Source organism: Gopherus flavomarginatus, chromosome 4 (assembly GCF_025201925.1).
Source record: "Gopherus flavomarginatus isolate rGopFla2 chromosome 4, rGopFla2.mat.asm, whole genome shotgun sequence".
In the NCBI taxonomy this organism is placed as follows: Eukaryota; Metazoa; Chordata; order Testudines; family Testudinidae; genus Gopherus; species Gopherus flavomarginatus.
The window spans coordinates 115,400,289-115,544,467 of NC_066620.1; the positions used below are offsets into that span (position 1 = coordinate 115,400,289).

The following is a 144,179-nucleotide window of genomic DNA, read 5'->3' on the forward strand; positions in this document are numbered from 1 at the left end:
TGCCTGTTGTAGGTGTTCAGCACATCTTAGAAACAGGATCTAAACATTAATCATTTCACTTTTCTCTTTACATGACTTGCATGACTTACACTGAAGTCAATGGGAGTTTTAGTATTGATGTCAATGGGAGCAGGAACAGACCACAAGGGCTCTCTTCTTTATTTCTGTTTTAAATTATTTTGGTTTGATGGATATTTAGGTAATTTGCTTTCAATTATTTTTTTCACCCAATACCTTTTATTTTATTATTACTGCTTTATTTTTATCTTCCTCTTTTCTAGAATTGTTCTGCTGGTTTGTATTCCACATATCAGCAATTCACAATATATGGAGTTATTCTGGAAGCTCTATGTTGATGCTAGTGGTATGTTTTTGCTAAACATAAGGGCCGGTCATGGTTGGATTAATGGACAGTTCATCTGAGTCTAAAGACTAGGCATTGCTAATTTGCTAAATGTACATGGTTGATTGGTTTTCATAAAATTAATATACCATTTCATCTGACTAGCAGACAGTTATCTAAACTCAGGTACAAATTAATTCAAACAAACAAAATAGAATAATTCAATTTTTAAATTTATTTTTTATCAACAGAAAATTAAAGGCCAGATGAGACTATTTGGGTGACTAAGACCTGGTCTACACTAAAAAGTTAAGTCTACCACTTATGTTACTCGAGTGTGAAAAATCCACACCTCTGAGCTACATAGGTAAATTTACCTAATCCCTAGTGTAGATAGCACTACCGCCTATTAGGGAGGTGGATTACTTATGCTGAGGGAAGAACCCCTTCGGCATATCTGACTTTTTGGTTTTTTTCTTTTCTGTTTAATTCTGCCTTTATGTGAGTGTAATACTTCTCCAAGAGAAATGTAGACTTTGCAGTCTCTGAGATATTCCTAACTATAGAGGGATGGAAGTTGGTCTACCAGTACTGTATGAAAAGTAACTGTATTCTGATTGCAATTTGTGGAGTAATTAAAGCATCCAGGTTCACTTGACAGGGTTGGGACTGGGATTTTATTAGGGAGGAAGGATGGCTTTGTGGATAAAGTCCTGGTCTGGGACTCAAAATATTGGGGTTCAGTTTCTGGTTCTGCCACAGGCTTTCAGTTTTACCTTGGGCAAGTCACACAATCTCTGTGCCTCATGAGTTTCTGATCTGTTACATGGGGATAATGATGCATCCAGGTGTGCTGTATGGATAAATCCAGTAATATATGTGTACAGGGCCGGCGCTTCCATTTAGGTGACCTAGACGGTCGCCTAGGGTGCCAGGATTTGGGGGGGGTGGCATTTTGCTACCCTTGGCAGCAATTCTGCAGCTGGGGGTCCTTCTGCGCTCCGGGTCTTTGGCGGCAATTCTGCAGCGGGTCCTTCACTTGCTCTGGGACCCGCCGCCCAAGTGTCCCAAAGACCGGGAGTGCAGAAGGACCCCCTGCCGCAGAATTGCCGCCAATGACCGGGAGCGTGGAAGGACCCCCGCCTAGGGCGCCAAAAACCCTGGCACTGCTCCTGTATGTGTAAGCTTCACAGATACTAGCTAATGGAGAGTAGTGTGGGCATGAAAGTAGAATATAGTTATCTTAAGTTTATTTTATTTTTTTTAACTACTGCCCATCATCCTGGTATCTGAGCTCTTAGAATCTTTAAGTAGTGAAGGCCCTAGTGAACCTCATGGAGTCTCAGGCTCTTCTCCCTTTTTGGAGTAATCTGGGGTAAGGTTTATTTTTTATTTTATTTGTGTTGATTTTTTTTGCTATTGTCTGGTTGGTATGAGTTCTCTGGTGCTTATATAACATCCATGACTTGACTATCCAGGGTATATCTTCCCAACACCTCTCAAGTGAATGGATCTGGAATGTTGCTGAGGAAAGACAGAAGAAAAAGATAAAACACTGAGAATCAATAAGTATATTACCTTCCTGTACTAGCATGCCAGCCCAGTTCTGATGCGATCTTTCCCCTACAGCCTGAAATTACCAGTCTCCTCTTTTAAGAGGTCTTTTCACCCCATCTCTGGGTACCTTTCTGCATAGTCATTATAATTGACTTCCAAACGAATTAACACACATGGCCAGTGAAGGATATGTAGTTTTAAAAGTGAGAGCAAGCCTGGTAGCTTGGAGGCAATGCTCTTCGCAGCCTCCTGGGACTCCCATTTGAGAACATCTGCCCTGTATGGTGAACCTACCAGAAGCCATGAGAAAAGGGAGCCTGCACTATTTGCTTTCAGCTGAAGATGAGCTGCCCTGGAACAGGAACGTATCCTATATGGGGATATGTATTTGGGCAGCTTTTTAAAAAGAAGAGCTAAAAATCTTAGTGCGAAAACGTGACTTCAGGCATTCCTATTGCTCATGCCTCATTTTAGCAATATACGAGGAAGGAGCATAATAAGGTGTGTGTGGGGGGAGGGGGTGAGGTTAGATCTCAGGCACTTTCCCTGTAAGAGTACCCACCCATTTCTTCCCCGGTGAAAAAGAACATTTCTCTGCTTCTGCCACTTCGTCAAGCCATGATATGATTCAACCTGCGCACCTTTCCAAGGGCATGTCAAGTTGTCTTTTAAGGTTTTCTTGACGAATTAGGCGTCAAATGGTACAGGGCGGTAGGGGCATGTGTTTGCCATTCAAACACAGAAGCCTTCGCCTTGTGCATAAGAGTCGTGTTCTCCACCTTGCATCTTCTACTTTCTATATACAAGCTTCTCATGGGGGGGGGGGCACTATGGTGATATTTAGATGCAAATTTTAAGCTGGCGTTGTTGCGTGGAGGCGAGCGCACCCGCTGAGCACCAGCCACGGCGTAGCTCCGCGGAGCGCCTTTCGAGTCCACCTTCCTCCCAGCTGCTCTGTCCCTTGCCACAGCCCAAGAAGCGAGGAGTAAGCCCCCGATCTCTAACAGGTTACAGGGGAAATGGCGTGGTCCCATCTACACGAGGCGGTGCCTTACCGGAGTCCCGGCACTGCCTGCCTGGAGGTTCACCGCGGTTGCCCTCTGTCGGGGTCAGATGAGGTTACACACAAGCCACTAGCAGGAGCAGGGGAAGTGTATGGCCGGCCCAGGGGCTGCTCCTGTGTACAGCAGGAGGGTTCGAGCTCAGCGCAACCACTCCCAGCGTCACCCATCCAGCCGGGCGGGCCTGGGCAGGCGCCAGGGCTGCGGGAGGCTGGGATCTGCCCTGTCAGGCCGGAGCGGGTGGCTCACGCCGCTGTGGTGCCTGCGGGCTGCCCCGACACTGGCGGGAGCGCCCTGGCCGCCGGGCGCCTCCCAAAGGAGAAGCCGCAGCCGGCCGGTGACCAAGGGGCTCACGCGGGGATGGAGCGAGGGTTGGGGCTCCTGGCTCACCGAACCAAAGGGGGGGACAAACCCCCACGTGGCCCCCCCGCCGCTTCTCCCCTGAACCCCTCTCGCCCCCATTCCTGTTCTCCAGGACCCTTCCCTCCCTCCGAGTGTCGCCCCCCCCCGGCCCTGCCTCTTACCCCTGCGTCCCGCCCCTACCAGCCTCACCTTCCTCCCCTCAGTGACCCGCCTCCGCCAGGCCCCTGCTCCCCCTGCTCCCAGCCGGGGCTGGCCGCGCTGGTGCCGCCCGCAGCGAGGGCGGGCTGAGCAGGACCCCCCCGCCCCCCAGTGCAGCGCGCGGCGCCGGCTGCAGCAGCAGCAGAGCCCAGCGCCGGCTGAGAGGTGCTGGCTGGAGCCCGGCGACGTCTCCGCACCCAGCCTCTCCGTGCCCGAGCGAGCGGCGCCCGGGAAGGATGCGCCTCTGGCCGCTCCTCCTGTGGGGGCTGCTGCTCCCCGCCGCCACCGCGGCCGCCGGGCGCTACCCGCACAGCGCCGTCCTGGACGGGGCGGCCGGATACCGGCTCCTGTGGGGCCACCAGGGCAGCAGCATCTCCTTCCGCCTGGAGGTGCGCACCCAGGGCTACGTGGGCTTCGGGCTCTCCCCCACCGGGGCCATGGCGGCCGCGGACATCGTGGTGGGAGGCGTGGCCAGGGGCAAGCCCTACCTGCAGGTAAGGACCGCGCCGCCCCCGCCCCAGCACCTGGTCGAAGATCCCCGCTCCAGCCAGGCTACGCGCAGCGGGAGGAGACGGAGCGCTGGGGGCCCAGTCACGCTCTGCCCTTGCCTGTGCCCGCTCTAGTTCTGTCGCCTCGGCGTCTCTCCGCTTCCCTCCGCACACCCCGCTTGCTGTGCCCTGCCTGCGCTGCGAGCCTCCCCTCCCCTCCCCTCCCCTTCGCTGAGCTCCTCTACCGCTCGCTCGTTCCCTGCCCGTTCCAGCCTCCTCTCGCTTTAGGCTTTCCAGCCTTTCCTTTCGCTAGAACTAACTTTCCTTCCTTTGTGACCCTTCTTCTGTCCCTCTGCCCGCTTTTCCTCTATTAAAGCTCTCAGGGTGAATCCCCCACCCACCCCGGATCGAGACTCGATAACAACCCTATCCTCTCCCCCTTCCCCGCTTTCTCCGCCTTGCGTTTCGGGGCTGAGCTCTGTGCCTGGAGAAGTGAAGTGCAAAGGCGGAGCCTCTTCCAGCGGGATGCGCCTTCCTGGGCACACTGCTGCCCGCGAACAGTTAACCGAGCTACTGCCAACTATGCTTCTCGCGGCTGGCGCGGGCTTCCTGTATTATAATCTTCCTGCTCTTGGAGTTTCTCCTTTCTAGCCCATCTAGGAGACCCTACCGACATTATGACCTCCTTGTAATTGGGATGTAACTTCCCCAACTTTTAGCCCCAGATCCAGCCTCATCAACGGGAGCATAAGCTATCTCTGCCCATCTCTGTTCATGCCATTATGTGCTGGGAGCAGACAGTAATAGTTTGACCTTGTTCTCACAAGGGGGGGTTCAACAGCAGCAGCTTTATGTTATGTGAGTACAGTATTTGTACTTGCAAAATGTACCTCCTGGTAAGACAAGCTCCCAAGATGGTTTCAGTGAAACTCTCCAGGCCACTTGTTTTAATATAAGCCCGGTGGAAACATTTGCTAGGTAATGCTAAGAGGCCTGACTTTGAAACAGGAGTCCAGGATCACATCCCCCTAACTTAATTGGTGTTATAGAAATGTATAAAAATTATTAGAAATTGATCAGATGCCAGTTTTGCCATGGGAAAAGCAATCTATTCACAACAGTGTAAATCTGAAGGAATTATTTTGTTTGAACCCAATAAAGTTAGATGATGTAAAATTGATGTGAGAGGAGAATCAAGCCTGGTATCAACAAATGATGAACCAGATTCTGCCACTCTTACTTGCCTTGAAGAGTAATTTATTCTCCAGTAACTCCATTGATTTTAAAGGGACTACTCATGGAGTAAAGAAGTAGCCAAAGCAAATAAGGGTGGAAGAATCAAGCATTATAATATATTCCTGATGGCATCCTGTGCCAAAAAAAAAAAAATACTGAGTGCAATATTTTAAAATTCTGCACATTTTGTTTGTCAAATAACTGTGGAGGCTCCAGCATGACATTGCGGAAATACAGGCCACTGGCTGCACAGAGGTGGGAGAATACTGTGCAGTTCCCCTCCTCCCCCCGGGCATGGACTCAGCAGGCTGTGAGGCTGCATCCAACCACGGCCGGCTTTAGGAAGTGTGGGGCCCAATTAAAACAGTTTTGGCAGGGCCCCGGCAGAGATGACTTAAAAAAACAAACAAACAAAAAAAAACCACCTGGGGCTTGTACTTATCTGGTGGTGCTCCAAGTTTTCAGTGGCACTTCCACGGCGGGTCCTTCACTCGCTCCAGGTCTTCGGCGGCACTGAAGGACCCACCACTGAAGTGCCGCCGAAGACCCAGAGCAAGCGAAGGACCTGCCGCCAAAGTGCCGATGAAGACCCGGAGCACCGCCAGGTGAGTAAAAATTAAAAAGGCGCCTCTAGCCAGGGAAGAGATTCTCACTGGGTGCGGGGCCCTCTTAGGCGTGGGGCCCGATTTGGGGGAATTGGTGGAATAGGCCTAAAGTCAGCCGTGCACCCAACCCTGACACTGCAAGGACTGGGCCTGCCCCAGAAACATCCTAGGACCCTGCCTCTCTATGCCATGTGCACCTGATGTGGGCAGGCAGGCTCAGCAAGGCAGGATCCAAGTGTGGAGGAGCTTAGTGTAGGGGGATCCAGGTGTCAAGTATCAGAGGGGTAGCCGTGTTAGTCTGGATCTGTAAAAGCAGCAAAGAATCCTGTGGCACCTTATAGACTAACAGACGTTTTGGAGCATGAGCTTTCATGGGTGAATACCCACTTCCTCAGATGCATGTAGTGGAAATTTCCAAAGGCAGGTATATATATGCTAGCAAGCAAGCTAGAGATAACGAGGTCAGTTCAATCAGGGAGGATGAGGCCCTGTTCTAGCAGTTGAGATGTGAAAACCAAGAGAGGAGAAACTGGTTCTGTAGTTGGCAAGCCGTTCACAGTCTTTGTTCAGTCCTGAGCTGATGGTGTCAAATTTGCAGATGAACTGAAGCTCAGCAGGTTCTCTTTGAAGTCTGGTCCTGAAGTTTTTTTGCTACAGGATGGCCACCTTAAGGTCTGCTATAGTGTGGCCAGGGAGGTTGAAGTGCTCTCCTACAGGTTTTTGTATATTGCCATTTCTAATGTCTGATTTGTGTCCAAATTTATCCTTTTCCGTAGAGACTGTCCAGTTTGGCCGATGTACATAGCAGAGGGGCATTGCTGGCATATGATGGCGTATATTACATTGGTGGATGTGCAGGTGAATGAACCAGTGATGGTGTGGCTGATCTGGTTAGGTCCTGTGATGGTGTCGCTGGTGTAGATATGTGGGCAGAGTTGGCATCGAGGTTTGTTGCATGGATTGGTTCCTGAGCTAGAGTTATTATGGTGCGGTGTGCAGTTACTGGTGAGAATATGTTTCAGGTTGGCAGGTTGTCTGTGGGTAAGGACTGGCCTGCCACTCAAGGCCTGTGAAAGTGTGGGATCATTGTCCAGGATGGGTTGTAGATCCTTGATGATGCGTTGGAGGGGTTTTAGCTGGGGGCTGTATGTGATGGCCAGTGGAGTCCTGTTGGTTTCTTTCTTGGGTTTGTCTTGCAGTAGGAGGCTTCTGGGTACACGTCTGGCTCTGTTGATCTGTTTCCTCATTTCCTCGTGCGGGTATTGTAGTTTTGAGAATGCTTGGTGGAGATTTTGTAGGTGCTGGTCTCTGTCTGAGGGGTTAGAGCAGATGCGGTTGTACCTCAGTGCTTGGCTGTAGACAATGGATCGTGTGCTGTGTCTGGGATGGAAGCTGGAGGCATGAAGATAGGCATAGCGGTCGGTAGGTTTTCGATATAGGGTGGTGTTAATGTGACCATCACTTATTTGCACCGTGGTGTCAAGAAAGTGGACTTCCCGTGTAGATTGGTCCAGGCTGAGGTTGATGGTGGGGTGGAAGCTGTTGAAATCGTGGTGGAATTTTTCCAGAGTCTCCTTCCCATGGGTCCAGATGATGAAGATGTCATCAATGTAGCGTAGGTAGAGAAGGGGTGTGAGTGGACGAGAGCTGAGGAAGCGTTGTTCCAGGTCGGCCATGAAGATATTGGCATATTGTGGGGCCATGCGGGTGCCCATAGCAGTGCCATTGATCTGGAGATATATATTGTCATCACATTTGAAATAGTTGTGTGTAAGTATAAAGGCACAGAGCTCAGCAGCCAGTTGTGCTGTGGCACCATCAGGGATAGTGTTCCTGACAGCTTGTATTCCATCTGTGTGTGGGATGTTTGTGTAGAGAGCCTCTACATCCATGGTGGCTATGATGGTGTTTTCTGGGAGGTGACCAATACATTGTAGTTTCCTCAGGAAATCAGTGGTGTCGCGGAGATAGCTGGGAGTGCTGGTGGCATAGGGTCTGAGTAGAGAGTCCATATATCCAGACAGTCCTTCAGTGAGAGTGTCAATGCCCGAGATGATGGGGCGTCCAGGATTTCCGGGTTTGTGGATCTTGAGTAATAGATAGAATAACCCTGGTCGAGGCTCTAGGGGTATGTTGATTTCTTCTGGTGTTAGTGTAGGGAGTGTCCTGAGTAGATGCTGTAGTTTCTTAGTGTATTCCTCAGTGGGATCTGAGGGAAGTGGCCTGTAGAATTTGGTATTGGAGAGTTGTCTGGCGGCCTCCTTTTGGTAGTCAGACCTGTTCATGATGACAACGGCACCTCCTTTATCAGCCTCTTTGATGATAATGTCAGGGTGGTTTCTGAGGCTGTGGATGGCATTGCGTTCTGCACGACTTAGGTTGTGAGGCAAGCGTTGTTGTTCCACGATTTCTGCCTGTGCACGCCGGCGGAAGCATTCAATGTATAGGTCCAGACTGTCATTTCGACCCTCAGGAGGAGTCCATGTGGAGTTCTTCTTGTGCTGTTGGTGGGAGGGCACCTGTGTATCAGTGCACTGTTCAGTGTTGTCCTGGAAGTATTCTTTGAGTCGGAGACGGCGAAAGTAGGCTTCCAGATCTCCACAGAACTGTATCATGTTGGTGGGGGTGGCAGGGCAGAAAGAGAGTCCCCGAGATAGGACAGACTTTTCTTCTGGGCTGAGTGCATAGTTGGATAGATTGATGATATTGCTGGATGGGTTAGGGGTACCACGGTTGTGGCCCCATGTGGCAGGTAGGAGTTTAGACAGCTTACAGTCCTTTTTCCTTTGTAGAGAGGTGAAGTGAGTAATGTAGATCTCCTGTCTTATTCTAGTGAAGTCCATTTGTATAGAAGTTTGGTTATTCATGAGAGTCTCCAGGTTGGAGAGCTCTTTTTTGATGTTTTCCTGTTTGCTGTATAGGATGCTGATCAGGTGATTCCTCAGTTTTTTTGATAGAGTATCGCATAATCTCTCACTGTGGTCTGTGTAGTATGTAGATAGCAGTGGATTTTTTACTTTTAGTCCATTTGGTATGATGTCCATCCGTTTGCATTTGGAAAGGAAGATGATATCTGTCTGTATTTGTGCAAGTTTCTTCACGAGGTTGATGGATTTCCACTCCATACGGCTAAATGCAGTGCCTTGCATGGTGTCAAGTATCAGAGGGGTAGCCGTGTTAGTCTGACTAACACAGGAGGTGCCGTTGTCATCATGAACAGGTCTGACTACCAAAAGGAGGCTGCCAGACAACTCTCCAATACCAAATTCTACAGGCCACTTCCCTCAGATCCCACTGAGGAATACACTAAGAAACTACAGCATCTACTCAGGACACTCCCTACACTAACACCGAAAGAAATCAACATACCCCTAGAGCCCCGACCAGGGTTATTCTATCTACTACCCAAGATCCACAAACCCGGAAATCCTGGACGCCCCATCATCTCGGGCATTGGCACTCTCACTGAAGGACTGTCTGGATATATGGACTCTCTACTCAGACCCTATGCCACCAGCACTCCCAGCTATCTCCGTGACACCACTGATTTCCTGAGGAAACTACAATGTATTGGTCACGTCCCGGAAAACACCATCCTAGCCACCATGGATGTAGAGGCTCTCTACACAAACATCCCACACACAGATAGAATACAAGCTGTCAGGAACACTATCCCTGATGATGCCACAGCACAACTGGCTGCTGAGCTCTGTGCCTTTATACTTACACACAACTATTTCAAATTTGATGACAATATATATCTCCAGATCAGTGGCACTGCTATGGGTACCCGCATGGCCCCACAATATGCCAATATCTTCATGGCCGACCTGGAACAACGCTTCCTCAGCTCTCGTCCACTCACTCCCCTTCTCTACCTACGCTACATTGATGACATCTTCATCATCTGGACCCATGGGAAGGAGACTCTGGAAAAATTCCACCACGATTTCAACAGCTTCCACCCCACCATCAACCTCAGCCTGGACCAATCTACACGGGAGGTCCACTTTCTTGACACCACGGTGCAAATAAGTGATGGTCACATTAACACCACCCTATATCGAAAACCTACCGACCGCTATGCCTATCTTCATGCCTCCAGCTTCCATCCCGGACACAGCACACGATCCAAGCACTGAGGTACAACCGCATCTGCTCTAACCCCTCAGACAGAGACCAGCACCTACAAAATCTCCACCAAGCATTCTCAAAACTGCAATACCCGCACAAGGAAATAAGGAAACAGATCAACAGAGCCAGACGTGTACCCAGAAGCCTCCTACTGCAAGACAAACCCAAGAAAGAAACCAACAGGATTCCACTGGCCATCATATACAGCCCCCAGCTAAAACCCCTCCAACGCATCATCAAGGATCTACAACCCATCCTGGACAATGATTCCACACTTTCACAGGCCTTGGGTGGCAGGCCTGTCCTTGCCCACAGACAACCTGCCAACCTGAAACATATTCTCACCAGTAACTGCACACCGCACCATAATAACTCTAGCTCAGGAACCAATCCATGCAACAAACCTTGATGCCAACTCTGTCCACATATCTACCCCAGCGACACCATCACAGGACCTAACCAGATCAGCCACACCATCACTGGTTCATTCACCTGCACATCCACCAATGTAATATACGCCATCATATGCCAGCAATGCCCCTCTGCTATGTACATCGGCCAAACTGGACAGTCTCTACGGAAAAGGATAAATTTGGACACAATCAGACATTAGGAATGGCAATATACAAAAACCTGTAGGAGAGCACTTCAACCTCCCTGGCCACACTATAGCAGACCTTAAGGTGGCCATCCTGTAGCAAAAAAACTTCAGGACCAGACTTCAAAGAGAAACTGCTGAGCTTCAGTTCATCTGCAAAGGATTGAACAAAGACTGTGAATGGCTTGCCAACTGCAGAACCAGTTTCTCCTCTCTTGGTTTTCACACCTCAACTGCTAGAACAGGGCCTCATCCTCCCTGATTGAACTGACCTCGTTATCTCTAGCTTGCTTGCTAGCATATATATACCTGCCCCTGGAAATTTCCACTACATGCATCTGAAGAAGTGGGTATTCACCCACGAAAGCTCATGCTCCAAAACGTCTGTTAGTCTATAAGGTGCCACAGGATTCTTTGGGGATCCAGGTGTGGGTTGAGAGGGTTCTGTATAGAGTAATCTGGTTGTGGACAGCTCAGTGGGGGATTTGGGTGCAGAGGGGATGTGGATGAAGAGGGGATTGTTGGTTATTTTTGGATGTAATGGTAATGGGACTCTGCAGGGGGGTCCAGGTGAAGGTGGTTGGGGCTCAACAGGGGGGAGAGGGTCTGAGTGTGGGGGGAACCAGATGCGGGGGGAGAGGGATTCGGTGGGGTGGGGATCCAGGTGCAACTGGTTGGGGCTCGGTGGGGTGAGGATCCAGGTGCGGGTGGCTCATCAGGGTAGTCCAGGTGCAGGGGGAGTAGGGCTTCTCAGGGGAGTTCTGAGTGTGTTGGGGGGGGTGAGGCTCAGTGGTAGGGTCTGAGTATGATGAGGTCTGGATGCATGGGGGTTGGGCGATGGGGGAGCAGCTCTCTTTACAGGGATCCCTCCCCCTGCAGCTGAGGAGCGATGGGTGCAGGAAGCAGTGGCGGAGGGGGAAGTTTGCAGAGCTTCCTGCAGCTGGGGGAGAAATCTGGAGATGGGTCTGATCCAGCTCTGGATATCGTGCAGCGGGAGAGGAAATCCCATCCTCTCTAGCCCAGAGCAGCAGCTGAGCCAGGCACAAGCTAGGAGCCACCAGCCAGGTCTTCTGCAGTCTTGCCTCCTGCCCTACAGTGCTTTGCCTCTCTGCCGGCTGCCCTGAGCACCCGAAACAAGCTGCTGGGGAGGGTCATATGATCACTCTTGTGGCTTCACTTTGCTTCCCTGTCAGAAAGTAATTTTTCTGCAGGGAAGCAAAAAATCTACGAGGGACATTGTCATGGTATAAATCCCCACTCTGAACCTTAGCGTCCAAAAGATGGGGTACCAGCATGAATTCCTCTAAGCTTAATTACCAGCTTAGAGCCTGTAGCGCTGCTACCAACCAGGAATTCCAGTGCCTGGTACACTCTGGTCCCCCCAAAACCTTGCCCGGGGACCCCCAAGACCCAGACCCTCTGGATCTTAACACAAGGAAAGTAAACCCTTTCCCCCACCATTGCCTCTCCCAGGCTTCCCCTCCCCAGGTTACCCTGGAAGATCACTGTGATTCAAAGGCCTTGAATCTTTAAACAGAGAGGAAAATTCACCTTCCCCCCTCCTTCTCTCTACTCCTCCCAGATTCTCCCTGAGAGAGAAAGTAATCCTGACACAGAGAGAAATCAACCTTTCTCTCCCCCTTCCCTCCTTTCTCCCCACCAATTCCCTGGTGAATCCAGACCCCGTCCCCTGGGGTCTCACACCAGAAATAAAAAAAACAATCAGGTTCTTAAACAAGAAAAACTTTTAATTAAAAAAAGAACAAAGGTAAAAATTATCTTTGAAAATTTTAGATGGAATATGTTACAGGGTCTTTCAGCTATAGACACTGGGAATACCCTCCCAGCCTAAGTATACAAGTACAAATTAAAATCCTTTCAACAAAATACAGATTTGAACTCCTTCCAGCCAAATATACATTTGAACTCCTCCCAGCCAAATACACATTTGCAAATAAAGAAAACAAACATAAGCCTAACTCACTTTATCTACCTAGTACTCACTATTCTGAATTTATAAGAGCCTGTATCAGAGAGATTGGAGAGAAACCTGGTTGCACATCTGGTCCCTCTGAGAACTCAGAGAGAACAACAACCAAACACTAACAGCACACACAAAACCTTCCCTCCCTCAAGATTTGAAAGTATCCTGTCCCCTGATTGGTCCTCTGGTCAGGTGACAGCCAGGCTTACTGATCTTGTTAACCCTTTCCAGGCAAAAGAGAGATGAAGTACTTCTATTCTATTAACTCTTATTTATCTGTTTATGACAGACATAAATTCTGCACATGTGCAGTGGTGCAGAATTCCCCCAGGAGTAATAGCTGTAGACTTTCTTTTCTCCTCCAGGATTTACTGGAAGTATTTGATCACTGAAGTGACTTCATACAAATTGGAAGTGCTTTTATTTTAAGCATATGGCATCTCTAAAACTTCAGCAGTAGAAACCAAGTTCTAAAATTTCTCTGTTGCATCAACTCAATAATCAAATAATCAATAATCAGATTTTCTAAAATAAACTAATTTTTGGAATACTAGTAACATGTTTAACATTTGGAATTCTTCGTTATTTTACTGCATGAAGTTCAGGCATATTTTAACTAATAATTTCAGGTAAAAAGGGATTTTCTTTGATCTTTCAAACTGAAGATAGATTTACAGAAAATCCTTCTCTGAATAAAACACAAAACCAAAAGAGACCAGTTTAGTTATCTGGAAATGTATGTCCTAGATTGAGTTTAAGACCAGAAGAGACCACTGGATCATCAAGACCAGGTTTGGCAACCTTTGGCACACGGCTCTCCAGGGTAAGCACCCTGGCAGTCTGGGCCATTTTTTTTACCTGCTGTGTCATCAGGTTTGGACAATCAAAGCTCCCACTGGCCATGGTTCACCGCTCCAGGCCAATGAGGGCTGCAGGAAGTGGCGAGAGATGAGGGATGTGCTGGCCGCCGCTTCCTGCCACCCCTATTGGCCAGGAGCGGCAAACCGCAGCCAGCGGGAGCCGTGATCAGCCAAATCTGACGATGCGGCAGGTAAACAAACCGGCCCGGCCCACCAGGGTGCTTTCCTTGGCGAGCCGCATGCCAGAGGTTGCCGATCCCTGATCTAGACAGACCTGTATAAGTCAGGCCATTAAATTTCATCCAGTTGCCCCTGAATTGAACTTGTGTTTGACTAAAGCATATCTTCCAGAAAGGCATCCAGTCTTGATTTCAAGACCACTTCCCTTCGTAGTCTGTTCCAATGGTAATAATCCTCCCTGTTAAAAATGCATGCTTTATTTTTACTTTGAATTTGTCAGGCTTCAGTTTTCAATCAGTGGTTCTTGTTATATCTTTCTTTAGTGGATTAAAGAGCCTTTTAGTACGAGGTATTTTCTCCCCAGGAAGGTGTTTATAGACTGTTATCAAGTCATTGCTCAATCTTCTTTCTGGTAGGCTAAACAGATGGAGCTCTTCAAGTCTTTAACTGTAAGGCATTTTCTCCAGTTTTGAAATAATTTATGTGGCTCTCTTCTACACCCTTTCTAATTTTTCAACATCCATTTTAAAATGTAAACACCAGAACTCTATGCAGTATTCCAGTAAATCTTAAAAGATTGTGTTCACTGTCATGCACAATAAATTACAACTGAGATGAAAAAGTGATTATTAGCAACTTCCTACTATTTTTTTGGAACTGCACATTTTATTCATAAACATATGCTATGCCAAGTGGAATGACTTATTCTGTTGCAGTATGAAATAGAGTCTTGCTGAAATGCCAGTATCTATTCAGCATCACTTTTTCTCCATCATCCTTTCCCCCGTGCTGCATCCTAAAACTTTTCTGTAAAATGGGGCAGAGTCTTATATAAGAATGGCCATACTGGGTCAGACCAATCGTCCATTTAGCTCAGTATCCTGTCTTCTGACAGTGGCCAATGCTTTTCAAGGAATGAACAGAATAGGGCAATTATTGAGTGATCCATTCCATGTTGCCCAGCACCAGGATCCAACAATTGGAGGTTTGGGGGCATCCAGAGCATGGGATTGCATTCCTGGCTAATAGCCATTAATGAACTTATCTTCCATGAACTTATCTAATTCCTTTTTTCAATCCACTTATGGTTTTGGTCTTCACAACAACCCCTGGCAATGAGTTCTTCAGGTTGACTATCTTTTATGTGAAGAAGCACTTCTTTATGATTGTTTAAAATCTGCTGCCTATTAATTTCATTGAGTGACCCTAGTTCTTGCGTTCTGTGTTGGGGTATAGAGCACTTCCTTATTCACTTTCTCCACACCATTCATGATTTTATAAACCTCTATTAGATACTTCATGAGTCATTTCTTTTTGAAGCTGAACAGACCCAGTCTAAATCTTTCCTCATGGAAGCTAGTCCATCCCCCTATAATTTTTGTTGCCCTTTTCTGTACTTTTTTTTCAATTCTAATATTTTTTTTTTTTTAGGTGAGGCAAGCAGAACCACATGTAGAATTAATGGTGTGGGCGTACCATAAATTTACATATTAGTATTATTATGATATTGTCTGTCTTATTATCGATACGTTTCTGGTTAGATTTTTTTGACTGCTCAGGCACATTGAGTGGATGTTATCAAAGAACTACCCTGATGACTCCAAGATCTCTTTTTTGAGTGATAACATCTAATTTAGTTCCCATCATTTTGTATTGTGATGGGGCAAGGCCAGAGGACTATAGTAAAGTAATGGGAAACAGATATATTAGCCACAGGATAAAAAAATCTCTGTTACCAGGATAAGCAAATGGCAGCTGCTCCAGGTCAATTAAGACACCTGGGGCCAATTAAGATCTTTCCAGAAGGCAGAGAGGACAGCTAGGTTGATTGGGACACCTGAAGCCAGTCAGGAGCCGACTGAAACTATTTAAAAGCCTCCCAGTTAGTCAGGTGGGCACGTGTGTCAGGAGTTGTAGGAGGACGTTGCACTGTTGGCGAGACTGAGCAGTACAAACCATATCAGGCACAAGGAAGGAGGCCCTGAGGTAAGGGTGAAGTAAATCTTGAGGAAGTGGGGGCTGCTGTGGGGAAGTGGCCTAGGGAATTGTATGCGTTCTATTTCTAAAATGTCAGCTACCATAGTAACTGATACTATTAGGGTCCCTGGGCTGGAGCCTGGAGTAGAGGGTGGGCCCGGGCTCCCCCCTTTGCCCCCGATTAATCACTGAGACTGGGAGACAACAGAGACTGTGCAAGGGAGGGTAGCTTCTCCTCGCCTCCCTTGCCGGCTTATGATGAAAATGGCTCAGTAGGCTGTGACCTTTGCCTCTAAAGAGAGAAGGGCTACGTGGAGGGTCACAGTGAGCTTCTGAAGCTAGCGAAATCTGCCAGGAAACGTGGGACCCACGGAGACAAGGACAGAGCTTTGTCACAGTATGTATAGTTAGGATTATGTTTTCCAATGTGCATTACTTAGCACGTATCAACACCAAATTTCGTCTACCATTTTCTTGCCCAGTCACTCTGTTTTGTGTGACTCTTCACAGTCAGCGCTGAACTTAACTGCCTTGAGTAATTTTGCATCATCTTCAGACTTTGTCACTTCACTGTTTACCTCCATTTCCAGATCATTTATGAATATATTGAATATCACCGGTACCAGTTCAGATAATTTTGGGGTGCCTGCTACTCACCTTTCTCCACGGTGAAAACTGGACATTTTTTCCTACCCTTTGTTTCTTATCTTTTAACTAATTATTGATCCATGAGAGGACAGCTTAGGATTATCCCAGGACAGCTTACTTTGCTTAAGAGCCTTTGGTGAGGGACCTTGTCAAAGGCTGTCTTGTCCACATGCTTTTTGACTCCCTCAAAGAATTCTAATAGATTGATGATGCATGATTTCCCTTTACTATAGCCAGGTTGACTCTTCCCCAACATATCAGGGACATCTCTTTGTCTGATAATTCTGTTCTTTACAACAGTCTCAACCAATTTGCCTGACACTGAAGTTAGGCTTACCAGCCTGTAATTGCCAGGATCACCTCTGGAGCTTTTTTAAAAACTGACGTTTCATTAGCTGTCCTCCAGTCTTCTGGGAAAGAGGCTGATTTAAGGCATGGGTTATGTACCACAGTTAGTGCTGCAATTTCATATTTAAGTTCCTTCAGAACTTTTGAGTGAATACCATCTGGTCCTGGTGATTTATTACTGGTTTATTTATCAATTTGCTCCAAAATCTCCTCCACTAACACCTCAATTTAGGACAGTTCCTCAAATTCAAAGTGGGCACCCAGAATCACTGGTCCCTTGTGACAGTTTTGGTGCTTATCTTTTTTTTTCTTAACCCTCTTTGTCTTCCCTTCTATTTTTAAAGAAAGCGTTACAGGAAGAGAGTGGTCATTGTTTGAGAAGAGACATTATAAGCATAGCAAAACTACTTCAGTCAATAATTGTAAAACCAGGTTCTGTTTATTACCCTGTGAAAGATCAGTTCATTGGGGTGGAAGAAGACTGCAGAGGTTTCCAGAGAGCAGAAAAAAAATCTTTTGCCTGGCATACACTCTTCATCCTTACATGTGCACTCCACAATCACCACCCTACCACCAAGAAGCATTTTCCTTTATATATGTATATATATAAAAATAGCATTTCAAATCCTGGCTATTCAACATAAATTTTACTTTGTAGATTTTTAAATGATGCTTGGACTTTGATGTTACAACTTTTGTTTCACCTGAGCCTTAATGCAACAGAAGGGGTTTCTGGTGGGGTAGCGCTAAAAGGACTTGAAAGACAATTCTGTTAACTCTAAGTACTGTAGATCAATCAGGCTGAAGAGTATAATTATATAATAGAAGGAAACATGATTTTAAAAAGTGTGGCTAAGTATTTTGAATGATGGGGCAATAATACATTAGTGGCCAAGCATTTCAGGAGTTCAGCTATTGGAGTGGGAGACTAGTAAACAATTTTGGGAGGGTGCAGAGAACAAGTCTTATGGCATGGTCACTTTAGCATATTTAATAGTATACTTGTATGAGGGGCTGGAAAACAAGAAAGAGGAGAGAGATACAGATAAAGCAGGAGAAGAGGCGAGGAACTGGGGTTATCAATAAGAATGCTACAGCCAAGCATTCTGCCATGTTGCAGAAAGCATTGCAGTGGCATAGCTGCAGATTGCACTGGACTATAATGAACATGCTTGTTTTAAAAAACAGCAAACAGTGAAACAAAGCAATGGTGCCCGATGTAGGAAGGCTGAGAGCTCCTTATGACTCCATTAGAGAAACTGTTGAACAGCTCATGCGTGTAAAAATGTTACCCCTGTAATATTGCCAAGGTCACTTTCAACCTGGATTACAAGCCATGAAAGTGCTTGGGGCAGCCTTAACTTTTGCATCTAGCTATATTTTAAAAAAGCGCCTCTCTCATTTGTGCTCATGAATTGACACAGCATGCATTTTCATGCTAAATCCAAGCCTTCTCCTTCGGTCTCCACCCCTGTCTGGAATTGTGCATCCTGACCCGCAGCACGTAGCGGTTTAGAGACCCATTTTGAGTAATCCTCCTTGATGAATGCCTATTTTATGCAAGTTATACAAGAGGGTGGCATTGTAAGATTCATCTGTTGAACTTACACAAAAATAGTCCTTACTCATGGTGTAAATCATTAGTGAATAGGGGCTGTGTGTCACTAAAAAAGTACTTCATTATTCATTACAGACTTGCTTGTTAACTCTCACCCAAACTAAAGAATATCTGTTATCAAATATATCTCATAGAGTTAGCTTATTTGCTTATAAGAAAATGCTTGGAATGGATTTTAAAAGACAGAAAACAGTGAGCATTCTCTGTGCTTGACGATATGCTGCTTTTAAGTGCACTTATGCCAACAGCAACAAAAAAGTGTTTAGAAAACAAGTTGAAAGGCAGCAAAAGAAGAGATACAAAATGTGTACCACCCTGACATATTTCAGTTGTTGCTTTGTTGGAGACATTTCTTGCAATGTGGAAAAATCTCCAGATGACTATTAAGCCCCTCTTAGCTTGAGTTTGGGACATAAGGAGACACTGCAGCATAATTAGCCAGGCGAAAAATAATTTGAAGAGCAACAAGCAAAAGATACAAAATCCAACAGCTAAATAAATAAATAAATTAAATACATCAGAAACATGAAGCCTACCAAACAGTCAGTGGGGCCACTGGACGAACCGGGGTGCTAAAGGACCACTCAAGAAAGATTAGGCCATGGTGGAAAAGCTACATGAATTCTTTGCATCAGTCTTCACTGCAGAGAATGAGGGAGATTCCCACACCCGAGCCATTCTTTTTAGGTGACAGATCTGAGGAACTGTCCCAGATTGATTTGTAAATAGGGGAAGTTTTGGAACAATCTGATAAATTAAAGAGTAGTAAATCACCAGGACCAGACAGTATTCACCCAGACATTCTGAAGGAACTCAAATATAAAACTGCAGCACTAGTAACTGTGGTATGTAACCAATCATTTAAATCAGCTTCTGTACCAGATGACTAGGGGGCAGCTAATGTGACACCAATTTTTTAACAAAGGGTCCAGAGGCAATCCTGGCCTGTAAGCCTAACTTCAGGGCCAAGCAAATTGGCTGAAACTATAGTAAAGAACAGGATTATCAAACACAGAGATGAACACAATTTGTTGGGAAAGAGTCAACATGGCTTTGTTAAGGGAAATCATTCCTCACCAATCTATTAGAATTCTCTGAGGAGGTCAACAAACATGTAGTCAAGAGTGATCCAGTGGATATAGTGTATTGGACTTTCAGAGAGCCTTTGACAAGGTCCCATACCAAAGGCTTTTAAGTAAAGTAAGCAGTCATGAGTTAAGTGATCAGTAACTGATTAAGACAGGAAACAAATGGTAGGAATAAATGGTCAGTTTTCAGAATGGCAAGAGTTAAATAGAGGTGTTCCTCGGGGATCTGTACTGGGACCAGTGCTGTTCAACATATTCACAAATAATCTGGAAAACGGATAAACAGTGAAGTGGCAACATTTGCAAACAATAGCAAATTACTCAGGATAGTTAAATCCGAAGCAGACTGCAAGGATTTACAAAGGGATCTTATAAAACTGGGTGACTAGGCAAGAAAATGACAACTGAAATTCAAAGCTGATAAATGCAAAGTAATAAACATTGGAAAACATAATCTCAGCTATACCCCCAAAATTATGGGGGATAAATTAGCTGTTACTTCTCAGGAAAGGGATCTTGGAATAATTGTGAATAGTTCTCAGAAAACATCTGCTCAATGTGCAGCAGCAGTTAAAAAAGCTAACAGAATGTTAGGAACAAGATAGATAATAAGACAGTAGATATCATAATGCCACTATATAAATCCATGGCATGGCTACATCTTGAATACTTCATGCGGATCTGGTTGCCCCATTTCAAAGAAGATATATTGGAATTGCAAAAGGTACAGAGCAAGGCAACAAAAACGATTAGAGGTATGGAACAGCTTCCATATGAGGAGAGATTAAAAAGACTTGGACTTTTCATCTTGGAAAAGAGACAACTGGAGGGCGGGGGATATGACAAAGAGTCTATAAAATCATGAATAAGTGGAGAAAGTGAATAATGAAGTGTTTTTTACTCCTTCAAGAACCAGAGGTGACTCAATGAAATTAATAGGCAGCAGCTTTAAAACAAAGAAAAAGAAATACTACCTCACACAACACACAGTCAACCTGTGGAACTCATTGCCAGGGATGTTGTGAAGGCCAAAACTATACGTGGATTAAAAAAAAGAATTAGGTAAATTCATGGCGGATGCATCCATCAGTGGTTATTAAGCAAGATGGTCAGGGATGCAACACCATTCTCTTGGTGTCCTTATTCTCTGCCAGAAGCTGGGAGAGGATGACAGGGAACAGATCACTTGATAACTGCCATGTTCTGTTAATTCACTCTGAAGCACCTGGCATTGGCAACTGTTGGAAGACATGAGACTGAACTAGATAGACCATTGTTCTGACCCAGTATGGTGGTTCTTATGTTCTTATCTCACTGGCAGGATGCTACTAGATTTCATTCCCAGAACTACAGTTGATAGGATTAGGAGGAGAAAAGCCAAGTACAAAAGCAGAGATTAGTTCAGTAGCCCCTCTTCTTTGCAGACCTAGATTATTTTGTTATTTATAATTAAGGATAAGATTCTGTTATGGATATTTTTAGTAAAAGTCAGGGACAGATCACGTGCAATAAACAAAAATTGATGGACGCCTGCTGACTTTTAGTAAAAACACGGGGGCGTGGAAGAGGGAGGGGAAGGGGGAGGAGAGGGCTAACAACCACAGTGCTGCCAGGGGCTGACCTCAGGCAGCTGCTCCATGCCTGCTGTTGCTCCAGCGGTGGGGGCTGACCCAATCTGAGTTGCTGGTTCAGCCCTGAGGCCACTGATAGAGTGGGCCAGGGGCCACTACTCCAGCAGTCAGCCTACTGGCCAGCTGCTCCAGCAGTCCTAAGGACCACTGCTCCGGCAGCCCCAGGGCTGACCCTCAGCGATCTGCTCCAGTGACCCTGGGGCTGATTGCCTGCAGTTGCTCCAGCCCCACCACTGCTCCTGCGGCAGTGGCTAACCTAACCACCACTTCTATAATCCCAGAGGGGGCTGACCTAATCTCAGCCACAGCTTCAACCTTGGGGCTGCTGCTTGAGGCTGATCTGGGGCTGACAGCTGCTTCAGACCTGCTGCAGTGGAAGAAGTCCCGGAGGTCCCAGAATCAGTGACCTCCATTTCTGCCTTGACCAAATCGTATCCTTATTTATAGCACTCTTGTTGTCTTTATGAAACAAGGAGATGAGATTTTTCTTACAGTTCTTCATTAACCCATACAGTTTCATATATAGGACACAATGCGAACAAAAACACTTAAGTGAGAACACAAGAAATATAGATGTGATTGTTATCTAAAATCCTTATTTTTAATGATATATGGGGGAGAATTTTCCAAAGCACCTATGGAATTTTGGAGCACAAGTCTCATTGACAGCTGTGCTCCAAAATTCCTAAGGTGCTTTTGAATGTCTTCCTCATAATAATTTCAATTAATTAAAAACAAAATAACATCTACCTTATAAATCTGGATCCAGAATGAGGATAAGAGTGATAAGAGACAGCTGAGAGGTATGCATAAATCTCCAACCTTAAGTCCACCTGAGAGATAGTCACTTCCGATGCCATTTGACTAGCATTTACTTTATCTGAAGACTAAAGAATCCTAGGTTGTCGGGCACCCCCACACAGTGAAGTTTTTTCCCCTAAAGCATATCGTCACATGCTTTGTGTAGTCTAGTTTTTTTTTAATGACAGTCCTGCATCTAGCTCTATAACTTACCATTGGACAAAATCATATCTTTTAGACAGCTAATCGTGATGTAAAGACTCCAGGTGATGGAGAATTTACCAAATACCTTGGGAACCTGTTCTAGTGGTTAATTATCCTCAATGTTAAAAAATTGTCTGATTTCAACTTCCAAACACTGGATCTTATTATGCCTTTGTATGATAAATCAATGAGCCCTCCAGTATCCAATATCTTCCCTCTGTGTAGGTAATAATAAAATATCTATGTCTACACTACTAAATTAGGTTGATTTTATAGAAGTCGATCTTTAGAAATTGATTTTATACAGTCGATTGTGTGTGTGTCCCCACTAAGCGAATTAAAGAGTGCGTCCTCAGTTCCGTGGCTAGCATCGACGCACAGAGTGGTGCACTGTTGGCAGCTATTCCACAGTTTCTGCAGTCTCCACTGCCTATTCAAATTCTGGGTTAAGCTCCCAATGCCTGATGGGGCAAAAACATTGTCATGGGTGGTTTTGGGTACATGTCATCAGTCTCCCCTCCCTTACTCCCTCTGTCCGTGAAAGCAACTGCAGACAATCATTTTGCGCCTTTTTTCCTGGGTTACCCATGCAGATGCCATAGCATGGCAAGCATGGAGCCCCCTCAGCTCACCACTGCTGTTGTGAGCATTGTAAACACCTTGTGCATTATACTGCAGTATGTGGAGAACCTGGCTAAGACACGACAGCATGAGGATGATTGTGAGGAGGACATGGACACAGACATTCCTGAAGGCACCGGATGTGGCAGTTGGGACATCTTGGTGGCAGTGGGGCTGGTTTATACAGTGGAATGCCGATTCTGGGCCCAGCAAACAAGCATAGACTGCATAGTGTTGCAGGTATGGGATGATTCCCAGTGGCTGCGAAACTTTCACATGCATAAGGCCACTTTCATGGAACTCTGTGAGTTGCTTTCCCCCACCCTGAAGTGCAGGAATACCAAGATGAGAGCTGCCCTGACTGTTAAGAAGCGAGTGGCGATAGCCCTGTGGAAGCTTGCAAAACCTGACTGGTACCAGTCAGTTGGGAATCAATTTGGAGTGGGCAAATCTACTGTGGGGACTGCTGTGATTCAAATAGCCAATGCAGTCACTGACATTCTGCTATCAAGGGTAGTGACTCTGGGAAATGTGCAGGTCATAGTGGATGGTTTTGCTGCATTGGGGTTCCCTAACTGTGGTAGGGCGATAGAATGCATATTCCCATCTTGGCACCGGACCACCTTGCCAACCAGTACGTAAACCACAAGGGGTACTTCTCAATGGTGGCTGCAATCACTGGTGGATCACAAGGGATGATTCACAGACATTAACGTGGGCTGGCCAGGAAAGGTGCATGACGCTCGCATCTTTAGGAACTCTGGGCTGTTTGAACAGCTGCAAGAAGGGACTTACTTCCCAGATCAGAAAGTTACTGTGGGGGATGTTGAAATGCCAATAGTTGTTGTTCTTGGAAACCCAGCCTACCCCTTGCTACCATGGCTCATGAAACCATATACAGGCAGCCTGGACAGTAGTAAGGAGCAGTTCAGCTATAGGCTGAGCAAGTGCAGAATGGTGTAGAATGTGCCTTTGGATGTTTAAAAGCTTGCTGGCGCTGTTTTCTGATTAGGTTAGACCTCAGAACAACCAATATTCCCATTTTTATTGCTGCTTGCTGTGTTCTCCATAATATCTGTAAGAGTAATGGGGAGATGTTTATGATGGGGAGGGAGGTTGAGGCAAATTGCCTGGTGGCCATTTTTGAGCAGCCAGACACCAGGGCAATTAGAAAAGCACAGCTAGGTGCACTGTGCATCAGAGAGGCTTTGTAAAGTTTCATGACTGGCCAGGCTTTGGAGTGAGAGTTGTGTGTGTTTCTCCTTGATGCAAACCTGGCCCTTTTGTTGATTTTAATTCCCTGTAAGCCAACCACCTTCCCTCCCTTCGATCACAGATGGAAAAGGAAATAAAGTCACTATTGTTTTAAAACCATGTATTCTTTCTTTATTACTTAAAAAAAAGTGATATAACTGACAAGGTGGCCCAGGTAGGGTGGGGTGGGGTTGGGGAAGAGGGAAGGACAAGGCCACATGGCTTATTGTAGCCACACTACAAATCAAAACTGTTTGAATTACAGCCTTCTGTTGCTTGGGCCATCCTCTGGGGTGGAGTGGCTGGGTGCCTGGAGCCCACCCCCCTGCATTCTTGGGCGTCTGGGTAAGGAGGATATGGAACTTGGGGAGGAGGGCAGGCGGTTATACAGTGGATGCAGTGATGGTCTGTGCTCTTGTTGGCTTTCCTGCAACTCCACCAGATGCCTGAGCATGTCCGTTTGCTCCCTCGTTAGACTCAGCATCACATCCTGCCTCTTCTCATTGCGCTCACTTAATGCCTTCCTGGACTCTGCCACTGAATTCCTCCATGCATTCAGTGGTGCCCTATCAGTGCTGGAGGACTGCATGAGCTCGGAAAACATGTCATCGCGAGTTCATTTTTTTTCGCCTTCTAATCTGTGATAACCTCAGGGACGGAGATGATATGGGGAGCATAGAAACATTTGCACCTGCAGGAGGATAAAAAGGGAGAGTAAAATTTAAGATGATACATTTCTGAGAACAAAAGAGAGACTCTTTTACAGTGAATCAAACAATTCACAGCTGACAGCACATGTGCTTTAGGTATAAGGTCACATTTTGCCTTTTATATTGAGCGCCGGCTGGAATGGTTACACATCACACACAGCTGGGCAACAGAATTCGGTTTCCAGGTAGCCATGGTAAGCCAAAGGGTACAAGGAGTTGGCTTCTAATGCAGTCATAATATGTGGGAATGGTTTCGAACTGCAGCACCCTCCTTTCCCATAGCAAGCAATGCTAGTTGGGTTTGCCATTTAAAAAGAGGGGCTGCAGTTTTCAAGTGAATGTGCAGCACACCCCACCCCCAACCTCACCACGTGGCTATTCGCAGGAATGATCTCTTTTAGCCAAGTGCAAACAACTCAACATGACCGGGGTCCTTTTACTGTTCCCTTAAAAAAATTCCCCTATTTCAACCAAGTGACCATGAATGATATCACTCTCTTGAGGCTAGCACAGAAAGATATAGACCAAATGTTGCTTGAATGCAACCAAAATCCAGGATCATTCACTGCCATGCTTTGTGCTGCAATGATTCAGACTACTTGCTTACTGGCTTGTTGTGGTAAAGTGTTCTACCATGTAGGACGAAATAAGGCAGCTCTCCTCAGAAACCTTCTGCAAAGGCTTTCAGAGTACCTCCAGGAGAGCTTCCTGGAGATGTCCCTGGAGGATTCCCACTCCATCCCCAGATACGTCAACAGACTTTTCCAGTAGCTGTACTGGCCGCGAATGCATCCAAAGCCTTCAGGGCAAATAAAACATTAAAAACTATTGCTTTTAAACCCTGTAATATAGTTACAAATGTGCACTCACCAGAGGTGCGTTCTCCGCCTTCAGGATCAGGGATCCCGCCTTGGGAGGATATTGGCTCCAGGGTGATGAAAAAGTCCTGGCTGCCAGGGAGAACGGATTCACTGCTTGCCTGCTGTGCATTCTCCTTTTCCTCTTTCTCATCCACAAAATCCTCCTTCCTGTTGCATGAGACTCCCCCCTTTCAGGTGTCCCCGGACAGTGGTGGGTAGTGCTAGGGTCCGCCCCAGAATGCCATGCAGTTGATCATTGAAGCAGCATGTATGGGGCTCTGACACGGAGTGACTGTTTGCCTCCTTTGTCTTTTGGTAGGCTTGCATGAGTTCCTTAACTTTCACGTGGCAGTGCTGTGTGTCCCTGTTGTAGGTTCTGTTCATCATGCCCTGTGTGATTTTGGCATATATATTAGCATTTTTTCTTTTTGATCAGAGTTCTGCCTGCACAGATTCTTCTCCCCATACAGCAATCGGATCTAGTATCTCCATGTTCAGTCCATGCTGGAACTCGTTTGCGATCCCGGTGGGGACTGCATGGTCACCTGTGCTGCTGAGCTTGCCACGCTGACCAAACAGGAAATGAAATTCAGAATTTCCTGGAGCTTTTCCTGTGTACTTGGCTAGTGCATTGGAGGTGAAAGTGCTGTCCAGAGCAGTCACATTGGAGCACTCTGGGATAGCTCCCGAGGCCAATAACATTGAATTGCATCTGCACTACCTCAAATTTGACCCAGCAAGGTCAATTTTAGCGCTACTCCCCTCGCCGGGGAGGAGTAAAAAAGTCAATTTTAAGAGCCCTTTAGGTCGATGGAACTGGGTTGGTTGTGTAGATACATTCATTATAAAATCAACCTAATGAGGCTAAATTCGACCTAACCCCATAATGTAGACCAGGGCTTAGTCTGGTGCAAAATTTCATCAACTGCCACAGGGTTACACAGAAACCAAGGGGGTCTGCAGAATTTAGGCCCGTCTTGCTGCAGAATATACAGATCCCTGACAGAACTTACCTGGATAAAAGAAATTAGACTCAGAATGAAAATTATTGGCACCTTCCAGTTTGTAGGTTTATTTGACATATAAGAATAGTTTGTTTATATTCTGTTTGTGTCTGTGTGTGTGTGTACACACACACATACATATTATAAACAAATCCTTCTAATATGTCAAAGAACCCTAAAAACTGGAAGAAGTGCATGTATCTCTTTCTCTTTCTCTCTTTCTTAAAAAAAAATATTGGGGGGAAAAATCCTTCTCTCCTTACTCAAATGACAGTTCCCCTGAAGTAAGTGAGCCACATTCACCTTGGTGTACTTCCACTAATTTAATCAGAGCTATACCATTAATGACTGTAGCCTGCTGGGATTGCTCATATGAATAAGATTTGGCTTTTGTAGCAGTGAAGCATAGTTTTATTTAATCTAGTGTTTATGTAAACAGCCATAGATAATTAATCCTGAACGAACTGGTTATAGGTGGCAAATGAACTGGCTATTGGACAGTTACTTTGGACACCTCCTGCAGTGGCTTGATTGTTGTCAGTCTAGGCTTTCTATGAAATATTCTTTTTCATTTAGGAACCACTACATCATTGTCAGTCAACCAGAATGATCTTGTAATGTTCTTACTGTGACACAATGATTGGGGCTTGCAGACTTTTCCTTCTTATCAGTTCTCTGTTGGTCACGCTGCTTTATTTTTAATAAAATAAGAACTGCTCTAAATTCAAGCTGGAACTCATTTATGGAAACAAGTTTGTTTTGTTTATTTGTAATATTATGTTCTATATGGTTCCTGTCAGATACCACGTGAAAACAGCTTTTCTTGTAATATTATCCAGTGGCTGCTGGACCCAAGAACTGCAGGATTCCATTTGAATGAAAAATCGATTCATAGATTCATAGATTCTAGGGTCAGAAGGGACCAATGTGATCATCTAGTCCGACCCCCTGCACAAAGCAGGCCACAGAACCCTACCCATCCACTTCTATAACAAACCCCTAACCTATGCCTGAGTTATTGAAGTCTTCAAATTGTGGTTTGAAGACCTCAAGCTGCAGAGAATCCACCAGCAAGTGACCCATGCCCCACGCTGCAGGGGAAGGCGAAAAACCTCCAGGGCCTCTGCCAATCTGCCCTGGAGGAAAATTCCTTCCCGACCTCAAAAATGGCGATCAGCTAAACCATGAGCATGTGGGCAAGACTCACCAGCCAGCACTCAGAAAAGAATTCTCTGCAGTAACTCAGATCCCATCCCAATCAACATCCCATCACCAACCACTGGGCATACTTATCTGGTGATAATCAAAGATCAATTGCCAAAATTAGGCTCTCCCATCATACCATCCCTTCCATAAACTTATCAAGCTTAATCTTAAAGCCAGATATGTCTTTTGCCCCCACTACTTCCCTTGGAAGGCTGTTCCAGAACTTCACTCCTCTAATGGTTAGAAACCTTCGTCTAATTTCAAGTCTGAACTTCCTAGTGTCCAGTTTATACCCATTCGTTCTTGTATCTACATTGGTACTAAGCTTAAATTCTAGTTCCTCTCCCTCCCTAATATTAATCCCTCTGATATATTTATAAAGAGCAAGCATATCCCCCCTCAGCCTTCTTTTGGCTAGACTAAACAAGCCAAGTAATTAATAATAAAAAGGTTAACCACGTGATTTAGAATTCCAAATAAAGTGTTGGTTTGTTGCAGATTTCAGACAGAAGTTTTGGTCAGTTCTTTCTTTTTCTGGAGCAGTTTATCCTTCCTAGATATTCTGAGCCAGATTCTGTGCTGTGCTTACTTCCTGCTAGGTTATAGCTCCTGTTTCTCTGCCCAGCTCATCTCCAACTCTGTCCCAAGCTAAAGCAATCTCAGGAAAGGTCTAACCTCACCTAATGAACAATGTTCTTTGAACTGGGAATAGCTGGAGTGCCTCTAGCTCTGTCCATGCCTCTTCCCTATCATTTGACCCTGACGTCCCCCCTACACTAATCTAATTAGCACTGAAATTTGGTAATCTCTGAGGAAGAACATGGCAACTTTTCTAAATCTTGCAGTCTGCTCACACATTGAACCTGTGGATAGGGCCATAGTCTGTAAATTGCTTTATGATCCTTTGGCTTGAAAGGTGCTCTGTAAAATTTATTACAGACGAGTCTCATCTTACACGCATTTAACATGCGCGAATTCAGCTTTACGCGATCAGCAAAAACAAACAAACAAAAACAAAGAGGAAAAATAACAATTTAAATACTGTACCTGTAGTGCGGGTGATTCCGCCCGCCATTACACTCAATGTAATTTTGACTATACACGATTTTCCCTTTACACTCTGACAGTGGAACATAACCCCAGCGTAAGATGAGACTTGCCTGTATAGGAAATGGATATCATAAACAAAACAGTCTTGGACATCATAAAGATGTTGAGGGTTGCTTTTTTCTCTATAAACACCTGTTCCAGTGTGTGATGACAGCTGGTAATATTTTTTTCTCAAGATTCCTTGTGCAGCTGTGCTTACATTCTTCAAGGATAAAACAGCCTATTTACAGCTTTTATTACATCTATAAGAAATTACTCTCCATGCTGTTTTGTATAGTGCCAATCAGAAACATGTCCATTGCAAAGCTCTTATATGAAAGTGATACAGGTCAATAGAATGTGAGAACCAATTTAACATCATTGCCTTCATCTGTTGTAAGTGATACACAGCAACTTGTATAATCTGTGTGATTGTTAACTTTCCATATGCTGTTTTAATTTCTAAACAGCATATTGTGATAATGCTATCTAAATCTTTGACTGATGTAAAGTCTGTGCTAAGGTTTGCTAAGACTGATTTATGCAATATTACTATAGAAAATGCAGAAAAAATGTGTTATATTTAAGATACTTTAAATTCTTTTCAAAGGATGTAAAATATCCCAAAGAAGAAAAAGTCTGTGCTATCATGCATCAAAACTAATAATATTTACTTCCAAATGATTAATCTATAGTGCTGCAAGTTTTCAATAGAAATTCTATAAACAACGAAAACTTGGTTTACCATTGGGCAAGGGAGCTAGATTTCACAGAAGTGGAGAATCAGGCCCTTTCTCTCTTGCTTCCTCCTTCTGTAATCATTTACACCTTTATAAAGTGAATATAAAACACTACCAGTCTGATCTGATAGTGTTTTTATATGCACTTTGCACTTATTTTGCATGGCAGTATTCCCAGAGGTGCAAAGAAATAGAGACTCGGGCCTTAAGCCCTTATTATAATGGATGAATAGTAAGTGCAGAATCAGCAAACTAGACCATATTTTTTCCATGCTGTTAAGATTGATACAGAAATCTTATACTGAGGGCTTCATTCTGACCACAGATCTGTGCTTCATCTCTGTAAAATTTAGAATAGCATGTACCAATATGGGCTTGTCAACAATAGAAAGTTTAGCTGCTTTAAATATAGCTGTATAGTTTAAGTGGTAAAACCCCCCTACTGTGGACACAATTATACTGGCATAAAATTGCTTCTATTGGTATACTTATTCTAGTTTGGGAAATAGAATAAGCTATACCAGTATAAGACATCCTTATACAACTAAACTGTATCCACACCAGGGGTAGATAAAAATCACGCCTCTAACTGACATAGTTGTACCAGTAAACTTGTAAGTATGGACAAGTTCTGTGCTAAGGAGCAGCCTCCACACTAGTAACCTGAGAAGCTAGTGAGAAGTTTTATTCTATCAGTAATGTGGGAACAGGCCCTATGTTGTTTATTCTTATTCTCTCACCCCAAAGAGGTGTATCTCCAGATACATGTCTTCTATGTTTGTGATGGCAGATCTTCCAAAGGCAAAAGGATTGACTAAAATAGTGGTTTTCAACCAGAGGTACATGAACTTCTGGGCGTACACAGAGATCTCCTGGGAGGTACATCACCTCTTTAATATTTGCCTAGTTTTACAAGAGGCTACATAAAAAGAAGTAGCAAGTCAGTACAGATTAACATTTCGTATAGACCATGACTTGTTTATACTGCTGTATATACTATACACTGAAATGTATGTACAATATTTATATTGCAATTGGTTTATTTTATAATTATATGGTAAAATGAGAAAGTAAGTAATTTTTCATTAATATTGTGCTATGACACTTGTATTTTTATGTCTGATTTTGTAAGCAAGTAGTTTTTAAGTGAAGTGAAACTTGGGGGTACACAAGACAAATGAGACTCCTGAAAGGGGGACAGTAGTCTGGAAAGGTGAGAGCCACGGGACTAAAAGATTTAGCCAAAAATATAAAATGCTCCCAAGCTAATGGCTGGATACATTTGTTTAGTAAATACTGGGCTTTTTACATGCCAGAAGTGGTAAATGGGTGAATGGATTTGTACAGGTAATGACTGAATCCAGCTTTTCTTACCTTTGTTAGATGCTGAAAAACACATCAATATGGTGGTATTTCCCAAACACTATTTCACTATAGAATCAAACTGAGACGTCACTCACTGTAAATTGTGCAGATCTGTGACCATCCCTCTCCATTCATATAGGATGAATGAAATAGTTATGTTGACATTTATATTATCATCATCAATTTTCCTTATTGGCATATTTTATACCTAATTCAGTGATGCAGAGGACAGGATTTTAATATTTGGATGGGACTTAAGCAAAACTTGGAAGTGAGTCCTCCACCCTACTGCAAATCCATCTAATCCCTTGTGACTATCTCAATGGAAAAAGTCTATAGTTTCCACTCAAAAAAAAATATATTAATCACTGAACACAACACTCCAATTCCTCAAGCAAGCCTCCACTCAATGCCCACCTACCCATTTGTTCCCCCAATACAGACCCCAAAGCAGCTCCATTAATTCTACCTGGTAAAACAAATCGAGCAATTCTGTCCCACCACACAACCCAGACCAGACCAGCCCAACCATCTATTCCTTTCCTCTCAGCACATGTACATAGGCTCCAGATCTCTCAACTGCTTTCTCTGCTCCTCTTCTCAGCTCACAATCCTGCTGCTTCTGACTTTTCTCAACCACACACACTCACATACCTGTTTTTGCATGTATACTCATTCACTTGCACCTAGCCATGCATAGGGCTGTCTGGAAAACAATTATTTCATTTTGTGACAACATAAGAGGTTTTTAAATTTATATTTATTGTGGCTTGCACCCTGGCCTCATTCAGTGCACAGGATGGACAGTAGTCAATGAAGGAGCAGCTATTCCATAATTTGTGTTTTTCCTCATTGTTCAATATGTGGCCCCAGGCGTTATTACTGCACACTGTTCAAACCTTGCTCTGCAAACAGAACTGTGAATTTCTTCATGGGCTTATCTGTGGTGCTCATCACTAAAGTATCTGAGTGCTTTCCAAACATTAATTAATTCGTTTATCTTCACAATAACCCTGAGAGGTAAGGGAACATTATTATCTCCATTATCAAACATTTTAATTTGAAAGCACAGCTATGCTGACTTCAGTTGCAATTGCAAGTTGTCAATCTCAGGGACTCAAATTGGGCATCATAAAATAAAAACCAAACAGTGTCCATGTGTGAATAGTTTGGTATAACTGACTTGCCAAGCATCACATGGAAACTCTGTGGCATGTGGAAGGATAGAATCCAGTTCTCCCGGGCAGATTCAACTTCCTTAACCAAGAGACCATCCTTTCTCTTCCTGCTGCCCTCTGCCACATTTGCTATACACCGTCCAAATTCTGTAGCAAATGAAGCAGGGTTCCTACAAGCAACACTATGCAGGCTTGATTCATCCCCATAACATGGTCCATCCTATGCACTGGATGAGGCAGGGTCCTGTGGAAAAAATAATATGCTCCTGTAATTAATATCATTGTGCATATACAGAAGAGGGACCAGTTAAGTTTTCACAGGCAACATTAAATCTGGCATGTCCTAACTTTTGAGTGCCCCCCTTTCAAGATATATAGATGCATACATATTTATGCATATCAATCTATAACATGCATAATGAGCAAATTCCACTCTCAGATACTATGGTGATAATGAGAGAAAAAGGGACATTTCAGAAATGTGAGTTTTTCTGAGGCCAAGATGTCACCTTAGATTTTGATTTAGTTGCTGTTGACCAGGAGCCAGATTTTCAAAGAGATTTCAATTCAGCCTCAAATTTTGCATTGAATATAATTTCTAAACACTTGCATGTGCACTTTTAAAACTCTCTCAACTGCATATTCAGAGGAGAGATTCTCTCTGGAGACTGGAGCATGCAAGTCATAGAAACCACATAAAACACATTTAGCCCCAGAAGCACATCTACTGGTTAAAAAATTCTGCTTCAAACAAAATCCTTTGGTAACAGAGAGAACACTAGCATGTGCTGGGAAAGCAGTGTTCTCTTGATGTTTTCCTTACCACAGACCAGCTGCTCCCCTGCAAGGTTCAGTGCACAGAGTAGCAAAAAACAAAAAATATGCACAGAAAAGGCCTAAAACTCAAAGCAGGGCAGCTAAGACTATGCTGCTCCCCTTGTCCCAGAGCCTATGGATGGCCTTTTTATATGAACACCACATGGTTGGGGCTCTGTCAATGTGAGAGGATGTGTCATCTTGAGGGAATGAGGCACAGCTAGCAAGCAGCTGCATATGGCAGCAAAGAATTCAGGGGTGAAGAGGTTAATGACGTGACATTATTGAAGCAGTTTCTGCAATTATATGATACGTCTGCTACACTGAAGACTGATCTTCTTTCTTTTAAAAAATACACTAAAAACATTTTGAGTGGGCTTTTTAAACTGATAGATGTATAAACAAGACTATACCATCATAAGATGAATTTTGCCGTTTAATGGTAATTTTCCAAAAAAACACAGTAGTTAAAGCTAGAATGGCTGGTTCGTTTAGATTTGTAGATTTCTTTTAGATGTTTTTTCCCCAAAATAGTAAAGACTAAAATGTGGGGAGAGAGGAAAAGGAAGTACTTTTGATATAAACATTAATTGAAATTAATACTTGTTCTGAAATCAGTAGAGTTACAGTAAAGATGAATTTGCTCATTATCTTTTAAGTATCCTATTTGTTTTTTCTAGGTGTCTAGGCTCGAGCAGTAAATTATACTATTGTTAACGAAGAATCTGCTTTAAGTTCCTGAGCCTCAGCTGTTTACTATTAAGGTCACTTGCTGGAAAAAGACTTAGATGACTTTTTACCCATAGAATTATCCAACCGCATCTACAATAAATCCTTTAACAAACAATTGTTGTAGTTTCAATATTTTACATAAAGATATGTTTTGGATTTAATACGAGATCATCAGGGCTGGCACAAAACATTTTGTCACCTGAGGTGGGGAGCTCAAATGACACCTCCATGCCCCCTTGCTAGGGCCAAACCTTTGAAAGGTCTCAATTCTGCCTTCTTCCTGTTCTACTCCACTCATGGTATTGCTCTGCTACCTACCCCAATAAAGGAGAACTAACAACTTCAAATGCATTGTTCAAAAATTTTAAGTAACACTTAAGTTTCAAATGTCTGAACAGCATATGTAACTTTTCTTGTCTGCGTAGTAAACCCTGGCATTTTTATCAGTTTGAATAATCAAAGTGATGCTTTCTGTGCCTTCATGGTTGCAAAGATTTGAACTGCTTCCTGAAGGTCCACAGTCTGGGCCAGCTCATGCTCTATCGAGATGTTGCAAGGCCGACCAGCCTCTCCTATGTCATTGTGGAATGTAGATGTGTTTTTATAAACTTCAGCTTGGAGAAGTTGCGTTCTCCACTGGCAACTGTTACAGGAAATGTAGAAGTATGCACAGAGCAACAAAAGCATTTGGAAAGAGGGTGGTCATCAATTTATGCACATATATTCCAGAACAGCCTTTGGAGTTGATCCTGCTGAAATGTATCTTGAAAGGGCTTTCAGTTTATCACCTAAATCACTCGCATCAATATTGTGCATGTCATCATGTGTGAACACTGTCTCTAGTGCCCTGCATTGCTCGTATAGGTCTTCTTCAGGTATAGTAGGGAGTTTTGGAATATCATACAACATCCCAAATATACTGCTGTATTCCTTAAGCTGTATGAAATGTTCTACTACTGACTGCATTGCACAATCTAGCACCTGGTTAAAGAATTCAACTTTGAATTGTTGTTTGGGGTCTCTTATGGGATTATCCCGTGCCTCGTAATCAAAATCTCATCCTCTTCAGTAACTCTTGTATTCTTGAATGGATGGGAAGTAGTTCAGTGTGAAGTTCCTCTGCCAACTGCTGTGCATTCTTCAGAACATTTTGAAATCCCTCATCTGACCTGTTAAGACTGTAGGTATGACTTTGCTTTGCCCAGTTGTTCCCTTGCTCTAGATATATCAAAATCAACACTCTTGCTTACAAGGTTTATTTCAAACAGTATGTCATGCCACAATACTAAGCCATACAGAAATTTGAAGTTATGTATGTTTCTGGTGATTCCATTTCTCTCTGCCACTGGTCTCCCATGAACAGTTCCTGTCATAGCATTATCCTCCATAATGGCAACTATGGCATCATCTATCTTCCCAGTTTGGTGTTTGATAGGCTTTATCACCTCCACTCGACTTTCCAATTGTATAGCACTCAGTGGTTTCAGTATAAGAGAGGATGTTGCCAGATGTTGCTTCAAAATTTGCCATCAATGAGTGATGCAGAGAAAAATACATAGATGCTTTAAATTTACGTTAAAAAATTCAGCAGCCTAACTAGAAGCTGATGCTGCATCACTGACCACCAAGTTCAATGAATGAGAACTGCCTGGGACAAAAAAAGCTTGAGAGTTTAACTCTCGGATCCATTTCTGCACTTTTCTGTTCTTTCCTCTCATGTTGGCACCATTATCGTAGCCCTGACCTCTCATGTCAGCTATCACAATTCCCATATCTTCCAGCTTTTTAAGAAGCACATTTGTCATACCAGCTTCTGTAGTATCATCAATGTCAATAAATTCTAGAAAATGCTCTCCGACAGTCACCATTGCAGGGACATTTTAACTAGATTCTGTTGTTGTTACAAAACGCACCATTAAAATCATTTGTTCCATATGACTGATGTCAGGTGTGCAGTCCGGAATAACAGATTAATTTCTTGCTGACTTCAGATCTGCCACAATCTTCTGTTTGACTTCTGTTGCCAGTAACTGTATGATCTCATTTTTAATTGTTTTTCCAAGATAGTAGTGTGTGTACATTTGTTGGGCGGTGACTCTTCTTAGGTGCTCCTGGAGTACAGCATCCAACTCAGCCACCAGCTCCACAATTTTAAGGAAGTTTCCATTGTTTGGACCATACAGCTGATCTGAAGTGCTATGCAGTGCTAGGTTTTGGGTAGCAAGCATTCTCACAATGGCAATGAGCCTTTTCAGAACATTTTGCCAGTAAAGAGACTCTGATGCAATCTTCTCTTGATGCTGATCATCTATAGTGGTCTTTAACCTTAGTCTCATCTCAAGCTCTTTCCACCTATGGAATGCTCTCTGGTGATTTGCTGCCTTCTCATGGAATGCCAGATTTCTAGACAGATTTTTCTAGTCTCTCCACTTTGTTACCATTTGGGATGTCCCTCAGGTCACAGCTCAAGTGGGTTCAGTCCTGGATCATCTAGACTTAAGGAACTAAACTCAGCAGTAGCTGTTTCTTGCGCCTCCACCACACTCTTCTCTGATCTACACTTTTCTTCAGGAATGTGCATGGTTACATCCATTTGAGATGGAGATATGGATGCTGCAGTAGCTGCCAGGTCACCTGCACTCTAACTAACTGGAAGCTCAGGCATCTCCTCACCATTAACATCCTCACTGGGGCTGGAAGGCTCACTGTGAACATTTGTGTCTATGTATCTCAGGAGAGCTCCTTCCTGCTTAGATAGAAAAGTTTCCTTTGCTTTCTTTATTTTTCTGAATGCTGCCCCAGAAGGGCATTTTCTTCTTTCATTCATGACTGCTGTTCTGTGCTAGCTGTAATGGCTCTCAATACTCAACTGAAGGGGACAAATAAGCAGGCTGGTAGCAGGGCCTGAGTGAGGGAAGATATCAGCATCTGAAGGGCCTAACTGGCTCCTACTATTTCAGTTAACTGCCTGTTCTCCTCAAGTGGGTTCAGGGAAGCAGCAGGAAACAGGAGGCTCCCTGAGAAGCTGGTATTAATCAGTCCAGGCCCCTGGGGATGTTAGAGAGGTACATAAGAGGCTCCTCCTCCTCTCTCTCCCTGCAGCTCCTGCTGCTTTCTGTTGTTCCCTCTCCCCCTTTTCTCCTGTCTGCCTGTTATGTCTCTTGTGCCCTCCAGCACTCCTCCATCTCTGTGCACCTAGAGCAGAGAGAAAACATATGCACCAGCAGCAGACACGATTTTCTACATTCTGGGTTTCTGGGTCCAAGTGCCCCCTTTACCCCCCACACCAGTCTGGCACCTAAGGCAGTGCCTCAGTTCACCTAATGGTAAGGCCAGCCCTGCAGATCATTCTATAATGAATTACAGCAGGTTGTTTTTATTTTGTATTTTCAACAGGATTATTTTACTGATGCAAACAGAGCACTGAAGAGAGATTCTCAACAGGATTACCATCTTGAGTATGCCATGGAAAATAGTACACATACAATACTGGCTTTTAGCAGAGAGCTGCACACTTGTGACACAAATGATAAGAGTATAACGGTAAGTGTTCTGCTTTTATATAGACAAATACATATAGATCAAGTACATAAAAATGTACCATGACGTTGAAACCAGTTATTAAAAACTCCTCAGATTAAAAAAAGAAAAAACTACAGAAATTCAACTACCAAATGTGTTTATCCAGCTATATGCACAAACTTTCCAAAAATTCTATTTTGGGGCTTAGATTAATCATGTACAATTTCAGTATTTGGATGTATTTTAGTAGGCATGGGCAGTTAAAGTCAAATTCCAACTTCTTTCCCTCCCCTTCTAGCTGTTTCTCAGACCTTTCTCAAATTTCTTTCATACTGAGTCTTACATGCTTGACCTCAGTACAAAAAGATGAGTTTCTGGAAAATTTGTGTATATAGCAGGAAAAACATACTTTATATTTTAATTTCTGTATTTTCTGTTTTTTTTAAGCAGAGCAGTTTTTAAAAATATGTTTACTGTCCATGTTCTTTTATTTACTGCATAGTGGCTGTGATAGACTATTATTTCTTTTTATGCAGTTTTAAAATATATACTCACTGACAATAGCATTAAAGATGACTGAACAAGCAGAAAGACTTGCATCAAGTTATTCACTTTGGTATGTTAATCTTCTAACTCTAGAAAGTTCACTATGGTAGGAAATGTTTTTTTTAATCAGTGTTGTAGAGTTTAAGGCCAGAAGGGACCATGGGATCATCTAGTCTGACCCTATATACCACATACTACTAAATACCATCCCATCATCCCCACACTGAGCCCAAAACCCAGAATTAGAACAAAGTATCGTAGCCTTCAGGACATTAAATTATTGTGTGCCACAGGCAGATATCAGGAGGGACCGAGATGCATTGTCTGGGTATACTGAAAGAAGGACAGGAGACACTTGATATGGATTTTAATCGGGCTTCAACTTTATTATATAGAAGTCTGGGACTACCTGGCAGATAAAGTGTACAGTGCAGGCAAATCCATGTTTATTAAAATTATTACCTGTGGCTTCCACCAGCCCCCATTTATTTTCCATCCAGGTCCCCCCAGCCAACCTATGGCTTGGACCTTACCATCCACCCCTAATAGGAGGGTTAAGATGGCTATGAGAAGGAGGGGAGGGGTTGGCTCCCTGCTGTACCAATCATAGGAGTCCCCCAACCACCCTCCCACATTCTGTTCCTTTATTTAACACCTCCTTTTAAGTCCTTTACCAGGCCATTTATCTGGTCATTGGATGCTTTCCCTATGGAGTACCTGCACTGGACATCTGCCCCACACTTACACAATAAATTGTGACATATAGCCTACCCCCTTTTCTTCTTAGCAGAAAAGGTCATCCCTGACTCCTGCTGTGGGGAAGGCGAAAAAACTTGACTTCACCAAAGCTAATCTGTTGGTGCGGGAAAAATTCCTTCACAATCCCCCTTAAAAAGGAGCAACTAGCACAATGCCCACAGCAGGTCCTAACCCACTTGATATTTGCCTCCACTAGGGGAGGGAGCAGGAGCGGTGCCAGAGTTTCTGACGCCTAGGCGGACGGCCATTTCACCGCCCCCCGCGGCCCCGGTGGACTTACCGCAGTGATGCCAGCAGACGGTCCACTGCTGGAAAGGCTCCGGTGGAGCTGCCGCAGTCATTTTGGCGGACGGTGCCCTGGTCTAAAGGCTCCGGTGGACCTGCCGCAGGCATGCCTGCGGCAGGTCCACCGGAGCCTTTAGACCAGCGGACCGCCCGCCAGTGTCACTGCGGCAGCTCCACTGGAGCCTTTCCAGCAGCGGACCGTCTGCCGGCATCACTGTGGTAAGTCCACCGGACCTGCGTGCCGCCCCCCCCCGGCAAAATAGTGCCCCCCAAAAATTCTGGTGCCCTAGGCCATTGCCTAGGTCACCTAAATGGTAGCGCCAGCCCTGGGAGGGAGGGTGGCTGGGTGCTGCCTGGCCTGCTGCATGGAACAAAGGGGTTTCCCTCGCCCAGGGCTTGCACCTTTATGGCCTTCATACCTTACATTCCTGGAGGGTGAGTCAGCGCTGCAAAGTTGACCAGCATTCACATTTTGCAGCAGTTTCTGACCTCACTCCCCCTCACCACCCCAGCCATAAAGCACGGCTGCCCTTCTTCGGCAACAGAGTGACCAGACAGCAAGTGTGAAAAATCAGGACGGGAGTGGGAGGTAATAGGAGCCTATATAAGAAAAAGACGCAAAAATCAGGACTGTCCCTATAAAATCAGGACATCTGGTCACCCTATTTGGCAAGCCCAACCAACGTTTGCCCCGCTTTAAGTGTGGTGCAGTCATAGAAGAAGCACTGGTAACCCCTCTAAAAAAAGACTTGTCTTATTTGCTTGTTTATTTGCTGTTTAGGAATCTATTCTGCTTCGTATGGCTGTGCATAAAACTGACTAACATTTGTGGGAAAGACACACATACCTTGATGTCACACATTTCTCAGTGGCAGAATAAACCTCCAACCGAGACCAGCTGAGCCCTGCAAATAGATCTCTGTAAAACATGGTTGGAGGATAGTCATTGTAGAAACATGAGGGTAGATTATAAAAACAAGGAAAAGGTGGCTCCAGCAGAGCAATGACAAGTTACTACAGGTTTGGATCTGCCTTGGGAATGTTGTGAACTAAACTGTGAGGAAGGACTTCTTCCTATACCTAATCAGAAAAGATTTTGTTTTCAAGGAGAGCACAGTAAGGGTGATATGGGCCTATCACCACAAAGACATGGGAGAAGCAGGTCAAAATTACCATGGATCAAATCGCGGCTCAAAGAGTCTACGTTTACTGAACCCTGAGAAAAAGAATGTTATATCTGCTTCTTTGGCATACTTTGACTTGACAAACCAAGACGTAAGTTACTTTGGATTTTGTTTTTATTTGGAGATAGGGTAGAGGTGAGGGCGAGAGGTGGGGATTGAAACAACATGAAAAAAGTTTGACTTTTACATTAGTGTATTCTTTCCCTTTTTATTAAGACAGGTACCTGTACCGGACAAAGACACAACATATTGGTGCCAAATGTTTAAGATACCTATATATCATGAAAAACATCATGTGATAAAGGTATGTGACTCAGTCTGAAGAGTCCAGTTTATACCCTCATGTTTAGAGATGTCCAGAGGACAGCAGTTCTGTTTCACGGGAACTTTCAAGGTTTTCAGATTTGTTTTTGTTCTGCACTGGGACAAAAAACAAACAAATGATCTTTCAAATGTTTTTGTGAAAAGAGGAGTGGGCCAGGGGAGAAGAGATAGCTCAGTGGTTTGAGCATTGGGCTGCTAAACCCGGAGGGGTGGGCATTTAGGGAGTTGGGGTAAAAATCTGTCTGGGGATTGGTCCTGCTTTGAGCAGGGGGTTGGACTAGATGACTTCCTGAGATCCCTTTCAACCCTGATAGTCTATGATTTTATGACCCTAAGGGTATAGGGGTGTGTGTGTGAGAGAGAGAAAATGGGTAAACTGATTTGGGTAAAAAAAAAAAAAAAGCCACAGGCTTTTTTACAAAGCTCAGAGCAAATTCAAACTGGTTACAAAACTGCAACCAGTTAGCATTATTCCTTATTATATATATATTTTAGCCTCTGTAACTTCTGGTTCAGGCTGGACCCAGCAACACAAAAACACTGTGAAAAAGATGGTGCTTACACTCTTCCTCACAAAATCAAAAATGCAATGTATCTTAGATTTCACAAAAGCCCTCATTCTCACAAGAATTCTGTCCAGCTTTAGCAGACCAAAGTGAAGTAGATAGTTCAAGTAAATATTCATACATTTGGGTGCTTATCTGAATCAACAAACATTTTTAGATTCAATCCTTATTAATTTAAGGAATGTACTATATAATCAAAAATATTGTACCAGTGTGAATAGATGTTAAAGAACAAAGTAAGAATTATTTGAGATAAATTTTAGTCTTGGGGAAACAAAATTAGATGGTGCTAGTTCAAAGGAGCATGATCCCGCAGTTAGCAGTCCTTGACTTGAGTGGTACTATACAATTATTATGTATGAATAAGGGTTGCAGGATCAGGCTCAAGGTTTTAATTTTTCCTAAAATCCATTGATGTTTCAAGTAAAAACATGAAGATGTTACTACTATTGTTGGGCTTCTCTGTTATGTTTATGCATCTCCAATAACTTCGATGAGATTGTAAGGGTCTAAAAACAAAAGGTCTGTCTACAATGCAAAAAACACCCCCAGCAGAGAATCTCAGAGCCCAGGTCAGTTGGCGCAGGCTCTGGGGCTTGTGCTACTGGGCTAAAAATAACAGTGTGGACATTCCTGGCTCTGAAACCCAGCGACAAGAGTGGATCTGAGCATAGGCTCCATCCCAAGGCAGAATGTCTACACTTCTATTTTTAGCTTGGTAACACAATCCCAAGTAAGTTGACCGGGGTTCAGAGACTTGCTGCTGTGGGTTTTTTTTACAGTGCAGACATACCCTAAGAGAGCTTGACCCATTATCTCTAATGTGTATTTGAAACATGGTTATTCTGTGGTACCATGGGTATAATCAATTTTCGAGTGTTGTATTACCGGATACATTGTTAGGTCCAAATGATGCCCCTGTTACTTGCATGTAAATGCCATTGGAGTCAGTGGTAACCAGTCATACAAGGGTATATGTAAAACAGAATTTGGCCTACAACAGGGGTTGGCAACCTTTCAGAAGTGGTGTGCCGAGTCTTCATTTATTCATTCTGATTTAAGGTTTCGCGTGCCGGTAATACATTTTAACATTTTTAGAAGGTCTCTTTCTCTAAGTCTATAATATATAACTAAACTATTGTTGTGTGTAAAGTAAATAAGATTTTTAAAATGTTTAAGAAGCTTCATTTAAAATTAAATTAAAATGCAGAGCCCCCCCAGACCAGTGGCCAGGACCCAAGCAGTGTGAGTGCCACTGAAAATCAGCTCGCGTGCCACCTTCGGCACTCATGCCATAGGTTACCTACCCCTGGCCTACAATATTAATGTGTGAAAACTCCTTGATATCTGTTTTCAAAAGATGTAGGCTCAGAATATTAGGCACTTATGCTTGTCTGTCAATGGTGATCTTAATAGCAACTGCACACATGTATACTTCCCTGAAAAGACTTGGTATAATTTGCCTTAAGATGCTTTGTATGACAGCTACTATAGGTGCACCATATGAATGTAATATGTGGCCTGATGAAGTTTGAGAACTTAAGCTGAAATTTACTTATTGATTGATTTTTATTTTTTCACAGAAGTGTGGTGTTTCATATTCTTTACTTATGCTGTGATTTATAATGAATATTAGAATCTTATAAACTTTGAAAGTCTCCTGTTTGATATTTTATTATAAGTAGCTGACAATTTTAATATTATTTTCAATGTTTTTCTGACTTGCGGAAGAAAGCAATGTTGTAATTTAAATGGTGTAGTAACTCACTGACAGCTAAACTGATTATCGAGAGAAGAAGAGAAAAGGAATTGTGAAAACCCTGTTTTAGCATTTTTTCTAAAGGGTAGAACTTGAATTTTCAGATATGTCACACAGCTATATAGCTAACTTATGCAGGCTTGTTATGGATTTATACAAATGTATTCTTGCAAACACAGTGTACATTTTCAAATGCATTGATTACACAAAGGAATGGGATTATGGATCTCCAAAAAGGACATGGACTATGCAAACAAAGATAGAAATGGACAAAGGAGAAGCCAAATGCATTATCTGCTGTCAACAAACTGATTGGGCTATTTGGATACATAAGTAGACGTTGATTCATGGTTTCTTCTGTTGTATACATTCAACACAAACAAGGCATCCCACTTTTAGAGAGAGAAAAAGCAGTGATTTAGACAAAATGGCAAAATTTGTCCCTGGTATAATTCTAATGCATCCATAAGGATTCAGCTATACTGAATTTGGCCCATTTCTACTCTTGTGTGGGCCTTGATGCAGCAAAACATTTAAGTCATGTGCATAACTTTAAATACATAAGCAGTCTCATCGACTTCAGTAGGACTAAACAATTAGTTATGCACAAATGCTTAAGTACTGTACCGGTTTAAGCCCTTAAGCTAGTCCAACTCCAAATGAAGTAGAATTTGGTTCATATAGCACACTTTTTCTCCCTCTCTCTTTCATTTTGTTGTGTTAATTATTATTATCCTCTGACTAATTTATTTTCAAATATACTATTTTTCATTGTAAAGTACAATATTTTCTCTAGATGAGACCTTAGGGAAATAGCGATAAAAATAAAGCTAGGCAGTGACGAATTTTAAGGTTCTCTGATTGTAGACTGAAGGAGGTGAAGAAATGGAAGTGATTATTGGAAAAAAACAAACCTGTGAAATCTGGGATGTGGTTCTAGTCACCCACAGTAGGAGACATCAGCGTCCTGTTCCCACACAGAGAGCTGTCCAACTCTGCTGGTGGGGAGCAGGCTCCACCTTTCTAAAAGATGCAGTGTTCATTCTCCCTGCATGTCCAGGAGAGAAGCTATGCTGTTCAGGATTTCCTTCCAGGCAGTGCAGCTCTGCTTCACCCCACTGTGGGCCTGAAAGACACAATCTACCCCAACCACTTTTAGGAAATATGTTCTTGTCTGGGTGAAGAACCTGCCAAATTGAATGATGGTGGTTGTTAGTTCAAAGGCATTTAAGACTGCATTAGGTGCTATTTTGGAGACTTGCGTGTTAAGGAAGTTAGGGCCCAATCCTACAAACCTTTACTCATCCAAGTAATCCATTGAAGCCAGTGGGACTGTTTGCCTGGGTAAAGTTTTGCAGGATTGGGCCATTATTCCTACCACAAGGTAGGGTAATGAAATGACGTATGTCAGTGAACTAACAGTTCTTTCTATTCGTTCAGGATTTCCAACACAATGTATTATAATCAGTGTAAAGTGCCACTGCCACCTGCACTGTTTTCATTATCTGGTACCTTGCAATTTGTAGGAAAAAAAACCCCATAACATTCACTTTGTTTTACATGGGCCAGATCCTCACCTGGTATGAATCAGCATTTCTCCACTGCTTCTATATCCTAGAACAAGATGCACCAAGTGACAGGTAAATGACATGAGAGACAAGGTTGCTGAGGCAATATCTTTTATTGGACCATCTTCTGTTGGTGAGAAAGACAAGCTTTCAAGCTACACAGAACATTTCTTCATGTCTGGGAAAGGTACTCTGAGTGTCACAGCTAAATGCAAGGTGGAACAGATTTAGCATAAGTAGCTAGCACATATCTTAAGGGACCATTCAAGGTAGAGTGACCTGTTAACACCTCTGCAATCATAGGACAAAAAGAAGGAGTTAGTGGGTTACAGATTGTTGTAATAAGCCATAAATCCAGTTTCAGTCCTTGATTTTTAGTGTCTAGCAGACTTATGAATTTAAGCTCCTGGGAATTGACATAGCCACAACTACACTGCATACAACAGGTAAAGTATGCAACAGATAAGACTACTTCTGTATTCAATCCATAGCTACAATGAGGACAGGAGCAAGTAACTATGCCTTATACCACTAACGGAGAACAGAGCATAAGTACAATAATGGGACACTGAATCTGGGTTATGATTTCTCATTTTAATTTTCCTTTATTTTATGTTTCTTAGAACTTTAAGTTCCTTGGGATAGGGACAGTGTCTGCCTATATATTTGTGCAGGCTCTGCTAAACCCTCCTGTTTGAGGGCTGTAGGAGCTACTGCAGTACAAATAATTTATTATTATTTATTATTGTTATAATATTATCACTTTACCTGTCATAAATACAAAGTATACGTTCAACAACGTAGAGAAGAAACTATTTTGAACTAGAGTCAGTACCAGGCACTGAACTGTTTTTGTATACAGCTTCAAACAGTAGAACAGTATCTCCTCCTCTTGTTTCACTAAACTTCTAAGGGTTTGTTCAGCCTTCATCTACACCCTCTCAATCTCATTATGAACTTTCTGTCTGCGTAACCAAATACCAGCGCGAGTGTGCGATAGGCCAATTTTAAAAATAACAATAGGTAGAACTGAAGAAGGGGGCATATTGGGAATGGAGTATGTCAGGCATCATCTAATCCACATTCTGGACCTGCAAGATGGCTGTACAGTAGCTCTGAAACCCCAAGATGAAACTGGCTTTGTATGTCGGAGAAGTGTACATCACCTCCTGCATGCTTAAACCTCCCACAGCTAGATGTGCATTTGCCTGTCTTGCTGCTTGCAGCTCCAGGATGTGGCATATGCTTGGGGCTTGCTACCATGCAGTACATTGTTGTTTTTCCTATACATAGAAGTTAGTCCTGTTTTCTTAAATGTAGGGGCTCAGGCTCTGTGTTGTATTTGTTACTCAAGACTTCCTAAAATATAAGTTTAAGTCTATTGATTATTCAGATTCTTGCACTGCTCTATACAATTATTAACTAGCCATTCTTGAAAATGAAAGTTTGTCTCACTTCTTTTTCTAAATGTGATTTTATTGAAATGAGTATACAAAATGTATCATATAGAATATCAGGATTGGAAGGAACCTCAGGAGGTTATCTAGTCCAACCCCCTGCTCAAAGGAGGAGCAATCCCCAGACAGATTTTTGCCCCATATTCCTAAATGGTCCCCTCAAGAATTGAACTCAAAACCCTGGGTTTAGCAGGCCAATGAGCTCTCCTTCCCCTCATATGCATAAGGCAAAGTCCTCTGCACCATGTAAGGGTCTCGCAGGGAATGAGTGGAGGGTCTGCTGACAGGGTAATCATAGAGGGGTGCCTATGCATTCCTAACCCCCATGAAAAGATCTCTGCGCTGGTCTTGCATAAGCCACATTAAGCATAGATTTTGTGTGCATGGATAATTGGCATAGAGAGGCCACTGATGCTATGCCAACCCTTAAGTTGGGATTGGAGCTATGTCAGTAAGAGAGAGAGAGAAGCTCCACCCCCCACTTGCTCTGTACGCCACCTGCCTGGAGCCTGAATACTCAGGTTTTCTGCAGGTAATGAAAGGATTAGTTTAGGTTATGCTATTTTATCTTGTCAAGGATTACATTTTTAAAAAAATATTTTTATTATTTCTCATTTTATTTAAGAGTTCTCCCCTAGAGGCACATTAAAACTTCTGAAATCCATTTAAGTACCATCATGTACTCTGATTTCCATTGCTTTTCTACATCGTGTGACAACATATCTCTTTTGTCATGTCAGGTCTCAGCATTCTCCCTATGGTGTTGAGGAGGCCTGGGGTAAAACAGACTGACACTGGAGGTTTAATACTTCACATCTTTAAACAAAAACAAAAAAAATTACATTTCCTAACATCAGCTGGAGTACTCCTCTTTTAATGTCACTACCAATTGCCAGCCACCCTTTCTAACCCTCTCTGGGTCCAGCTATGTTGAGAACCAAGGCCCCCCAAACAAAAATAAAATATTTCCACTTATAGGGAAAAACAGCTCTTCACCTGCAAGAAACCTTTCCCCCTCACTGCACACAACCCTTCTGCAGCTTGTTTCTTATCCATCCTCTCTTATCCCTCTCACTGGAAGAGATTTTTCTAGGTTACTGGCTGCCCTTCATTAAACTCAGGTGGTAATAATTAGCTTGAGAGTAACCTCTTTCAGTTCATAGGAAAAAGTGCTTTAATCATTTTAAGAATAATATACCTACCTTCAACCACCCTTCCAGAGCTGCCAGGTCTGACTTTGTCACAATATATAAAATGGCACCAGATCACTTTCACTATTAATGCTTCACATATCTATTAATTTGTTTTGTCTTATTTTTCAATCTATCTGGTTACCTTATTTCTTCATTTTTTCTGAGCTTGCACTATACAGATGTTTGCCATACAGATGTCATAAAAATGACAGTTTCAAATTTGTTAGAAACACTTCACAGAAACTATATTTTTGGAGCTTGTTTTAGTCCTTTTATCTCTTTCTGTTTATGATTCTTCAGTAACATTTGTTTTTACTGTTTTTAGCTTAGGCCTCAGTGCTTTCTTTCTCCCTAAGACTTATTTTAATTGGATTACTTACTAACTTAACTGCATCAGCCAAAATTATATTATTTATTACTTTAGCCCTGTGCTTCTTAGGTATAAAAGTTGACCTCAGATCTCCCAAATGCAGCACTATGTTTTCCACTGCAATTAAAAACTTAAATACAGTATTACCTGCTTTATTCACATGTTCTCCCACCACACCTGGCATACCTCTATTTCCCTTCACATACTTGAGTGGTGTGTACACACTTCTGAGAATTTATAACGTCTATTGATGAAAGAATGTATGTTTTAGAAGCCAGGAACTCCATAATCACTTTGCTTGAAGGTTTTTCAGCACTAAGTGTAACATGACCATACTAGTTTCAACACCCAATCCATTTTTCCTTCTTATTCTCTTAACCTCTTTAAAGTATCTTTTTTAAAAAAAATAAATAAATTGTGGAATGAATCTTGCAATCCCTAGTAATAATCATCTCTACATGAATAGCAGTAATAGGCAGAAAAAAGTTGTTTGAGACTGAATATTGGTATTAAAGATATGTTCCATGGTTTTCAGTGTTGTAGTCATGTTGGTACCTGGATATTAGAGAGACAAGGTAGGTGAAGTAATATCTTTTACTGGACCAACTTCAGTTGGTAAAAGAGACAAGCTTTCAAGCTTACAAAGTTGGTCCAATAAAAGATATTACCTCTCCCACCTTGTCTCTCTAGTATTAAGGATAGTCAAAGCAGGTTGTATAAAATAAGAACAAAAACTTACCCAGAATTTGGTACCTTCACCCAGAACTTTGAACCAGCCTTGTTGAAGATACAAATAAATCAGACATTGTGTTTCTTTGCCGCCCCCCTCCCTCCCGCCCACCATTATATTTAATTTTCATGCTGCTTGGAGGTTCTGGGACCAGAAGCAGAGTAGCCAAAATACTAGAAGAAAGGCTTCACTATTTCTATGACCAAATGGAACCAGAAAGTACTGAAAATCCTATCAAAGAGCCTGTCTTTATGAGTTTTGCAGCACAATTTTGCAGACTCTGCAGAGGTTCAGAGAGTATCTATGATGTTTGGATACGTACTCAAACCATCCCTTTCATGTATCTCCATTCATTGTGCAGTGTCACTTGTGAGAATGAAGCAAATATATTGACCAGTGATGGAATGGAAGAATATACAATATGAGTTTATAGGGATGGACACATAAGACACAGTCAAAAATACATCTGGTTGGTCAAATATCAAGTACCATATATATTGATAAATATATACTTGATGTGTATAATATAAATATCTGAGTGTCTCGTGTACAATAAAACAAATAGCATTTTGACACAAACTTTTTTCATCATTATTAATATGTTGGGTGACAAAGAATAAAGTATTTTTAACTCAAATTTATTAGGGAAGTAAATCACTTTGAGTCCCATTGATTTATGCTACTTCAAAAGAAAAAAGAACAGTTTTTTTTTTTTTAAGTCTGCTTTGAGGAGTTTTGGAATTTTTTGCATAGGCAATTATTTTTGCTTTTAATCGTCAAAAGATGAGTGAGAGAATAATCAAATCAGGCCATATATATCACCAGGAAAAGCCTAGTCATCGAACATTGAAATATGTTGAAATACACTTGTGCATAACGTATTTTTCCACTTGTGCATAACCATTTTTCCAATACTGGTCTTGGAAGAAGGGAGTGCCTTTTAAACTAAGATTTATCTGCATTGGAGCAGACTAGCAGCTGCTGGCTAAACTTCATTTTCAGATTCATAGTAATCTCTTATTAGAAAGCAGAATCCCTCAAAAATCTTGTTGCCAAGGGAGACTCAGCTTTTGGACATGGAAATGCTTTAGTAATACCAAAGACTGAAAAATACAAAGGGACTCCAGTTTAAGAGACTGATTGATTAAAAGTCAGAGAGGCGGCTTGTAGCCTTTGGTACCTAAATGGGGGCACTGATTTTTATGTTCAATGATACCAGACAATAACTTCTTGTTGTTCACAGGCCTGAACTTTTACGTTTTGCTTAATGTCATAACTCTGGCAAATTGCATCAGACAGTCTGAAACAAAAAAAGTTCTGTATTTTACATGTACATTGGATGTGCGGAACAATTTCAACCCTATAAAATTAGATTGTCTGCAATGTGTTCATCCTGTGCCACAAAGCTTGCAAGCTATCTGGCCTTTGATCTGGTGGGCTCTCACTTCACTGCAAGCCTGAACAGGCACATTAGATTATGCAATATCAAAAATCACTCCACTGAACTGGCAGGAGCGTGACAAGTTGGGTCACAGAAACCCCTTTGGGACTGCCACCCACCTGATGTGCTGGAACTACATCTGAGCCCATTTTCCCTGCTAGCTTGGGTCTCCAGTACCTTGCCTTGTTTGAGCCAGACACGCTTGCCTGCTGCAAACACAAATCCGAGTCTGAACCACATCTCCCACAAGCTGCAGGCTTAACTGAAAATAGCTTAAGAAGTGCTCCTGTCCCCAGCACTCAGATACCCAGGTCCCAATGGGGTCCAAACCCCAAATAAATCCATTTTACCCTCATAAATTGTTCACCCTCTCTAACACTGATAGAGAGATGCACAGCTGTTCTCCCCCACCTCCAGGTTTTAATACTTGCTCTAGGTTAATTAATAAGTAAAAAGTGATTTTATTAAATACAAAAAGTAGGATTTAAGTGGTTCCAAGTAATAACAGACAGAAAAAAGTAAATTATCAAGCAAAATAAAACAAAAACATGCAAATCTAAGCCTAAAACATTAGGAAGCTAAATGCAGGTAAATCTCACCCTCAGAGATGTTCCAATAAGCTTCTTTGACAGACTAGCCTCCTTCTTGTCTGGGTCCAGCAATCACTCACACTCTTGTAGTTACTGTCCTTTGTTCCAGTTTCTTTCAGGCATCTCTTTGGGGTGGAGAGGCTATCTCTTGAGCTAGTTGAAGACAAAATGGAGGGGTTTTCCCAGGGTCATGTATAGTCTCTCTCTTGTGGATGGAAACCCCTTCTCTTCCCATGTGTAGAATCCAGCTACAAAATGGAGTTTTGGAGTCACACGGGCAAGTCACATGTCCATGACTCAGTTTTCTACAGGACGTTCCCAGGAAAGCTCAGATGTGGATTGTCATCTATCAAGGTCCATTGTTGGTTTAAGTGTTTCTTGATCGGGCACTTACTGAGAATAGTCATTTCTCAAGAAGCTGACTGAATGCTTCACTGAGGCTACTTAAAATCAAACAAGTACATAGCCAATAGTCATAACTTTGAATACAAAAATGATATATGCATACAAATAGGATGAATATGTTCAGTAGATCATAACCTTTGCAGAGATGTTACATGGCATATCTAGCATAAAACATATTCTAGTTATGTCATATTTACACTCATAATGCTTTATAGAAATATGTTTATGGTGTGTAACATCACAAGGAGATTCAAACTTTTCAGAAAAGAAACCCTTAAATGTACATCTTGCACATTTTAAGCACTGTCCCTTCATGATGTAGTGTGTTTGTGTGCGTCACACTTGTGAGCATCCATAGCTGCATCAGAGTTGGTTGTGTGGCCAAACTCCACACTTCTCAGTGGAGTGTAATCCTCCCCTGCAGTTTTTTCTGTATCCCTTTCTAATAAGAAAGGGTGCAGCTCCTTCTATGTAGCCCCATATTATGCTGATATCCTGTTGGAGATATACCTATCTCCTAGAACTGGAAGGGAGCTTCAAGTCCAGTCCCCTGCCTTCACTAGCAGGACCAAGTACTGATTTTTGCTTTAGATCCCTAAGTGGCCCTAGCAAGGAACTCATAACCCTGGGTTTAGCGGCTAATTCTCAAACCACTGAGCTATCCATTCCATTATGGCTAGCTGCACAACATGAACATCTGTATTCACATGCTCCTATCACCTTGGTCTTCTTTTCTAACTAATGATCACCCAAACTCTATACTGGTGCACTCACAATGTCATCATGCAGTAGGCAGTTACATAGTCTATACAGGCCTTCCGGTTTACATGGATAACAACTTATTAAGAGAATGACCAGTATCGTAACTTAAACTTTTTCTTAAAATCCAGCATAGTGCAGGGACACAAGTGTGGGCCAGATTTTGATAACCTTGCATTGGGTAACTCCTTGCTTCATAAGTAGTCCCTTTGACTTCAGTGGAATAAAGTACTATTCAGCATCAGTGGAAACATAAGGGTCAGCTTCAGATAATACTACTCTTTCAAAGTAATTAGTGCTATTTGAATATTGTTATTATCACTCATATCTTTTCCAGCACCCAAAAAAGTGGTAGGTACCTCGTAAAACAAAGAGAAAGACACAGCCCATGCCTAAATATCTCAAAATCTAAAATTAGTCATAGAATCATATGAATGATAATAAGAATATTCAAATAGCACTAATTACTTTGAAAGAGTAGTATTATCTGAAGCTGACCCTTATGTTTCCACTGATGCTGAATAGTACTTTATTTCACTGAAGTCAATGGGACTACTTATGGAGCAAGGAGCTACCCAATGCAAGGGTATCAGAAACTGGCCCAATATTAGAGAACGTGAATTTCATGGAATTAATTAACATTAATTAACATTAGCATGCTTTACCACACTAGTGAGCCACATACAGTTTGCATTCTTTCTCTTTTCTATATGTTATCTCTTTAAGCCTTTGACTGGCAGAGACCATGCATAAAATTTTCAAAAGTGTTTGAGTGACTGAGGATAGAGTCTAAGGGTATGTCTACACTATCCACCAGATCAGCGGGCAGCGATCGATCCAGAGGAGGTCGATTTATCGCGTCTAATCTAGATGCGATAAATCGATCCCTGAGCACTCTCCTGTCAACTCCTGTACTTCACCGCTGCAAGAGGCGCAGGCGAAGTCAATGGGGGAGCAACAGCAGTCGACTCACCATGGTGAAGACACCATATGTCGATCTAAGTATGTTGACTTCAGCTACTTTATTCACATAGCTGAAGTTGCATAACTTAGATCGATCCCCACAGTGTAGACCAGGCCTAAGTGCTTTTGAAAATTGTATCCCATGTCTTTATTTTTTATTTGCAACAGTATCTAGTAAATGTTTGGTGGTACAGAAAGAGTAGAGATGGGTGAAACTTTTTCAGTGCATAATTTACTTACCAAAAAATGCAGTTTCAGGACAACTTTGATTTTGGAAATAGTTTTGGCTTAGAGAACAGAAAAAATACCATGTGCCTAAATAGATTGATCACAGAGAACTATTAGCAGTCATTCCAGAAAGTTTTTTTTTTAAAAGCTTCCCCCCACAAGAAAGTCAAATATTGTTTAGTAGCAAACAAATAAAAGGAAATTGTAGTTTATTCATGGGTCTTTCATGATCAAAAAAGGGAGTAAATGAATTGATATTGATATGATATACATGCATTTTTTTCATGGCAAATTATTTACTCATTTCCAGCAAAGCGTCCCTTACCAGCTATGAGTACAGTACTGTTTTTTTTGGATCTGAAACATAAGAAGTTAAATATTACTTTATTGCTTCATTATTTTCACAGAATAGTAATGGTGTTCCTGATTACTTCAGATTAATTTTGTGTGGTGTGTCTGAGCTGCACTGAGAGCTGAGATTCTGTGGTCATACTGTGTGTGTATCACAGCTACCATGCCAATATGCCTCATGCTTGAGAGAGAAATGACAGAATTGCAGTGTAAGATAACTGAATAAAACATGTATTTTCTTGACCCAAACATTTTATCAGTTTACTCCTCAGGGTTGCATTTTCTACTTGGTTACAGCAATCTGTTATCTTAACAGGCTGAGGACATACCTGAGGGGGAAACAAGTCTTTGTGAATGCTCATTATGATGTATGTTTCTTTTGGATTGAGATGACTTTTAAGTTCTGGAACTCTTTCTAGATAGTAAATTCAAACTGGTTAGTTGGAAATAAAAGCAGGAATTTAGGGGTGGACTGGTTGACGGCTGTAATTGTTGTCCACTTATGCTCATTTTGAAATTTTTGCTGTTACTATTTTGTTTTTCTTCTTACCCTATTAAAGTCATTTAGTTTATGGTTGCATGGCTGCTTACTGGGTATATGGAGGTGTCATGGTATAATTCCCCAATCTGAACCTTAGAGTCCAAAAGTTGAGGTACCAGCATGAATTTCTCTAAGCTTAATTATCAGCTTAGTACTTGTAGCACTGCCACCAACCAGGAGTTCCAGTGCCTGGTACACCCTGGTCCCCCCAAAACCTTGCCCGGGGACCCCCACGACCCAGACCCTCTGGATCTTAACACAAGGAAAGTAAACCCTTTCCCTCACCGTTGCCTCTCCCAGGCTTCCCCTCCCTGGGTTACCCTAGAAGATTACTGTGATTCAAACTCCTTGAATCACAACACAGAGAAATCAGGTTTGTTTCCCCCTCCCTTCTCTCCCCCCTCCCAGGCGTTCCCTCCCTGGGCTATCCTGGAGAGATAGATTCAAGCTCCGTGAATCTAAAGAAAGTTATTTCCTTCCCCCCTACCTTCTTTCTCCCTGTCTCCCACCACTTTCCTGGTAAGTACAGACTCAATTCCCTTGAGCCTCAACAAGGGGAAAAATCAAACAGGTCTTAAAAAGCAAAACTTTTAATAAAAAGAAAGAAAAAAAGTAAAAGTTGTCTCTGTAATTTAGATGGTAAAAGTTACAGGGTCTTTCAGCTTATAGACACTAGAGAGAAGCCTCCCCCCAGCAAAATATAATTTAAAATACTTCCAGCAAAATACACATTTGCAAATACAGAAAACAATCAAAAGACTATAACTGCCTTTCTACTTAATACTCACTATTCTGAATATATATGAGACTGTAGCAGGGAGATTGGCAAGAAACCTGGTTGCACGTCTAGTCCCTTTCAGGACCCAGAGAGAACAACACAAAACCCAAAAAACACAAACAAATTCTTCCCTCCACTGAGATTTTAAAGTATCTTGTTTCCCGATTGGTCCTCTGGTCAGGTGTTTTTGGTTCCGTTTGTTAACCCTTTACGGGTAAAAGAGACATTAACTCTTAACTGTTTATGACAGGAGGCATAACAGTTATCATTAGGATTTTGTACTTTAATTATGATGATTTGGGGGGGATTGCATGAATTTAGAATCATTACATTTAATTATGATAACCTTTGAGGAAATGGGGAGAAAACAGCATGAATTTAGAAATGCAAGAAACATTTAGATGCAACTGCATATTTATTCCAGTGAAAATCCTACAGTTTCAAGCTACAGTACAGTAATCAAGTCTTAATGAGGTATAATAGTGAAATTTAAATAAGAGTCTCTTATTACATTAAGCAGCGTGGTCAATCAGCAAACAAATGTCCCTTTTTTTAACCATAAACAGGAAATGTCAATGCTCTGAATAACATTTTCCATTCAGATGGTAAGGACATTGTTCCCCACACTGATGACAGAATTTGTGTTCAGTAACCTTGCTAGATGATTTAAATTACCTTCAGAAGCAGTTAAACCCAGACTCCAACAACACAGTTTATAAAATAAATAAACAAAACAACACTGTTATTTCAATTCAAGATTATGTTCTTCATTTGAAACTGTCACAGAATACACTTCGCATTCACTAAGAAGGAATCATCCAAGTTTAAATGTCTGGAGTTGTGTGGAGCTTCCGTGGTTGGTATGGAAAGTTTCCCATCCTTCAAGGGAAATTTACCTAATCTAATAATTTGGCTCTTTCTCCTGCAGCCTGGGCCGTTTCCTATTTAAGCGATCTTTGAATTAATTTATTGTAAGAAGCAATTTGTTTCAGTAACAACAAAACATAATTGATGTTTTCCTCACATCCAGGGTATGGCTAATGTAAGAAAATATTTTAGAGGGAACTTTGTTTTAATCTGAAAAAATATCAAGATACATAGCGGTGCTCAGTGTCATATATAAATAGGTCTGAATGGAACTACAACAGTGACTTTGTTATGCTTAGCACAGTAAACTCCAAAAATCACACACTTTTTAAAGATGCATATATATTTGGTACAGCATAAATTCTGGAACTTTTTCTGGAGGGCAGAGTTCAAAACTGATTAGTGAGAAATAAGGATTGAATTTAATGTGGACTGCATGACAGTGTCACCAAAACATATGCACATGCTTAACTTTACACACAGTGATTAATCCATTGAACTACTCACAGTGTGTAAAATTAAGCATGTGTTGTAAGTTTATGCACAATTCAGACCTATGTAAAAATTCAGTATTTGAAGCATGTTTTTCAGCATACCACATGGGAGATGGACAGATGCCCTGGCTATTCTATGAGTTTAATTTCACAGCTTCTGACAAATGCTCTCCACAGGGTGGCAGTGTTTGCAGGGCTACAAGGGGAACAGGAGTATGGTCCCCAAACTCCTTGGATTCCTATGAAAATAGGTTTCAGGGGTGAAATCCTGGCCCCATTGAAATCAATGGCAAAACTCCCAGTGACTTCAGTAGAGTCAGGATTCCATCCCAGCTCTGTGGGTCCAGCTACATAGGGCTTCTGCTCAGTTGACCTGCCCTGGCTTGCGTGGTGCTTTACATATGTGTATAAGAAGTGGAGCTGAGCACTTGAAAATGAGGACGGGGGTGTTGTGCAGAAAAAATTATACCAAAATGACAAAATAAATTTAATCAAATTTTCAGCAGAAAATGTTGACTTTTTGTCAAAACCCTCCTAAAACATTTCAGTTTACAGACGAATATTTTAAGTTTTTAATTTTCTAAAGAAAAAATCTAGAACTTTTAAGTGAAGCAGATACTTTCCATCAAAATTATTGTTTAGTTAAAGCCCAATTTTTGCTTGAAAAAAGTTTCAACAAAAATATCTTCAGTCAACTCTAATGAGAAAACATGGACCTTACCTTGAGGAGCTTATCATCTAAATTGGACAGGCAGTTCAACAGATAATGAAAAAAAATATTGTTGATATATGGGAAGGTAAATGTAAACAAGAAGGTAATACTACATGTCAAAAGCAAGAGGAGAGCAAAACATCTGTATGTCTGTCGTTGAAACTGTCTGGTGAAAATTAGCCAGAGCTCATTTTCAAAAGGCATTAATAGGTTAGGTGAACCTAATTAGATAAAATAACTATCCTAACCCATCCTGAAAACCAACAGTCAGTACACAAAATCTCATGTCACTTTTTCTAATCAGTTTTTTCAGACCATAGAATAGTATTCTGGACCGCTGAGCTGAGCACTACGGGCAGCTGATGGTACCACATTCAAATGAATGTACCTATCCATTGCATAGCTTTTGAGTAAGGCCATAGCCTTGCTAAGTGGCATTTACCATGGAGAGTACATCCTCCTATAGTGACTTGCTAACAGTGGAGCACTCACAGGAGGTTCTGGGTACTACGTGGTTTAATGAGATGTGGGTGACTTAAATAGCTATGTACTCCATGGAGTAATGGGTCTCTTGTCAGTCTTGATGCTGTGGAGGGACAGTTACTCCAGGGAAGGACCTGGATTCATTTTTCTGCATTGAAGCACTGCTGTACACACTTGCACTATGATGCCTGGTTCATAAGACACAGTACACACCTACTCTGTGCAAGTGTGGCAGATTGCTGGTTGAGAAGCCCTTCATCAACTCCTGCCACTCCAGCCCCAATTAAGGAGAATAGATTGGGGCTGGGTGAATAGCCCTGTGCCTACCAGGTAACTGGCCACACCTGCCAGTTTTATTAGCCAGAGCTATAAAGATTGGGAGGAAGCCAGAGAAAGAGGGAAAGGTAAAGAGAAAGGTTAGGTATAGAAGGAGGTGGGTGTTACCTAGTTTGTTGCTGTCCAAGCCTTTTGTAAACAAAGTAGTTGTGAAGCCTCTATATAGTTGTGAACTGGTGGTGGGAAACTTTTAGAGACTAGAGAGCATGGGTGTTGCACCAGACTGAAGTGTCCCTGACTCACTGAGGGGGGAGGTACAGGGGTTGATTACCCAGGGGTGCAGTGTGCACCTTGTTACAGCAAGAAAAGCCCCTTTTTGCAGCCTGAGTTGTGAAGGTCACTTGCTTCACTGCAGGGAGCGTGGAGGTGCTTTTGTATCTGGCTAATGAATGTGGTATCCCATGCAAGCCTGGTGCTTTAGCAACCCTGCTACTACATTTTAGGAATTTCTCATCTGTAAACAGATACAGATTTGGGCCAGAAGTGACTACAGAAATATGCAATAATCACAACTGCATTTTATTTGAAGGATTTAAAACATAAAAATTAAATGGAAACCAGCTTTTGAATCTGAACAAATGAATAGACTAGCTTTAGTTTTTGTTGATGTTGTTTTCATTTTAGTGGAGCAAAAACCACTGGAACAAAAACAAAAACTGATTGGCATTTCTTTACATAACAAAGAAATCCAAAAATTGTTTTGCTAAATTTGGTTGACCAGATTTGCTAGTGAGAGATTTCTGAGGTGGAGGATGGGATACAGTTTGCTGGCTTGGATCATTTGGAGAAACAGCCATTAATAACAAGCTACAGCTGTAACTTCAAGGAAGCAAAGCAAACAAAAAGAGACAGAAAATAGTTATAAACAAGAGTAAACTTTCTGATGAGATTTCTTCCTAGCAGGAGGCCTGACATCTTGGCACATTAGATTAATTTGAAATTTCATCCTGTTTAATGTTAATCCCATCAGTACCTTGAAGCTGGTTTGCAACAGAGTTGAATGCAAAACCTGTTAATAATGCTATGTTAAAAAAATCAGAATATATAAAGAAAAACAGTATGGTTGTGTTTGTGTAAGAGGTGAATGAATAATATGCAAACAAACAAGAATTTACCTGAATAATTATTGGGCACTGATGAGTGGAAAATCAAAGGCCAGATTCTGGTCTCAGTTATTCCTTTGTAAACATAGTCACTCCATTGACTTGAAGTTACTGTGGATTTACACAGGTCTGATTAAGGGCAGAATCTGGCCCAAAATTCTAGTTTGATAATACTCTTAAAGTTCTTTGGCGTTAGACTTGTGGCCATTGCTAAGAGAATACATTATGATGAAAGATGGTATAAAGGAGTGTAATGGCTCCCAAGTTAAAGAAGTTTGCTACTACAGGAGGTTTCTAAGGAGTTTGAAGTGAATTATTAAATCCTGTAACAAAGATGGACTTTTACAAAGTTCAGATGTGTGGCTGTGTGAACACTTAAAAAAAAAAACACCTTAATTTACCCAATCAAGGCAGGTCATGCACGTCAAACATCATAATCCAACTATTTAGAGTAAAAAAAAAAAGCAATGTTCTTGCTTTGCCCTGGGCATTCACTTGAAAAACTGTAATCTTCAAGCCTTGATCATCCCACAAAGAAGCTCCCAAGGAAGAGAAAAGCCTCCCCCCCATATAAAACAAAATTTGCTACAAACAGTTATTAGGAAGTTTTAGTGAAATGTTGAAAATGTAAGATTCAGAAAAGATACTTTGTGGCATGTAAAGAGATCACCACTAAAACATCTTTTTGAAGCTTAATAAATGTAAATAGATTGATATGTGCTATATATTTTTCTGAAGATGTATTGATTTACAGTGCAGAAATCCATTCCAGAGCCTTAAACTCTCCATGGTTTATTGTGGAAAAAAATCAAAACAATTGAAAAACCACTGCAATATCAAATAATATTTGTAATGGATGGTAAAAACAAGCAGGAGCGGCGCCAGGGTTTTTGGCGCCCTAGGCGGGGGTCCTTCTGCGCTCCTGGTCGTTGGTGGCAATTCTGCGGCTGGGGGGTCCTTCTGCGGCTCCTGGTCTTCGGGGCACTTTGGCGGCGGGTCCCGGAGCGAGTGAAGGACCCTCCGCAGAATTGCCGCCGAAGACCCGGAGCGCAGAAGGATCCCCTGCTGCCTAATTGCCGCTGAGGGTGGCAAAATGCTGCCCCCCCAAATCCTAGTGCCCTAGGCGACCGCCTAGGTCATCTAAATGGAAGCGCGGGCCCTGAAAACAAGCACTTAATTATGCATATATACTTACTATTGTACAAAGTTAACGATTTTTTTGAAAATCTCCTTTCTTGTGCGTGTGTGTGGGGGAGGGTTACATATCCCTCCAGTGAAAAGAATTCCTTCCATTTCATCTCATTCCCAAACTTTCATGCTACAGAGGGAGTAGTGTAGAAAGGAAGTGAGCAAGAACTAGTGGCAGCAATAAGGAAGTGGCAGTTGATTTTTTTTAGTTCTTGTGAAAAGTAGGAGCAATTAAGGACTTTTAAAATACTTTTTACACTCCTAAGGGTTTTAGGCGTTTTGATTTGGAGTAGATGTGGGGCTCTCATTCCCCAGTCCATTGGTAGCCTGGTAGGGTATGTGAAGCAGAAAATTCCTATGCCTTGGGGGAGAGAACTGACTGACATGCTCTGATAGTACAATATTTCCTGTGGGTTTATTCATGACACAGTTTACAGATCAACTCTGACAGCTGCTTCTCACTTGCATTTCAGCAACCACTAAAATATCACAGATAAACAACTAAAAAATTAGGCAAAGGGGGGATGGTAACATTGTTGGTAACTATAAATGAATTCCCCCTCCATCTTGTCTTTCTCTTTCAATAGTGACTAATGGATGGCCAAATCTTGCTAGAAGAATTGGGTAAAAATCAGCAAGGAAACGTGAAATCAGCAAATAGCCAAGTCAAGAGTTGTGCCTAAAATGGTACAAATAAATGCCCAGAGTCTCATTTATGCTACAGTCCCTTCACGTGGCTCTGGCAGTACATATGTACCAGGAAGTGGGAAATAAATGCAATTTTAAGGCTCAATTACACTGTGAGAGCAGTGTAAAGAGACTTTTGTATAAATGACAATCAGATCTAAAATGAATTAGTGACACTGGTCTGCAAAGATTGTTTAGTCAACACAGAATATGCCTGACTTTTCATAAGTTTTCCCAGGACTTTACTCTCCTGCCCAAATTTACTATGACAAATTAAAATCCTTTTTTCCTAAATTATACCAAAGTTTGGCTTCCTCCTTTCTCCTATTCACCATAATGAATTAGTAACCTTCGACACTCATGAGCATAACACTTCTGCTGGAATAGTTGGTTTGTTTCTGTGACTGGTGTTTTGTAAAGGTAGAACTGAACCTAAGCAGCTTAGTTTCAGGTTCTTTGGCTTTTGGATTAAAAGGCATAAAACCAAATTTTAATTTTACACTTTAAAAAGTACAAATAATTGGGAAATCAAAATTTATAAATTAATTGGCCCAAAGTTTCAAGTTTGGGTGCCTAAAATGAGGCAGTATAGTCCATTTTTAGTCATTAAATAAATATGGCCCCAATTTCAAAGGTGCTGAGCACCAAAGTTTACACTGATGTTCATGGGAGCTGCAGGTACTCACAAGGCCTTTCTAATTTAGGTGCCTAATTATGGCTTCAGCTGCCTAACTTTATGTACCTGCTTTAGCAAATCACTTAAGGTGCTTAATCTTTAAACGTGTGGGACTATTTACATGCTTAAATGCTTTGCTGGATTTGGGACCCAAATTTGAAAATTTTGGTCATCAGTGTTTGTGTCCTATGTCTCCATCATTGACTTTAAAAAAATAAGGATCAGCATGAGGTGGATGTCATTTATTTATCTAAATTGTAGTAAGAAAAGCATGTAATTATCATTGCACTGACACTTTTAACAATGTACAGTATATTTACAATTTTGTCTGAAGAGTATAAAACCTCTCACAAAATGCACTGCAGAAACACAACTGAAGGATTTGTAAATTATTTGTTTTTAAAAGATTTTAAATAAAGCTCAAAGAAAAGCTGAACCAAAAATATTTATTTGAAATAATGTTATTGTTTAGATAACAAGATGTCAATGACAGGATGTGGATTTCTAACTTTAGTGATGTCCTATTGCTTTGAAGAGAAATAGTTTTTGAAGTAGTGAGTGTAAGCACAGCTGGTGCTGGGGTCCTGCAGTGGCAGGCGGACGTATCACATGTTTGGACAAGTACCCTTATTTCCATGGCATATACAGAGAAAACATTTCCCATAACCTTTTCACTGAATCCATTCATAATTTACAAAGAGATTCTGAATGCTGGGGGCATCTACTCCTATGTAACTTCTAAGCCACGGTGGTGTGGGTGGTTTTTGGTTTTTGCACTTCTTGACAGATATGCAGGTACTCTGCATGGAGCTGGGTCGGGGAAACATCAGGTTGAGGTGGAATTCTCATAATGGAATCATCATTAGTCCTGGAAAGATAATGGTGGAAATCTCATCACTGTGGGAAAACTGCTTGCATTACTGTAGCTGCTTTTCCAGTAAATACATTTTGTATTTGTACAGTGGTTTGGGGAAGTGGCAAAGTGAAGGAAAATGGGGAAAATAATGCAGAAGATGCTTCCACATCAGGAAGACTTTAAGATTTGCCATCAGGAATAAACTCTGATACTCTGATAAGATTTGCCATCAGGAGTAAACTCTGATTTCTGGAGACCGGTAATGTACTCCCAATATTTTAACAAGAGGCTCTGACAAAAAGTGTTCTCACCAGTTATGAGCCAGCTGTAACAGGGAAGGTGAAATTGCCAGGTGCAATTGCAGGACTTCGGAATGAGTTCACTTGTTATCCCATTTTTTTTTTAAAGTATTCTCGTAACATTAAAAGGAGACAATACTACTAGGCAAACAAACATATTAAGTACTACATGCCAGAAATGATTATATTTTTGCCCCTGAAATATATATGCAGTATATTGATAGCATAGCACAGTGTTTCTCTTGTGTAATTTGAAAAAGGCTTGGATGGAGAGGGGTGCAGACCTTGAAAGGGTAGTGACAGGGAGGTTCTCTCCCTTTGAGTATTTTTGGATAGCCTGACTTTTAGTGGAATCTGATCTATTCAAAAAGCAAAAAACATTGCTCTTCAGAAACATTCATGTTTGCCCCAAGGATGTCATCTCTGACAGGGATGATTTAATAGCACCCAGATAGAGGAAGAGCTCCATTAGACAGCAGTAAAATCACTCCAGCCTTCTCTTAAGTTCAGTCGCAGAATTTTAACCAGGGGCTCCCAGGCACTCCTGAGAACCCTCCAGCATATCACTACAGCAAACATACTACAGCATCTATTCTGTGATGGATGACTTCTTGTAAAACATTCTGGGTAACATAGTTTGTCAAATTAATTCTGTTTCATTACAAATGCCATGGTAACCGGAAAGTGTCTGTTTACACACTGAAAGAGGTTGGGTTTATTTCATGGTAATCGGCTTTCAGACTCTCACTCTAGTAGTATGTAAATTATGGAAGATTCTGTATCAAAACTGACCAATCATGTGTCCAGTGTCCCATGGATACTGTTGAGCAATCATGTTCTTTATCCTACCAGAATTGCCTCTTGGAGTTGCACAGCACTGAAGTAGCTCTTCAAACACTATAACCAGGTTATATTTTATGACAAAGCCTTCTCCATTAAAATAAGAACTCTCCATATTTTTGGATGCAGTCTGCATATCTATATTAGTTATTTCTGTGACTTAAAATGATTCATTCACGATGTCATCTTTTGTGTGTGTGTTAACAGGTCGAACCATTGATACAGAAGGGCCATGGGAATCTGGTGCACCATATCCTGCTTTATCAGTGTAGCAGCAGTTTGAATGACAGCGTGTTGGACTACGGCCATGAATGCTACCACCCCAACATGCCAGATTCTTTTCTCACATGTGAGACAGTCATTTTTGCGTGGGCCATTGGAGGAGAGGTAGGATGAATGGTTACCTGGGATGATTTATCAATAAAGCTTTAAAGGAATGTGCATCACAGTGAAGGTTTTTCCATACTGCCAATTAGTAAATTGGATTTAATGCTACAGAATTTTGGTCACTAGGACTTTTACCATATTTGAAAACTGTGAGATTGTGTTCTACCATTACACACCTGCACAGTGGTGTAATAGGGAGTGAGAACTTGTGCTCTCCCCTTACATGCAGTGCAACCTTGGCACTCAAGGATGTGCAGGGGCTTTGCCTTAAATGCCACCTCCAGGAAGCAACTGGTAGAGAGTGGGGATTAAGTGAAGTCATGGTTCTCTGTTGGGAGCAGCTGTTGGAAGAGTGGGAATGGGGAGCAGGCGGAAACACGGCTCTGTCATTGTCATTAAGTGATTGTTGTAAACAACACCCCCCCACAACAAAACATGAGCCCCTGGGTTCTTATTTTGATAGCCAAGATGTAAATACAGTTTTTCAGGAAGAAGTTACATATTATTTTAGCTGGTCACTTAGGCCTAAAACTACAAAGGTACTTAAGATCCTCCCCACCTAGAGTGCTGGCTTTTGTGGAGTCCATTCTTACTCACCTATCTCTCCTGATGCATTGGATAGGGAGCATAGGCACCTAACTCAGGCTTTGTGGATTGCAGTGCATTCCAGTGATTTTTTAGGTACTCAAAAAGTTAGGTGTTGCAATGCACAGTGTCAGAAGGCCAAAGTCCCTGTGTGGATTCAAGCCTTAAGCTCTTTTCTTTAAAGCATATATAGCCACAATAGCTAAGTGTCTCACCATACAATGTTAAATTTTATGGACTTTTTCTGTATAAAACTTGATAGGGATATTAAGCACCAAGTTAAAAGTAGTGAAAATTATGTAGAAAGTGCCAACACTTGTGGAAAAAATGACTTGGGAATGTCGGCTGTGCCATATCAGACTGCCCCATCTAATCTGGAATCCTGCCTCCAGCAATGGACACCACCTGGTGTTTCAGAAGAAGATGGAAAAAACCAAACAGACTATAGTTAGTGATGAAAACTAGGTAAGGACAGGAGGTTTCTCTCCAAATAAAGACAGAGATTGATTTCACACTGGCACAGATCCTTGTGTGCATTGCTGTTACTTTGCACCAGATGACAGGTGTAATTTGGCAGTAATTCTGGTATAGCCAGACCAGGGAGTATCACCCCCATGGAGAGGGTGATCCTGCACTACTGTAGAGCCAAGAGAGGGACTTATATGCCACACACCTTTCCTGCTGCAAGCTGTCATAACCTTAGTCCCAGATTTGGACCTTAGCGTCCAAAATATGGGGGTTAGCATGAAAACCTCCAAGCTTAGTTACCAGCTTGGACCTGGTACCTGCTGCCACCACCCAAAAAATTAGAGTGTTTTAGGGCACTCTGGTCCCCCTGAAAAACCTTCCCTGGGACCCCAAGACCCAAATCCCTTGAGTCTCACAACAAAGGGAAATAATCCTTTTTCCCTTTCCCCCTCCAGGTGCTCCTGGAGAGATACACAGACACAAGCTCTGTGAAACTACACAGAGTGACTCCCCCTCTCTGTTCCCAATCCTGGAAACAAAAAGTACTTTCCTATTCCCCCAGAGGGAATGCAAAATCAGGCTAGCAAATCCAACACACAGATCTCCCCTGATTTCTTCCTCCCACCAATTCCCTGGTGAGTACAGACTCAATTTCCCTGAAGTAAAGAAAAACTCCAACAGGTCTTAAAAGAAAGCTTTATATAAAAAGAAAGAAAAATACATACAAATGGTCTCTCTGTATTAAGATGATACAATACAGGGTCAATTGCTTAAAAGAATATTGAATAAACAGCCTTATTCAAAAAGAATACAAATCAAAGCACTCCAGCACTTATATTCATGCAAATACCAAAGAAAAGAAACCATATAACTTACTATCTGATCTCTTTGTCCTTACACTTAGAAACAGAAGACTAGAAAGTAGAACTACTTCTCCAAAGCTCAGAGAAAGCAGGCAGACAGACAAAAGACTCAGACACAAACTTCCCTCCACCCAGAGTTGAAAAAATTCGGTTTTCTGATTGGTCCTCTGGTCAGGTGCTTCAGGTGAAAGAGACATTAACCCTTAGCTATCTGTTTATGACACAAGCATACTGGTTATGTTTAGTCTTGAGAAAAAAGAAGGAAGGGACACTGTACCATTCTTCAGATATGTTAAGGGCTGTTCTAAAGAGGACAGTGATCAGGTGTTCTCCATGTCCACTGAAGGTAGGACAAGAAGTAATTGTCTTAATCTGCAGCAAGGGAGATTTAGGTTAGATATTACGAAAAACTTTCTTACTATAAGGTTAGTTAAGTACTGGCATAGGCTTCCAAAGGAGGTTATGGATTCCCCATCATTGGAGGTCTTTGGACAAACACCTGTCAGAAATAGTCTAGGTTTATCTGGTTCTGCCTCAGAGCAGAGGGCTGGACTTGGTGACCTATAATACCTGTGGAAATTGGCTGTGACTTTTGAGCTTGGAAAAGAGATGACTAAGGCGGGATATGACAGAGGTCTATAAAATCTTGACTGGTGTGGAGAAAGTGACTGAGGAAATGTAATTTACTCGTTTATCTAACCCAAGAATGAAGGGTCACCCAATGAAATGAATAGGCAGCAGGTTTAAAACAAACATAAGGAAGTACTTCTTCACACAATGCACAACCTGTGGAACTGCTTGCCAGGGGATGTTGTGAAGGCCAAAACTATAACAGGATTCAGAAAAGAACTAGATAAGTTAATGGAGGATACGTTCACCAATGGCTATTAGCCAGGATGTGTATAGATGCAAAACCATACTCTGAGTGTCCCTAGCCTCTGTTGGCCAGAAGCTGGGAGTGAATGACAGGGGATGGATTACTTGAGGATTGCCTGCTCTGTTCATTCCCTCTGGAGCACCTGGAATTGGCCGCTGTTGGAAGATAGGATACTTGGCTAGATGGACCATTAGTCTGACCCAGTATGGTCGTTCATTTGTTCTTATGACTATGAGAAAGAGGACACAATCCTGATGGCATGCCAATCCTAGGCTATGTTTTCAGCCCCTTGCAAATGTTAAAGTTAGGGCAGTCCTAATGGTACTGTCACACTGCAGCTGGAACTTCCAAGCACAGCCTAGCATCGGAATCAGGGCAGTTCAATGGACAACCTTAGGCCACTTTTGCACATCGCTCCTGACATGTACTTTGTGCATTTTGGCCATAACTCTACACTCTAGCCTCATATTTGTAACTTTCCTCTACCTTGGTTCAAGTGAAGTAAGAAGCCCATATAAATAAAATCTGGTTTAACAAAGTTTATCCCAATCTTTGCAAGGATAATCCTGTTGTTAATGCACTGGAGTAGGAAAGGGAAGATCTGGGTTCTATTCTGGCTTTGTCACCGAACCCCTTAGTGCCTCAATTTCTTCATATGCAACATAAGGATGATAATATAGAAATGTTGTGAGGTTTAATTCAGTTATGTAAACCACTAGAGTGCTGGGATCCTAGAATACAAAGTGCAAAAATACTATTTGTATATGGGAAACAGTGTAACTTGGTTTCTGACAGGTCTGAAGTTTGATAAATGACCTCTTCTAGTAGATATAGGATCACTTTTGAGGCTCAAATAATTTTACTGAGAATGTATCAGTTTGTCTAAGAACAGTCTAAACTCATGTAACCAGCATATTATCTGGAAATTGTTGCTTTTAAAAATTAGGAACATTTTTACTTTAGATTCAAATATTCATAAAAAAAAATATTTTCCAACTAACCCGCTTGATGATGCAATACTGACACTTATTAAATTTAATTTCCTTTTGCAGCTCAGTCAACAAATGTAGGATGAATATCCTGTTAGCGAGCAGCAGAGTTGAATATTTTATATAGTTTTAGTGGTTTGGTTTATGCATTCTTTATTATTTAATGGGATATATCATTCCATGATGCCATGTCCAGTAAGTTTTAAAAAGAATTGTTTGTCCATAGTTCACATAATTCTTATTTACATTGTTATATCACTGTTTTAAAATCAGTAGGTATATTGATCAAAACGAAACTGACGTGCTCAGGACAGGAACCCTATTAACCAGATGTGCATGTTTCAAATTACAGGCCTTTACATATCCTCCTCATGTTGGTTTATCCATTGGCACACCAACAGACCCTCAGTATGTGCTTATGGAAGTCCATTATGACAATCCATCATATCTAGAAGGTATGTTCATTCATCCTAACCATAATATTCAGGATTTCAGAATGTATTGCATGCTGATGTATCTCATCCTTTCACCAGAACAGGTGAACCAAATTAACTGCAAAATAGAAGTCCATTTTCCTCTGATATTGTCCCTATTCAATATCAGATCCAATCCTTCATTCCTTGCACACCAGAAGACTCGATGGAAATTAATGGAAGTTTTGGATGCACAAAGAATTCTGGATCAGGCCCATCATGAGCAATGAATAACTGTTTTATCACTAAATACTTCATATTGTGTCTGTTTGTATCCTGTTCCTTACACTGATAAGTTTTAGCCTTGCTGAAAGATGACTAGCATTAATTAGCTTGCATCAAGTGACCTTGAAGCATACATAATATAAAAACAAACAAAATTTCAGTAAAAAGAATGAGGAGTACTTGTGACACCTTAGAGACTAATAAATGTATTTGGGCATAAGCTTAATATGGCTACCACTCTGAAAAAAATTCAGTAGAGGAATCAGGGAACAAGATTAAACAAAGAATAAGTAAGCTACCACAATTGAGGGCAGTTTCTGAAAAATGATTACTCAGGATGCTAGACAAATCATAGATTAAAGAATTCATATCTTGAAAGATTTACTCTCCTTTTGTAATTTTTTTTATTTTTATCAACAAGTTGAAGAAAATTACTTAAGTTAAATAGAAGCAAAGGGAATTTTTGCTGTGAAACCGGAGACATCCCAGAATAATCTAAGGCATTTCAAAGCTAACTTCTTAAAAAAGAGTAGTAATTCATTTTGGATCTTAAACAAATATGTGCTGAGTTACCTGAGAATTTATTGTTATCTGGCAAAATGCTAACTGGGTAAAATGTACCACAGGCCCTTTTAATTCTTACTTAAGATGAATCTATCATCATTAGTAAACTCATGTCCACATTAAATCCTCTGCTCATAGCTTAAGAGACCTTATCTCTCTCCTATTTTTGTATTAATACAATCAAGTCCACCTAAAATACATTTATTTAATTGAGCACTTTCTCCATTCTGCAAACTCTGTAAGTTTCTCAGATATTGTCAAAACCATTTTGCATTGAATACAAGAGTCCCCATTAATATCACTGACATTTAATGATTTTCCATGAAATATCAGCTGAAAATCAGAGGTTTCAGGCTCCAAGGAGAGCACTTAATTATCCTCACAGAACCATTGTTTTGTTTTAATTAACCACATTGTATAATTTTATGATTTTATTCTAAATGACTTGTTAACAAAAAAAAAATAATAATAATAATGAAAGACATGGGAAGACTGGAATGATGATTTAACTTTGGAAGCCATGGGAAGGATTTTGCCTCCTGCTGTGGCCCCCATATGTTGCCATAAACAGCCATCAAGTGACATGGGGAAATGTGCCCAGTGGGGGCACAGTATGGATCCTCACATATAGCAATCAGTTAGACCCTGAGCATGTGATCGAGAACCAACCAGCTAAGCCCCTGAGAGAGAGAATGCTCAGACTCCCCTCAGAGCGTTGGGCCCCCTATCCAGGGTCCCATTTCCAGCCATAGCCATTTCTGATGCTTCAGAAGAAAACCAAAAAACCCACCCAAACCCAGAATACATTGGTGCTCTAAAGAGATCATATCCTACAAGAAGCTCAGAAAAAAAAAGTCAATTTAGAGTCCCAAGTAGTACAAGTATTAAAAATCAATATGTTGCTGGTTCCCTTGTTACCTCTGAAGAGGTTGTAAGTCATGCACTGTACTGTAGATCAACAATAATAACTGGTCATGTATAGCATAAAAATGGAGAAATCAGGACATATCTTACATTCAGTTTGCCAACTCAAACATGTAAAAATAATTACAAATAATTACACAGTTTAGATCTTGCATACTTTGGTGAATGGGCACTTTTTAGAAAAACTATTGGTAGATAGGGAAAGATCTGTCTTAACATATCCAGCTAATACTATTGTATTGACGTAATATATGGTTGCAGGCATCATGTTTGTTATGTTTCTTAGAAGTACAAGTCACTGGACAGTTTCTTTCCTTCTTTGACATTCTTGTTAATTTACTTGCATTTTTTATTTTCTAAGGCAAATATTTTAAAAGAGGAGAGAAATCAAAGAAGGAAGTGACAGAAATTATCATTAAAAAGTTAACACATAAGGAAGGTCATATTCTTTTATATTCTATCCTGTCTAATAAGAATACCTAATACAAAGAGAAATAATCAGAGGCACTAAATTGACTTTTGACTGTAATGAATTGTGACAAGGTAAATAAATACATAAACGTGACTATATATTTTGATGAATGAAATGGACTTGGACAAATGTCAATTTGACTCTTCGAAATTGTCAGTCTTTATACATAAGGCTTAGCTTCCTTCAGTGACTTCATAGTAATGTAGACATGTTCCAGGCTAGAAAAACGACATGTCCCTAGCATTTCCACAGGAAGCTCAACACACATAGTACATTCACTACTACAAAACAATGGTAATAATGATTGGAGATATACCAATCTCCTAGAACTGGAAGGGACCTTGAAAGCTCATTGAGTCCAGCCCCCTGCCTTCACTAGCAGGACCAACTACTGATTTTGGCCCAGATCATCCTCTCCAGGATTGAACTCACAATGCTGGGTTTAGCAGGCTAATGCTCAAACCACTGAGCTATCCCTCCCCAGGTTTGCACAGAGTGTAGTGAAAATCTAGAGATGTCCCTGATTGTAGCACCAAAAAATCCTTATCTAGTTCTCCCTTCCCTGTCTGAGATTAATACAGTGGATAATCACGTTCATCATTAAAGGCTCCCTGAGGTGACAGGGATCAGAGAAGTTGCAAAAGAGGCTTGCTTGGTCTCCAGTGACATGCTGCAATCTAAAAGGCTTCTTTACAGTCAACAGACAGGAAATATACCACTGGTGTTATGAAGGGATAAAGAAACTTACAACTGGATGAAAATAGATGTCTATTACCTAAAAAACCCGAAATGCATTGAGCTGCTTTTCAAATATTTTCTTTTAAAATCACATGTTCTGTCTTTTGAGATTGTGTTATTCACTTTCAAAGATTGCCCATAATCTGCCTTTGTACCCTTCAATTTCCATGTAAACTACTAAAAGGAGTATGACAAACATTTTTCATACAGGTTAACCTGATTCAGATATCAACATACCTTATTTAACCACTTTCTTATGAGTTACCTTTATTTATCGCTTCCCTAATTCCTGTGAAATATTTAACCCATTTCCAATTTCAAACTTCCCTTGCATGATTTTCATGTAAAAATTTATGAACAAATCTGAGAGAAACTCTGTGATTAGATTTTTTTTATCCTGATTTATAGCCACAGTTGACAATGCTCTTTTGTTGCAGGTTTGATAGATAACTCTGGACTGAGGCTATTTTATACTACAGATTTACGGAAATATGATGCTGGGGTTATTGAAGCTGGTCTTTGGGTTAGCCTCTTCCACAATATCCCACCGGGCATGCCTGAATTCATAGCAGAAGGTCACTGCACTCTGGAATGTCTGCAAGAAGTATGTGTCCTGTCTAATACTATTAGGTTTCGGTCTCCGTATTAATTTGTGAAGACATTTTTAAATTAACTTATTGGGAAGAATAACAAATATTAGTTAAAATCACTTGAGCAAAGGCATTTCCCTCTTACTAGACACCAAAACTTCGGATCTTTCTGGATATAAATACCTTCAAACAATAGAGTTTTTAGTATTTTTTAAATTATGATTTTCTCTGGGCTGAGATTATTCTGTGAAGTTGACATTGTAACATTCAATATTCCAGTTGTATATATTGATACATATAATGAGGTATTATATAAAATATTAAATTATTTTATACACTTTTTAATATAATACTAGATAAAACATTTCATTCTGCAAAGCAAAGATTTATAGTATAGAAAGCTAACCACAAATGGAAAGAGGTTAACTAAGATCTATGCAAAAGCTAAAGGTTCTATGTATTGAAGTAACAGTCTGAAAAATGGTGTTAGATTGATCAGTGAAGACTGGTTAAGATACAGGTACTGAGGTTTTGCTGTGTGTACCAAAGTATTAAATTGTACAGTCTCAGTTTCATTATAAGATCTTTAATGTAGTTTTGAGGAGAGGATTCTGTTCCACTTTGTGTTATTGAGATATGGTATGAAACCAGTGATTAAGGTACTAAATAATACTCTCATTGATATTTTGTCCTATCTAGAGTTGAGACAAGTTTGAATGTATAGTTAATCTAAGCTATGGTTTGGGTTTAAGGCCAAACTAGAGCTAGGATTTGGGTGTGCAACTGACAGTACCGAGATGGGGGTGTTGGTGGTTGTAAACTGTAAATGGGTTGAAAACTGCAACTTTAAGTGAAACAATGATAAACAAATCCAATTTTCCCATACTATTTAATGTAAATGTGGGGGGTTAGGTTCCAAGGAAATTTTTTGGGGGCAGACAAAAGGCATTATATACTGTATAGTGGTTGGGAGGTGCCCCTGGCTTACCCCTGGGGCTCAGGGCTGGGGGTGCAGGGTCTAGGAGGGAGTTAGGGTGCAGGATGGTGCTCAGTCAGATGCGGGGTCTGGGAGGGAGTTAAGGTGTGGGAGGGCACTCAGGGTGGGGATGCGAGGGGAGGCTCAGGGCTGAGACAGGCAGAAGGTGCAGAGCACTTACCTGGGGCAGCTCCTGCTTGGTGCCGGGGGTGTGCAGGTGGCTCTGTGCAGTGCGGCACCGCCCCCATGGACATGATTCTGGAAGCCGTGATTCTGGGCAGGGCCGGCTCCAGATCCCAGCGTGCCAAGCGAGTGCTTGGGGCAGCATGCCGCGGGGGGCGGCTCTGCCAGTTGCCGGGAGGGCGGCAGGTGGCTCCGGTGGACCTCCCACAGGTGTCCCTGCGGAGGGTCCGCTGGTCCCGTGGCTCCGGTGGAGCATCCGCAGGCACGCCTGCGGGAACTCCACCGGAGCCACAGGACCAGCGGACCCTCCGCAGGGACGCCTGCGGGAGGTCCACTGAAGCCGTGGGACCGGCGAGCGGCAGAGCGCCCCGTGCAGCGTGCCGCCGTGCTTGGGGCAGCAAAATGGCTAGAGCCGGCCCTAATTCTGGGAGCTTCGATTCTGGGAGCTTCTCTTTGGTCGGCTTTGAAGGGGAAAGCACCACTTCTCTCCAGCCACTGGTTGCGTGGCTGCCCCTGCTTCTCCTGAGTCCTCCGGCCTGTGCTCGCAGGGCCACATTCCGAAAGGGGCTTTAGAGCTGCAGGCCAGGATGCCGGGGCCACCTTAGCCCAGGACCCTGCAGCCACTAAAGCCCCTGCATTCCGGGTGGTCCTGCCTGCCGGGGGTGGGGGGGCAGCTTCCCCGCTTGCTCCCTCCCTCCCAGAAAGTCCTAAGTGCTGCCAAACAGCTATTTGGCAGCAGGAGAAGTGCTGGGAGGGAGGGAGAAGGGAGGAGGAGGAGGAGAAGACGAACTTGTGCAATACTCCCTTGTAAAGTCAGCCACATGGCGACATTATAAGGGAGCATTGCACAACTTTAAACGAGCATGTTCCCTAATGGAGCAGTAATGGAACTTCGAAACAATGTTAAGTGGGAGGACGGTAAGTGAGCAGTTACTGTACTATAAACTGAGGAAACATACAGTGCGTTTATATATTTAACATTCTCACTCATCTGTTTACCTTTTGTGCTTGTGATGTACTGACAATTTTGTTGGTTTCCCTTTATCAGGCCTTGGATGCTGAGAGGCCAAGTGGGATTCATGTGTTTGCTGTTCTTCTCCATGCCCATCTTGCTGGCAGAGCCATCAGGATGCGTCACTTCCGCAAGGGTGAAGAACAGAAGCTGCTTGCTTATGATGATGAGTTTGACTTCAATTTTCAGGAGTTTCAGTATTTAAAGGAAGAAAGAACTATCTTGCCTGTACGAATCTCTTAATTCTTCCCCTTACCATAGTTTGTGAGCCACAGTGACTAATATTTTGTTCATAGCTAGGATTAATTTTGCTTGTGAAATGACTTTTCTATCTTATTCACTTTCCTGCCTTTCACAAAACCACCATCACATTAGAGTTGGGAAAATACTTACAAACAGTATCCCATGAATATTTACCTACATTTTTAAATAATTTTCTTTGACCATTTTCTGATCTCTTTTGTGTTTGGTTTCTCCAAACATTTGAGCAATTGAGTTTTATTGTCACAAATGTTTGTGGAAAGCACATTTTAAACTCTCATATGTGAGTGTGCCAATTTTTTTGTGCATTCATCCAGTCAGGGAAAGGAAACAATATCATATGGCTTTCCTGATCAATTGTAATTAACACAACACGTCTTGACTATCAAGTACTTGCAAAGAGCTGTTTATGTTCCACCTCACACACAGAAAGGAAATCAGTCAACTAAGCCTTCCATTTATTTTAAATTTTTTATTTGTTGCTAAAGGGCAAAAACTTCATTACTCCATCATGCTCTGCATTGACCTTCACTGAGTAACTGAATCTCCTTGGGGCAAGAAATCATGATGTCTCATTTTCTCTGAGGCACTAGCACACTCCTGAGCATTGTAAAATAAATAAATAATAGAATACACAATTTAAAAAAATACAGAAATCTTCAACACTTTTTATTAACAAATAAATTCAATTCAATCACCATCTAATTGCAGACATTCCATGAGAAGAAAGAGTCTAAATTCCTTACAGATTATTCACTCAGCTCTGGTTAGCTCTGACTGGCACCTTTTTTGGCAGTCTTGGCAGAGAGGCTATAAACTGAGGCTCGATTTTGCAGGGCTCTGAGCACTGCAGTCATGATCCAGCAAAGCAGTTCATCATGTGCTTATCTTCATGCAGTGGGAGCAGTCCCATTGACTTCAATTGGATGACACATATGGGTAAAGTTAAGCACCTGTTAATTTTTTCAGAATTGGGGCCTATAACAGAAAGTGAGTTGAAAGTTACAAGAAAAAGCCACCAGAGTGACTGAATGTTTGCTTAAAACTGTCAGTCTTCCCCTCACAATCCCCTTCATCTCTCTCTCTCCTCCCCCATTCCTTTGATACTTGCCCTTCTAAAGTAAGAAACTGAAATGGGAACCTTTATCTAGCTTTCAATTCAAAGCCTGGCCACTTCTCAGATGCAGCTGTGGTTGCAGGGGAGAGCAGTATTTTCCTTTTGAAGTCTGACTGCTAACAGTTCAGTGGGACTTCAAAAGAGAAAGCACTGCTTCCACCTCCAGAGAAGGGGTGCAGGGGTTTGGGAAGGAGAAAGTGGGGGCTGGGAGAGGATTAGAAGTTTGGATGCCTTTATAGAAAAAGCCTGTATGCAAATTATAGAGAAAAGTCCCTTTTAGATTAAAGAATAAACAGAAATATATAGAAAAGAGACTGAAAAGCACATTTGCTTGAGTATATTATGAGCAACTCAAAAAGAGAGGGCTAGAATGGAAGATGGAATTCAACCTTCTCTCAAGTGGCCCTGGCCTATGCCTGCTATAATATGAATCACCAGCATCAAAATTATCATAATTTGCTACCCAACGATTCCAATATTACTGCTACCACAATACATATAAATAATAATAACAATTAATAATATTGCTTATTGGCAGTATGGTAGAAGAATTAATTCAAAGTATTCTCCTCAGACATTCCTATCAGTCTCTTGGTCTGTTTCTGCATGTGCTGTTCTTTAGAGTTGTGGAGTTCATACTATTTGTTCTCTGCAAGTATTAGAAGCTTATGATGCATTTGAAACTAGAAGAGCTAATCACTAAACAAAGAAAGCTTTGCTGGATATTCTATAACTACCTGTACTCAAAGGGTCAGGTATTCAGCTAGTGTAAATCAGCATAGTTCCTCTGATATCAATGGAGCTTTGCCAATTTCCATTATCCAAGTCATTAATGAAAATGGTGAATAGTACTGGACCGAGGACTGACACTTCCAGGACCCCACTAGATATACCCTCCCAGTTTAACAACAAACCATCGACAATTATTCTCTGAATAGGGTTTTTTAACCAGTTGTGTACCCACCATATAGTAATTTCACATAGACCACATTTCCCTAGTTTGTTTAAGAGACTGTCATGTGGGACTGTATCAAAAGTCTTACTAAAATCAAGATATGTCATGTCCACTGCTTCCCCCTTATCCCCTAGGCCAGAGAAGGAAATTCGGTTGGTTTGGCATGCTTTGTTCTTGACAAATCCATTTTGGCTATTCCTTATCACCTTATTATCCTTTAAGAGCTCATAAATTGTTTGTTTAATAATTTGTACCAATATCTTTCCAAGTATCGGAGTTAGACTGACTGGTCTATAATTCCCTGGGTCCCCTTTGTTCCCCTCTTTAAAGATAGGTACTATGTTTGCCTTTTTCTAGTTTTCTGGGACCTCACTTATCCTCCAGTTCTCAGTGACAATTGTCAATGGTTCTGAGATTGCTTCAGCTAGTTCCTTAAGTACCCTAAGATGAATTTCATCAGGTCCTGCAAACTTGAATACATCTAACTCATCTAAATATTCTTTAACCTGTTCTTTCCCTGTTTTGCCTTGCATTCCTTCCCCCTTGCTGTTAATATTAATTGTGATAGGTATCTGATCATATTAATATTTTAGTGAAGATTGAAGCAAAATAGGCATTTAACATCTCAGCTTTTTTATGTCATCAATTAACTCTTCTTCCCCACTAAGTAGAAGACTTACACTTTCCTTCATCTTTCTCTTGCTCCTAATGTATTGAAAGAACCTCTTCTTATTGGCTTTTACTTCCCTTGCAAGGTGTACAACTCATTTTGTGCCTTAGCCTTTCTGATTTTGTTCCTATATACTTGTGCTGTTCTTTTGTACTCCTTCTTAGCAATTTGTCCATATTTCCACTTTTTTGTAGGATTTCTTTTTGATTTTCAGGTTATCAAAGAGCTCCTGATGGAGCCATATTGGCCTCTTACTATTCTTTCTGTCTTTTCTTCACATCAGGATAGATTGCAGTTATTGTCTTTTTGGGAAATTACCTGCTTTCCTGAACTCCTTTTTCCCTTAGATTTTCTTCCCATGAGACCTTACCAACCAGTTCTCTTGAATTTGTTAAAGTCTGCTTTTTTTGAAGTCAGTTGTCCTTGTTCTGCTACTCTCACTCTTTTTCTTAGAACCATGAAATCTATCATTTCCAGATCACTTTCACCCAAATTGCCTTCCACCTTCAGGTTTGCTACTAATTCCTCCTTGTTGGTCAGAATCAAGTCGAAAATGGCTGTCATCCTTGTTACTTCCTCCACTTTCTGGAATGCAAAGTTCTCCTCAATACAGTCCAAGAATTTATTGGAAATATTGTTTTGCCCTATTACTTTTCCAGCAGATGTCTGGGTAGTTAAAGTCCCCCATTACTACCAGGTCTTGTGTTTTGGATATTTCTGTTGTTTATTCTAGAAATGCCTCATCCACTTCCTCTTCCTGATTTGATGGTCTATAGCAAATCCCTACCATGACATCATCCCTATTTTTTACCCTTTACTCAGAGACCCTCTACTGGTCTGCCTCCCACCTCCTTCTGGACCTGCGAAGATATATATATCTTCTTCAAAGAGTCAGTATAGTTAAGATGATGAGTGCTCCTAGAACCAATAAGTCCACTTTATCCATTTCACAACTAATTACATAATTTTATTACAAAGCTGTAAAGGTGTACACACTATCAGAACTACATAGGCAGAGGTGGATTCAGACTTTCTGGTAGGTAATCTGACCATTTCAAGAGAGATTAAATCAGCAGATAAGGGCTAAATAACTCAGCTATCTATATACAAATAAACAGAAAAATCCCCAGAACTGATGTGCTCTGAAATTCTCCAAAGTATCATATCTCTAGTTCTATCCTGTTCTCTGCTTCCACTTACAGGGAAAGTTGTAGGCTTTTGTTGTTGTTTTTGTTGTTGTTTTTTAAATCACTAAGGCCAGAAGAGGAATTTTCTAAATCCATGATTCTATTACCCAACTCCTTCAGTTTCCCCTCCTTTTTTTTTGTGGGGGGGGAGGGGAGAGGTTATTGGCGGCTAACAAAATATTCCTTTTTTAAGTAGCAGGCCTATGCCCTGTGGCACTGAATTCTTCTGCTCTTAGGACTACTTTGCGAGGGGCAGTGGCTACAGCCATTCTGGCGCCATCTTCTTTAAGGGATAGAAAATATTTCTCAGAAAAAGTAGGCTTCCCTCTTTTTAGTAATCATTTAACAACTCAGTCAATGAATAAACAAGCACGTGAGAGCCCTGAACTCCTCTAATTAAAGGTTAGATAAGAATTGCCCACAAGGCTAATAAAAATTTGTCCAGCCAGTACTTCTGCACTCCTCATAAGTCCGGTGTTATAATTTCTGATCCATATTGCTTTGCATAGGGACATGTAGACTGCATTTGATTTGGTAGAGAAGATTAGTTATTCTGTGAGCTACTGCTTTTTATTATCTAAAAACACGGTAGAACAATTTAGTTGTCATGAAAATGAAGAATTAATTGAACATACTAAAGACAGAAAATGTGCAACCTTCTCCAAATAAATCTGTCAATTCATTTCAGTCAGAGCTCACCACACCTCCTGCCATACCAAGCTCAGGGTTCTCTTGAGGAGAGACTGCCAATCATGGCAAACAATATGGTGATTTTATGATAGGGAAAATCTTTTCCTTATTCACACAGGTAGTACCACAAACAAAATATCCATACTCATAGATTGTAAGGAATTTGGAACAAGAACCACATCTTCCTACGTGTGAGGGCCTTGGTCGTGACTGGAACTTTTGGGTGCTACTGAAGTACAAATAATGGACTAGGTTCTCAGACCTTCATTTAAGTTAATGGAGCCAGACTAATTTACACCTGCTGAGGATAATGAATTATGAATTAATTAAACCACCAAAGTTTTAGTCTGGGCTAATGTACTCATCCTCTGCTCCTTCAAAAATTCAAATCTCTGGATTCCAGTGTTCTGACCATTATTTGTTAAACTTTTGCAATAGTAAATCATCACATGAACCAAATGTTATTAAACTTCATAACTATGAACTTCTTATATTTTGTATTTCAGGGGGATAATTTAATCACGGAATGTCGCTACAGCACTGTAGATCGAATACGTATGACATGGGTAAGGCATGGGTTGACACCGAAGGCATATTTCTTTGAAATAAATACATAAGTGATATGTTCTCATTTGGAAGCAAAAATAATTTGATATTGTGAAGAATAAAGCATTATTAAGTAATAGCACCAAGGCTGCTTATGGATTTATGCAGAGATTACTATATATCATTTAACGTTCTCTAATTGTAACTGTATAGCATGCACGTAAGGCACCAGTCTTCCCTTTGGAAGTTTGATCTTTCATGAGACAATGCTTGTTCTGGCTCTTTTTTATTCCTCATTAAAATAAGAAACAATTAATGCTCTTATTAAATCTTTCCCCAGGCAAAACATCCATATATCAGCACAACTGGATGATATTTACATCCATTTGTCTCCTCCATATAATACAAAAGTGGGAAATTTGGGGGATTGGCATAATATTTCATTACTAGGTTGAGCAGTAAATATAGAATCAAAATATGCAATCCTAACTACCAAGTCTATTTAGTTCTTGAAAATATGTGCGCTCACAACTGCCTAATTAATATGAGTCAAATTCTGGAATCCTTACTTAGTCTGTCTTCAGACAAAAAACCTATTGATTTCATCTGGATGTTTTGCCTCATAAAAAGATTGAATAGGGACTCCAAAGCCAGTGTGTGACTCATAGTAATTAGACAATTAAATGTGTATGTATGTTTAGGCACTACATAGTTTTGATAGTTAGACTGTTGTATTTTGAGTCTGTGTTTACTGCTCAACCTAAAGTATCATCCTAGGCTCAAATTTGCACTATATGGAGGGGAGTGAAAGCATGCAAATACTGGCCAAGGATCTAATTCTGCAAAGACTCACTCACATGATTAATTTTACACATTGTAAATAATCCTATTGACCTAAGCACCCGAGTAAGTCTTTGCAGGATTGGGGTCCAAATGTGGCCAATGCATGTATAAGTGGGGAGCACCTCCTAGGCAACCTTTTCCTGCAGAGCCTGTGGAAACTCCTACATGAGACTATTGTGTAGATGGGACGGAGATTAGTTTTTGAGACATGTTGAGCCATGGAGGGTGAGCTCAAAGAGCAGCTACTCCAGAGGGCATGCTGCCTTCCAAATCTAGATGATTTTCCACCAGTGAAGGTCTCCCTGTGCTTTGTGAGTCTCATCAGAGGAGGGTCCCGGAACACAGGGTGGCAGGGAAATCATTGGCAAGATGAAGGAAGTGTGGGGCCTGGAATTGTGCTAGAGGGGCTTAAGATCTTCAGCCTTAGAACTGAGACTACCCACAGATCCTCAGGTACCAACCTCTGACCTTTTCTGCTCTGGCACTGGCCTCTCCTGAGAATAAAATAAGTCAGAAATTCCTAGAGTTGAAACCTGAGGAGCTGCATGTCTGTGTGCAGAGCAGGATAATTAGGAACCTAGTTAGGACACTCCAGACAGTACATGGATATTAGGCTATTGAATTATAGTTTACCGTTACAAGTGAAATATATATATTTCAGGAGAAAGATAAGTAAACAAAAAAATTAGAATTGCATCTTTTATAAAGATGTCTTTAATTTTTGATGCATTGCCTATATCTTAGTCGAGCCATATCTACCATCCAAGCTTAGAAAACTTGAACAGTAGTAATAAGTCACTGTTACCTATTCCTTGGTTATGCACTCTTAACTCAGAAGGTGTTTAATAATTAAACTGTGCTCTCTGGTACTAACGTACCTTTTGTGGTGAGAAAATATATCATCAGATTGAACACTGCAATTTTATTTTGCATTCTGTTCTTCCACCCTGTTATGTCAGAGCAAGATAGTAATAATTCATACCTGGAGCTATATGAAATGGAATGCCAGTATGGAATTACGCAACCTGAATTTGTTTTAGCAAAACATGGCTTAAGCCTTTAAGATAGGAAAAACCAAAAATGTCAAATGGAAAAATTACCAAACCATTGTTAATCTTTGTACAGAATTGAATCTGTCAGTATCTTGTTGTTATCAGCTGTAGGCAAGCAATCAGGATTAAATTATTCACCTAGGATATATTTTTAGTTTTGTCTTCTTGTACCAGTTTTAGGACCAGTTCTTGTTTATCTCAGTCCCAGGTGTACTTTCACTGAAGTCTGGATAGTCTTTTCCATCTCTAGCGTCTGTGATTCCATGAAATCAGTGGGAGTGCTTGCAAGCAGCATTTGACATTTAGTTATTGCAAGTAGATTTTGCTTATTGTTGATTAGGAGATCATGGATTTAGAAAATTCCTCTTCCGGTTTTGATAGGGATTTCCTGTGTGACATTCAGCAAGTCATTTGAAGTTAGATTGTGGTGTCCCTTACATGGCTGCATGGTGGGGTGGGAGGGAATAAGGCACACCCTGCCCTCCCTTGAATGGACAGGGTAAGGGCTGTTCAGAATTTCAGTGAATGAACTTCGGATGCACAGAGGCTACTATCAAGATGGTCCCTGCAGTAGATCTTGGCAGAAAAAAGTACAGGAGGAAGGTAGATGGAACCGGGGCTTTTCCCCCCCTTATACACTGGACAGCAGATCTGGCCAGCCAGGCTATAGGGGAGTATTTTGCAGCCATTAAAGATGTGTTGCTCGTTTGGTTTTGTACTCCTCCTGAGAAGAAAATAAAAGAAATTAAAAAAAAAATTAAAGGGTTAACACATTATTGTGCTCCCGGCTGCCACTTCAGTGCAACTGAGACTGAATGCCTTCTGGTGGTCCTCCTGTGTGGTACAGTTCTGAACTATCCCAAGCAGGGGCGGCTCTAGACATTTCGCCGCCCCAAACACGGCGGCATGCTGTAGGGGATGCTCTGCCGGTCGCCGGTCCCATGGCTCCGGTGGACCTCCCGCAGGTGTGCCTGGGGAGGGTCCGCTGGTCCCATGGCTTCGGTGGACTTCCTGCAGGCACGCCTGCGGGAGGTCCACCGGAGCCACGGGACCAGCGGACCCTCTGCAGGCATGCCGCTGAAGGCGGCCTGCCTGCTGCCCTCCCGGCGACCGGCAGAGCGCCCCCTGTGGCATGCCACCCCAAGCATGCACTTGGCGTGCTGGGGCCTGGAGCTGCCCCTGTTCCCAAGCCAAAGCTGGGGATAAATGCCACACTTGAATTCCTGATCTCTCTGTATCTCAATTCTGTCTGTGTCTGAAAATGGGGATAATACTACTGTCCTACCTCACAGGGGTGTTTTAAGGATAGATCTTCAAATACTTGGGAGGTGCTTGGATACTACTGTAAGGGGGACCATATATATATATGTAGAGAGAGACTTCCAATCATTCTTTTCAAATGTAATAATGTCTTTTAGAATGGAAGTATATTGAGTCCTTTATAATTTTAAGTTAGTGGTTGGATATGACAGTGCCACATGGGAGCACTTGCAGTTTGGAGCAAATTCAAGTTGGAGTAAACCTAAACTGAGTGCTGGCAACTTCCATGTAAGTCTCTGGGCCAAACTCTGTGATGCAAAAGGTAACAGAAATAGTCTTCTTCGTCTTTGTCTTCTCCCATCAATCAGGGTCAGCAACTCTTGTTCTTTGCCTCTGTGCACTCTTGTTGAGAACCTCTTCCAAGCAGACACCAGCCTTCTTCATGTCCTACTTTAGCATCTCAACCACTTTTTCTTCTAGTTCTTTCTTGTGGTCTTTGTCCCGTGACTTCTATAGCTCTTATACTCTCTGGCCAACATATCCCACATATCATTGTCTCATGTGACCCAACCATCTTAGTTGATACTCCCTCTTCTTTTCCATAAGGATGACTTCCTGCATCCTGGCTCATACTGTTTCAGTAAGTAGCCTATCAGTTCTCATCTTACACAGTGTCCATCTGCACATTCTAATTTCAGCAGTGTGAAGTAGGTGTTCTCCTCTCTTCCTTGTTGGTCAGCATTCTGACCCATGCGCCATAGCTGGCTTAATCATGATCTTACACACATTGCTTTTAGTTTGTGTCATATTCTTATCGCAGAGAATTCCCATCAGCTCCCTCCATTTACATCAAGTGTTCTTCATTCAGCTCCCAACATCTACATCCACATTCCCATCATGGCTCAACAATGAACCAAGGTATTTAATTGTATATTGCCAATGCTGTTGCAAGCATTGCAAGGCATTATAAAAAGGGGTAAAAATATAAATGTAAAATAAAAATTCCTTTGCCGGTTGCAAAAAGCCAAAAAAAACAAAAACTAAAACAAAAACAAACGGCAAAAGACAAGTTAACTCAACACTTCAGCTAGCTCAGTCTAAAAATAAAACGCTGGCCCCGGTCCAAAGTCATGGCAAAAAGTCTGCAGCTACATTCACATCTTACCCAACCCTAGCCAGCCATTAAAAAAAAAAACTAAGCAAAACTGCAAAAAGTGCAAAAACAAGCAAAACAGCAAAAGCCAACAACAAAACAACAAAATTTTGCATCCCTAAAGCAGGGTGTGTTTTAAAAAAACTAAAAAGGCTACAAAAAACAGTTTAAACTAGTACAAAAAGCACCAAAAGCAAAGATTCCTAAACAAAACACCACCCAAAACCCCCCAAACTTAAAAACCCTCCCAAAAGCCAAAGTGAGTCAACAATCAACAGCAAACTCTAAACAACCTGTGCACAAAACAAAAACTCCCGTCCACCCCCTGCCCCCAACCTTCTTCTTATATTACACCCAGGCTTGGCCAGCCTCGGGTAGTGCGAATGTAAATATAAAAGTGGGTCAGGGCTTGCGGCACTAACTCTTTCTTCTTTTTTCTAAATAACATAACCCCTCCCCCCAGCACTCTCCGCTGTTATTTTATTATTTTATTAATAAAGCTTTAAAACTTAAACACTTGGTGTGCTCCGTCATCTCCTCCCCGAAAAATCCTGCGGCCTCAGCCTAATCACCTAACGCCTCAAGCAAATTCGTAACATAAATCTGTCACAGCCTTTAATTTTTTTACCATCTAATTTTATTGTCTTCTTGTTGTGCCTCTTAATGAAGCATCACATGTATTTTATCTTTTGTCAGCTGATTCAGAAGCCATTTTCTTCTAATGCAGTCTCTTATAGTTCTAGATTCTTTCCTAATTCATATTTGTCTTAATGGTGCAATATAATGTTTTTAGCAAAAAGCATGCACCATGGAGCATCTCCCCATGTCTCCTGCATCAAGATGTGAGACAGAGACCCATTGGTTCCAGCTGGCAAAGGGTTCCCTATTCTGTCAGCAACTCCTATCAAGGTTGACAAACCCACTACACCTATTGCTGTCATAGTATCTATCCATAGAGTGCCATGTAAGATCTTAAATGAAAGCCAGGATCATGCTGGCCATTAATATAATTGTGGAATGCACATACTGATCATATTTAAAAAGTTATGTCTATATATTGAATATGTCCTTATGTTTTGTATCAAGTTGATATTCCCCAGAAGAGGTGAGAAACTGATAAACATCTCTGGTCTGGCAGGAAATCAGTCTGTCTATTGAACTGCAAATTGAGCATTGTTTCATTCACAATCACAACCTGAGCTAAATGCAGATTTCACAACAAGAAGAGAACAGTAGGAGGAAAAGACTTTTCCGGGGATGCACCCAAGGTTTACTTGGACTATAATCTGGGGACAGGGATAACACCATCATCCTGAACTTAAGGAATTTGTTGGGCAGCACAATTATATTCATGAAAATGGGATCCCAAGTAGACCTGTTGGAAATACTGGAAGGAAACTGCTTTAGATAAGGAATTTAACCTGTTAAAGTTAAGTTTAGCCTCTAAAATGCATGTTATACTTTTGTTTTATATCTAATCATTTCTGTTTCCATTATCGTTACTCACTATCTCTTACATCTTAATCTTTGATGATAAACTTATGATTGTTTCACTGTAACTATATCTCCATGCTGTGGTGGTATAAAAGATATGATCCTGAGTTGTATCAATGAAGCTGTGTGTGTACTATTTCCTTGAGAATAGCAGACCTGCTAATCACTGTGTGTTCAGTGACAGGGGCTGGACGCTAGTGGGGTACACTTCAGAGGAGCTCAGGGACTGGAATACACCAAATGTTAAACTGCAAGGCAAAGTAAGGACTGGCAGAGCCCTGTGGAGATTGTGTGAGTAAAAGACTAGGGATGTCAGGGAGCTGACACCTAGTTTAGCACCAGCAAGTCTCTCTCTAGCTGAGGCAGTGGGGGTAACATAATGATTCACAGTCTTGGACACCCTGAGAAAGTGTCACATGGTATCCATAGGTCCATCAGCCCTCACAGAGAGCACCGATCACAACATGTCATTCGTGTTGTTCTAGCTAGTCCTTCAGTCACCCGCTGGCTAGGCTGTTAGTGGCACAGGACACCTGATTGGCAAAGTGCACCGCAACCCAGAGTTGATCTGGGACCTGCTGGCACCAAGCTTGTATGTAATTAAGTGCCCCTTCCTCTTTACAAAGTATATATTGGAAACCATAGGTGCTGACTCTGTGGTTGCTCCATGGCTGGAGCACCCATGGGGGGAAAATGGGAGGTGTTGAGCACCCACTGGCAGCCCCCCTATCAACCCCCCTCTCCAACTCCCAGTGCCTCCCTCCCACCAGTGGGCCCCACCCATCAGCACCTTCCCCTCCATTCCTGCACCTCTCTTCCACCATGATCAGCTGTTTCGTGGCATGCAGAAGACTGGGGAGTAGAGGGGGGGGAGCGAGGATGCGGCGCTCTCGGGGGAGGGCGCAGAATGGGGCCGGAAGAGGTGGGGTGTGGGCGGGAAGAGATGGAACAGGATTGGGGACTTGGGGGAAGGGATGGAGTCAAGATGGGGCCTGGGGCAGAGCCGGGGGTTGGGCACCCCCATGCACATTGGAAAGTCGGCACCTGTGTTAATAACAATCTGGTTACCTTTAATATATCCTCTCCAGCTTCAGTTCTGGTTCCAAAGCCTCATCCTTCATGACAATTGTAGCTGTCACTGCATTCTCCCACATGTTCATTCAGATCCGCTCCAATAATCAAGTACTCAGCTTATGGTACTTCACTTATCGCTTGATCTAGCACTACCTGGAATTCTTCCTTCTCTGAATTGTACAACCAACCTGTTGCACATATCCACATATAACATTAAATATTTGTTCTCTGCTCGCTGCTATTCTAACTTTCATCAGTGGGTCACTCTTCTTTAGAATGTCTAGATACCCTATCCTGTAATATTTCTGCTACCATTATTCCTACTCCATTCCTCTTAGCTACTGCTTCGTGATATACTATCTTGTAACCCTCATTGATGTTCATGGATGTCAACCCCTTCCATTTTGTCTCCTGTATTCAGGCAATATGCACTCTCTATTTCAACATCTTGATTATTTCTTTTGATTTCCTGGTTATAGAAATAGTATGAGAAGGAAAAGGAAGCAAGTGCTATGCTATAACTGTAGTTCCACCGACTTGGCATTCAATGGTTGAGTATAACAAGTGTGACTTAAGTGTCAGTGAGCTAGAAGGGGTCAACAATGGGAAAAGCAACTAATGGACGAGTGTTACAATAAAATAGCCACAGCTGCACTTGAATCATCCCCATTGCCAACTGCTTCTTCCTGGTGCAGCAGGGTTCACAGCACCCCAGCGTGAATTTACCCGACCTCACTTTGGAAAATAGTGTCAAAACAAGAGTTCATGAAAGACTACAAAGGTGTAAAATAGCAGGAAGGTTATTCTTACTTCACTGTCAGTAACATACTGATAGCTGCCTTTGCTGACATTTATTTTTATATCCAATAAGAGTAACGAGTGAGCTTTTAATGTATTTTGTTACAAAAGGACTACTGACTTTTGTTCCTTGATAACTGAATATGCAGAATAACCTTGCCATATTGGTCCATTTTTTTTCTTTTCTCATATAGGGGTCACTAGCTAACATATTAATTATCATCACTGTCTTTTTCTGAGAAATCATAAACTTATATTGCTAAAACATCTTCATTTTTAGGGGGGTCTGAGCACCAGAAATGAAATGTGCCTGTCTTACCTACTGTACTACCCGAGAATCAATCTTACCCGATGCGCAAGTATTCCAGACATAATGGAGCAACTCCAGTTTATTGGAGTGAAAGAAATATATAGACCAGTTAGGTAAGTAGGGGAAATATAACAGGGTGTGCACCTTGTATTCATTAATTAATTCATTTTTGTCTGTGGGATTATTGCACGCACACATCATATGATTTTTTAACCTCTTGTAATAACATAGTATGTTGTCTCATCTAGCATCATGGGCACTACTTGAATTAAACACAAGAAATGCTATTAAGTGTTTCCAGCATCTGATGTCTCATAATTGTTGCACTTCTTCTAAGGTATATTTAGAGTAGAAAAAATGACATATTGCTGACATGCTTGTCAGTCATGAGGCACCTCCACTGGTATTGAAAAAGGTTTGATGGGTAGTGTAGACAGAACAAAATCATTTTCACTGTCATTACAAAAAGCCTAATGGAACCATGTTATGCTTAATTCAATGGTAAGATCCGTTATCACTAGCAGGTAAAATGTTTTCAACACTAGCTGAGAAGGGGTTGAGGGTCACCTTTTACTGACAAACATTAAAGCACAGGTCATTTTCACATTGTTTAGGGGCCCTAGTGTTGGGGGGTCTGATTGTCCTCTGATTAAATCAGAAGTAAAGTTAAACTGAAGTCAGTTGAGTTACAGAGGAGAATCAGGCCCTAAAACTGCTGCTAGCATCCAAAAGCTAAGAACAGTTTGGAAATAATGACAAGAAAGGATGATGATAGAAAAGGTAATAAGGTAGAAAGGGTGATAGAACAGGAGAGTGGTGCAAAGCAGGGGATAAAATGGATATAGAAAGAGATGTGGAGAGAAGGTAGAGACTCAGGAGGGCAGGACAGTAGCAAGTAGTAAGAGGAAGTGCAGGGGAAGTAGTGATGAAAAGGGTAGAGAAAAAGAGATCAGAGACTACAGGAAGAGAATGAAACAAAACAGCAAACAGGAGATGTAGAAACAAAAAAAGCAACATTTTTTTTTTCATCCCAGTAGAGAAAGTGCCTCTTGAGATAGACAGCCAAGTGGCACTGTCTCTAGAAGAGCCCACTCAGGTATTAGGAAGTTTAGGAGCAAAAGGAGGAGACAAATCAAGTGACATAAGACGAAATATTGCTTCCAAGAATCTTGCCTTTGTCACTGGTGTGCATTGTTCCTCTTCAAACTATTTCCGAAATGAAACTTGCTTGGGTGTACGCTGCATATACTGTGCGTTAATTTGTAAAAATGCACACTTAGAGCTGCAAAGCAAAAATGTTTGTAGGAAAAAAATAGAGATTAAAAAAAAGGTTATTTTTTGTCAAGTTGCCAATAACGTTTTCCCTAAGAAACAATTTGTTACTGTTATGCTGTTATGTACATCACCACACTGAAGCTGCTGGAAGTAGTAGCTGCCTTCAATTCAGGCTAAATAAGGGAACAACTAAATGCCCCTTCGTTTAGTGACATTTGAAACAATGGAAAATCATCACCCAAGATCTAGACCGCATGCAAACCTGGGCAGTGGCTGAGCCATGCAGCTCAGGGAGTTTCCTGGGTGTCTGATAACAAATGCAGGGATGGAGAATTGATTTGATTAGAATTGTGTGGTGGGAGTGTGGGGTGAAAAGCAGAAGAAACACCAGAGAAATAGCAGAAAGCCAAGGAAACAGCAAGAACAACCACTGGGAATATAGCCCTGAGACAAAGCCTAGAGAGAGAGCATTTTGGGTAAAGTGTTGGCTGAAAGAGGCTTGTAACAGTGAGCAAAGAAACTGTTTCCTAATGTTTGATTCCTACTGTGTTCAGGAAACAGGCATCTGCATATATTTTTTGTAAATAAACAAGGATTGAACCAAAGAAATACCTGACATGAACTGAAATCAATCTCTCCTCCTAACAGAAACAACCTGCGAGGCCCTAAATATTGGCTACTTGCTCAGGTCAAAAGGAGTAACCTTGTTTTATTGTGGTTTCTAACCACTTTGGTGCTCTACAGATGTTTAGCACACCCTCATAAAAGTATCACCCTTTTAGCAACTAAGGATCTCTGTCAAACATCCTGACATTCCACGGAATACTCAGCTGGAATGTGGGTGTGTGGTAAACCAACTGTCCCATGAATTTGCAGTGGGTGTGGCACTCATAAGGATAAGTGATGTATTGTGGTTTGGCCATTAAGAAGACAGGGCCCTTACTGGCTTCACTGTGACTGTATCAGAGAAAGCAAAAGTTTCACAACATATTGTTAGTTTAGGGAAGAAATTCTCTATAAACAGCCATTCATCATCATGACTAAGCTTCTACATTACTTTTAAACGGAAATAAAAATAGCTATTTTTAAAAATCCCATTGGACCTGACTCCTACAGCTTTTGATTTCAATGGGACAACTTGCAAGATAAAGCATTGTTCTCTAGGACTAAGGTAGAATTGGGCTTCCAGAAATTTAAAATTATAATATGTTTTCCAGCACAGTGCAACATTTAGGTTTTGGTAATTAAAAGAAGAGGGAAGGAAGGTTCTTAGAATTACTATGAACAGATTTTTAAAAAATTAATAAACAGGTTTTTTAACATTTAAATGTTCCTTGTGGTGGTGTGAATCCAAAAAGTAAAATTGATGGTCAGAAATTGAAAGTGATTATAAACCAAAAGTGAAAATGGTCCAGTCTAGTTACACTGCCCAACTTGAGTGAACTACAGAAAAGTAACAAATAATGAAATGGTTAAAAGTAAATTACCATTATTAAAAATAGTTTCAATAACCTAAGATACAGGTAAGGATTTTAAAATATGATTAATAACCTAACAGTGTCCTTTTAACTTTACATTTTAAAATTTGTGATCTCACCCTATATAAATTATCCAGTAAATGCTCACAAAGACTTTTAAGACTATTATTCCAGAGAGCTTTGATGTACAAAGTTACTGATCTCAGTTCTAAACTCTGTCAGATGCACAGGAATAAGAAGAACCTAACTGTAGAATACCTGCTGCTGCTCTTATGCTGTCAATATTCACAATCTCCCTTGACAGCAACAACAAACACATTTTCTAATTTAATGCTAGCACAACTGGCTTTCTGATCTCATGAACAAAATATTTTAATACATGAAGTGTTATCTCTTGAGTGTTCATTCATAATCACTATTCTTAACAAGAAAATGTGCATTTGGCCTGAGGAAAGAAAGATGTTTTGAATAAAGTAAGTAGGCAGACTGTCTGCCTGAGATGGAACAGTCATTAAAAGAAGAGATTATTAATGCTCCTAGTGTTCATGATCTAATCTATAGTTCTTATTGCATTAAGCATTGCCAGCCTAAGAGTATGTGGCCTGATGCTGTTCTCACTTAAACCAGTATTACGCTAGTATAACTCCACTGACTTGGGGTACGTCTACCTGGTAGTGATCGATCTATCAGGGATCGATTTATCGAGTCTAGTGTAGATGCGATAAAATCGCTCCCTGAGCGCTCTCCCGTCAATTCCGGTACTCCACCGCAGCAAGAGGCGCAACCGGAGTTGACGGGGGAGCAGCAGCAGTCGACTCAGCGCCATGCACACGCTGCGGTAAGTGGACCTAAATACTTCGACTTCAGCTACACTATTCTCACAGCTGAAGTTGTATCTTAGGTCGATCCTAGTGTAGACCAGGGCTAAGTTAAAGTTACTCCTGACTTACACCAGTGAAATTGAGATCAGAATCAAGCCTCTGATGGCTCAGATTAGAACTCTTTCTCCCTAATGAGGTGTAAATCAAGAGGGATTCCAGTGAAATCAGCTGTTACACTGTTGTAAAACAGGCGTGAGAGCAGAATCATGCCCTTCCATCTATGGCAGTGGGATGCGAGTATGGCAGAGGAGGCAGTACAGAGTTGCTAACAAGTGGGATATAGCTTTATTATAGAAGGCACAGGTCTGATTAAAATATTTTAAACAGATGAAATCATGCCTTCATCCAAAGAACTAATAGAATTTACATCTGTGTTAAATAAAGTTTAATCACAATCAGTTCTTCACTAACAAAATTCAGATTTCTGTTTAAAAGTATACCATACAGCATATATGACTTTCCATCCCCCTCATTCTGTCTCAGCACCAGGCATCGTATCCCTTTAAAGAAGGGTAACGTTATAGAAAATGTTTTCCTTATACTTACTTCTTAGTTCCTTATACCCTGTCTCTCTCTTCCTTAGAAGAGTCACAGAAGATACAGTTTGACTGGGCCAATTTTCTATCCCACTCTATCCCCTTTGCATATCTCAGACTGTGCACAGAGGACAGAATCAGGCCCTTCTCTCCTGTTGGGGATCCCCCTGGCATGGAAGAGTCCTCGGAGGGTATAGAGCCAGTGTAGCAAGATTCTGTGCCATCCTTTCCCAGAGTCCTTGGAGCAGAGTGTGTGCTGGGGGTCTTCTTGGAACATATCAGGAGCAAGAAGGGAAAAGTGTCTAGAACACGTGGTGCTCTGACTGTCCTCATTTGGGCCCTTTGGCACATGTTAGATCAGCCCCCATGCAGCTCCAGCTTCCTCTGAGGCTGGGAATAAGATGAGAATCAGGAAGCTGTAACTGGCTTTTTGACAGCACACATCCTCTTCTCTGTGCCAAGTGTCTGCTCCATGCAGCAGAAAATGTGACCCATTGTCTTTTGAGAAATTAGAGGGGAAAGATTTGCACTGGATTTGTTTTTTCCTTTTTTTCAGTTTGCAGATATTTTATCTAGAGGCTGTGGTGATTTTGTTTTTGTTTTTTACTTTAGAAAAATTCCTTCCCTTTACCAAAGCCTGACGGGGCAGATCCTCAACTGCTATAAACTGTCATAGCTCTTTTGAAGTCAATGGAGCTATGAGAATTTCCATTATCTGAGGATCTGTTCCCACATGTCTACAGGTAACATAATACAGTGGTGCAGTAGCACTACTATAGTTAAGGTTGTATCATGACTTCTGTTAAAAGTTGACCTTTCTAAGTCCTCTAAAAGCCACATTCTTAGTCAGATTCCTTTGAAATGTGGTGTGCCTGAGGAGGATGCAGAGAAGGATTAATGACCCAAATTAGGGGTCAAAGCTAATGGGGGACTGCAGAGATAGAAGATCTGAAAAAACAGCCATTCTTCAAAAAGTTTCTAGGTGTTTTTTGTTGCCTAGAGCTACAGATAAAACTGTTGATGTGCCGCAGGTCAACATGGTCTCACTTGTCGAGTTTAAGCAATGTAATGCATGGCACCCACTAAATCTTTGGGGGACCCAAATTGAGAATGGTATTTAAGAAAATGTACATTTTTGTAGCGTGCATGTCAGTGGCGGATTTAGAATTAGTGGGACCCTTTGCGCAGCTTCTCTTTAGCCTCCTCCCCTTCCCCTTGGGACCTAACCAAAGAAAAGAACATTCTCTCTTATCTCCCGTGTTTTTCTTCTTTTTTTCTTCGTCCTCCTCCTATATTATAAGTAATGGGGAGTAAATGAAAATAAAGTGAAGTACCTTGATTGGGGCAGGGGGTTGGGGTGCAGGAGGAGGTGTGAGGGTTGGGCTGTGGGCTGGGGCAGTGGGTTGAGATGCAGGAAGGGGTCAGGGGAGCAGTGCTTACCTGGAGCGGTGCGGCTCCCAAAGAGACTGGCGCACACACCCATCTGGCAGCGGCTCCTAGGCGGGAATGCAGGGTGTCTCTGCATGCCGCTGCCCGCAGGCACTGCCCCTACCGTTCCCATTGGCCACAGTTCCCAGCCAATGGGAGCTGTGGAGTTGGTGCTTGGGGCGGGAACAGCACGTGGAGACACTCCTCCACCCCAGGGGCCGCAGGGACATGCTGGCCACTTCCGGGAGTGGCACAGAGGGAGGGAGGCAGAGTGGGCAGGGAGCCACCTTAGCCCTGCTGCTGCTGTGTCCTTGCATGCCCCCTGGGGGGACGGGGGCAGCGCGTCTCTGTGCGCTGCCCAGGGCATACAGAGATGTGCGAGCAGCTGGCCATTTCCAGGAGCAGCGTGGGGCCACTGGCCATGGCATGCAGGCAGCCTGCTTGCCTGAGCCCTGCTGCGCCACTGGCCAGGACTTGAGGGCAGGTTGTCAGATGAGATTTGCCCTGCATTCTGGGGGCCCTGTGCCACCGCACAGTTTGTTTCATGATAAATCTGTTCCTGGTGCATGTGCCAAATACAGAAAAATGGGTGGAGGGTTTGTTCTAGAGCAAGGAGAACACCGTGATGTGGCTGATTTGGGGTACGGAGGTGGCCTGTGTTGGCATAATGTTTTGTCTACTTTGCAGCATCTAACCAAGGGGTGGGCAAACTTTTTGGGCCAAGGGCCACATCTGGGTGGGGAAATTGTATGCAGGGCCGGGGCAGGAGGTTGGGGTGCAGAGGGAGTGCAGGGTGTGGGAGTCGGTGCCGTGTGCAGAAAGGGGCTCAGGGCAAGGGATTGGGGCAGAGGAGGAGTGCGGACTGTAGGAGGGGGCTCAGGGCAGGGAGTCGGGGTGCAGGAGGGATGCAAGGTGCAGGCAGGGGGCTTAGGGCAGGGAGTTGGTCAGACAGGGTGCAGGAGGGGTTCAGGCTCTGGCCTGGCACTGCTTACCTAAAGCATCTCCGGGGTGGTAGCGGTGCGTACCAGGGCCAGGGCAGGCTTCCTGCATGCCTTTCCTGTCCCCAGTCCCGCGCCGCTCCAGGAAGCGCTGAGGCTCCAGGTACCTCCCCTGAAGCTTCCATTGTCCGCGGTTCCCCATTCCCGGCCAATGGGAGCTGCTTGGGGCAATGCATGGAGCCCTCTGCCCCCCTGCCTGGTGGCCGCAAGGATGAGGTGTTGGTCACTTCTGAGACCCGTGCAGGGCCCGCAGGGCCACAGGGGGCAATCCCGCAGGCTGGATCCAAAGCCCTGAGGGGCCGGATCCGGCCCATGGGCCGTAGTTTGCCCACCCCTGATCTATCCAGTGATTTAAGAGGTTGTTATCTGCTGGACATTGTAATTATTCGCTTGGGTGGAAAAGTTCTGGGCTTTATTCCTGGTGTATATCTCATACAATGTCTGAAAGCAGGATTGGGCCACATTAATTTGTGCCCAGGAGCTGTGATACTTTTCTCTGGTTTTGCTAAGCATCTGAATATTGGTTATAGTAACAATGTGAAAGCTATTAATGTGTTTTGGAAGAACATTAATTGGGAAATTGGAGAGCTCATGGCCGACCAGAAAATGTGTCCTGTATGGCTTAGAAACACTTCAAGTTCTGACACCTCTCTGTTTCTCGGAGATGGGGTACATCAGGGCTCAGAGCATCTTTCTCTCAGACATAAAACTGTCAGTAATTTGGAACAAAGAAACCCTGTCTGGGATTTCTCTCCCTACCTCGGCCACAAACTCCATCTTCAAAGCATTCTGAAACACAATTGGCAACATCACTCCACGGTAACATCATTGTCCTTCCCTCCTGGCACAGTACACAAGTCAGGTTATAGGAGTGGGAGGGAAGTGACAGCAATGGAAATGTTTGTATACTAGGGATTGAAGACATGGGGGGGGGGGATCCTAGGTACAGTAGTAGGGAGTGGCCAGGTTAGAGGTGGTACGCCAGGGGTCGGCAACCTACAGCATGTGTGTGAAAGGTGGCATGTGAGCCGATTTTTGATGGCACGCAGGGCGGGCTGAGCCACTCAGCCCACCGTCACTCTGGGGTTCCTGCTGCTGGCCCCATGCCAGCTGGGGTCCCACCGCTGGTCCCACTCAGCACCTGCTGCTGGCCTGGGTGAAGGAACCCCAGGCTGGCAGTGGGCTGTGATCCCGGCTGGCAGGATCCGGTAGCTGAAACCCCAGAGCGAGGGTGGGCAGAGATGCTCAGCCCACCCCCAAAACCCCAGAGCTGGGCAGGCTGACCCGCTCAGCGCGCTGCCGCTCTGGGATTCCGGCTGCTGGCCCCTTGCCAGCTGGGGTCCCCACCGCAGCCCACTCACCTTGCTTCCGGTTGGAGTTCCAGCAGAGGCCCCCTGCCAGACAGGATCCAGGCTTCCAGCCCTGCTCAGCCCTACCAGCCGCCAGCTCCGCTCACCTCAGCTGCCGATCTGGGGTTCCAGCTACTGACGTCCTGCCAGCGGGTTATCAACTGATCACTCAGAAGCCTGTGTGCAGCTTAAAGTATCCAAATAGGTGCCACCAGACACTGGAAAACTCAACAAGGAAAAGCAAGGGCAAAGATCACACTAAACTGATAAGATCTGCGTTTTAATTTAATTTTAAATAAAGCTTCTGAAACATTTTGAAAACCTTGTTTACTTTACATATAACCATAGTTTGGTTATATATCATAGACTTATAGAGAGACCTTCTAAAACATGTTCAAATGTATTACCGGCACGCGAAGCCTTAAATTAGAGTGTATACATGAAGACTCGGCACACCACTGCTGAAAGGTTGCCAATCCCTGTGGTAGACAGTGACTGAGCCAACGCAGGGCTGAGAAGGTGTGCTGAAGCAGTGCTGATTGGGCACAGTTGATGTGGCGGGGGGAGGGGCTGACTTTGTGTGCAAATTACAGGATATGATATGTACAACTGCCTAAATTACTGCTAACGACTACCAACAACATATCTTTTCCTGTTCAGAAACCTAGGAAATTCAATGGCAAAAAACCTACTTTATCACAGATTTAAGATTGCTTGGTCTGAATTCAACAAGATGAAATTCAGTCAATTCAAGTGCAAAAGTACCTCACTTAGGAAGGAAAAATCAAATGCACAGCTACAATATAGGGGAATAACTGGATGCATGGTAGTACTTCCGAGAAGGATCGGAGGGCTATAGTGGATCACAAATTGAATATGAGTCAACAATGTGATGCAGTTTCCCAAAAAGTTAATATCATTCTGGAATGTATTAACAGGAGTATTGTATGTAAGACACAGGAGGTAATTTTCCCACTGTACTCAGCACCACTGAGGCTTCAGCTGGAATATTGTGTCCAATTCTGGGACACTTTGGGGAACATGTGGACAAATTGGAAAGAGTCCAGTGGAGAGCGCAAAAATGATAAGGGTTAGAAAACCTAATCGATGAGGCAAGGTTAAAAAATTGGCATGTTTAGACTTGAGAAAAGAGTGGGGGAAGGGGACCTGAGAACAGTCTTCAGATAGGTCAAGGGCTCTTATATAAAGGATAGTGATCAATTGATCTCTATGTGCACTGAAGGTAGGACAAGAATAATGGGCCTAATCTGCAGCATGGGAGATTTAGATTAGATATTAAGAAAAACCTTCTGACCGTAAGGTTAGTTAAGCTCTCAAATAGGTTTCCAATGGAGGCTGTGGAAATCCAGCACTGGAGGTTTTTAAGAATAGGATGGATAAATACCTGTCACAGATGGTCTAGGTTTACTTGGTCCTGCCTCAGTGCAGGGAGCTGGACTTGATGACTTCTCGATGTCCCTTCCATCCCTACATTTCTATGATTTTATGATTTCAACAACTGTGGGGTTGGTAGAGTAAAGGGTGTGTGTGTTAATAGTGTGTACTGGGGCATTGCTGAAAAAGGGCAGAGTTAAGGTTGTGTGGGCAACCTTAACTGAGTTTCCTGGTTTTCAAAATTTTTAAGTTTTGCTGAACTCAGCATTCTGCATGGGGATGACATACCAGCAAGCAACCTTAACTCTGTGCTAATGTAGTTTTCTGCCATTGAGTATAAATTGAGTATTAGTCACATTCAAAATTAAATAAAAATAATGATAGCATAAAAGGTTAATAATCAGTTTGCCTTTGTAAGAAGAGTATTGTATATACCTTTGCTTATGAATGTTAATAACTTAGCAGGGAATTTTTCTTTTATTTAGGACATGGCCTTTCATTATCAAGAGTCCAAAGCAATATAAAAATCTCTCTTTCATGGATGCGATGAACAAGTTTAAATGGTCCAGATCAGCAGGTCTCTCCTACAATGAGCTTGTTCTTAGACTGCCAGTGAATGTGAGATGCTCAAAGACTGACAATGCAGAATGGTCGGTAAGTCTAATCCGGCTTTAGCTGTCCAAGTGCTATTGAAGACGTAACAATACTATGAATACAATGGGGTTGTCTCTGAAGCAAACGGGAGTTACTGTGCCTGAATTGATGGGAAATAAATAGTTGGTTATATGCCTTTCCCTCAACTTCTCATGGCTGTTGAAAAACAGCTGAAAAAGTTTGGAAAAGTTGGAATATATTATCACTATTTTCCTTCCTTGAGCACTGACAGGATATTAAACAACTGAAAAATCGGAACCCTAGCCAGTACATAGAATTAGTAATAGAATAAGGAGCCTTTCATCACCTCTGGGCCATAGGTCATGGAGTCTACAGCTCTCACCCTAAGAGTTTGTCTCCTAGCTCAGTGATGAGGTGTTAGTAGGCCAGGAAAGGGAAATTCACTTTGTTTGCCATATTTTCTCTGTGTCCGGTTGCAGGATTTCAGTCTCTCTGAGCACTAATTTCACTTTGAAATGTAAAGTAAATAGTAATCCTCCACTGAGTTAACAGCAGCTCTAAACGTCTATTGACAGTCCCTCTGGGAAAAAAATGAATGGCATGGCTATCGACATTTGCATTGACAAAGCACCATTAGAACACCAATGTAGCATCAGTGGAGGAGACATTGAAAAAATAATGTGCATTGACACTCTATTGCATATATGACTCCATTATAAACAGATTCATGTTATTATAAACAATTCTCCTCTGTATCTGACCTCTGCTGAGCACAAGAGGGGGGAGTGCATCATGGACCCAGTTATGTGCTTGATTTGTGCTTACCCAGCATGGGCATGAGCTAGAGAAGCCTAGATGCAGCTCCATGTCATTGGTGATATGATCTGTAAGCACATAGCTGTCAGTGGTTGTCTGGAAAAGCAGCACTCTCGCCCCAACCCTGAACAGCTCCCTCCATCTCCCACACCAATAAGAGTGGGGACAACTGGCACAGGAGATGTTTGCCACTGAGGGAGTTTCCATCCTCCAGGGAAATTCACTACTCACTAAAACCCAACCCCCTTATACCTCCTGAGAGTTTCAAAGGGGCAAGAGTATAATGCAGAATCTGGCCTTCAATGTCCCTAGAATTTTTCGAGTTGTCATATTCATACATTATAAGAGAATCTAACATTGACGAGATTGGCATGTCTTTGGGATGGAACCGAACTAATTCATGGTTCACCATCAGTACAGCTCTAACTATGCATAGTACGATACTCACCTTCATTGAAATTGTATAGTGTGTGAGAGATTTTTATGAGCTGTCTGTAAAATTTCATTCTAGTGTTTGCTGTACTACTGAAATTCTGTGAAAAGTAACTACAGACACTACAAGCAAAATGCTCACTGCTCATGGTTAAATAGCTTGGCTGCTTTCATCTACTTAAAACAATAGTGAACACAAAATGCACAGCCAACATAATTTCATTATGGCTGGAAATCATATATGGAAATTATATCAGATATGGGGAGGGTTTTTTATTTTCTCTACTTTTCACTTATTGGACAGCACTGTTCCTTTGTATTGCAGAATACAGTAGCAATATTTGCAGCATTATAGACCCAAGGCAGGTATGATCTCAGTAGGAGCTGAGAGTGATTGGCTTTATGTTTTTATCATTAGTTTCTTTTTCCACCAGGCTATGTCCATTAAAGCTAAGAGCAGGATTCTTTCTTTCTTTCTTTCTTTCTTTCTTTCTTTCTTTCTCATAACCAGTATTGCAGTTAGCCATCCTTCAACAAGATTAAGATAAGAGCTCCATACTGGGTCAGACCAATGGTCCATCTATCCCAGTATCTTGTCTCTGACAGTAACCCATACCTGAACTTCATGGGGACTGTACACAACAGGGTAGCTGGAGTGATCTATCCCTGTCTTCCTCTCCCAGCTTCTGGTTGTCAGAGGTTTATGGTCTCCCCAAGCATGGAGCTGCCACCATGCCCATCTTGGTTAATAGCCATTTAACATCTCTAGTTCTTTTTTTGGCCATCTCAACATTGCATGGCAGGGATTTACACAGGTTAATTGTGAAGTGTGTGAAAAAAATACATCCTCTTGTTTATATTAAACATGCTGCATATTAATTTCATTGGGTAACCCCTGGTTTTTGTATTGTGCGAAAAGGTAAATTACACATCTCTATTCACTTTTTCCACACCATTCATGATTTTAGATCACATCTCCCCTTAGTCATCTATTTTCTAAGATGAAGAGCCCTGATCTTTTTAGTCTATCCTCATATGGAGCTGTTCTATACCCTCGATCAAAGAATCATAGAATCATGAAGTGTAAGACTGGAAGAGACCTCAATATGTCATCTAATCCAGTCTCCTGAATTCAAGGCAGGGCTAAGTAATAACTAGACCATTCCTGACTGGTGTTTTTCTAACCTGTTTTTAAAAACTTCCACAACCTACATAGCAATTTGTTCCACTACTTAACTACCCTGACAGTTAGGAAGTTAAATAAAGTTTTTTCCTAATGTCCAAACCTAAACCTCCCTTTCTGCGATTTAACCCACTACTACTTATCCTATCCTCAAAGGTTAAGGAGAACTGTTTTTCACCCCTTTCTTATAACAACCTTTAATGTAGTTGAAAACTGTTATGTCTCCACCTCCACCCTTCTCTTCTCCAGACTAAACAAACCTAGTTTTTTCAATCTTCCTTCATAGGTCATGTTTTCTAGACCTTCAATCATTTTTGTTTCTCTCCTCTGACCTTTCTCCAATTTGTCCACTTCTTTCCTAACTATATTCTTTTTGAGATGGAGTGACCAGAACTGGACACAGTACTGAAGGTATTGGTGTATTATGGATTTATATAGTCGCATTATGATATTTTGTCTTATTTTCTATCCCCTGTCTAATAGTCCCTAACATTCTGTTAGCTTTTTGACCACTGCTGCTCATTGAGCTGAAGTTGTCAGAGAACTACCCATGATGACTCCAAGATCTCTTTCTTGAGTGTTAACAGTTAATTTAGAACCCATCATTATATATCTATAGTTGGGATTGTGTTTGCCAATGTGCATTACTTTGCACTTATCAGTGTTGAATTTCATCTGCTTTTTATTGCCTAGTCACCCAGTTTTGTGAGATCCCCTGTAACTCTTCTCCGTCATCTCTGGATTTAACTGTCTTTGAATAATTTGTATCATCTACAAACTTTGTCACTTCATTGTTTGCTCCCTTTTCCAAATCATTAAAGAATACGTTGAACAGCACAGGTCCTAATACAGATCCTTGAGGGAGCCCGCTGTTTACCTCTCTCCATTGTGAAAACAGACCATTTATTCCTACCCCTTGTTTCCTATCTTTCATCCAGATACTGATCCATGAGAGGACCTTCCCTGTTATTCTATGACTACTTAGTTTCATCAAGAGCCTTTGGCAAGGGACCTTGTCAAAGACTTTCTGAAAATCCAACAACACTGTATCAACTGGATCACCCATATCCACGTGCTTGTTGACTCCCTCAAAGAATTCTAATAGATTGGTGAAGCATGATTTCCCTTTACAAAAGCTGTGTTGACTCTTTCCCACAAATCAGGTTCTGTGGAAACAAGAAGACTTTTTATCAATACATTAGAAGCAAGAGGAAGACCAAGGACAGGGTAGGCCCACTGCTCAGTGAGGAGGGGGAAACAGTAACGGGAGACTTGGAAATGGCAGAGATGCTTAATGACTTCTTTGTTTTGGTCTTCACTGAGAAGTCTGAAGGAATGTCTAATATAGTGAATGCTTATGGGAAGAGGGTAGGTTTAGAAGATAAAATAAAAATAGAGCAAGTAAAAAATCACTTAGAAAAGTTAGATGCCTGCAAGTCACCAGGGCCTGATGAAATGCATCCTAGAATACTCAAGGAGTTAATAGAGGAGGTATCTGAGCTTCTAGCTATTACCTTTGGGAAATCATGGGAGACGGGGGCGATTCCAGAAGACTGGAAAAGGGCAAATATAGTGCCCATCTATAAAAAGGAAAATAAAAACAACCCAGGAAACTACAGACCAGTTAGTTTAACTTCTGTGCCAGGGAAGATAATGGAGCAAGTAATTAAAGAAATCATCTGCAAACACTTGGAAGGTGGTAAGGTGATAGGGAATAGCCAGCATGGATTTGTAAAGAACAAATCGTGTCAAACTAATCTGATAGCATTCTTTGATAGGATAACGAGCCTTGTGGATAAGGGAGAATTCGTGGATGTGATATACCTAGACTTTAGTAAGGCATTTGATACGGACTCGCATGATATTCTTATAGATAAACTAGGAAAGTACAATTTAGATGGGGCTACTATAAGGTGGGTGCATAACTGGCTGGATAACCGTACTCAGAGAGTAGTTATTAATGGCTCTCAATCCTGCTGGAAAGGTATAACAAGTGGGGTTCCGCAGGGGTCTGTTTTGGGACCGGCTCTGTTCAATATCTTCATCAACAATTTAGATGTTGGCATAGAAAGTATGCTTATTAAGTTTGCAGACAATACCAAACTGGGAGGGATTGCAACTGTTTGGAGGACAGGGTAAAAATTCAAAATGATCTGGACAAATTGGAGAAATGGTCTGAGGTAAACAGGATGAAGTTTAATAAAGATAAATGCAAAGTGCTCCACTTAGGAAGGAACAATCAGTTTCACACATACAGAATGGGAAGAGACTGTTTAGGAAGGAGTATGGCAGAAAGAGATCTAGGGGTCATAGTGGACCACAAGCTTAATATGAGTCAACAGTGTGATACTGTTGCAAAAAAAGCAAACGTGATTCTGGGATGCATTAACAGGTGTGTTGTAAACAAGACACGAGAAGTCATTCTTCCGCTTTACTCTGCGCTGGTTAGGCCTCAACTGGAGTATTGTGTCCAGTTCTGGGCACTGCATTTCAAGAAAGATGTGGAGAAATTGGAGAGGGTCCAGAGAAGAGCGAGAATGATTAAAGGTCTTGAGAACATGACCTATGAAGGAAGGCTGAAACAATTGGGTTTGTTTAGTTTGGAAAAGAGAAGACTGAGAGGGGACATGATAGCAGTTTTCAGGTATTTAAAAGGGTGTCATCAGGAGGAGGGAGAAAACTTGTTCACCTTAGCCTCCAGTGACAGAACAAGAAGCAATGGGCTTAAACTGCAGCAAGGGAGATTTAGGTTGGACATTAGGAAAAAGTTCCTAACTGTCAGGGTAGTTAAACACTGGAATAGATTGCCTAGGGAAGTTATGGAATCTCCATCTCTGGAGATATTTAAGAGTAGGTTAGATAAATGTCTATTAGGGATGGTCTAGACAGTATTTGGTCCTGCCATCAGGGCAGGGGACTGGACTCGATGACCTCTCGAGGTCCCTTCCAGTCCTAGAGTCTATGATTCTGTGTGCCTGATCATTCTGTTCTTTACCATAGTTTCTATCACTTTTCCCAGTACTGAAGTTAGGCTTATTGCCAGGATTGTGTATGGAGCCCTTTATAAAAAATGGTGTTACATTAGCTACCTTCCAGTCACCTGGTACAGAGGCTCATTTCAACAATAGGTTATGTACTACAGTTAGCAGTTCTGCAATTTCATATCTGAGTTCCTTCAGAACCCTTAGGTGAATGCCATCTGCTCACGGTGCCTTCTTATGGTTTAAATTATCAATTTGTTCTATAACTTCTTCTATTGACTCATCAATATAGGACAGTACTTCAGATTTGTCATCCAAGGTAGCTCTGATGTGGAGACTGATGAAAAGAATTCATTTAGCTTCCCTGAAAAGGCCTTATCTTCCTTGAGTGCACCTTTAACACCCTGGTCATCCAGAGGCCCCACTGCTTGTTTGGCAGGCTTCATGCTTCTGATATACTTACAAAAATTCTTATGGTTAGTTTTTGCTTCTTTAGCAAGTTGCTTCTCAAATTCTTTCTTGGCCTGCCTTATTTTCCTTTTATTTTTCACTTGCCAGAGTTTGCGCACCTATCCTATTATCCTTATGTAGAAGGATTTGAGTCCTAAATTTTAAATGATGCCTTTTTTTCCTCTTAACAATCTCCATTACTCTGCTGTTTAGCAATGATGGCATTCATTTGGTCCTCTTATTGTCTTCTCTGATTTGGGGTATACGTTTAGTGCAGGGGTTCCCAAACTTGGTTCGTGGCTTGTTCAGGGTAAGTTCCTGGTGGGCCACGAGACGCTTTGTTTACCTGAGTGTCCACAGGTACAGCTGCTTGCAGCTCCCAGTAGCCGCGGTTTGCCGTTCTCGGCCAATGGGAACTGCGGGAAACTCTGTGGCTCTGTGGATGAGGGAAAAGCAGTGGATGTGTTATTCCTTGACTTTAGCAAAGCTTTTGATATGGTCTCCCACAATGTTCTTGCCAGAAAGTTAAAGCAGCATTGGCTGGATGAATGGATTATAAGGTGGATAGAAAGCTGGCTAGATCATCAGGCTCAATGGGTAGTGATCAATGGGTTCATATCTAGTTGGCAGCTAGTATCAAGTGGAGTGCCCCAAGGTTCGGTCCTGGGGCCGGTTTTGTTCAATATCTTCATTAATGATCTGGAGGATGGTGTGGACTGCACTCTCAGCAAGTTTGCAGATGACACTAAACTAGGAGGAGTGGTAGATATGCTGGAGGGAAGGGATAGGATACAAATAGACCTAGACAAATTAGAGGATTGGGCCAAAAGAAATCTGATGAGGATCAACGAGGATAAGTGCAGAGTCCTGCACGTAGGATGGAAGAATCCCATGCACTGCTACAGACTAGGGACTGAATGGTTAGGCAGCAGTTCTGCAGAAAAGGACCTAGGGGTTACAGTGGACGAGAAGCTGGATATAGTCAACAGTGCGCCCTTTTGCCAAGAAGGCTAATGGCATTCTGGGCTGTATAAGTAGGAGAATTGACAGCAGATCAAAGAATGTGATCATTCCCCTCTACTGGACATTGGTGAGGCCTCATCTGGAGTACTGTGTCCAGTTTTGGGCCCCACACTACAAGAAGGATGTGGAAAAATTGGAAAGAGTCCAGTGGAGGGCAACAAAAATGATCAGGGGACTGGATCACATGATTTATGAGGAGAGGCTGATGGAACTGGGATTAGTTAGTCTGCAGAAGGGAAGAATGAGGGGGAATTTGATAGCTGCTTTCAACTACCTGAAAGGCTATTCCAACGAGGATGGATCTAGACTGTTCTTCATGGTAGCAGTTGACAGAACAAGAAGTAATGGTCTCAAGTTGCAGTGGAGGAGGTTAAGGTTGGATATTAGGAAAAACTTTTTCACTAGGAGAGTGGTGAAGCACTGGAATGGGTTATCCTGGGAGTTGGTGGAATCTCCTTCCTTAGAGGTTTTTAAGGTCAGGGTTGACAAAGCCCTGGCTGGGATGATTTAGTTGAGGATTGGTCCTGCTTTGAGCAGGGGGTTGGATTAGATGACCTGAGGTCCCTTCCAACCCTGAGATTCTATGATTCTATGTGACTGTTTATTTTCAGTACTGTAAGGGAAGAGCAATGTCAAAAAAAGCCCATCAAGCCACAAGCCCATTTGTTGCATTTTCAAAGGCTAAAAAATGTGTGTCCTAAGCTACTGGATTCTCATTTTTTCATGGAACTCCTTTATTTATCTCAAACATTCATGTTTGTTTTTAATTCAAGTTATTGTTTATCTTAATGGGGAGTCCGCTGCAGGAAACATAGAACCAAACAATGTACACCATTCCTCTCTTATGTCAAAGCAGGGGCAGACGGAGGGTTGTGGGAGCTGCATCACAATGGCATTGAGGTCACAAGGAAGACTCTCTGAAGGTTATAGTCCATCATCATTATTGTGTGCAATAGTCCCTTCCATTTCACTCTTTGAGGGGGCTGTGCAGAGGAAACTGCAAGTGAGGACAACATGAAAGCAGCTGCTCCTGAAGAAACCATGTGCTAGATCCACAAGGGGACTCAGGCATCTAAAGCCCAGTTTTAAGCACCACTGCCAATCTAGAAAGCCCTTACTCAGCTGCCACCTAACTCTGTAGGTGCCTAAACTCATTTTGTGCCTAAATTTTTTGCTGTGGAAGTTCCCAAGATACTTAAGTTTTTGCCTCTAAGTACGCACACAGCTGCCTCACTCAAGGTACCTGGATGCCTATCTTCCACCTGAGCCTCAATGCGATCCATGAATCAGTGAAAGATCAACATCTTTCTGCCTATAGGGCCCAATCCAGTAGACATGCTCAGAGGCTATCTAGCGCTATACAAAACAGTCAGGGGCAGAGGAGGGGTAGTGGGAGAGGAGGCCCCTACCTCATCACCTTTAACCCAGTGATTAGGGTGCTCACCTAGGATGTGGGAGATGCCCAGTTCAAGTGCCCCCTCTGCTCGATGAGAAGAAGGGATTTAAACTGGGATCTGCCACCTCTCAGGTGAGTGCTTTAACCATTGGGCTATATAGAGAGACTCTCATTCTTTCTCTGGCCCAATTAATACATAATTAAAGTGGAACAACTTCAACAGGAGTGATCAAGAAAGACCTACAGAGTATCCCCACCCCCAGCCCTTGTGTGTGGAGTTGCCCTTAATGGACTGACTGCAAAGGAGCTATGTTGATTTATACCAGCTGAGAATCTGATCCAGAATATATTGATGTATTGATTGAGTTTGACAACAACAGATGCACTACCATAGTATAAGTGTTAAATAATAATGTTCTGATAGAAACATTGGACTGCTTAATAAAATAGAAACTACCTATGTGATAGAAAATCTGATCATTTTCAATATTTTTTTAATTGTAGATCCAAGGCATGACCGCTATACCTCCTGAAATTGAGAGACCATACAGGACAGAGCCAGTAATATGTATCTCATCTTCCTATTTACATTGCAGTCTATTCCTTAATCTGTTGTTCATTGCATGTGTCACAGTCAGTACTCTCGGGAACAGTTGGCCCTTTGTATAATAATTTAATTGTTTTCATGTATGTTCTGTATGCCATGCAACTCCAGATATGTTTGCACTGTTGCTATTGTAGATTTATTTTTTTACATATTAATAAAGTAAATTTACTAGTTCAAAATAAAGTGTTTATGTCTTCTGAAAACTCTTGTTTATTTTGTTTTTTTTAAAGTACAGTATGTGTAAAGAACAGTAGGTACACAGCTATGTTACATTATCAAAATTGTTTCCCCTACAGTTTTGTTACAGTTTATCCTGGCTTTTCACACAGTGTTTCTAGAAACAGGTCTGTATCCAGATAAAATTAATAAACTAAAATTTAAGTAGTTCACCTTAATCAACATGGAGTGTGCTGTATTATTTTGTCTTGGTTCTTGAGATATGTAAGTGATGAAGACTACTGATGTAGGGCTTGATCCTGCAAACGCTGATGTACCTGAGTAATTATACACATGTTGGGATGGCTCTTCCCTAGCTGCAGTAAAATTCCCAAGAGGCTTTGGGGGAGGAATTTCGGCAGGAAATCCCTTGCAGACTCTCTCCATCATAGTCCCTTTGAGGGGAGGTAGGGTACAGGATTTGTCCTCCATGGAAAATGGTGCAGGGCAGAACCGCAGGGATCATTGTAGAGGCCAGAACTATATATGCAGAGACACTTTGTCTTTGCATGGGCTCTGGCCCCAGGAACCCTCCTTCCCAGCTTCTGGGCAATGGAGTGTAGTTTCTCCCCTGAGGTGTAGCACAATCCTCTTTGAGCTTGCTAATCAGAGTGGCTTTTCCCTGCCAGCATGGATTGGGTTCTGAGTTCTTTGTTGCAATGCCTGGTGCCTCCACCCAAGGTGATTCTTCTCTGTGCCTGGGACACAATGGGTGCTGTTTCAGGGAAACAACTAAGGGACATCTGCATTAAACTTGTATCCTAACTGATTGGGATCTTCTTAAATGAATCACAAAGACCCAGTATATCATTTAAAAAAAAAAGAGTCCACAGTCCACTGGTTTACTCTTGCAACTCAGCTACAAAGAGAGAAGCGGCATGCTGTGTTCTAACTGCCCTCTCCAGTCACTACCAAAACCTGGGATGGACCAGCGTGACCCGGCTGCTATACTCAGTACTCTGAAAGACTGGCAAAGATCACAGAACGGATTTTCCGCAAACACTATGGATTCTACAATGGCACAACTGTAGCACTATAACTATGTTCCCACAGAGCCATAGTATACAGACAGAAGGTACTTTTCCGTTGAAAGAATTAGTCCTCCTCCCCAAGTGCGAGTAAATAGGTTGATAGAAGAATTCTTCCTTTGATCTAGATACAGCTACAATGGGGGTTAGTTCAACTTAACTATGGCTTGGGGTGTGAATCTTTCACACTCCTGAATGGCATACTTAGGTCAATCTAAATTTTAAGTGTAGACCAGGGTTAATACTGTACTGTTAACAAGGAGTATGACACAGTACACAAGAAACAAAATACAGTCATACAAATCCCAGCAAATAAAATGCCACATCCACAATAACAGTTAAAGGGGGGGGGGGTCTTGATTGGTGACAGGAAACAGAGGCTCTAGGGAGGGAACATGTTATGGTTAAATAATATATACTTAAACATTAATAATACAATAAATTTCCCACCTCCCAACATCACAGCTGTACCACAGCACCCAGCTCTCCCCTAGCATCTTCCCAGGCAGACGGAATGCATAGGATGAGTCCAGAGATGAGTGTAGCAACACTGCAAATGGCCAATTTAGAGAACAAAAGGACCCCTCTGCCAGTATTTTCACTCTTGAATGGGCAGGGTACTCTCTCTGGTCTGGAGCCCTGCGGACATCCCAGCTGGCTCTAGGTTGCTGGCACCAGGTTGGTTCACTGCCTCTCTGCCAACTGATCTCCACAGGGCTGGAACTGCCTGACCCATGCACTAGATCCCGCAGCAGTTCACACCCTTTGTGGGGACTGGGAGCTAGGCAGAGACTCCCTGAGCTGTTCTGCTTCTCGCTCTGCTCCACATTCAAAAGCCAAACCTGTTACTAAAAAGCCTTGTTCCTTTGTCTATGAACCAAGCTGTCCGCTCCCACCAGGGGGGTTGAGCAGTCCTGGCTCCTCGTTGGCCCAGAAAACTGTCTGTATAAAATCACCCCACGTTCAAAAGCCTTTCTATTTTTGCCTTATGCAGGAGCTTTCTGTCTACTCTGTCCCTGCCCTGGATTCTAAGCATGCTGGAAAATGGTGTCCAGAGGCTCTGGAGCCATTTTTGTTGTGGTCCATAGGCTAGGGCCCCTAGGATATGTCTACACAGCAACAAAACACCTGTGACTGGCCCATATCAGCTGACTTGGGCTTGGGATGTAGGGCTATAAAACCACAGTGTAGATGTTCTGGCTTGGTCTGAAACCTGGGCTCTGGGACCTCACAAAGGGGGGAGGGTCCCTAAGTCCAGGATCCAGCCTGAGCCCGGATCCCTACACTACAATTTTATAGTCTTGCAGCCAAAGCCCTGCAATTCCAAGTCAGCGGACATGGGCCAGATCTATCTGTTCTACTGCAGGGCTGCCCAGAGGATTCAGGGGGCCTGGGGCAAAGCAATGTCGGGGGCTCATTCCATAAAAAAAAATTACAATACTATATTCTTGTGGGGGCCCCTGTGGGGCCACAGCAAATTGCCCCATTTGCTCCCCCTCCCACCCCCATGAGTGGCCCTGGGAAAAATAAACCTTCTGCATCTTGGCACAAATCCAGTTTTGAGAAAAATTCTTTACAAGGTATCACTGGTTCTCAGCATCAGGTAGCGCTAAAAGGCACTGAAATTCATTAAGAGGGTTGGACAAATATGCGCCGTCAAAACTGTTTCTGGATCAAAAACTAGGGGTTTTTAAAAAGCAGAAAAAAAACACGGACAATGTCTGCTTTCCTTCAAAATTTGTTGTGGTTTTTTTAATTGAAAAGCTGAAATTAGTCTGCCATAACCTGAATATGCTTTGGGGTTTCAGAAGTGTGTGGCCAAATATCTGCTGCCTGCTGTGTTTGATTGTTTAAAGAAACAATAAAAAAATTCTGCTTAAAAGAAGATCCAAAACTTTTTGAACCACCTCAGATTGTGACCAAATGCCTGAGCCAGTCAGAGATTTTTCCAGGTTTCTGATACTCTGCTGGTTTCCTTGACTCATATCTGTCTCCATAACTTTGGGTTCATTTAGGTTAGAATGTAAGAACAGCCATACTGGGTCAAACCAAAGGTCCATCCAGCCCAGTATCCTGTCTACTGAGGGCTTGGCTACACTACAGAGTTGCAGCGCTGGTGAGGGGGTTACAGCGCTGCAACTTAGGATGTGGCCACACTTGCAAAGCATGGCCAGCGCTGCAACTCCCTGGTTGCAGTGCTGGCTGTACACCCGGTCGAGCCTCGGGTGTAGGGATTCCAGCGCTGGTTATCCAGCGCTGGTCAGCAAGTGTGGACACCCACCAGCGCTTTTATTGACCTCCGTGGTATAAGGAGGTATCCCAGCATACCTTAGAAGCCTCTCTGGTAATCATGCACACTCCACTGCCCTGGGCTCAGCTGACCCCTCCTTTAAATGCCCCGGGAATTTTAAAAATCCCCTTCCTGTTTGCTCAGCCAGGTGTGGAGTGCAATCAATCATTCAATCAATCAGCGACCATGCCTCCACGCCCCAAACGAGCCCCAGCATGGAACAATTCCGAGCTGCAGGACCTCATCAGTGTTTGGGGTGAGGAGGCTGTGCGAGCACAGCTGCGCTCCAGAAGGAGAAATTATGATACCTATGGGCAGATATCGCAGTCCTTGCTGAAAAGGGGCCATGAACGGGACGTGCTGCAGTGCAGGGTCAAAATAAAAGAGCTGAGGAGTGCTTACTGCAAAGCCCGTGAGGGAAATCGCCGCTCAGGAGCTGCCCCCACAACCTGCTGTTTTTACAAGGAGCTGGATGCCATACTTGGGTGTGACCCCACTGCCAATTCGAGGACCACGATGGAGAGTTCAGAGCAGGGAGAAGTGGGGGAAGGTGTAGAGGAAGCCGACAGTGAGGCTACTGGCGTGGAGGGAGACACCCCGGAGTCCCAGGAGGCATGCAGCCAGGAGCTCTTCTCAAGCCAGGAGGAGGCTAGCCAGTCGCAGCAGCAGGAAGTTGCTGGTGAGGAAGAAACTGAGGAGCGTGCTCGGGGTAAGCAGATTTTTATGTTTTGGGAGAGGAGGGTTTGGGTTATGGCTGCCTGCATGCATGCCTAAACGTGGAATAGCCCATTGATTTGCTCTATCACGTCTCTGTAATCTGCCTCGGTAATCTCTTGAAAAGTTGCGGCCAGAGCGTGGGCAATGTGCTTTCTCAAGTTGATCGGGAGAGCCACTGTGGTCCTTGTCCCGATCAGGCTAACTCGTCTGATCCACTGTGCAGCGAGGGGTGGGGGGACCATGGCTGCACACAGGCAAGCTGCATAGGGGCCAGGGCGGAATCCACATTGCTGTAGAAGACCCTCCCTCTCTTCCCAGGTAACACGCAGCAGTGATATATCTGGCAGTAGGAAACCCTGTTGAGAATTTAGGGATACTTGAGTGCAGGGCGCCAGGTTCACGGTCCCCCCCCCCCGCAGCCCCGCAGTGCGTTCCGGTCTCCCCACCCCCTTCCCAGCAGGCAGCCAGCCCCGCGGTGCGCTCCGGTCTCCCCCGCCCCCTTTCCAGCACGTAGGTAGCCCCGCGGTGCGCTCCGGTCTTCCCCCACCCCCCTCCCAGCAGGCATCCAGCCCCGCGGTGTGCTCCGGTGTTCCCCCACCCTTCCCAGCAGACAGCCAGCACAGCTGTGTGCTCCGGTCTCTCCCCCCCCCCACCTTCCCAGCACGTAGCTAGCCCCACGATGCGCTCCAGTCTTCCACCACCTCCCTCCCAGCAGGCATCCAGCCCCGCGGTGCGCTCCGGTGTTCCCCCACCCTTCCCAGCAGGCAGCCAGCACAGCTGTGCGTTTCCCCCCGCTCACCAGCAGGCCGGCAGTTACGCAGAACCCCCCCCCCCCGTGCCAGCAGCTCGCCACCTTCCTGTTCACTACTGTCCCCTGTGCAGGACACCAGCTACCTCCTGTACCCAGAGCAGATAAACCCCAGTGACCCATCGGTCAATTCCCCGTCCCAGGTGCACTTGGGGCAGAAACACTCACCCCATTGCTCACCATGACTTTCAGCTTCTCTGGCCTCTCTGTGTTATGTGAGGTATGTGGGAAGGATGCTACAAAAAGTCTAAAAACTCCTTCACTGTGTGATAATAAACAATGTAGCCTCTGTGTATTACATGGTTCTATCTTTGTTTTTTCTAGTGACCTTGACTAATGCAGCTGGATCACCGGCCTCACGTCGCTTGCAGAACTTGAGAAGAAATCCCAGAAAATCAAAAGAAGAATTGATCAAAGCAGTTATGAATCACTACAACAGAGAAAGTAGGAAGAAGCAGGAATGGAGAGAGAAAATGTATGAATGGAGAGAGAAAATGTATGACTGGAGGCAAACAGAAAGCAGGAGAAAGGAATTGGCAATCAAAAAAACCTCAAAGCAGATGATAAGCCTCCTGGCTCGGCAAACTGAGTCTTTCGAGTCTCTCATAGCCATGCAGGCAGATATGTACCGTGATAACCCACAGCCCTCCCAAAGCTCTCTTTCTTGTTCCCCAGTATTTGCACAAAACACCTTTCTCCAGCAGCCAGTTTCTTATTACCCCCAGCTGCCCCCAACACCTGTACGATCACCTACCAGCCCTGATAACTATAATTCTTACCCTGTGCACTCCACCCCCATTACCCTGCAGCATAGTAATCCTGAAGTGCAGCAGACATTGAACAGTAATCAAAACAGGACATATTCAAACCTATGAATGTACAGTCCACCACCCTGGCCTTTTATGTACTGTACTTTGAATAAAGGATTTTATGGCTTTTACAATACGTTTTATTATTACAGGAAGTGGTAAATATTGTACCCCAAGGTAGAACAAAGCACAGCAAAGGCATCAAACATTACTGTTGGCTCTCAGCATCAAATTGCTCCCTTAAAGCATCCCTAATCCTTGAAGCACTTTCCTGGGCCTCCCTAGTAGCCCTGCTCTCTGGCTGTGCAAATTCATCCTCTAGGCGTCGAACCTCGGAGGTCCATTCCTCACTGAATCTTTCACCCTTCCCTTCACAAATATTATGGAGGGTACAGCACACGGATATAACAGCGGAGATGCTGCTTTCCCCCAAATCTAGCTTCCCATAAAGACACCTCCAGCGGGCTTTCAAACGGCCAAAAGCACACTCCACAGTCATTCTGCACCGGCTCAGCCTGCAGTTGAACCGGTCCTTGCTCCTGTCAAGCTTCCCTGTATATGGCTTCATGAGCCATGGCATTAAGGGGTAAGCGGGGTCTCCAAGGATCACAGTGGGCATTTCGACGTCCCCTACTGTGATCTTGCGGTCTGGGAAAAAAGTCCCGGCCCTCAGCCGCCTGAACAAGGAACTGTTCCGAAAGATGCGTGCATCATGCACCTTTCCAGGCCATCCTGAGTAAATGTCAGTGAAACGCCCACGGTGATCCACAAGCGCTTGCAGAACCACGGAGAAATACCCCTTGCGATTAATGTACTCTGATGCCAGGTGGGGTGGTGACAGAATAGGAATATGCGTCCCATCTATTGCCCCTCCACAGTTAGGGAAACCCATTTCTGCAAAGCCATCCACAATGTCCTGCACGTTCCCAAGAGTCACAGTTCTTCTTAGCAGGGTGTGATTAATGGCTGTGCAAACTTGCATCAGCACCATTCCAACGGTGGACTTTCCCACTCCAAACTGGTTCGCCACCGATCGGTAGCTGTCTGGAGTTGCCAGCTTCCAGATTGCAATAGCCACCCGCTTCTCCACTGGCAGGGCAGCTCTCAATCTCGTGTCCCTGCGCCACAGGATAGGGGCAAGCTCAGCACACAGTGACATGAAAGTGGCTTTTCTCATCCGAAAGTTCTGCAGCCACTGCTCGTCATCCCAGGCTTGCAGGACGATGTGATCCCACCACTGAGTGCTGGTTTCCGGAGCCCAAAGGCGCCGTTCCACGGTGCTGAGCACGTCTGTTACTGCCACAAGCAATTGAGTGTCTTCAGCGTCAGGCGTTTCAATATCATCGTCTGACTCCTCACTGTCACTTTGCAGCTGAAGGAATAGCTCCACTGCCATGCGTGATGTGCTGGCAACATTCATCAGCAAGGTCCTCAGCAGCTCAGGCTCCATTTGTAACAGAAATCTCAGAAATCGCGCTGCAGACTCACAATGCCGCCAAACTGCTCGGAATGTGTAGCAAAGCACCTCGGGGCGTTGGAACAGGAAGCGGAAAGACCCGCACACTTCCTTCCCCTTCCCACAAGCCACAGCGCCAAAATGGGACGAGGTGCACTGTGGGATAGCTGCCCACAATGCACCACTCCCAACAGCGCTGCAAGTGCTGTAAATGTGGCCACACTGCAGCGCTGGTAGCTGTCAGTGTGGCCACACTGCAGCGCTGGCCCTACACAGCTGTATGAACACAGCTGTAACTACCAGCGCTGCAAAACTGTAAGTGTAGCCATACCCTGACAGTGGCCAATGCCAAGTGCCCCAGAGGGAGTAAACCTAACAGGTAATGATCAAGTGATCTCTCTCCTGACATCCATCTCCACCCTCTGACAAACAGAGGCTAATGACACCATTCCTTACCCATCCTGGCTAATAGCCATTAATGGACTCAACCTCCATGCATTTACCTGTTTCCTAGAGACTGGCTCCATGGGGTCCCTCACAAACTGGAGACGGTACTGTGGGTTTGTCTTTAGTATAGCTTATGTACATACTCCACAAACTGAGCATTTGAGCTTGTTCCAAATCTGGGATGAGCCTATGTTGTGAAAACGGAAATGCTCAAAATAGCACATGCATGTGAATGGACATAGGGTGTTAAAATTAAATTACCCCAGGGGTTCTCAAACTGGGGGTTGGGACCCCTCAGGGAGTCACAAGGTTATTACTTGGGCCGCGAGCTGTCAGCCTCCACCTCAAACCCTGCTTTGCCACCAGCATTTTTAATAGTATTAAATATATTAAAAAGTGTTTTTAATTTATAAGGGGGAGGTTTGCTATGTGAAAGCAGTCACCAGTACAAAAGAGAGCCACTGACTTAACCCCGCTGGAGCCTCAGGAAATGTAGGGGTGGCGGGGGGTCTCCCTTGGTAGGGTTGGGCAGGAGGTAGGTGGTGTAGGATATTGTACTTCTCATGTGATCCCACCCCCAGTGGCTAATTTTAAATGAAGCTACCCTCCCCTGACATGAATCTCCCTATGGCACTGAAATTAAATATAGACTATAACTTGGCATTTGAGAAGTGAAAGGGATGGTAGCCCTAACGGAAAAGCTAACAACTTGGCTCTTCTGCAAGCCTCAAACTGCTGAATGAGCTTTAGGGTAAGGAAGGCTGTGCCTCCCAAACAGCCTAGCCCTGCCCCCTACCCGACCCCCATGCACTTCCTGCCCGTCGACTGCCTGCTCCCCTCAGAATCCCCAACCCATCCTGCTCCTTACCCCCTCACCGTCCCCCAGAGACCCTTCACTACCACCCCAGGACTCCACCCCTGCTCCCTGTCCCCTGACTGCCCCAACCCCCATCACCCCCTCGCTGAGTCCTGACAGAGCCCTGGAATGCCCACGATCCAACCCTTCCGTTCCCTGTCCCCTGACCACTCCCTCAACCTCTGCCCCCTCCCTGTCCCCGTGACTGCTGCCCCTTTGTGAACTCCCCAGCCCTGGCCCCTTACTCCTGGCTCCCCTCTCACCCGGATCCTCAGCGCAACCAGGAGCTTCGCTCGCCAGACGCAGCGTGGCTCCAGCGGAGCCCGAGCCCCTCCCCGCTCAGAGCCGTGTGATCAGGGGACGGGGCTCGGAGCTCCACGCTGCTCTCAGCTCCCTCCGCTCAGCCTGGAGCTCGCAGCCCCGCCCCCTCGCCACGTGGCTCTGAGCGGGGCGGGGCTCAGGGCCTTACCAGAGCTACGCTGCGTCTGTTCGGGACACTGCTGGATGGGCTGAGGCTCCGAGAGAGGGGAGGGGACAGGGAGGGAGCCTCAGCTCTGCTCGTGGGGGTCGCTGCGGAGCCCGGGGCCTGGGGCAAATTGACCCACTTGCTTCCACCCCCCTCTGGGTGGCCCTGTTCTACCGCAGTGTACACACACCCTTTGAGGCTCAGTCCTGCATTCCAGGAGCTGATAAACTCCAAAAGGGGTTAGAGTAGCTTCTCTTTTTCTGCATTAAAGTGAGAACAGATACTGAAAAGAATGATGTCCTATCTCTTGTGAAAAGATAACATCTCTTCTGGGAGAAAACTAGGACCAGACTTAAACACCACCTTTTCTGTAAGGAAGCTAATACAATGAGGAGGAATGCATTGCAGAGCTGCTAAGTCTCCTGAGTAAAGAGCCAAATGATGGCCAGTGTGAACTCCACTTCCAAATGCAGAGACGCACTGAAGAATGGGTTAGAATGTGACGCAAAGCCAGATTTAGGGTTTAGGATGTGTCTGGAGACCGACCCGTCAGGCAACGTACAAGGCAACCTCATTTAAAATAAGACATTCTAGGGAGAGTTCCAAAGGGAACTTCTTTAATGCTACTTCTCAAGAATACAGCCTGCACTCAGAAGGAGAAAAGAATCCTTATCAAATGCCTGAGGAATTTCTAATGCTGGAACTGAGAAGAAGTCCATAAATGCCCTGCTCTTTCCATGCAGTCACATAAATCATGAAAGTTGAACATAGTTAATTCACCTTTTCTTTTGGAAAAGAGAATGCAATAGAGAATGAGAAAAGAAAATGGATGCTGGGTGCGTCTTGCTAAACACTGTGCTCTCTCGCATTTGCTAGCGGATGTGTGCTTCTGGCTTCAAGCCTATACAGACTTGGCTTGGAATAAAAATAAATAAAAGAAGCATATGGTTATTTTCCATTCACGCAAAATAAATGGCTGCTGTCTGATTTGATGCAGTTTCATATCTGAGAGGATTTTCTTTCCATGGGCACCTCACCTAATGATATCTTAACAAGTGTTGTTGCCAACCAGTATGTTATGCTATGATGTCAAATGAAGCAGGCTAGGAAGGGATGTTTGTGAGAAGTAACTGCCAATACACCAGGCAGCAAGAGCTTCCTTAAGCTCCAATGGGTCATTTCTGCTTAGCCTGCCTCTGCTTTTAAATGTCTAGAAGGGATAGCAATGGAAAGTCTGTTTTACTGGTAAATAAAACATGAGTGAGTGATACAGATTCAGCATACTTCCGGCAAAAAGAAATAGGAGCAGATATGCATATGTTGTATTACAAACTAGATTTGCAATGGAGAAAACAAGCTGGGTGTCTGAATGGAGACTGCCAAAAATCAAAACAAAAACATGGACGAAAAGTACCAGAAGTGAACACCATGGCATTGAGAAGGTAAAGGTAGGAAAAGCATATGCAGCAGCGGCTAAGATGTTTTGGCCTTGTACACAAACAGCTTTCAAAAAGGAAGGTACAGTTTTAATTTCTATGGTTTGCTGCACTATTACCTTCTACTGCAGTATATATGTTTGCAATATACAGCTACTTGGAAGTTTTACAGTAGCTGTAGTTAACTGAGAAATGCAGTAAATATTGTACTTAAAGCATTCTCTGTGGGGGGTGGGGAGTGTGTGAAGAGGATATACTGAGTAATTGACAAAAGTGGAATGTAGACAATGAACAGAAAACTTATTGGCTAAATCTATTTCTCACTCAAATGAAGTTGCAGTCAAAACAATCCTGTGTGATAATTAATGATTGGAGAACTTCAGAAATTTCTGGAGCTAGGACTGTAAATCTCTGCCAGCTCTGTATCTGTAAACAGCTCTATATCTAATACTTCAGTGTGCAAACATTTATGTTTTGGAAAAGAACATAAAAACTCTCTCCTTCATCAGAACCCATGTGAAATATATATCAGCTGCACTCCACCTGCATCCTCAAAATGAAATATTATCAATTTCTGTTATGCTCGTTAATCATAATAAAGCTTGCAAGTAATGAAAATGTGGCTCATCTTAAACATCTGGGATACTCAGATCCACAGATGTCTAGAATTCTTATTTGAAAGATTGTTTTTCACTTTGTCAGAATACAAAGATGTCAAAAAGGTGGCATTCAGTGTTTATATAACACTTCATTTTTTACCCCTATTAAGGAGTCTGTCATTCCCCATTCTTACTTCTTCATTGCAAGGGCCTGTTATGTGATACAGAAGCAATCCGCTTTTGATTAAATCACAGTGACATCCATGCAAATTGCCTGTGTTGAGCGAGAACCCTGTATGCTCCATAGTTGAAGCCAACTGATATGGTTTGGTAGGCCTAAACCCTCTTCCCTTGGGAGAGTTGTCCATTTTTAATTAACCAGACTAGCTGTTTTACATTTCCATTTTTAAAATATAGATTATCTATTATAATCAAAATGTCCAAAAGGCGTAAAGAGAACAGATTTATCAAATAACAGAATCTGAGGCCAATATTTATTTTAACATTCCCTCACATCTTTCTCCCACACTCCCCTATAACCTAGAATGTGACTAGACATACTTTGAGGCTGATGACATTAACTACAGAACATATTAAAATCTCCATTCCTTTTCCCATGCTAACCACATGAGAGCATTTTGATGTTAGTATCAGGACCGGCTCTAGGCACTAGCAAACCAAGCATGTGTTTGGGGCGACACAATTCCTGGGGTGGCATTCTAGACATCTTTTTTTTTTTTTTTGCTTCGGCAGGTTTTTTTGGTTTTTTTGCTTGGGGCAGCAAAAACCCTATAGCCAGCCCTAGTTAGTATATTGCTTGAAAGGGACAGCATGCTAATCCTGTCAGATGGACTGTGTGTTTGTTGTTGCTCTTTAATGAAAAGGTAGCAGGAAATGCTGAGAGAGAGAGTAGAGAGGCTGGAGTTGGCTCTCGGGAAGAATAGGCTAGGTTCCTGCTGGCTTGCTCATCTGTCAAGATGGAGGACTACCTGAACACCAGGGACTATCTGATGATTAATAAGCCCTAGCTCTTATGTGGAGTTTTCCATCAGCGGATCTCAAAGGAGGTCAGTACTATTATAACAGTGCCTTAATGTGCTATGGGTGTCTATTATGCCCAAATCTCACTGGATTGCGATTTGGGGCCATTTCTGGCTGAGGGGCCTCCTGCAATAACACACAGGCAGCTCAGGAAATTTTCTTACTTGAGGCCCCTTTTGCTGCAGGTAGCTGTGTCAGCTTCCTGCTGTACTGGGGTCTGACTCCCAGCAGTCCTTGTGTGGTCTGAAGAGGCAAGTGTACAACAGCAGAGCTGCCCCCTCCCCACCAAGCTTGGCAGCAGCAGCAGCTGGATTCACATAGACTATCATAGTGCACAAAGGGGGATTAATGAAGATAGTAGGAGCCCTGGGAAAGACCATTTCCTGTAGGCTAGAGACAGCCATGAGTTGGGGGATGGGCAGGCTTACTGGGGGAACAAGGGGCTGTGGGAGCTTGCCAGTGTGGAGGATGCTAGGTTAGGTAGGGAAGGGCTGAGGATCAGGAACCTGCAATTTGGTGTGCATAATTTATGCATTTAAGGTTGAATTTTCACTTATAAATGGTGCACATGAGAGATGGTATAGAAGGGCTCGGCCGAGGCTCATCCCTCCTCTGGGCTGTGGGTTATCCCACCACCTTGCACTGGTTCGCTCTGGGCCCAAGCCCTGGGTCAGGGCGGGTCAGTAAACAAACAGTCAGGAGCTCAGGCCCTTGAGCAGGGGCTGAGCCAATAGTTAAGTACAAGCCCAGGCCCTAGGGCAGGGCAGGGCAGCAAACACACAGTCAGGAGCTCAGGCTTCTGAGCATTTGGTGTGAGGGGGAGACTGCCACCTGTAAGTGGGGTGTCAGGGGGACGCAGACCCACCCGCTCCACTGCCTCCCAGCCCGGGGCCCTGACAGTGGCAGAAGACTCGCTGCTGCGTCAGTGGGGATCCTGACCGCAACACACTGACATTGGTTTTGGCCCTGCTGTGGCCTGGCCAGGGTCGGCTGCCCCCGGGCTACTTCCGGACTCTCCCTCGTAAGGTACCTGGGTTTGGCTGGCGTCCTCGGCGGTTTTCAGCACCATCAGTTCCTCCGGGTAACTAGCGAAGGGTAGGCTCGGCTGCTGCTCAAGGTAGCTGGCGACAGGTAGGTGCAGCTCCTCCTCAGGGTAGCTGGCGAGGGGTAGGTGCGGCTGCTTCTCAGGGTAGCTGGCAAGGGGTAGGCACGGCTCCTCCTCGGGGTAGCTGGCAAGGGGTAGGCACGGCTCCTCCTCGGGGTAGCTGGCAAGGGGTAGGCACAGCTGCTCCTCGGGGTACCTGGCAAGGGGTAGGCGTGGCTGCTCCTTGGGGTACCTGGCAAGGGGTAGGCACAGCTCCTTTTTGATGTTGTTCCTCATAGTTAATGTTTGTTTTATGTTACCCCTGCCTGTTTTCTCCTTTTCAGTTTGTATGTGTTTGATTCCATGTCTGTTGTTTTTAATGCTTCCTCAGCCCATACTTTTATAGCTCTTAACATTATTTAGGAAACCTGATCTAAACTTTTCATTTTATTTATTTATACTCTTGCCTATTTTACACCTCTTCCTATTTTGTTTTAATTCTTTCTCCCAATACCAAGGCACCAATCTCCCCTTCTTTTTATGTGGTGTATTCACTTCACTCCCTCCTGACAGACAGCTCTTCCCTTTTGTCATATTTCCCCTGCAGAAGAAAGAAAGCTCACTGTAGATGAAGAATGAGTCCATTTTGGGGGAGTAGAGTAGGGCAGTTGTCCTACACCAGGAAGACAAAGGGTTAAAGCAGGCCAGGGGGATCCTGTGCAGAACCCTCCAATTAGAGGAGGGCTCACTAATTAGAGGAGAGCCAATCAAGAGGTGACTTGTTGCAGTGGCCAATCAGGGCCAGCAGGGGCCATATATAAAGGGCTACTCAACAGAGCAAAGGGTAGGGAAGGGAGAAGGATTGGTTGCCTAGGAGCATGAGGGCTTTAGTAGTGTTGGGGTGGCAGAGAAGAAGGAGCTTATAGCGGACTGCTGCCAGACTGAGGCCCTAGAGGAAGGGTAGGTAAGGTGCTAGGGCTGCCCCTGCTTACCCTAAGGGAAGTGACCAACACAGACTGCAGTTTGCCATTGGAGCAAGGGACTAGCCTAGTGACTGCAGAAGGCAGCTGAGTTGAGTGGCTGGTCTGTAGACTATTGGTTTCCCCCAAAAGTTGGGGAGACAGCAGGGTATAGCTAGAGAGCTGTGCCTAGAAGAGGATGCTGCGGTCTGGGCAGTGATGCAGGTTCTAGAGGTTGGAGATAGCAAAGTGTGAGTAATAGTGTGTGAGACAGCATGGGAGGAGGATGCCCTGCAGAAGGACTTGAGCTAATTCCAGAATGGCCATCAGGAGGTGCCATGGTGGTGAGTCCCACACCGCTACAAGGAGGAAATGGCCCTGTGCTCATAGGGAAGGTCCTGTAGTACCCATGGTATTGCACCATGCCCACAAGCAATGGAATTGCAGCATGCACAGGTCAGGTAACACTGGAACAGAGCTGCCTGTATTGCCAAGCTGAAGTGTTCAAAATTGGTTTATTTTCCTTCTCTGCTTGCTGCATGACAAGGCAAGTCACTTAAACCAGATTTTCAAAAGCATTTAATTTCATTAGAAGATGGGTGCCTAAACTACTTAAGTACTCTTGAAAATCCCACTATATACATCTTTAGGGGCCCTTTAGTTTTGCCCTTAGCCTCTGTGTGCCTCTAATGGCAATAATAGCACATCTTGATTTCACATGGGTATTATAGACACATTAAAGATTTTGTGCTTCACAGATACTATGACAAAGGCAACCAAGGTAGAGGAAGCCCTTCAAAATCTATGGAATCTTTCCTTCTCCATCAGCTCTCTTCCTAACACGCACTCTGCTGATCCCCCACCCATACTGTTGCAAACACATGCTTTTATTGTGAGTCTTGCAATATTTTGTGGGTTTTTAAAAGCTCTGGTTTCAGGAATCAGAGGATGTATATGGAAAATCTCAACGTTTATTGTAACAGCCAGTTTTCAAGCATGGGGTTTGGCAGAAAAGCATGAAAACATGACCCAGTATACCCTAAAAGCTCACAAACTGGAAGACAAATTAAAACATCCCAAAAATATTTTTAAAAATATAAGTCAAATTTAAGCCAATTTCTTGATTTTGAGGGGGGTCCTGGCCTAAGATTGTGTGATGCTTAGGTTGGTAATATGATGTCTTTCACATTCCCCCTGTGTACTCCAGTCCACCTCATTTTTCTTCCCTTTTCCACCATAGTCTCTTGACCCTCCGTTTCTCTTCCTGCTCCTTAGTCTACCATCCTGTCTCCATTTCCTTGTTTTTTTTCTACTTCTCTCAGCCTCCATCTTCCCTTCTCTCACATTTTCCTCTCCCCCACAATCTTTCTCTGTTTCCACAGTTCCCAGCTCATCCGTTTCCCCACAACAATCTCTTGTCTCCTAAAACAGAAGGGGCAGCCTGTCTTCTGTCTCACTGACAGTCAGTGGCATTGGAACAATTTGTATGGTAGGGGTACTGAAAACCAGTAAACAAAATTGTAAACCCTGTACATGATGGAAACCACTTCAAGCCAGGGACTGCTGCTGCCCTTGTGAATACGGGCAAATGCTGGTAATAGAGCTGGTGAGGACTTTCTGATATATTTTTTTTAAAGTCAGAAAGTTTCTCACACCCTAGCTGAGTGCCCTAAATATTTGGCTACAGAGTCAGTCTTACCCACTGCTGAGTTTGTTCTATTTTGGATGAATAGTCACTGAGCAAGAGAGACTGAGTGTCTAACCTGGTGCTTATGCCCCCACCTGGAATGTGGAAGTGCAACTGGGTTCAAGTGCTTGCTCCAAGTCAGGTAGAGTACAGACTTGAATGTGGGTCTCCCACATCCCCACGTGAATACCGGAACCACCCAAGCTATTATCTGGGTGGGTTCTCAGTTACCTGTTCTTCTCCTCTCATGTCTTTCACACCAAAAATTCAAAAGGTTTCAGTTTCATTCTGCATTGGAATGAAAACACATTCTGAACCTCACATTTTTTACATGACATTTTTTATTGCTGGCCAGCCCTAGTTAGGGTGTCCAGATGTCCCAATTTTTTAGGGACAGTCCTGATATTTGGGGCTTTTTCTTATGTAGGCACCTATTACTCCCTCTCCCTCCATCACAATTTTTCACACTTGCTATCTGATCACCCTAGTCCTAGTTGGCAAGAATGTGTCAGGACATCATGAGAAGCCTTAAAATTATCCTCTAAAAATATTTGCAAGACTCATAATCATAGTGCAAGAGTTGGCAACTGTCTGCTCTTACATAGCCTGCCTGCAGTTTAGTCAAAATCATGTCTCTTCCTCCCTGCCTATGTGAAGACCAAGAGCTGACATGCCACTTCTTCTGAGCAAGGATTAACTAGAATCACACTGGCATATCCCACATAATCAACTTCAGGTCTTCCCATTATCTGCCTTGGTTTGTATTCTATATGTTGGTTTGATATTTAGAGTTATTTTTAGTTTCACTGAGTTATTTATAGATACAAATGTTTCTCTTCTAGATTCATAATTGTTTCTCCATTCCATCCGGTCTTTTTCAAGGTAAGATAAATCTATAGTCAATGCATAAGTGAGAGATCTCATGGAGGACCCTATTCACTATTGCCCTGTTCCTGTGTAGACTTTACACTTGTGAAAGGTGAGTGAAAAATGCTACCATTCTGACAGTAGTAGTTAAATCCAATTTGCATTGATGTAAATGACCACAGAAGGTGCAGGGCAATAGTGAATCAGACTCAGAGTATCTAAGGCAATAAATTGCACTGGCAGATGTATCTCTCTACTACAATTCACAGCTTGACAAAACACATTAGTCCATAATGAGTATAAAGCTTCCTTGGACTAGTGTGAGGATCAGTAACATCAACTTCTGCAGAACCCAAGCTGTCATTTAAAATACATTAAATTTTGAGTCCTTAGGGCTTTGAAGATTACCTTCTAAATGTAAAGCTAGTGTTGTCATCTTAAGTCTGTAGGCAGACAGCCTCTGCTGCTGCTTATAACTTAGCCAAGAGGTCACAGAGTTAAAACTGACCAGATTCTTGTCAGTTTTCGTTGATGCTGTGCAAAATTCTCTAGGCCTCAATGAAAATGGCAAGAATTGGATCAGATTCTCTTTTTATTTTTTAAAGATTGTGTTCTAAAACTCCATATGGTCTTTACACTGAAACAGATTGTATTGCTACATTGACAAAGTATTGCAGGGATTTTAACTGTGATTCCTATTGAATTTAATGGGAACTGCATGGCTGAAACCAATGTGTGGCTTCTTTGAAATGTAAGGGGCTGCTGTGCAGCCCACACTATAAACTAATCAAATGCTTTTTATAATGAAGCCTATTGGAGCTGCATTATGGGCACAATCTTGGTTCCATTGAAGCCAGTGGGAATTTTGCCATTGACTGTGCTTCCTAGAGGATGATGATGATGATGAAAGGAGTTTTTGTAGGTGACTGGCTGGCTTGAACTCTTTCTGAAGTAATTATTTAATGCTGTTTTCTTGGAATTGTACTGCTAGTGTGTGTCAGGGCACTTAAAGCTATGGATAGGTGTCTTTTAGTGATTTTTTAAAATCTAAATAAATAAAGGACCTTAAAAGGAGCAGGGCCAAAGTCTGTGATGTCTTGGGATTTATAACCAACGCAATTAAAGTCAAATGGCAACTCAAAAGGCGATTCCATACCAGGGAACACTTTAAATGTTTGTGTTTCCATTTTGGTGTTTTCTCCATAACTTTCTTTGTCATCTTTGCTAATTATCATCAATATTTGCTTTTAAACAAACATCGTCTTGTACAGGCCATCCTTCCATTTTTCCTTGCCATGAAGTCATATAGTGCTGAATTTGGGACATCACATTCATTTCCATGGCAACAGATTGTGATTTAATGAACACAGGGTTTCACTGTAGGACTGAGGTGGGCTGTGAGGGAGAGAACTCTGAAACACATACAATACCCTTAAAAATAGCCCTGACGATTCAGAGAGTTACTGCAAAGTGAACTGCCTTTTTTGTCAATGTTCCCTCCTTTTCATATCCTCCATGGGGTTAAGTATATCACCTGGTAAATACTTCCAGCCACTTCCATCCTAGTGAGTAAGACCTGGTCTACACTAGATGGTTAGGTCGACACAAGGCAGTGTATGTCGATCTGGCTGTGGATGAGTCTACAATTAAATTTCACTCCCGGCAATGTAACTGCCCTACTACCACCTCCCTAAGCAGTCCAGAGTAAGGGTCAATGTAGTTAGATTGACAGAGTCAGTGTAGACACTGTGTTTCTTATGTCAACTGTTGCTGGCCTCCAGTAACTGACCATTGTGGTTACCACTGTGAACTTTGCTGCCCAGAGGCCAGGTGAACACGAAGCCACCCTTTCCCTTGAAAGCCCCATGAATTTTTCCTGGTTGCCCAGCTCAGCAGGCACACCTAGCAGCTCTCCATTGTTGAGTGTAACTGCCCAGCTGACTATGGCTACATGCTGCAGATGTGCTCCTACCTGGAGTACATAAGTGGTATTAGATCTTCTGGGTCTGTGAGGAGAAGAGGCTGTGCAGGCATAGCTTCGATCCAGCTGTAGAAACACGGATATCTGTGTGTTACTATGTGTCTGTATTTTCCCAGACATGACCTCTTTGGGTCCTCTGATCTTTTTGGATGGATTTTTGAAATCTGACCAAATGTCTATGATTTTGAGCTGGATGACCAGAGAGCAGCAGCAGTTGGCTGGGTGCCCTGCTCTGAAGGCAGCGCAGAAGAAAGGGTGGCATGGTATGGTATTGCCACCCTTACTTCTGCACTGCCTCTGGTGTCAGTACTGCCTTCAGAGCTGAGCAGCTACTTGCCCCCAGCTTTCCCTTCTTTCCCTTGGTAGTGTCTTCTGTTTGGGAACTTGAAATATGGTAACCCTACATCTATGAGCAGATCGCTCGAGGGATGCAGGAGAAGGGATAAAACAGGGACTAGCCACATAGCCAAGGAGCTGCAGCAGGCATACCAGAAGGCCAAGGAGACCAACATTAGATCTGGTGTGGAGCTGCAGACCTGCTGCTTTTTACAAAGAGCTGCAATCTGGTTCCTTCACTAAATAACCAGTAGGCCAGCCTCAATCCAGGTGTTTTCCAATTCCCCTGAAAAGAGCAGCACCGTTGATATTCTCCCCCCACCCCCCCCCGCAATATGCAGCTATGGGTCTTAGTTTTATTGACCTTGAGCAATCATTTTCTCAGCACACTGTCAGAACTTAACTGTTAAAAATAACTGAGAACAGGAAAATCAGTTAAGACTAATACAGTGCTTTTCACTCGCAATCTCAAATCCTATTGAAATGAACATTTACTTTGCCCAGATAATGATCCTCTCAGGCAAATCTTTCTCTGCCATTGCCTACAAGCCTGTCTGACAATGCCAGTACTCTGAACAAAGACATGGGAAGATAAAAAAAGTAGAACTTTATATAATTTAGTGAACAATTCACTCTTTCTAAGGAGTTATTAGAGACAGGAGAACTTCAAATGGTTTGCAGGCTACTCAGGCTTATTTCAGCTCAGATAAGTGCTCAGCAATTTGGATGCTTATATGAAGCCTAGATTATCTAAATTTCTTGCTATCAGGAGAAATCTTTAGATCTGTAACTGGATGTGATTAAAAACTTCTTCATAAGCCTTTGCTAGCTGTAATGCCTATTGCAGAACATCTCTGGAATGCAGCAAACCCCCAAAAAGATGTGCATTATTTGTTTTGATCAACTTACCTTTTTTTAAAAAAAAAAAAAAGATGAGGCCTATAGGAATGATTCAAAGAGTTGCTGATATCCTTAGCAGATGCAGAACAATTATTAAAATAGCTCTCTCAGATTCAAGTGCTGTTAAACATTGATGCATTGAGCAATCCAGTAAAAACAAACTTTGCCTGACATTACATTTGTCTTTGTCACAAATGGTTTGCAGGAGATATTATTGTTGGAGCATTGCACCATATTCAGCATTCCCAGCACTAATTCTGTCGTCAGGACTTCAATTGTCCCTGCTTCTTCATGGCAACCTTTTAAAAAAACAAAAACAAAAAAACCCAACAAAAGTAACCCCCTGTGAGTTAATACAGTGCTAGTGAAAGCAAAGCAATTGCATTTCAATTCTGATTTGTACCTCTTCCTGTTTCAACCTGGTCCTTCCAATTATGTGATGGCTTTGAGAAGTTAGAAATATGAGCAGGAAATAATTAAATGCGATTCTATTTTAAAAGTGCACACTTGTGCCTCTGAGGAAAGTTACTGGGGATGTAGTTACCTAATGGGAGAGACAGGTCCTGTAAGTTAGTAATAGGGTGACCAGATGAGAGGAAGAAAATACAGGGACACATGGCGGGGTGGGGGTCTGCCGGCAGAGCAAAAAAAAAAAAAAAGCCGAGTGCTGCCGGAGAAGCAAAAAAAAAACCCAAAAAACAAAACAGTGCTGCTGGCGGAGCGAAATATCGGGACAAATTGTGTCCCAAACAAAGATCAGTTGGGACATGGGACAAACACCTAAATATTGGGACAGTCCTGATTTTATTGGGACGTCTGGTCAGCCTAGTTAGTACAAGAGACCTAGAGATGGTATTGGACACAATTACAAATTTGTGATGTGCTCAGGCCATAAAAGCTGTTAAGTTTTGGTAATAAGTAATAAATCTGGGTGATGCTATTCCCAGACATTGCAGTTCTGGCGAGATGGAAACTAGAATACTGAACCCATAATGCATTTTTAGACATGGTGGGCCAAATTCTCTGCTGGTTTAAATCAGCACTATGATACTGTACCAATTTACAGGTGCAGAGAATTTGGCCCATCAACACCTGCAAGATGTAGACAAATTGGAAGGAGTTCAGAGAGAGGATGGAGGAATTATTGTATGAGGAAAGGTTTGAAAAGCAAAATGGGTATTTCTTAGCGAAGCAGTCGCTCGAAGGGATGGAGGGTTAGGGGATACGTAATGAAGTCTCCACATAACTTGTAAAGTGTAACAGAGAGGAAGGCTGGTGTTACAGCTGAGGCCCTGCACTGGGACTAAAGAGCTCTGGCTTCAATTCCCAGCTCTGCTAAAAACTTCCTGTGTGATGCTGGGCAGATTGCTCATCTTTCTCTCCAAAGCTGGGATGATGATAATCTCCCTGCCTCACAGGCCAGGGGAGGATACATCTGCTAATCTGTGTGAGGGATTTGGATTCCACAGTGATGAGAAATATATTTAGATGCACATTTTTCTATAGCATTGGGGGAGGAGAAGGCATTATTCACGAGGCTGTTGGAGCAATGGTATAAAATACAACTATGGAAGAGTGAAGCTGAATATTACACAAAAATTTCCCGCTGGTGAGATCTCTTGACTAGTCTCAGAAGGAAAGCTGTGGGAGCGCCGTGGCCTGGGATATGTACCATTAGACTTGACGAAATCCTAGAAAATCTGTTTTATGGAATAATCCCACATGCACCAAGGGGATGAGCAAGGTTACCAAATAAGTCTCTTCCCTTTCTAATTTCTGTAGTATATCTGCAAGCATTTCACTCGCAACCAGAGCTGGGTGACAGGACTTGTTTCTCTGTGGGGAATATAGATTTACCAGAGCTGATATTTATGAAAGATTTCATGAAAAGTCAGACTCTAGATTTAAAAAAAAATTACAGCTTGAGCATTTTTATCAGCTTTTCATGGCAGAAAGGTGGAATTTGCAAAATGGAAAAAAAAAGTATCACTGTTATTTTTTCAATAAAAATCATAGACTGAAATGCTGGCCCTACTGCAGTCAGTGGGAATTTTGCTGTTGACTTCAGTGGAGCTGCTATTTCACCCAAAATATTTTGTTCGTGTGCTCCCAACCTAGATACAAGAGAGGGAATCTGATTGGGAGTTGGGGGTGACAGGTAGGGGAAAGTGGCCTTTCATTTCAATATTAAAGGAATGATTTATTTAAACTAATTTTGTTGTCTTCAGGTGCACATGCAAGGACAGAATTTGGTATAGTTTTTTTGCTTGCTTTACCATCTTCTTAATCACATTTACTAAGGGGATACATTTTAAACTATAAAATAGAAGGGAAATTTGGTGATATAATTAAGGTGCAGGCCTGGGAATCAGGAGATCTGAGTTTGATTTCTTCCATGATTTCCTGTGTGGCCTTGGACAAGTCACTTAGCTTCTCTGTCCCTCAGTTCCCCATCTGTAAAATGGGGTTTATAATATTTTCCTTCTCCCATTCTTTGTCTGTCTTTGCTATTTAGACTGCAAACTCTTAAGGGCAGGAACTGCCTCTTGCAATGACCTTGTACAAGGGAGCCCTCAAATCAGTTGGGGCAAAGTGCTAATGTAATATTGCTATTAAAAACATTTAGAAATTTAATTTTTAAATTTCATTGATATTAAAATTTTACAGGGTTAAAAAAGCAACAAAATAAAGCAGAAAAGGAACACACATCTATGAAATATTCTATCTTTGACAAAGGTAATTCACAGTAAATGTCAGGTAGATTTGACTAATCCTGGTGATGGAAAGGGGAAGAATGGTGGAAAGAAAGTTTCCCCTTCCTCGGAGAAGAGGGCAGCAACTTTCTAATATCTAGCATCAGAGCTGCTAAACTTCCAAATCACCATAAACAGGAAAAGGAGAATTCTCCCCTCAAATACTTGGATTCTGGATTAACTTTGGTAACATTGGCTTTGTTTGTACAGCTGATTGCTTGCTCCCTTCCAGCAACTTCATCCCTCCCTTTTTAGCCTGCTGTGTTTCCCTCCCAGCCAATAATCCTGCTGTGTTCCTGACCTATCTCCTGGCTGGTCACCCTTTTCCCCTTACTCCTGCACTGGAATCTTAAATTCCCCTGTTCCCATCCACCTGAAGACCCTGTAGCTAACGTGCCATCCTGCTGACCTCCCTCTGACAGCTATTTCTCTCCTACTTTTTCACTCACTGATGTTTCTCTCCCCACCTCACGCTCTCTAGCTTTTCATCCAGGCTCCCCTTATCCATCCATCCACACCTTTTACAGTTTTCCCCTGTTCCCACAGCTAAGTGGGTTTTTTTAATTACAAAGCTAGAGTTTTCAAAAAATAACTTAAAATGCCTCAGGTATTTAAAAATGAGGATTTTTGGGCTGACTCCATAGTCTTCTGCAGGTTTCTGGTGGTAGTTATATCCTGAGGCCTAACTGGCAAATTGTCCCCTCTAAGAGAAAAACCCAAATCATTTATTCAAATAGGGCACATAAAATGGTTATCCAGGCAGCTGGGGCCTAATCCAATGCCTACTGAAGTCAGAGAGAAGATTCCCATAGACCTTGATTTAAAGTTCCTTGAAGACAAAATGACCGTTTGGCTGGATTTGGGCACACAGCATAGTTGCTCGGGTATGGAAAACATGTTCCACAGACTGCACAGTGAGCTAAAACACTATTAGTTTCTCTTTAGGTCCTATAATTGCTTATATGCTGACTGGCCACTAGAGCCTGGTTGGTAGAGGATGGAGGAGGGCACTCAATACAGATAAAGTCCACTTATTATTATTATTTTGTAGTTTTTCTTTGTACTTCATTCTTTTATGGAAATCTAGCAAATAATAGCTTGGAAATAGTGCTCTCTGCTGGCTTGTGGAAAATTAACATTCAGTTCTGACATTGGAATCAGACAAATTGGGAGAGGTAACTAATATCTTTTATTGGACCAACTTTTCTTGATGAAAGAGACAAGCTCTTGAACTCCAAAGAGTTTTTCAGGTCTGGGAAAGAGATCATCTCTTGGAAAAATCAGAATTTAAACTTGCCAAACAAATTTACAAAGAAATTGATAATGACTAACCACTTTGAATGAAGGAGCTGCCATCTAATGGTATCAGGAGAGCATTACGGCCTAACAAAGAGCAACGCGCTGTTGGATAGATCATTCCAAGAAGTTAATTTTAATCCGTCTTCAGAATGATTGACTTCATTGTGAGATTCCCTGCTGCATCTCAGTCCCAAATAAGCAGGTTTGCAGAAACATTTTGGTTCACAACCGTTTGGAAAAACACATTAAGCTTGCTCTGATGGCACAGGAGCAGTTCTCTTAATATCAACAACTCTTCATGTCCAAGTTAGAGAGAAGGGTGCCCTCCTGTGGTATTGAATTTGCTGCAAAAGGGGTGTGTGTGGATGTGGGAGGGAGGAATCTATCCTCTAACATCAGTGAAATATAGTATAAAATTTACTTACTATGAATGTTTGAAGTCACTGACAGCACCAAGTGTGAGAGTAATTGGGAGAGGAGGCAGGAGAGAATAAAAATATTTAAATACTGTACTTCCTTGATGGGAGCTTTTAAAAGTTCTCTGCCTTTGAGTTATATCTTATAAAGTCCCTGCTATCAGGGATTTCCCTACACCCCCTCCCACCCCAGCCCCACCCCCCGAATTTCCCCCAAGGCCCCCTCCTGCCCCCAGTTTTGTGAATTAGTTACATGCAGTGTTGCCAATTTAGTGTTTGGAAATTTGAAATGAAATTGATACATTAATACATACTTTAAAAGCATATAAAGTATATGATAAAATACATGTATCTGAAAAAGTACAATAGATTTGAAAAGTATGAACATAGACTAGCTTCCTCATACAGCTTTTGTTTTTTTGACAATGTCAGTGCATTCATTTCGGTGATGTTGACCAAATGATGATTTTTGTAAGCAAAGTCTAAATGAGCTCTCCCTGACAGCTAGTGATGAGCTGGGGTCTGGAGGAGAAAGTTTTCAGACCCAGATTGTATTTACATTCACACCTAATCTACTTAAGTATCCAGCAAACAGAGCTGTGTTCCCCAAGTAATAGATTTTGGCTGGGGTTGGGTTACAAATCACTTGAATGAGGTGTGTGTGTGTGGGAGGGGAAATGAAATGTTATTCTTATTGTATGAGTAAAGGGCAGTAGAACTATATTTAATCTGTGCTGATTGAAGGCATCAAGACAAAGAGTAGAGACAGGCACTTTGCTTGATGGTCTGCCTGAGTCACAGGTACTATTTGACCTGCCCCTCTCCACTGTTTAAAGACAGAGCTGATTAGGCCCCAGAGATAGTCTTTTGTTTTGTTAAATGACCACTACAGCTGAAATAACTGATAATCAGATCTAAGTGGAAGAGAGGGCCCAGTCTGCACTAGCAGCAAGGTTCCCCCACTGAGAGCTCAGCTGAAATCACTGTGAGCTGGGTGGAACCTCAAGAGACATGTGAACAAACATGGGTGTGGCATCATATTTTCTATTTAAGCAAGAGATACCAAACACTCTACAAACGGGTGGCTAACGTTAAGTGCATTGTCACTTGTTCATCCTGAAGTTGAACACTGGTTCTGAAGAAGACCAGCAAATGCTCACTATCTTTCTGCAAGAAACTCAGCTGACTGGCTAGAAGCATATGGTGCAACAGTGAAAGACTCAACAGTGAAAAAGTGAAGAACTCTCTCATCACATTCAAAAAATTTGCACACATGGCTGATGAATGCACCAATGCAAATGGGCAAGTATTAAGTCATTGTGTACGTTATCTTGATATCAGTGGTAGGCCAGTAGATGCATTTCTAGATGTTCAAGTTATAGAAGACACATCGGCTGCATCTGTGACAACCCACATCTTAGAAGAGTTAAATGCTTGTGAATTGGACCCCAAACAGATGGCTGCTGTGCATTTGGTGGGGCTGCAAACTTCTCTGGAAGACATAGTGAAGTACAAGCTTTGCTCAGAGAAAAGTGTAACCCTAATCTCCTATACACACTGCAGAGGCCATCTACTCCAACTAGTGCTAGTACAAGCTGCAGACTCTTCAAAAGACATTTAAAAAGCTATACATTTAATGTCATTATATTCTTTATTCAGCAAGAGTCCAAAAAGACTGAATATCTTGGAAAATATAGAAGATACACTGGGACTGAAGTTCAAATTAGTCCAACCTGGGAAAACCTTCTGGCTTTCTCATGAGCGATCTTTGGCTGTTGTCTTAAAATTACTCCAGCCATTATTACTGACTTTGGAAAGTATCTACCAAGATGGGATGGATCTAAGTAGTGAGGCTGGTGGATTACTTTTGCTACTATGTTCAGAGAAGACTATTGCCATTCTCTCTCTCATAAGTCCACTGTTGAAACTACTTGGGTCATTAAACAATGACATCCAGGCATCTGCTACAACAGTAGATCTTTGTCCAGCAATTGAAGCTACATTTGGATCAATTAAAGAGCTATCCATTGAAAAAGTACTGGAAGAAGCAAAGACTTCAGTCCAGAAGTTGACTAATGAAGGAATTTATATTAAATCTTTAAGTGAAGAGGACAAGAAGTGTTTAAGACAACTGAAAAAGTACAGACTTTATTCTTAAAAATCTACAACAGCGACTTCTAGATTCTACGTAACTTCTATGTAGCTTTTACAGATCCCTGTCCTATAAAACACTGACAGTTGAGGTGAAGTGAGGCACTATCAGCAATGGGGCTGCCATTATGTGCTCAGGACAGAATAGAAAATTTGAACACAAGGTGGGATATCATACGACAAATGAATGAAGATTTGACTTCAACTTCATTTTTATCATCACTAGTGGCGTGACCTGATCTTTATGCTATGTTTCCTGGGCTGAAAGAAGTAGGAATTCATCTCTTGCTACTCCTAGTCACAACAGCTACAGCTGAGTATTCTTTTTCATCACTGAACAGAATTTTGTGTCCTGAAAGAAGTCACCTTCTGCTTGATCATGTGAATGAACTAATGAGCATATCAATTGAAGGAATGGAAATACTGGACACACGAGAAGCCACCAAAGATGAACGTGTTGCATTCAAGAAGTTCATTAACAGAATTGTGCAAAATTATAACAAGAAACCAAGAAGGATGTAGATGTACTGCTTCACAGAATGCTCAAGTAGCCAACTTTAATTTGTGTGATGATTTCAAAACATGAGTTAAATCTAATAATGGTCCAGAAACAGTTTTCAGTTTTTATTATGGTGCCATACAGCCCACCTTCACCCTCACGGTTTCACCCCTCATCAGCCCTGACCCCCCCCATGTAAATTCGAACCTCCCCCATTTCAATTCCTGAGAAAACACTGCCTGCTATTACACCTATATCTTCTTGTGAGCACGGGCAACCTTATTTCTGACACTTCTTAACTGTTGAGTGCTTGGCTTTAGAAACCTTAATGTTCTTTTAATATTGTTTGTGCACTTTCCTAGGTTTTTAAAAAAGGAAACTAAAAAAGGTGGCATAATATTGACACCTATGTGGTTCACCAGCAGGACTGGAACCTCTAGACCTGCCTCACAGACTCTGGCTTGGAACCTTTCGGGCAGGTCTGCACTACTGGCTAAGTCGATCCAACTTTCGTCACTCAGGGCTATGAAAAACCCTCTCCCTGTGTGACACAAGTTTTGCGCTGTCCACACTGGCACTATGTTGATGGGGAACACTCTCCCACTGACATAGCTTATGCTTCTTACTGAGGTGGAATAATTATGCCGATGGGAGAGCGCTCTCCCATCGGCATAGCGTGTCTTCACCAGATGCACGACAGCGGCTCAGCTGCATTGGTGCAGCTGTGCCACTGTAGTGCTGTAGCGTAGACTTACTCTAAATCCACCTCACAGACATGTCTTTGCTACAGACCTTGAGCTAACAGAGTAACTGAGAGAAGATTACAACTTACTACTGCTATGTGGACCATCAGTAAGGGGGTGGGGGGAGGATGAGACATACCCTTTGCCAGTGGGTTTCACATCTGTTTTCTGACAGCAGAAGACTCTGAATCTTGTATTCCATTTCAGACTCTGCAGGGAAGTATATGTTACTGCCTTCTCCTCCCCACCCAAGCTAGACTGCTTCTGTCCCGCCCACTCCAACCTGTCCCCAGCCTGATTTCTCATGCCAGTCCCATTATCTTCTTAATTAATCAGCACTCTCCATTCCTCAGGCCTCTCATTCCAGTCTCTTTGCCAGCCAGTCCCATTCTCCTGCCCATCTCTTCATCTGATCAGTCTTCTCCCTCCACCCCCCATTCTAGTCCCCTCCCAGGCCATTTTCTTCTTTAGCCCCCAGTCCTAGTCTCCTTGCCCAGCCAGTCCCATGCTCCATTACCACACCGACTCCCAATCCCAATCCCCCTCTCCCTTTGTCCTACAGTACTTTTATTCCAATGGAAGCTTAGAGTCTGAAATATAAGCACCTTGACAAAAAATATCAGCTCACCAAGCTGCTGTTAGCTGGTCCATTTTGACTCCTGTTTGTTTTTGTTTTGTACATTCATTTTACTCATGAAGGGGACAAATGCCAGTAATCTACAATCTTCTCCTGTTTAAAAAAGTTTGTAGGAGGGAAAAGCTTACTTCAAAAATAGTGCATAGAGTTTCTAATGTACCACTTCTCCCTTGGGGAGAAGGTTTGTGTTTGTCCATTGGAAAATTCAGCGTTTCTGGTGGTATCCATACTGTACACCTGCCCTTAACTGCTGATCCTCATTCACTTCATTCACTGTCCTGAAAACATAGCTCGTTTAGAAGCTGTCCTGACACTGGTGGGTGGGCTGGCTGTGGATTGTTATTCCCCGCATCCCAGAGCTTGATCACTGAAACCAATAGTTTCACAGCTGAAGAGTGAGAAAGGGACCCAAGGAAGTAGCCGTCACAGGTCAGAATATGTTTTTCCTTGAATTTCAGTGGGAAATCCGGAGTTTGAAAGCTCAACATCCCTCTGCCTATTCCTTTCCACTGTGCCTGTTTCCCACCCACCAACTCCAGGGGCAGGCAAGCAGGAACACAATGCATCTTATTCCTATGCCCCTGGAACTATACTCTGGAGAGTCCATGGAGATGGGTAGGAATTGCATCTATGGCAGGATCTAGTCCCCTGACTTCCATAGGGCTGCTTGTGGAAGCAGGTACTACTCAATGTAAAAGTGGCAAAAATCTAGCCCTAACTGTTAGCCCAAAGAAACTTCATCTCCATAAGGGAGTCAAGAAGTAATTTAACACAATGTAACTAATATAGAAAAGTTTTATAATTGATATCAATGATGGAGCGATTCCATTCCCCTCCCCACAAGGTGCTGAATGTACTAAAGCTACAGATGTGATCTCTAAGCAGTGCCCATCAAAATAATTCCTCTGTTTAAGAGCTCATCTGGCAAAGTTTATAATATAAAGCCCGGTTCACAGAGAATTCCAGCACTCAGCTAGACAGTTTCATATTTACATATAAACCTGGAAATGCAGAGGGGATAATTCAGTGCAGAGGCAGGAAGTTAAACAACAAACAGACTGGGTTAGTAAATGCAGGATTTTTGCTGACTAATTCAGTATCCAAATATTCAGAAAAAATATTTTCTCTTTAGGAAACTTCACTTTTATTTTAACTCTATCATATACAGAGCATTATTCCAGGCAATCATCCTCCTTTCATTAGGGTGGTCTATTATGAGAGGTATCAGGGCTCCAATGTCAATTGTGAGGGTTCAGACCTAACCTAATTCCAACACTGGCTCAGCTGCTCAACCATCTTAAGTGACTAAGTTTGAGAAGTGTTCTGTCTTGTAAAAAGAATGCATTTAGTTCAAAGAAATTCAGTATTGACTAGAATTAAATATGTGCATGTTCATTTTTAGATAATTTAATCCTCAAATAATTAATCAAGCTTCCCTAAAGATAATCATGCCCTTCGGCTGTAATCTTTTCTCTTTAATTTTACATTCTTCCCTTTGTTGGGCAGGGTCAAGAAATGTCAATTTCCATTGGCTCCTGTGTACCAGTTAAGCCCTATTCCTGTTAATTTATGTTTTCTTAATTTGGGCTGGAAAGGTTATTGCCTAGGAGCTTTTAAAGTTCACAAAGTTTGTTTTGGAATCTTATGTTTACACTGTTTTCATTTAGTGACACCAGTTCTTCCTACACAGCTTTATTGAAATTGTAACCTCAAATAAGAGTTGGCCACTATGACTAGAATTTGTCGGGGGGGGGGGGAGAAGCTGAGTAAGGTACGCTGGCTGCTGATGATCAGCTGTGTTTATCCAGACTGAGTTAATAAATATGACCGAGTCAAGATGGTGAGCCTACTGTCTGTGGCAGCTTGCCAGTAGCTTTTGGGTAAAGGGAGAAGCTCAGTGACGTAGGAAGAAGAGAGGCCAATGTTTACTGTTGGTACATGACTGTTAAAACAACTTACGCAGATCACAGTGGGTTGAATAATCAGAGAACTTGATATGATGGCCTAGATGGACACTAGCATAGCAGTAAAATTGTCTGAAAACACATGGGAGTTTTTCATATCCTGTTAAACTGCAGAAATATATTTTGCTTGAAGTTTCGATATGGAAAATACTGATGGGATTGGTAGGGCAGTCTAATGGAGAAAAATATTTATGCTGTGATTTGCCTAATATGTACTTTGAAAGGAGCAGTGTAGCTAAAAGACTGTTGTTGTTATTAAATTCCCTTTTGCCATCGTTAAAACTTTCTGAACTCATCATACATTAGAGTAGAAATATGTACAGATAAACTGGCTTGCTGCATTGAGAATGCTAGTGCATATATGGTGTTGTCTAGTAAGACCTGGGGACTGAAGTCGTGAGGTCAGAATTAAAGTACTGTGATGGATAAGAAACTAAGACAATAGTGGAGATCAGGAAAAAAATAACAAGGACTCAAGACAGGTATTTTATTAGCACTCTATTTTGCACATGCAGAAATTGAAGCAAACGTTTTCAAAACTGGTCTTAAATTTGAGCGCCTGAATTTTTGGATGTCTAAATTCAGATACCTTGTTACTGATAGTCATTAGGCCAGAGAGAGAATGCAAGTGACCTATGAGCCAGTGGTTAAGGCACTCACCTGTGTGACCAGAGTTCAGTCCCTGCTCCAGTTGCTATTTATAAAGAGGGAAAAGCTTCAGCATAAGAGGTGCACCCCTTCAAGTCCCCACACCAAATCAGAGCAGGGTTTTGACCCCCAGGTCCTCTACATCCTAGGAGAGTGCTTTAATCACTGGAATGACCTAGCAGTACTTTCTCCTACCTTTTGTGGGGGGCCCAATCTGGTGGGCAGCCTCTGAAAAGGCCTACTGGATTGGGCAGAGGAACACCTAGTTTAAGAATCCTGCCTGGTCTTAGGTGCTGAATAGCTTGGTGGCATCGGAACTCAAGCAACTTTGTGCATGCCTACTCATAGACATATGGATGCCAAGGGGACTTTACTGGCCTATGGAATATAGGCACCTACAGGGTTAGGCATCAGCTGAGCAGGGGTTTTGAGGATTTACATTCTGGACTTAGGTGGAACTCTCCAGGATCCCTAGAGAAGCATATGAATACAAAACCCCCCTCTATTCAGAACTCGCATCTCAAATATCAGATTTTCACAGGGGAGGAAATGTATGTGGTCTTTGACACAAACCCTTCCCATTCCTTCCCTGAAAGAGTACATATCCACCCTCCTCAGCTTCCAGCTTTCTCCTGTGACCAAGAACTACCTCCTCTCAGCTGTGGAAATCTATCCAGTTTCTCCTCCCATTCATGAACAGCTGCCTGACTCCTTCCCATCTCAGCTATGGAAAAAACGCCCCACCCTTGGCCAAGAACACCCAGTCCTCTTGAACTCCAAGAGTTGGCTCCAGGCTTGTCTATAAGTAAAGGACCATAAACAGTACAATACTGACGTGATTGGCCAGTGGTCAAAATATTCAGAGCTGTAAGATACTCTGCTAAAGGATACACCTATATTTGCAAATGGATTAGCATTACTTCAATATAAAACAAATTGTTAAAATTATTGTGTACACAATGAGATTTCAGTACACAGTTTGTGCTGTGTGATTCACGAATATCACATATCTGAAGAAATTCTGCTGCAAGCAAGGTACAAAAAATTTGTTTCTCCACCTGTTCCAAATTTGTGAAATAAACATTTGCTCAGTAGTATGACTTGTAGGAACCTGCAATAGAACATTATGTGCTGTGCTGTGTTTCAAAGGGCTGAATATAGATTCTGTGGCAGGTTTTATTAAGACCTGTCACAGGATGCTGTACTCACCACTGAAACGCCTCCTTCTGGCTGCTTCTGGAGATTAGCTCTGCCAGGCCAACATCCGTCCTGTAGTTGCTCATTCTGTCACTCTCCCTGTGTCACTTCTTTTGGACTTAAGAGCTCCCACTTCATGGTTTGGCCCTCTGGCCATGTCACTGTAGTCCTAATCTTCCAAGGATTTCAAAGTCTATCGGGACCTGATCTCACAGACAGTCCTTCTCACTACCCCTTAATGGTGCTACTGCCCAGTAGCTGGTAGAGAAACTCTGGCCCAACCTCTAGACTGGATTCCAGAGACCCTACAACAAGCAGTCAAGGTCTGCCTAACCCCACATCTCACTGCTGTAGCCCTGGGCTACTTCCTACCCTACCTTCTCCTATGTGGAGAGTGACTGCAGTTTCTCTCTCTCTGCAGCCTCCTTCTGCTGCCAGCTACTGGGCTTTATGTAGGCCCTTCCTGTTCCTGTTCTCTTTAATTAGTCCTTTTTCAGGTGCAAAGTAGGTGGCCACTGGCCACCTTAATGCTTTCATGCTCATGTGGGGTGGGGGTAGATACCCCATCAGACTTTTAATTGTTTGCTAAGGATGGCATTTTAAATTTATAGTCTCTTCCCTCTTCTGTGCTACATTTTAAAAAAAATATGTATTTGTATTAAAGTAGCACTTTGAGGCCACAATCAGGGTTGAAGCCCCATTGTGCTAGACACTCTTCAAATGCATGATAAGAGAATCTCTGCCCAAAGAGTTTACAAACTGACACAAAACAATGGGGTGTAACAATCTGAGGGGATGAAGGAGGACTGACCAGAATTAGAATGTTAGGAATACATCACATAGACCAGTTAAAGGCACAGTTAGCCAGTTTCAAGTTACTTTTTAAAAAAGTATTGTTAATATTTTTCTCTGTAGTCCTTACTGGCCATCATTAAAAAGATCACTGAAACCCAATGAAGACACACTTAAGAATGAATGTGGTCCTGATATGAAATGACCTGCATAACTTCAGTTTATAACAGCCATTTTCAAATTACAGATCCAAAGGTAGTAGAGTCTTCTTTGCACTCTTGTTCCTAATGTGCCTAAACTTTTTTATTTATATATAGCTTTTGATAACTCTTCATTTCTGTCGAGACATTTGTTATGAAATTCAGATTATAAGGAAATTTTACAACCAAGTTAAAGGCCCCAAAAAAATGGGTGTCTGGATGCTAATCTGAAGTTTTTATGAACCTGGTAGCCTTAAGAGACTGACCTGCCCTCCTTTGTGACCTTTGGACATACCCAAACTTTTTTTTTCCTTGCAATAAAATACTCCCTCCTGCCAAAAATGTTTAGATCTAGGACTTGCACCTTTTTTGCAAGGTTGTCAGTATCAAGTTTAAATTGTTCATCTTTCATAAGGACATGCTCCAAAGCCTGTTGAAGCCAGTGGGCTTCAGATCAGCGTCCAAATGAGTTTTTCCTGCCCTGATATCACTGCTCTACAGCCAAAATGCTTCTGAAATAAATGTAGTCCAACTTTACTAATTCTGGGTCACTGAGAACGAAAATGATGCTTAAAATTGTTGATTGGCTCTAGTTTTCAAGATATGCTATTGGGTCAGTATATACGACCTTTGACTTGGGAATGGCGGAGGATAAGTGAGTTATAAAGGGAAGGGATCTCAATTTAAACTAGAAATGACTAAAATACATCTTTGACTGGATCTATGAATAAATCTGACTGGGTTTGGACAGTACTTACTTTTAAGGCAGAACAATGCATGATGCAATCTGAAGCTGGTATTGCATCATACATGATATAAGTTGCATCATGTTATTCCTAGAAAGTCATGGATGATGCAATCATAACGAAGCTTACATCACTCTGCTGAACAAATTGCCCTATATCAGCTCTAGAAATCATACAGTGTCATGCTCTCTTATTTGTCAGTGTTTAATTTTGCAAAGGGACACATGTCTGTTTAGCCAAAGTGAGCAGAGATGCCTCGTACTTGTGTGAACAGTGCAGATAACTTCTGCTATGTTTGTGGTGAAGTGACTTTTGCATCACAAAAGCGCAGTATAACCACTATGGTTAAGAGAGCCTATCACCTTTATTTTGGTTGCAAAATTGGAGATCAGGACAAGAGGTGGGCTCCACACATATTCTGCAACACACGTGCAACAAATCTTCACCAGTGGTTGAAGAAGAAAAGGAAATCTATGCCTTTTGCAGTGCCAATGATTTGGAGAGAGCCAACAGATCATCCCAGCAATTGTTACTTCTGCATGATGCCTCCAGTTGGGAAAGGTGTGTCAAAGAAGAAAAAGTGGACTGTGCATTATCCAAACATTCCATCAGCTATACGCCCAGTACCCCACGGAGGAGGACTACCGGTTCCTGATGCACCAGAATCATTCTCACTTGAGTCAGATGAGGAAGAGGATGAAACTTCTGGTCCTGAACCATCAATGTCACAGGACCCACATTTTCTCCCATCCTCCTCCTCCTCTGAACCACACCTCCTAACACAAGGTGAATGGAATGACCTTGTCAGGGATTTGGAACTACCCAAGAGTAAGGCAGAGCTGTTGGGCTCCAGACTACAGCAGTGGAATCTCCTGGCAGGCTATCAGGGCAAATGGAGCCCATCAGTGCTTGCAGGCTATTGCTGGACAGTGACAAGAGATGCTCCATTTAATGAATACAAGAGACAAGCCAAGAAGTGCCGAGTGGACACTGAATAGGACTAAACTACGTACATAATGGTTTTTTTTTTGCCTTTTGTTTCATAATAAATTTTATTGATATAACCCTTTTGCTGAATTTTAAAGTGTTCCATAAACAGGACAGGTGAAATATTATCATGTAAAGCAACCATAAACACATGAAAAGACCTAGGTTTACAATTTGTGATTAAAACTCTACTATCTATACAATATACATAGACATAAAATGTAAAAACTTAAATATCTTAGAAACAGTAGCCAATCAGTTGTTTTAATTGTCATATTTGAATTCAGCACATCAAAATACATAATAAATATCACATTTTATCTCTGAAGCAGACGACTTCTCAAAAATTGTAGACCAGTGTATCCTTTTAATTTCTTACTTTTATCTTCACATTCTGGATTCTTCATGAGGTGAATTAACCTTTTTTTCTGTGGGTAACAATAATACTGCAACTCTAAGATTCTCTCTCTAGAACAATGAGAGTAACTGTCATGGAATTGGCTGAGCCAGTAGAGTCTTACAAAGCAAGATGCCCTAGTCTTACATCAGTCAAATTAATATTCAACTCAGGATGGCCCAGCTGGGCCTTACACTCTACAAAGTAAACAAGACAGTTTTTCATTAACTCAAACTAAAAGGTGCAATCAGATTTAGGCCCTGACCAGGCCTGGCTTCTTGGGTTAAGGCAGGGAGATTCTTCTTCCTCTGCTCTACCTTCACACAAAACAGGCCCCTGGAAGAAGCAGCCAACTATTTTTATTCTGCTTTCTGGGTTTTGTTTGGCTCCTGACTGCCCCTAGCCATTCAAGCCTCTGGAGAACCAATCTTCATTGGTTCCATTGGCTGCTGATCCTGGATGGCCTTTCTAGGAAGCTCCTGGACTAAATTTAGTACCCCTCCCCCCCAGGACACTTTCTTTAGGCAGGGTGTGCTGAGGCTGCGAGGCCTCCAAGTGGGGTCAGCAAAAGCCTGGTACATCCTGTCGCAGCAAGCAGATATCTGTTCATACTTCCAGAAGGTTTAAATAAAGATACTTTTGGACTTTGGATTCTTTCTAGGACTCAAGTGTCACAGAAGGGACAGTCATATAATACTAACAGACTAAAGGAATTAACTAAAGAGTTGGCAAAACTGATGAGATCCTGGTTCTAGCTATGAAGTTGAGTGACCCTGACCCAAGCCTTGGTTACAGCATAAATAAAGAATGCCAATCCAGCAAAGCCCATCCTTGGAGCATGGGTGTGATTAAAAAAAAGCCATCTTTTTTTGGGGGGGTGGCCAACTTTTGAGTGCACGTTCTCCTGAGCTGCCGTGGCAACAGGATGATGTTCCACATCCACTAAACCAAAATTTGCAAAAGTTTGTCTTACTCCAAAGCCATCTTGATAGCCCTACAATTACAAATCTTTAACTAGCTCAAAGGTGCTCAGAACATGTTTACCTCATACCCATGCTGTAACTTGACCAGGCATCTCTAGGAATAATTTTGCTGATTTACATGCCTGCTACTATAGTCCTTCTGACATCCTATTTCACTTCGCAAGGCAGGGAAGGGCTATAGTCTCAGCTTCCTTGCCTCTGAGCCCCTTTGGCTGCACAGGGAGAGAAGTCTCTCTAATAGTTTGTGTTTAGACACTAACATTATGACAGGTTGTGTGAGGTTTGTAGGAGGGGGTAAAGGAGGCCCAACAATCATTTCAAGCCCCGTCACAACTGGCTTAAAGGCAGTCCCTCTTCTTAGGAATCTGGAACCTATAAGTCAGACATTCGTGGAAAAGGAATAAAGTGGTCTCCTGTAGGTTTTGGCCTTCTCCTTGGAGGCTGACATACTAAATGCTGCAAGGTCTGGATGTCCTCCTCCTTTTCCAGATGTCAGCTCCTGTGTGCAGGTTGTCCTGATTCTTTAATTATGTTTTTTATTTCTTCCCCTCCTACCCCCGATTTTTCACCTTCTCTTTTCTCTGTTCTTCTGTTCTTTTTCACCATCTCTATTTTCACATATTCCTTTTAAAACAGGATCCGATGTCAACTTGATCATAAGAGAACCAAGAGACCATGCCAAGTAGATCTTGGTACAGAAGAAAATCTGGCCTACAGTGCATATGTAGATTTGCATATAATATATACACTCTCAACTGATACTGTTGCTATGTGAACTTCTCTATATGCCTCTGAACTGTTCTGTTTGCATTTGTACTAGACTAAAGTTCTTTGGAGTGGGGTTCCATAAGTTCCATGTCTCCTTATAGGTTAATACAGTGCTGAGAAGAATGTTGGCACCTAATAAACTAATACTTTTCATAAAATAAGTAATGTGTAAATGCATATTCAGATCATAAACTAAAATTCTTAACAGCTGCATTGTGTTATGAGTATTTGGTTTTTTAAAATTATAAATACCTCTTTCCTCAATAGACAAGACTGACTTTTTTGGTAAATGTCTCTTACAAACCTCCTTGAGAGATTTTCTTTTGTAACGAAATTCCAAAGTTTACCATTGGGGGGAGATGGTGATGTGACTGTTTGCTCAACAGTCTAAAAAATAAGATTCAGACAGACTGGAACAGTGAGGAAGTTTAGAAACAACAAATGCTTTCAAAATATTCACTATTACTCTTACTTTTAATGATTGTAATGGGTCTGACCAAAATAATTATTGTTTTGCTTAGGCAGTGACAGGGATGTCTGTTGCTTTGCAGCCAAATAGCCCTGCCCTGAAGAGCATGCTGCAGGGATGGCAGGTTTGTATAATTTTTGGTGGTGCCCAGAACGGGTCCAAGTCTGCCCCCCTAGACCTGCCTTGTAAGCATGTACATATTATATATGCGTATGAGAAAATGGACTGGAAACAGTAAGTGTTTAGTTTCCTCATATTGCGGGGGGATGAGGGCTCTGGAGTGGGGCCGGGCATGAGGGGTTCACAGTGCAGGAGGGGGCTCAGGATGGGGCAGAGGCTTGGGATGCAGAGGTGAGGGCTGTGAGGTGGAGCCAGAGATGAGGGGTTCACAGTGCAGGAGGGGGCTCAGGGTAGGGGCAGAGGGTTGGAGTGTGGGAGGTGAGGGCTCTGCCTGGGGGTGCAGGCTCTGAAGTATGGCCAGGGATGAGAAGTTTGGGGTGTAGGCAGGCTGCCCCAGGGCTGGGTACAGAGAGAACTCCACAGCCCCCCCCCAGTCTTCTCCCTGCTGGCAGCAGTGAGCTCCAGGGGAGGGGCCCCCCCTCTTTCCCCAGCAGCACATTCACTTTGCACCACTGTCACTGCACATGCTTCTAGGGGCCAGGCCCCTCAGATCCTGGAAGCCCCCTCACCTCCCCTGTGGTGTGGGCCGGGAGGGGAGAGGGCTGCCATCATATGTGGCCTCCTCTCCTGCTGCCCCTCACCATAGCGTCAAGGGGGATGGGGCTGCCCCTTGCCCAGCGTGGGGTAGGAGTGGTGGCCGGGGTGTGTGTGTGTGCAGATCACATGGTTGGACACTCACCCAAGCCCCAGAAGCTGCTCAAGTGAGGCCCAGACTCCATCTCCCGGAAGCCCCCTCCACATCGTCTGCCGGGGGAAGGCAGGGCTGCGAATCATGTGTTTCCCTCCTCCCTCCACAGGTGCAGCAGCCACCTCAGCCTGCTGTCGGAGCTGCTCTTGTGTTGCAGGCAGTAGCAGCTGGCGGCGAGGGAGCTCAGCGTGGAGCTGCAGGGCAGGCACCTGCTTGAGGCAGGGACACTCCAGAGCCCGTGGAAGGTGCACGGGGGCGGCAGGCAGGGCCGCGGGAGTGACCTGACTCTGAACATTAGTGGAGCCAGAGCCCTGAATATTCTTGGAGCCCGGGCACCACGGGCCCATTCAGCTCGCCACCCCTGGTGGCTAGGGAGCCCACAGCTCCGAGCTGTGGCACTATGAGCTACCATGAGCACAGCCACCCTGAGCTCCAAGCTGCTGGTGGTGGGTAGCTCCAAGCTGCGGGAGACAGCATTCTGGAGTTCTGAGCTGCCAGGATGGTGGGGGGCCTCCCCAGGGCTCCTAGTGTAGGTCCCTACAGCTGCTGCGGGCGGTAGAGGACTCCAGAGCATCTGCAACAGTGATGGATGCTGGAGCCTTCTCCCTCTGCATTTTGTCACATATTTTTAGTAAAAGTCACGGTCAGGTCATGGGCTTCCATGAATTTTTCTTTATTGACTGTGACCTGACTTTTACTAAAAATATCTGACACAAAATCTTAGCCTTACTTATGGAGGCTCT

The 144,179-nt window shown here is 42.8% G+C and overlaps 1 protein-coding gene across 1 annotated transcript; it reads left to right on the top strand.

Annotated features, from left to right (window-relative positions):
* Positions 1-3,743: 3,743 nt before the first annotated feature.
* Positions 3,744-105,287, top strand: MOXD1 (monooxygenase DBH like 1). Its single transcript, XM_050949644.1, has 12 exons — positions 3,744-4,016; positions 36,894-37,040; positions 39,717-39,884; positions 40,014-40,097; positions 62,565-62,744; positions 66,879-66,981; positions 70,360-70,526; positions 72,720-72,911; positions 78,070-78,129; positions 86,064-86,206; positions 95,919-96,087; positions 104,834-105,287. The coding sequence occupies exons 1-12, from the start codon at positions 3,759-3,761 to the stop codon at positions 104,996-104,998; spliced, it is 1,836 nt and encodes a 611-aa protein (XP_050805601.1). The 5' UTR covers positions 3,744-3,758; the 3' UTR covers positions 104,999-105,287.
* Positions 105,288-144,179: the final 38,892 nt, after the last annotated feature.

Bases quoted from the DNA above. Each gene is read 5' to 3' on its own strand.
- MOXD1 (XM_050949644.1), top strand. From the start codon at position 3,759: ATGCGCCTCTGGCCGCTCCTCCTGTGGGGGCTGCTGCTCCCCGCCGCC. The intron at 37,041-39,716 runs GTAAGTGTTCTG...TTTGTTTTCAAG, and splicing joins CAAATGATAAGAGTATAACG to GAGAGCACAGTAAGGGTGAT. The intron at 96,088-104,833 runs GTAAGTCTAATC...TTTTAATTGTAG, and splicing joins CTGACAATGCAGAATGGTCG to ATCCAAGGCATGACCGCTAT.